Below are 143,336 nucleotides of genomic sequence, written 5' to 3'. Positions count from 1 at the left end.
AAAATTAACTGAGTACACCCTACTACCAAACTATTTCTTGAATTACTAATTTACTCTTATATAAAATGACCAAAAAAGATATATTGAATTGTGAAACAAATGTAATTTTAATAAATACACCCTACTCTAAAAAAATAAAAAAAATACACCATACTCACCATATTCATCCAAATTGGACTTTTTTTTGGGGGTTTGTTTGTAACCTCAATAATAATAATAAATGAATGATTAGGAATGGATCTTGTACTATGAGACAAGCATCACAATGTCTGTCTGATTCATATAGAATTGCAGAATTAATGACAATGATGATTTTTCTTCTGAAAAGTTTTCAAAACAGAAGAAAAAATATGAGTCTTGGGCTTGTGACTCCGCATACAAAAAAAGGTTCCAGCCAACCATCTGCATTTGATTCTGAATTTGAATGAGGTTCCAGCCAACCAAGGCCAACAAGGCTGCAAATTTAAAGGCGACACTACGGTGTGATTCCCAATTACTCCCCTTCACACTGTATTTCAATCCTTGGCCACCAAATGAACATGCTCATGCTTGTTCTCAACTTTAAATCTGGAGCTTGAATTGATCTGGCACCAAACAAGTAATATGATTAAAAATAATAATGTAAAGGTGAAGCCAAGATCAATAGATACCATTTAATTGAAGATTTGAGTATATATATATATATATATATATATATATATATATATACTAAATAAACATTGGATAGGCAAACCTTGTGATCAAGCAGATCACTGTATCACTGAGTTTGGCTTCATCATCTGTTATGCCCGATTCTTCAATAGCCTTCAGAACAAGTTTTTTTTCCAGTTTCCTCATATTCAGGACTACACCATTCTGCACCAATGCATACAAAAAGAAGATTTGAGTATATATATATATATATATATATATATATATATACAAACAAAGCTGTTTTAAGTTTTTATAATGGTGTATTAGGATGTAATGGGGGTATTTTTGGTAGTTAAATAGGGTAAACTTAGTTAATTTTACATTTTAATTTAAATATTATGGTATACTTAGATCATAGGGTGTACTCAGTTAATTTTAGGATTCGTTTAGCAGCACTCTTTGGGATATAGCCCATGGCTGGAGATGGCCTTACATATAATATAAGGGCTTTACTATATAAGGACAATATGAGGTTATCAAGACAAAATTGTCCAGTCCCTCAAACATTGGACAAACCAGTCTAGTATAGTGACATGAAATAAACTCTTAAGTTACTCACTAAAAGTGACATTGAACAACTCTCGGGTCACTGTCCAACAGTGACATCACTGTACTGAATGGGTATGTCCAATTTTGAAGGAGTTGGACTATTTTAACATTTTTTCTTGTGTGAATGATTTTTTTATCATGCACGCGTCCAAGGAACCCTCTCGAACAAGGACCACAATTACCCTCTATGGCTCAGCACCAAAACAACAAACCCCTTCGTCCGCATATATTTACAGACCCACCTCCACATTTTACACTGTTTGAGGCTTTTCCCATTCCCCCTTTCCCCCATCGATTCACAAACACAACAGAAGCGAAGTCTGTTCTGTTCAGAGAGAAGGAGAGCAATGGCAGAGCATTTGGCTTCCATATTTGGGACAGAGAAGGACAGGGTGAATTGCCCTTTCTACTTTAAGATAGGGGCGTGCAGGCATGGAGATCGCTGCTCCAGACTCCACACCAAGCCCAGCGTCAGCCCAACCCTCTTGCTCTCCAACATGTACCAGAGGCCCGATATGATCACTCCCGGCGTCGACGCTCAGGGCCAGCCCATCGACCCCCGCCAGATCCAAAGACACTTTGAGGTCTGCTCGCCCTTCTTCATATTCAAAATTGAAAACCCATTTGCCATTTTTGTTTTTATTTGATGTTTGTTTTTTGTTATAGAGGAAAGCAACCCATGATTTAACAAAAACCCATTTGCATTTTGCGCTGTTTTTGTTCGGAATGTTGTGTTTTGGATTTGTTGTGTGCTATTTCTATGAATTAGAGGATTTTATTATGTGTATTGGACTCTTTCCGACTTTCCCTGTGTGAAATTCAGAATTAATGTGTTTAAAAAGTACATCTTTCAAATATTGATGCATGAAATGTTTTTATTTTTTAATTTAAAGAAGAAGATTTGATCTTTTGCTAGTGGTTGTAATGGGGAATAGAGAAGAATAAAAGGAAGATTAAAGGAAGATGTAAGTAAACTCAATCTCGAGTATAGGGTCTTCAAATATAAATACAGAGCAGTGGGATGCAAAATAAACTTTTGTTTATTTATTATATGATCTTTTTTCCATCTTGAAACCTAAATGCTTTATATTACATCTGTGAAATAGTTGAAAACCTTAGTGTCTGTGCAATCCTTTTCTGTTCTGTATATGTGTATAAATGTAAGTACATACGCTTGCATATTTCCTACAATTACATTGTTTACTTTTTGGAAATTGCAGGAATTTTATGAGGATCTGTTTCAAGAGCTGAGTAAGTACGGTGATATTGAAAGTCTGAATGTCTGTGACAACCTAGCCGACCACATGGTATGTTTTATTCGACAGAAAGATAAGCTCTTTCTCTGCTTTCCAATTTTCTCATCATAAAAATTATTGATACTACTGCAAAACTTATCCATTTGGGCAGGTGGGCAATGTGTACGTTCAGTTTAGGGAGGAGGAACATGCTTCAAATGCACTTCGGAACCTAAGTGGAAGATTTTATGCTGGTTAGTTTCTACACCGTATCTTTGAACTTCAGAATTTGATGCCTAAGTGTCTGCTAGTTATGGTTTATATTGCTTTTAAGGCCTACAATATGTAATATTTGGAACTTATATCTCTTGGTAAATAACTTGCAGGTCGTCCTATCATTGTTGACTTTTCACCAGTGACAGACTTCCGTGAAGCCACCTGCAGGCAGTATGAGGAGAATACATGCAACCGTGGTGGATACTGCAATTTTATGCACTTGAAAAGGATCAGCAGGTATGCTTTGCTTGAAAAAAATTTCTTATTGCAGAACGCACTGATGCATTAATTTAACTCACTCTTTGTTACAATGTCAGGGAATTGAGGCGTGAGTTATTTGGGAGCTATCGGAGAAGGCATAGCCACAGTCGAAGCAGGAGTCGAAGCCCTTACAGGCATCGTAGCTATGAAGAGCGCTCTCATGGGAGCCGTGGTCATAGCAGAAGGTATGATGATGAGGATCGCTATCCTGAAAGCTGGAGCCGAAGGAACAAGACCGTTAGCCCTGGTGGAAGGAGAGGACACAGTAGAAGCAGAAGCCCTGATGGAAGGAGAGGGCGCAGTAGAAGCAGAAGCCCTGGAAGGAGAAGAAACCGTAGTCCAGTTAGAGAAGGCAGTGAGGAGAGACGGGCCAAGATTGAGCAGTGGAACAGGGAAAGAGAACAAAATGAAAATTCTAGCAATTATGAGCATGCACAAATGGAAAATCAGTACAAATGGTGAGGAGCAATAGCAACCTGCAGAGAAAGGAGGGTATGAATACTGATATTTAAAAGCATTTATGTGGTTTCCTTCCCCCCCACCGCCTCTCTGTCTCTCTCTGTATCTGTCTCTGTTTATACACACACAAACGCTTCCATACGCTTTCATACCTCACACACGCATATCAATATAGTATACGTGCTCAATCACGAAAGAAATTTATATTTCAACAAAAACCATTTTTTCAATAAATATAGCTTACAGCACATTTTCCACTGTGCAGGTGGTGTGCAGGTTCACACTTCTGTGATATGCAATTGAAATGCCTTTACAATTTTTAATCTCATACATATTGTGTGACTGTGTGCTTTCTGTATGATATGTCTCTGTAAACCCTTCCCCTGCTGCCCTAGTTCTGTACTCTTCGCTTCAACCAGTCTCTTCAAACAACTCCCTTCATCATTTTGGACTTCGTCCTTTGTACAAAGCTATTGATTATTCAACTTAGATAAGCAATGACAAAGTGAGGCAAAGGAAAGAAATATTGAGGATAGGGAGAAAATCTAGAGTTAGGAGAACAATTAAAGTCTAGTTAATATTCTCAATTACAACACCAATCTTCCCCTAGGCAATAAAATGTGTAAATACCATAGTGTAGTAGGAGGCTTGAATAATTAGACCCCAAATTGTTAAAACTTAATTTGATTAAGTACTTAGCTTCCAAAAATTCCGGAACTAAATAAAATAACTTCTCGTTAATTACTTATCTTGTGCTTGTGTCTAAAATAAGCACAAATGTTCTCACATCTAACTGTCATCACAAAGCCAGCTCCTCAATAAGAATTTTTGGCTGGGGCCGTAGGGGATGATTTCAGCTGACTATAACATCTCTCTTTCTATCTTTCTTGTTCAATCAAGACGACAATGGTTTTTATTTTTTGTTCTTATTTAGTTTCATGGAAGCCAATCCCCAGTTGATACTTTGCATCTGTGTGAAATTTGTTTGCTTGTTTTGCATGCATTCATGATTTACAGTCAGAAGTTCTGTGACCACCACGAATCAAGAGTAGTGAACGATCGAATATCATGGTTCTGTCTTGGGTTTTGTTTTCTTCTCCCCTTTTAGCATTATTTTTTTGTTTCAATTAGTAAAAGTCACGATCTTACATTCTTTACAAGTTTTGCAGGTTCAGGTATCCCTGCTTCTAAGGTCCGATCCTATTTATTTTCATTGCAGCTTACAATGGAATTTGTGTACAGGTTGCTGGTGCAGTGTATCAGGATTCAGGAGAATGGGGTTATACGATATTTCAGGTTTCAATTCAGAAGTGTGAAAGTATATTCCTATTCCATCACTCAAACGACTGATGTAGGTTATTACTGTTGGTAGGTCATTGCTGTTGGTCGATTGTAGTAGGCTAATCATAATGCAGGTTTAGTGTGGCATCCAAAATCTTTTGTTGTTGGACCAGTTGTATTGTCATATTTGGAATTGTACAAGCATTAAAATCTTGACTGGATATGATGTTATTCCTTCTGTTTAAGTTATTGACAATTCTTAAAATCATCTGTGAACTTAATGTCGAGCCATTTGTTACTGCTGGTTTATCAATCCTGGGCATGAAAGAGGAATGTGTTAAATGTTATGCCTAAATGTTATATCAGGGTGGGTTGTTTCTAAGAACTTTATAAATGGTATAGGTGAACTTCTTACATTTGGATTATCGGGTTTTGCCACTGTCATGGAAATATCTGATGCATAAATCTTGAAACTTTAATTTCTATGCAGCGATGGGTTTCTTGTTTGGAGGGACAGCATAGACCTTTAGGACTCCGACTTTATTTTCCTTTTCTTCACAAGTCAACATGGAATCTATCCCAAGTTTTGCAATTTAATCTTATGGCTATTGTTGTGTATGGATTTTGGGTGCAGCAGGTTTTGGTAAATTTATAGTTCCAAATTCCAGATTTTAATGATTCTGTTTGTAAATTTAAAGCTACTTTTACACCCACAAAACCAACGATCCACCCGAAAAAAAGATTTCACAAACACCCACCACACACGGAGGAATCGAGGCTCAAAGCGTGGGTATGAAACTGGAAATGAACGACCCAGAAATTTCCAAATTTTCTAGCCTACTTTGGACCTGGTTTTGAGCCATTAAATCTCAAAGAAAATCTTCAGAATCATACTCGTTTTGAAACAAGAGACTTATAAACATTAAAAAAAAATTATTTGAAATTTCAATTTTGGTTTGCAAGGAAATGAGGTAGAAGTAAGGCCTATACTTGTTTCTGAGTATGCACCACTTGCTTCTTATTACACCAGGCCCATAACCCGCGACTGAGGTTCGTTTCTTTTTTTAAAATACAAGCCATATTGGAAGGAGGGGAATTAAATATAAAAAATGCTCTTAACCACTTGAGTTACAAAACCCTTCCGACATCATATTTTTTGAACTTATTGTTTCCGAAGCATTTCAAAAAGCAATGAATATGATACTTGAATTTCTTATTCAGTTATTTTTTTTGACGAGAAGAGATTGGAGGAGACCGAAACTTGTGCCTCTGTTATAGCTCTCAAACTATTCAGAGAATAGTGTGCACATTGAACCTGGGCTGCAAGTTGGATGTGAAGCAAATTGCTTTACAAGCTCCAAATGCACAATACGATCACAAAATTCGAAATCAACGGCTCTGAGCTTTACATCTGGCAAGATGCAACATCTGAAGTCCTAACTGAATTTGCAGCTAGGAAATTCGGACGACTCATCCAGCGGAATCTAAGGTTTAAAGATGTCAAGTTCAGGGTTTCCCATCAGCCTTGAAACTCGTCTCCTCCCCAGCAATCCATGGAAAACTCTTCTAAATATGAGACCCAGATTTTTCCAGGGATCGGATCAAGAGGTGGCAACCCAGACTTTCGTTAAAAATTCACGTGCTTTTTAGCAGTAATTCAAGCACCCAGCGTAAACGCCTTCACATTTTTCTACCAAAAGTTCTATTAGCAGTCCTTTTAACCCTCAGTCTCCATTAACACTGAAAAATCAATAGCTATTCCAATAGGACATAAACACAGTTTTATAAACCCTGGAAAATCGATCCAATTTCTATATAGGACAATTGAAAGGTCAAAGAGCATTCTCTCATTTTGTAAGAAGGGCTAAAAGTAGAGCACTTCAACTTAAAAAAGACTATGAGATTTAAACATATCGCACCTAATTAAGTTTAATAAGCAATATCCAAATAGAAAAGTAAAATATAGGTTCAGTTAACTGTGAAATAACAACTCTAAAAGACAAGCCGATAACTCAAAACCAGAGGACAACCGTTGCTACCACCATAACCTTAACATATCACCCTCTGTACTCTCAATGACCAAAAATAACTACAATATATCATAAGCATGCCACGATCCTGCACGTCCTTCTACTTGGCACTGTGCTTGGCCTTGTTGTGTGACTGAAGCGCACCATCAGAATTAAACGACCTGCAAACAGCAAGATGACAAGCATAAAAACCAGCTACAGAACACAAATACTACACGCAGAAAACAACAAAATGGTATGCTTAACATACTTGCTGCAAGGTTTGCATGAGTGCTCGCCACCAGACTTTGGTGTTTGTGGCTTGGGCTTGTCACCTGTAGCAGGAGTCTTTCCACCCTTCTTTGCAGGGTGTGGGGTGGCAGTGTGCGCAGCCTTCTTTCCATCTGTAAAAATTCGTAAAAAAGTTAGCCATTACAGGTAACACCGAAATACACTATGACTATTTGGGTATTATTGAGAGAGTGAGAGAGAGTGAGAGAGAGAGTACCAGTCTTCTGAGGAGTTACTTGCTTGGCTTTTTTAGCAGGGACTGGAGTTTTAGAAGCAGATTCATTGGGTCTTTTCTTGGAAGCCTTCAAAATAAACAATCAACAAACATGAACAACCGAACTCGCAAAAATAATCAAGGTCGATAATTTCAAAAGAAGATCAGGCAAACTGTGAGAACCACAAAACCATTTCATTACCTTCTTAGGAGTAGGTGTCTCCTCATCATCCTCATCAGTAGCATCATCATCCTCATCACTATCATCATCCTACAATCAGAAATACAAATTACCAAAGTGATTAAGCAGTTGCATACTACTACTATAGAGGGCATTACAAGCTAAGCCAATCAAGAATATATTTTGACCAATAAGCTCAGACAACAAACAACTTCAAATCAACACATGAAAACGTATCTTCATAGTTGGGTAAAACAAAAGCACTTTAGTGACACAACAAGCCTTTATTCAAGGCCAAGCACTGTATGCAATCGGTGCAAAATCTGTATATGAATGAATCATGGATGCAAAATCTGTATATGAATCTGTGACCATACCTCATCTGATGAATCTTCAAAACCACCCAAACCATCCTCAGAACTTGAATCATCAGAACCATCATCATCATCATTACTTGGCTCATCAATCTTAACTTTTTGCTTTTCAGAAGCTTCAGGTTTCACAGTGTTAGTCTTGGAAGGAGCTGGTATTCCTGTGCACAGTTTATGAACAAGTGATAAGAATAAATAAGATCGACAGAAACCACATGACAAATTGGAAGATCCATGTCAAACATTTACCATTCGGTGTGATTTCCATCGGGACATCCTCATCTGAGGAATCAAATTCTACATAAGCAGAAAATGGTAACCGATTAGCTAAGGACATATAATAAATTTATAATCATGTCAACACAAAAAAAGAAAATGGCATTGCATTTACCTGAATCACCCTCCTCGTCCGTGGCAGCAAAGAACACATCAAGTAGTCAAGGAAGCAATGAATAAATACAAAATATCACAATTCATCAATGCTAAAACATCAAATCATCAACATTCAATATTTTAATTTCAATACAAAATCAAGCCCTGTATACAAAAATTTCATTTTAAAATATAATTATTATGGACGAATTATTTTCCAAAAATAATCAATACTTCTGCTCAAACACCATAAACTGCTCGAAGTTACTGATTAACATTTTTTTAAGAAATGATACAAGAAAACAGAAAAATAACTTTCCCTGCAGACTCCAGGGCAAATATACAAAGTAGCTCGTTCATAAAGAAAAACATAAAATGTCATGCTCAAACAATCAATTCAACATACAACACAATTATCAAAAGGATATTCTCCAATCAAGGTCTGATAACCACAAAAGTGGACACTTCCATTTTTCAAGTTGTGCGAGAGCTCAAACTCTTTCTCAAAAACCAAGTCAAGGAACAAATGAGGGAATTTATCAGATGAAAGAGTTCCCAAAACAAACTTCTTGTCATCGATCTTCACAGAGATGACACCCTGATCAACTCCCTTCTTTGTCTCGCCCAAACAAGCCTAGAGAAAAAGAAACGTTAAAACATCTTAAAACAAGGCACTGACACGCACAGTGATATCAAAGAAATATTTGTAGACGAATCCAACAAAGAGAACTAGTTTAGAAAAGAAACACTACCTGTGACAGGTGCACAACTTTGCCATCAACAGGCACATATTTTACTGGCTCTCCAGCCTTCACTTCAACACCTAAAATAAACAAACGTAATTATTATAAAGAGTACAGAAACATCAAGAACAAAACAGGAAGGATGATTGCATATAAAGACTAAACCAGCTGCATGCAAAAATATCCATCCACATCACATAACACGACTACGACTTGGCGAGAAGAAGACTAATAACAAAAATCGTCAAAGGGTTCTAATAAAATAGAAGAAAAGAAAAGTGGGGTTCAGATCATCAAGCGTATGGTTTTTGGGGAACTGGCACCTGTAAGGCACATGTTACAGAGAAATTGTTTGCAAATTCAACACGATTAAAGCCTAGAATTCATGTACAAAATGAGACTGGCTCAGAAACAATAATTTTTCATCAGCAAAACCATAAAACCAAAACTATAAGAAGTCACTGATTGAAAATCATCAAGTCCAAAACTTATGATTTAACCAGTTTATACACAGAAACCACACAAACAATTTCAGACCCATCCGAGACAAGCTTACTCACAACCATAACCTCTAGCGTACAGAAGCACGTTGAAGAAATTATCAGAAATAAAATGCAAAACATGAAAACACAACAGTAAAACAATTATCACAAGACATTGCACCAAGTTAAGCCTTAAACACAGAATATCAAAAACGAACAAAAGCACTGTTTTCAGCTAAACACTGAGAACGTAAACAGTGAGTAAAGGACAAACACTGAGAAACGCTAAACAGTGAGAAAAGGAATAAAAGAAGAATAGGAGTAGATAAGGGCAGAGACGCTTACCCCAAAATTCCATTGAAGCAGAGCGATTGAGCGAGCAAGAAACAGGGAGAAAGAGAGAGAGAGAGAGCAGGGGCTAGGGTTTTTGGGCTAGGGTTTTGATTTGAGAGAGCGCGATGTAAAGAGGCGATGGTCAGAGGGTTTAGGGGGCTTTTTATAAGCGAATTGCCGCCAGGTTTTCTGCTAGGGTTTTTCAGACTTGTTCGCATTTCATTCTTTAGTTGGGCCTGGGCTTTGGATTCAAAAGTCGAAATGTGGGAGCATGGGCTTCTTAAATGCAGTAAATTTTTATGAAAGCTATTTGCATTTAACAATTTGATCATCACACCCAGCATTCAAGTAAAATGTAATCTTTTATTGCATCTGACTGGCTGAAAAAATAACTTAAAGCGTCTCCAATCGATATGTCAAATTGCCATATGGACATAAAATGTTAAAAATTGAAGGTTAAAGTTGCTCCAATTGAGTAGTCAAATCCTATGTGGATTTTTTTTTTTTTTTTGTCTAAACCACGAGGTGGTCCTGAATGGGCTCCAACTATGGGTGGCACCTTTAAGCCTTAACCACAACCCAGACTAATCCCCACTCACACTGGGTCGGCCCGTAAGGGGTAAAGTGTTGGCCAAAGTGGTGACTCCATACGAGAGCAGGGATCGAACCCCTGACCTCTCTTAAGGAATGAGAGTGCCGAACCACTCACACCAACCACCTTGGTTAAATCCTATGTGGATTTGAATGTTGAAAGAGATGTGTCAAAAATAACATATCAGAAAGCTTGATGTCAAATATTTTTTTAGTCATGGACCCCACTATCATTTACTTTTTTTTAATTTTTAGGTCATAAACTATCATTTACTCTCGAAATGCCAAAGGTTATACTATTTTATTATATTTTCAAAAGCAAAGGAGGCCCATATGATGCATAAAGTTTTTAAAAAGAGTTTTTAAAAAAAAAAAAAACTATCATTTACCGTTTTTTAAAACTTTATGCATCATATGAGCCTCATTTGCTTTTGAAAATATAATAAAATAATATGACCTTTGACATTTCGAGTGGAGTTAATATTTTTCCAAATGATCAAATTGCCATATAAGTCATCAAATTTAAATTTAACATTTTGCATTTAACATCTCCTTGGAGATGCTGCTAGCCAACTGACTGAAAAATAAAACATCAAGAAACCGAAGAGGAAGAAAAGGTAAATTTGGCATGGAGATACATCATCGTAATATGTGCACTGAAGGAGCCAAAGCCAAGTCTGAAGTGGTCCTGCTTTCCTTTCCAAAAATCCCTTACAACTCCTACAACACTTGGAAAAAAATATATATGATTTTACAAACAAACAAAAATTCACAATTTAGTGAGTGATGGCCCTCTCATATAAGATGATAAAGTGATTTACAATTAAGTTTTAGGGTAAATTACTCAAATGGTCCTCAAACTTGTACTCGATTTACATTTTGGTCCCTCAATTAAACTATTCGTTCAAATAGTTCATCAACACTATATTTATTCACTCCATTGATCCCATTGTCTAATTTTCTGTTAGATTTAACCAAATTTTAGGGTAAATATGACTTTTCATAATTAACAAATAAAAATAGGGTTAAAATAAATACAAAATTAGAAAAAATTGAAGAAAAGGAGATAAAAAATATATATATAATCCTAAGAACATAACCAAAACTCACCCCCCCTCCCCCTCTCGCCCCCTCCTTCTGCGGTTTTCTCCTCCCATTCCCCCATGACCACCCTCCACTCCCATACAAATCCCCCAACCCACCTCCTCTCTTTTCTTTTTTACCCCTGAACCTACCCCTGGGGGGTTTTCTTCTCCTGCCATTCCCCCATGACCACCACCTTTCTCTTCCAGTTGTAAAACAATCCACAATCATAAGCTAAATTGTTCAAATATGTTAGTAATTTGATCATTTATGGGACAATTTTAGCAAATACAAATTGCCCAACTCATAGAAGCAATAGCAACCATTGGCTAAGAGGATATGTGCCCCAACCATCTTGGTGGAGGTGGGGTTGATGCCCCATGCTACCCAGCCGTCAGATTGGGAGGGCGTAGAGACAAAGGCGATGGATGGAGAGGAGTTGGAGGTATTGTAGGGCCAGTGGAGGTAGGAGCTGAGGATGGGGAGATCGGGTGAGAGTAGCAGAGCCAGGAAGGAAGAAAGGAAGAAAGGAAGAAGAAGAAGAAGACGACGACAATGAAGAAGGAGAGAGAGAGAGAGAGAGAGAGAGAGAGAGAGAGAGAGAGAGAGTTGATGGACAAAATGACCAATTTGCCCTCATATTTAATGGAAATATTGACAGAATGTAACGATAGGACCAATGGAGCGAATAATATATAGTTGATGGACTGTTTGAACGAATAATTTAATTGAGGGACCAAATGTAAATCGGGTATAAGTTTGAGGACCATTTGAGTAATTTACCCTAAGTTTTAAATTTGGTCCCTTGATATAAGGGTGTACGTCGGTTCAAAATTAATATAATTTCATCAATTCGCATAGATCCAATATAGATTGGATTATGATTTTTTCAATCCAATTCGATCACATTAAAGGTTTAAATTCAATCTGATCCGATTCAATTAATATTGGATTGGATTGGATTGGATGATCGGTTTTCATATTGGAAAAAATAATCATGAAATATGAAACATACATCGTCAAGTTTAATATAATCAAACATTTTAGTAGATGTAAATGTAAAATATAAATGAAATGTTAAAGAAAGTATTTTTGATTTTATAATATATTAAACATAACTCCATCAAATTGCTTAAAATGCTTACAACTTTCTTAATGACAATTACCTAATGAGCAAAATAAGCATGAACCTAACTAGATTGGATTGGATCCCCACAATCAAATCCGTCATCCGATCCAATAATGTCGGTTTTGGAAATTAGGAATCCAATCCAATCCGCCAAATTATCGAAACTGATTAAAATTGGATTAGATTGGATTGGTCGATTTGAACACATTGAATTGGATCATGCACATCCCTGATCTAAAAATTCTAGCTCTATCACTACATGCAATCATAAGAATTTAAAAGCATATTGGTTTGTGGACATCTAAAGGCTAACGTTATTGAAATGACAATTGATCACCATTATGACGTATTTCCCTTTGAGAGCGATCAACCAATAGAAATTCAAAGCATACTTTATCAAAAACAAAAAATTAAGAAAGAAATTTAGAACATACCTTACCCTTTTTTTTGCCACTTCAAAACCCTGCCATTAAAGGAAGGCTTGAAACGAAATGTGTTGTAAGCATCATCAGCGCAAGCACATGTGTCTCCATGGTCTCCTATATTTCAATAAGAATTGGGCATTTTCAACGGTCAAATTGGATTGAACTGGTTAAATTCGCCAATTAAACTGAACCGAATCGGTCTTTTTTTTTTCTTTTCAAAGTAACCTTTTTTGTGTGGCTTTATCCTATTGGTTGCCTTAAAAGAGAGCCCATATTCCCCACACTGAATTCGCCCATCACATGTCTAAACAAACCCTAGCATTTTCCCTATCTTCTTGTCGCTTCACCATTTTCTTCCTCTCTCTCTCTCTCTCTCTCTCTCTCTCTCTCTCTCTCTCTGTGTCTCTCTCTCTCTCTCTCCTCCTGCATCATCGCCCCTTCATGACTAGATTTGCTCGTTTCCATTGCCATAATCACATAGGTTCTCATTGAAACCGAATCGACCTGTCAATTGTAGTCAGTTGATGGCATCACTACCTTGGTGGCGATCTACAAAAAAGGCACACCGACAAGGTAAATTCGGTGGATGTGTCACCTTATCAGTCGAGCTTGGTTTTGTTGCATAGCCCTAATTTTAATAAATGAAATTTGAATACTCTTCGTAATGACAAAGATTTCTCGTTCGCACACTTGCAGTTTCCTAATAATGACAACGATGTTTAATAAAATAAAAGTACCCTAAAAAAATTATAAAAGATAGCAAGAAAATCATCCGAAATCTGAATGTGAGAGGCAGAAACAATAACATAAAGGGTTTTGTTTCCTACTTCGAGTTGTATTGTAACCCAAGCCCTATAAGGTATAAAGAGGAACTTGAGAGTTATGTTAAATAATATAGAATACAATGGGCCATTAAATTGGGTTTGAGCAAGAGTGTGAGTGATAAAGAGCTAGGATTTTGCATAGGGTATAGGGGTTTGATTGTAAGGGCCAGTTTGGCATTGCTGTGCTGTGAAAATAATCGCTTTCAAATTTGCTGTGAGAGAAATTAGCTGTGAGAGAAAGCAGTTTGGCATTTGGTAAACTTTTTTTTATAATTGCTGTTTGTCCAATAATCAGTTTCTCAGTGTTTGGTAAATTTTTTTGTGAAAGTGCTGTGAGCTGTGTATAATGACGAAAAAGGACATTATGTTAAATTGGCTTTTTTGTTCAAGTGTTTGGTAAAAGGAAAATCACTTTCACTTTATTTATTATTTTTTTTGTATTAAATATGTTTCCATCACACCCTAAATTTTATTTTAATTATAAAATAAATAAATATTCCATTAAAAATAAATATATTGTAAAAAAACATGGTCATAACAAAAATTAAGGTAGTCATAAACAAGAAATCATATACATTTCTAAGTAGCGGAACTCATTAAACTTGCGGCTATATGATTTCTCAAAGCCTCCATTTCTTGTGTTGCAGGACCATCTTCTTGTTGTGCATCACCCTCTATCTCAATCTCTTCACCTTGAATACCATTTAGGTCATCTTCACTTTCATCAAAATGACAATCACGTTTGGCATGTCTTCTTATATAGTTATGAAGTGCCATGGTTGCAATAACGATTTTTACTTGTTTTGCAAAAGGATAACTAGGCATGTCTCGTAAAATACTCCATCTCTTTTTCCATACTCCAAAAGTGCGTTCAATAACACTTCTAAGGGAAGAGTGTGCATGATTGAATACCTCTTTATGACCCATCGGTTGAACACCCCTACGAAAATCAGGAAGATGATATCTTTCACCTTTATATGGTCCTAAGTAGCCTCTCATTTGTGGGTATCCCGCATCTACTAGATAATATTTTCCTGAAAAATAAATTTAATTGATTATTCACAATGTAAAATGCTTAAATATAAATTATATGAACTTTTTTTAAAGATAGAAATAGTACCATTTGGAGGTTTGGGAAAATTCAAACTTTGATCACGTAAAGCCGATAGAAATATCCTTGTGTCATGGGCCGTGCCTTCCCATCCGGCACATGCGAATATAAATTGCATGTCAAAATTGCATGCAGCCATCACATTTTGGGTAGGTATCCCTTTTCTACCAATAAATGGTATTTGATTAGAAGGAGATACTATGGCTTGCACATGAACACCATCTATAGCACAAATACAATCCTACAAGTGATAAAAAGATAAACATAATATTAATTATAACATAATAAAACATAAACAAATATATAAGAGTAGTAAATGCAATAGTTACCTTGAAATGAGGCATATATCTAGAATCTTGTAGGATTTCCTTTGGAGTGTTGTTAAACGCATTTTCCAATGGTTTAATTACGTCCACAGCCAAACGACATACAACATCAAGTAAGATACTAAAATATCTGCTCACAGTCTCACCAGAATGTGGAAAGCGATCCTGTGCCTGCCTATTTCCATAACCATGTCCTAAGATGTTCAAGAACATCCCTAACATCTCAGCAGCACTCATTCTTCTTGAACCCTTTAATCCATAATTTTTTTGCAATTCATCACACAATCTTATAAATACATCTTTGTCCATCCTAAACATATTAAAGGAGTTATCCACAAGGAACTCTATAGTTAAGCTTCCACACAGTGCTGGGAAAGGTGGAAAACAAAAAACTAAAGGAGTTATCCTACTCTAATGCAAATACATAATTGAAGCGATTTTCATATAGGATCAATTTCCTTAGCCATCCTGTTAAACCTAAAAGTGTTTAAATATGACCGATTTGTTCTAGTAGATTGTTTTCTGTGAAACAAAATTCACAAAATGAAAATAATACACTTCACCAATGAAGGACACCTTAAACGTACTTTCAATGAATGATATGTGCAAATAATTGTATATGAATTTACGGATCATATGAAATAAAACAATGACTCAAATTCAATTAAAAACAAATATGTTTTTGATCTAGTTCACTGTGATCTCAAGACAACAGGCAAAAGGAGAGGGGTTATATGACCTGACTTTACACTATCAAGCCCAGAGCAATAATATCAGATACACACACACACAAACAGGTTATAGCATTGCCGTTGAGGACATCCGTCTTTGGGTTGTTTAAGATATGTGTTTCCTTCATGGTGCTACGCCAAACTTCTATTGTGAGACTTGTGTACTAGCTATTCGTTCAATTTGAGTAATCATAAAAGTTGGCTTGCTTTTGATCTAGTTCACTGTGATCTTCGGGAACAAGGAATAATGCTTTGGAGGTTGACCCTATTTGCCTCGAAATCTATTTTGCCTGTTTCCAAGTAGAAAATTCCAAGAAGTTAATTATGACCTCCTCGAAGTCTATTTGACTATTTCCCTTTTCTATACCAATTCAACCAGTTTATAGGAACTTGCCCTAAAACCCAAATAGAAAAATGCCATTCTCATGCCAATACGTAATATAGAAAACCAACAACAGCTACAATTGAAAGTTAAAACCCTAGAAATCAAATAGAAAGAGGGAACAAGGAAATTGAAAAGAAATATACCTGAGTCTTGTAGCTTAACAGTGCGATTCAATTGATCCAACCAGAAAAAATCGTAGGTAGTATGGAAGAGAAGGAGATGAGTGATCTCTGTGAAGAGATGGCGTGAAGAAGAACCAAGATAGTTTAAACCCTAAAAATTAAAGAAAAAGAGGGAAGAATGAAATTGAGAAGAAATAAACACAATATGCCCCTTACTTGAGTCTTGTGGCTTCTTAGGAATGCGCTTCAATTGATCCAACAAGAAAAAAAATGGAAGAAGAATGCAAGAGAAGGAGAACGTGCTCTGTGGCTTGGGATAGAGAAGACGCACGAAGAAAAAGAATGCGTGAAATCATATTGGGGTATTTTTGGAATGTTATAATTTTCATTAAACCCAGCGCTTCCTCAAATCTGATTATCGTATAATCAGAAATTAAAAGCAGCTCATTAGCTGCTTTCCTTTATTGCTTTCTCCCACAGCAATTTTTAATAATAAGTGATTTTATTATAGGTTACCAAACGGGCTGGGGTTCTCAAATTTTTTTTAAAATCACTTATCACTCCAAATAAGCAATGCCAAACGGGTACTAAGCCAAAGTAGACAAGTGATTATAAGCTAAAAGTAAAATAATAAACCAAGAGAGGAAACCTTTGCAATAGGGCCCACCCATATGGAAAGCAGACTTTGTTACCATTTTAATTATACACGTTTGGTATATCTTACGTGGCATTTGGTTTGCCATAAAAGGAACTTGGATGAAAAATCATTTTCTTTTTCATATTTAGTAAGTCCTCGCTCGGGAGAAGGTTTCATGCATTCTGAAAAAATAGGGGAAATGTTCCATCCAGCCTGGGTTTCATTTTTCTTTCCCAAAATCAAAGGTAAGAATTAATTACATCTTCTTTAAATTACCAATTAAGGTAAGCAACAGTAATTATATATATATATTTTTTTCATATTTCTAATGTGGGGTTATAAATGAAAAACAAAACAAATTTTGTTTCTAATTCATGCACAAACTGAATATGAAAAAAGAAATAATATTTTCTAACTACCATTCTAGTAGTACCAAACATGGAAAGAAAAAAAAAATTACCCTTCAGATTCTGTAAGAAAAAACACGATAACTTTCTAGTAAGTCAACCCCATCCTGGTATAATTTACAAGTCATGCATACATGTTATTGCATATCAGCCAAAAAGGGCAACTGTAGAAACACTAGAATTCTACAAAATTTATACAAATAAAGAATCGTAGTAGACAAACTGGAGTGGTCCTAGTGTTTCTAATAGGCTTATTTATTGTAGTGTTTTCTGAAATTGTGGTCAAATTCTACGTTGCCTTTGGAAGTCAAAGTGACCCACTTAGTAATATGCTCTTAATCTTTTAAAATAATTGGAAATGCCAATCATTCAAGGGACACACATATTTAAAAAGAACACTTTTCAAAATTTTAACCTGCCCTTGTGGTTAAGTGCGCTTGCACTAACTCCTAGTGGTCTTGGGTTCGAAGGTTGGTAACACATTCTCAACAAAATTTTAAGCTTATTTCACCTTTTTGATGTGCTGATAATAAAAAAGAATTGATTTTCTTACTCCTCTTTTGTCCACTTACACTCCCTTGTATGTTATAGTAAAAAGTATTTAAAAACAAAAGGAAGTGTAAGTGAACAAAATAGGAGTGGGAAAATTAGCACCCTAATACAAACCTAAAATAAAATATTCTTTTATTACACTACAAACCTATATTATGTACAAAGCCAAAGTCATTTGAGGACAAAAATAATATTTTAATTTATTTAGCAACTAATTAAGCCAATTACAACAAGAAATCCATGAACTTGATCCACGAAAACCATGTTCTTGAAACTTTCTCAGCTTGTTTGGAACATGAAACTGACAACATCATCACACCGCCGCCACCGTCCACTGCGTTTGTGCTTGGGCACATAAAAAAGTTCCTCGATCCTAATGACATCAACTTCTCCTCCCTATGCAAACCTAGCCCCAAATAAAAGAACACAACAATCAATCACCACCGAGCACACATGTTAAGGCCTATTTGAAAGTGATTGTGTGAGACACGTGCTTCTCCAAATAATCACTTAAGCGATTTTGAGCGATTTTGGAGAGAAGCACACGGCGATGCTTCTCCATAAAATCACTGAAAACTACTTACGGTGATTCTATAGAGAAGTTATTATTGACCTATCAAGCATCACTACCAAATGAGTCCTTAATCAAACATATCCAAAGTAAAATTACATTGGTCATTTTCATAAGCCCAAATAACAAATCAAACGCTTACTTTCTAAGCTGAACTGTGAGTAATGGAGGTTGAACAACGAGGGATCGACAAAGGGCAAGATCGGATGGCGACCTTCCTTTCTGTACTGTTGTAAGGCAGCGGCCACAAGATCTTTCACTGTCAAGTCCAACGGCATCAAGACTTGTACAGCGCCGATGCTCCCCTGGATCGTCACATTGAGGAGGATCTTCGTCAATTTCAGCTTTAACTCCATAGATGTCGTCGTTCCGACCTTGTTCCTGAACGACCCCATGTATGGCACCGTTTTTGGTCTCCGAAGTTGCGGCGTCTCCATTCTAGAAATTGGCCATGAAACGATGATGATTTCTTGTGGAGCGATCTACCCCTGCGGTTCTTCTCCTCGTGGACCCTTCGGTGAGTATTTTTTGGACTAGACATTGTTGGTAAATACAATAATGATTCGTGGACAAAAATGGAAATAACAACTTTTTTGATTTATTGTTTGAGCATTGTGAGCAGTTGTTACCAATTTACCTCAAGCGTTGGTATCAAAAGAACTTGAGGCAAGGGAAGCCGAGAGTTAGGTAAGAGCTTCGGGTCTCAGGATGTTGGTAACCGACAACTATCATAACCATACTGGTATAATCGTAATGACCAGAAAACCAACAAGAGAAAAAGAGAGATTATCATGGAATATGGGTCGAGAGCTCAAGTCTTACTACCGAGAAACCAAAGCTAGCCCGCTTATTGATTTTATACCCATAAAGAGATAAGAGTAGCCTCATAAATTACCATGACTTTTCTTAGAGAGGTGACCGTCTATTGGCTATTGTCGGTTAGAGAGAGAGAGAGAGAGAGAGAGAGAGAGAGAGAGAGAGTTGGGTTATCGGTTTTGACGGTCTCGTGGTAACCTTGGTGGTTGGAATGGGACACGTAGATAGGTGATTATGGTGCGGTGGCTCACTGGCTTTTTGTGGAGTATTGTCTAACGGTGAGACGTCAATTTAGATAATCATTGTTCACTTGAGGAAGGCGGCTATAGTATTGAGTGATACTAGGTAGCGGTGGTCACTTGGATTTTGAGCACGTGTTGGAATAAGTGACTTCACGGAGATGGGCTAAAGGCCAATGGTTCGTGGAAGTTTTACGAGAAGCGGTAATAGAGGATAAGAACTCGAAAAGGCTTAGTGATTGAGTCTGAAATCTCTAGCTTCTATGGAATTGAAGTGTGTGTCTATCCACGTGTTAAGAACTAAGAAAACTATTGGTTGTTTGCAAATGGCGCGTGACACATGCACCAATCAGGTTTGAAGGCATTGTCCTTTATACGAAGCCATTTTGACGTCATCGTGCAATTAAGTTTTTTGTCACATATGTTAAAATTCCATGATGAAATGTTTTTTTTTCTTCTTTTTAGAACAAAGGAAATTACAAAGAAATTCCTCTTTGGATATAATGGCAAAAATAAATTCAAATTTTAACCGATAAACAACCGGATAAGGAAATTTGTTAAACCATATAATCGATATTGGCTAATCGAGTAGTTTTTTTTTTTTGGCAAGTGCTAATCAGTTAATTTCTTGTTTTACTTGTTTCAAAACTACTATTAATCATATAATCATCTCTCTCGACAATTTTTCTTGGGAACAAATTTGTAAACCCAAAATTTATAAAATCGCATTTGTGATATTATTCATTCTTGCACAACAAAAAGTACTTTTCTAGGGTTTTTTGTTTAGCTCTCTCTAAACCCTAGCCGCCCTTTTCTCTCTCAAACCTCTTTTGTTGTGTTTCGGAGAGGGGGAGGAGGCCTGTCTCCCTCACTCTCTTTTCCTTACCCCCCACTTATTTTCTCATTCCCCATCTATTGGATTTGGGGTTTTAATTGTAGGGAGGTTACTTGTGTCTAGATCTGCTTGGATTTGTGGTGTTGTTGGTTGGTGTTTTAGTTGTAAGGTGGCTAGCTGCAATCTCGGTGGTGTTCTCTGTCTCCAAGGCGGCGACGGCATTTGTGGTGGTGGTGGCAACAACAGCGGTATTGGCTCTGTTGGTTTTTGGTTGTTTGTTTGCAGTTTTCTTATTTTGTAATAATTGCATCAACTCCTTGTGAGTTTGGTGTTGGATTTTTTTCTAGTCTCTACTTGTATTTTGTACTTGTGAGTTGAAGTTGTAGTTGTATTGGTAGATTTGGACGATGTGATTCATGTTTGGTGAGCATGCGGTTTTTATGCCGAAATTTCTCTGGCCTTTTGTGGCCTATATCTGGATTAACCCTATGTGGTTACTATGCTTCCATATTTGTATTACCCCTTTGTGGGCATTTGTGTTTACCTTTGTGCCTAATTTATGAACACAATTATCGTTTTTCTTTGATTTTTTTTTTAATAAAGGATTTGGCTTAAGAAATTCATAATATAATAATGTTGCTCTTGCAAAATTGGGATGGAAAATTATTACACAACCTAATAATTGGTGGGTACAAATAATGAGTAGAAAATATTTAAAATATCATTTTTTTTTTTTTTTAATGTTCAAAGTAAATTACAAGATTCTATTTTTGGCCTTAAAAATCGTCCTATACTATTAAAAGGGATGAGATGGATTATTGGTAACGGTCAAATTATTATTATTTTTCTGCCAGAACGGTCAAATTATTAAGTTCAAGCTTTTTAATTGGATTTTTCCTTTTCCTCTAAAAATAATTATTTCTTATAATCTAATACCCAATATTGATGAAACTGTGGTACATCATATATATATATATATATATAGTAAAAGAAAGAGAATGGTGAGACATTCAAAATACCAAAAAAAGCCTTTGGTTAATGCAAACATTAAGAATTTAAATTATTAATTAAATGAGGATAATATAGTAAATTCACACCTTTTCATTTTTAAAAACAATTAAAATTAAAAACAAAATCAGATAATGGGTCCAATTTTTATAAAACACAACTACTCAATATCTTTTTATATTCCAAAATAAAATAAAATAAAATATAAAAACCAATTGGCACACACCCACGCATGTGCCAAGGGGCTAGTATTAATAATGCAAATTGGAATAAAGATATATTAGCTCAAATTCTACCCACTGATATATATATATATATACACACACACACAGAGCTTCAATTGAGGGATCCCTTAAATATGCTTATTTGAGGGACACCCTTGTAGGGCTCACTCCGTATTGTATTTCACTAATCATAACCGTCTATGATCGTTGAAAAAAAAATTCATAGGAGACCCTAAAGGGTGTCTCTCAAATAAAATTATTTGTGGGATCCCTGAATAGAAGAGGACTATATATATATTAATGCAAGTCATATTGGGGAATGGAACCTAGGACCTTTGGTGCAGAGGTAAATGTTCTTAACCATTTGAGCTATAACCCCCTTGCAATTGCAATACCCACCAATATTCTTAATTCTATTTGTACAATTAATATTCCTCTGACACTCTTGATCAGTTTATTTGGGGACCTTCCTCCACTAAATAAAATAAAAATAAAAAAAATAAAAAATAAAAGTGGCAACAGTTACCATTATTTGGCGACATTTGTTGGGTTGACTAAAGGCTATAGTCACCAAAAAGGCCTTTTGTGGTGACTAAAGCCTTTAGTCACCCCAGCAAATGTCACCAAATAATGGTGACTATTGCCACTTTTTTTTGTAGTGCTCGTCTTATATTTTTCCCTTAAGTCAGCTACCTATCTTCAAACTCCACAATCTACAAGACCAATTAATAATTAATTCGCTCGGAAGTTCAAATAGTTATTTATACTAACACCCCCTGAGGTTTCTTGTGTTTTCACAAAACCTCTTCAAGTCTCAAAAATTACACGAACACCCCCTGAGATTTCAGTTTGTTTTCACAAAACCCCTTTTCGTTGATTATTCGTCCAAAAATTGATGATTTCATTGGAAAAAAACTTATGCAAATGACAAAATTAACCTCAATGAAGTATATGCAATCTAATCCCAAATGCCAACTTTGTCATTTGGAGAATTATTTTGTATAAAATCATCAATCTTTGAACGAAAAATCAATGAAAATGGGTTTTGTGAAAACAATTTAAAACCTCAAGGGATGTTTGTGTGATTTCTAAAATCTTAGGAGGTTTTATGAAAAAGCCAAAAACCTTAGAGGGTGTTGGTGTAAATAACTCGAAGTTCAAACTTCGTCCTAATTTTGCCAAATTCATAATGAAACTATTAATCATATTTTTGGGAAATGTCGTTACACTTTACAAATTTGGCAATTACTTGATTAGTTTGGTATTAAACCTCCTCCACTTAATAATGATATTGATAATTGGATTTGTTCAATTTTGAATAATTTGTCTCCTTTTTATTTTTTATGAAATAATGGGGAAGAACCCCAAACACAGAAACTACATAGTAGAACTACAAATCAACCTGGTACAAGAGACCCTAACCAATCATCAACTAGTAAGGAGACTATCCAATCCGGAGCTGAATCAAAAAAGCAAACTCCCATCCCCAGATTGTAACGGTTGGAAAGACAACAATCAGTGACTTAATTAAGTAATATATTTATATATCAACAATATATACTCTAACGAAATTTAATTTATAATCAATTGTAAATTGAATTACAGTAAACAATAAATAAATGAAATTTACTTGAATTTGAGATAGAAGCTTATAGATTTGATGAAATGTCCTAAAGACAGTAATTTTACCCATTCTCGGTGTTTGAAGTTTTACAAATGAATGCCTCCCATGATTCAACTATTTATATTCTAAGCCCTAGCACTAGGACTTAGAATGTGGCAAACTTTTTTTTGTTTTCCTCTCAAACAATATGAATGAATGTGGTGTGATACTTTTTGTGTGTTTTTTGAATGAGGGCTCTTCTTATTTAAATAAACTTCTAAAACCCTTTCAGAAGAGTACAACTGTTAAAAAATAATTATTTAAACTCATCCAGATTAATTAAAAATTAATAATTTGAAACTAAAAAATTAATTTAAATCTGAAGTGCCCAAATCGAACTTGTAGCCCAATTGGCTTCTACTTTACCCAACTTCCATTTACTAAGCATGGGACTTCCACAATTATAAAAACTCCACATTTTCTTCTTTCTACCAATGTGGGACAAATATACTTAAATTTCATTCAAACTTCCAACAATACCCAAAATTTGCAAGTCCATCAACCACACAGTTTTTCTCTCTATAAACATGCTGCACCACACAATCCTCAATCTGATTCGTAAGTTCCCCACACCTAGCAAGTAGGCCAGCAACAGGGTGGAAATCAAACAAAAAAAAGGTGGGACAGCTACAGCCGAATCCAAGAAACCATTTCACAATCATAAAAACCATTTCACAATCATAAATGCATAAAATCCAAATCTTTTCTTCCAGTATGAGTTTTCCATGTTCAATTTGGATATAGTTACTTATTTTCCACACCCAAAAATAAAAAAAAGGTCAAAGTAATTCCAAAACGCAGCTATTTTCTCTTCATTTAAATTCCTTTTTTTTTTCAAAACAAAAAATAATATTCTCTTGCAACCCCACATAAAAATGATAGAGGGCCTGATACCATGCCTGTAATTATTGGGGTAGGCATCATGCATTATTGTCAGTGGCACCACACAATAATACAAGGTTGTTGTAGTGTTAGGCAAATAAAATAGTTAAAATAATCATGATATTTTTGGCACTTCCACTTAAAAGAAACTTGGCTTGATATGTATACTTTAACTTATGGGAGCTACTATTATTATTATACCCCAAAAAAAAAAATTATGTACTCTTTTTTTATTAAAATAATATGAGTGGGTGCTCCATTTTCCTTCTTTTTTTTTTTTTTTTTTCTTTTGTGTTTTATTTTATTGCTTAATTTTGCATTAATGCCCTTAAGCAGTGCGGTTTCTATTTTACATTAATGCCATTAATGCCCTTAATACAATTGTGGGTTAGTAACTTTTTTATTTATTCAAGCGATATTGAAGGAGGGGGAATTGAACATAGAACATTAAGTTCAAGCTGCACTTGAGCTACAAACTCTTTGTATTTAGAAATTACCTCTAAGCAAAGTCATCGGTAAATATATGCTTCAAATTTTATTTTTCAAAAAGAAAAAAAAAAGTCTCGAATGATTGTAACACAACTACATATCCTCATTTCCCAACCTATGTACATTCTTCTCTCAAATAATTTGATGAGACAATGTAAAGAGGATAAAGATAAAGATGTCATGACTGTGGGACCCATTTACATTGTTCATAAAGAAACTCAACTATTTTATTTGTGAAAATTTCAAAATACATATACTTCAAATTATTTGGGTTTTCTCTCTACAGGAAAAAAAAATTTGGGTTTAGAAATTTTTTAAATTTTTTTTTCTGATAGATGCAGTCTCTCTTTCCTCGATATTATTCATTTTCTAATTTGGATGTTTGTAGTTGTGTCCATTATGGTCTTACAATCAAATGGGGACAAAACCAAATAATAGGCTTTTATTTTTTAGGTCAAGAACAAATAATTAATAGTATATATGGATGAGAATTGGACATGCGTGCTTGAAATATATTCAACATTTATTTTAATTATTTTTAAAATTTTAACTCAATTAGTTGTTGTGAAATAGCTCAACTAACTAAGTTATACCCCACTGACACAAGGAGAGCTTGATGCTCTTTTAGAGCTCATTGTATATTATATAGTTTAATGATATAAACCGTCAATTTAAAGTCTTCCGTCAATTCAAGAACAACTACTCAATTAGATGCAACTTCGTACTTAATTACCGTGAGATTAGTTTAATCCAACAGTGAAAGTGAATCAAATTAGTCCTTGCTTCGTGGCTGTTATTGAGCTTATTATTAAACAAATATATCCTCTCTTTTTTTCTTATCGAAATATATCCAAATGTATCCAAGTTGAGTTTGAGTTTTGCAAGTCTCTATCTTTTCGACCATTTGTGGTTTTTTTAACCGACTTTGGGCGCCGCCATCTTAGAACGCCACCTTTTCTAATGGTCGAGGAGGACAAGAACAACTAATTACAGCTTGTGACAATATCTTGTGGCATTCATCAAAATTCTAAGCTTACAATACGGACCTACATTATGTACAAAGCCCTGAAATAATATATAAAAAAACCCTGAAATAAAATCTTCTTCTATTACAATACGGACCTATATATTATGTACAAACCCAAAGGCATTTGAGGAGAACAATAATATTTTAATTAATGTGGCAACTAATTAAGCCAATTACAACAAGAAATCCATAAACTTGAGCCATGAAAATCCAGTCCTTGAAACTTTCTCTGCTTGTTTTGAACATGAAGCAGACGACGTCGTTTCGCTACCGCCAGCATCCACTGCATTTGCGCTTTGGCACAGAAAAAAGTTCCTCGATCCTAACGCCATCAGCTTCTCCTCCCTATCCAAACCTGGCCCCGCACAAAAGAGAAAACAATCAATCACCACTAAAAACGTATTCAAAATATAATCACAACCGTTAATTTCACGAGCCCCAAAAGCACAGTAAACACTTACTTTCTAAGCTGAACTGAGAGTAATGGAGGTCAAACAACGAGGGCTCGACAGAGGGCAAGATCGGACGGCGACCTTCCTTTCCGTATTGTCGTATGGCAGCCGCCACCAGATCTTTTACCGCAGATTCCGGCGGCATTATGACATGTATGGCGCCAACGCTCCCCTGAATCGTCACATTGAGGAGCAGCTTCGTCAATTTCGGCTGTAACTCCGTGGCCGGTGTCATTCCGATCGTGTTCCTGAACGACGCCATGTCTGGCACCGTTTTTGGTCTCCGAAGCTGCGGCGTCGCCATATCCGAAAACTGGCCGTGAAACGATGACGATTTCTCGTTGAGTGATCTCCCCCTGCGATTCTTCTCCTCCTGGACGACCCTCCGATGAGTACTCTTCGGACTCGGCATTTTCCGTAAATACAATATCGATTCGGGAACAGAAGCAAAAATAAGAACTTCTGCAACTATTGGTTGAGTCTGGTGAGTAGCTATTACCAGTTTACCTCAAGCGCCGGTATCGGAAGAACCTGAGGCGAGGAAAGCCGAGAGCTGGGGAAGAGCTTTGGCTCTTAAGTTGGCGGTAATTGACAACTATCATAACCGTAATAACCAGAAAACCGCTGAGGGCAAAAGCGAGATTAGCATGGAGTATCTGTGGCGCGAGCTGAGAAAATAAATGTCCCTGTTTTAAAATAAATAAGCATCTTAGTGATTTTGCATAAGCTTTATATTGATAGAGAGATAATTAAAAACGATTGAGAAATGGGCGAGATATGAAATATTTCAATCTATGGACTTTCTTTGAGTTTTCCGGAGAGATTCGCCGGAAAAGTTTTGAGCAATATGATATTATAAATCACTTTGATGCTTTAGATATTTACTACAGAATCATGTTAGACATAATTAGAAGCATTCAAATGGATTAAACAAAGAAAAACAACAAAATCACAATTTTCCGGTATCGGAAAACTCATAGAACCGCCGGAATCTGAAAATTGTCATCGGATTTCGGAAAACTCGTTTTAGCTATAACTTTCTCGTTTCTTAAACTGTTTTAGTGATTCAAAAGCAAAAATCGAGGGGTTTTTCATGTAGATTATGATGGTATAACTATTGCAATCTAAAACATATAATATAAACACGAATTTGAGCAAAAAAATATGATGGTGTTAGTTCTTCCATGTTTAATCGATTCTTTAAGGCAAAAAAATATAGGTAGGTGTTCATATACTTACAGTAGATGTTTCTGAAGCGATGATGATGAGGTTGGAAACTCAGATTTGAATTTGAGCTTCACCGATGCAAGCAAAAATGGAAACCAACTTTAGCTAAACATCTCTCTTAATTCCAAATTGTTTCTCTGTGAGTTCTTTCAGTGAATTGTAATCTGCAATGAGCTGAACATGAGCTTCTGTTTTATAGGCTAAAAAGTACTTGGTGAAAACAATTTTGGTCATGATTTCAACCTTAATTAATTACCACCACGTATGTAGTTCTGTCTATATCACCGACTTTTTTTTATTTTTTTGAGGTATTGTTTGGCGTCTATGGTAGGGCATGAGGGAAGATTCACTATTGCCCAAATTATTTAAAAAAAAAACCATATATGAAATGGACTTTAGAAACACATTAAAAATTCATTTACAATATAACAAATAGGCTTTCAACTTCTTATAAATTATAAAACTGCCATCAACTTCTTAAAACAAGCCCAATCCCAAAACCTCATAAAAATATCCAAAACACTCAATAGGGCATCAAAGTAATTAAATAATCAAAATTCAATTCAATAAAGCCAGCAGTCATTTTTTGGGTTTTTTTTAATATATATTTGTTTATAGAAATTAAATGATGTATGGTTTATCTATATTATTAGTATTAAGAATGGGTATATAACTAAATATCTCTGAGCATGAGTTTAATGGACTTTTACAGTTTTACAATTTACCAAAAGTAATATAGTAAAAAAGAAGAAGAAGGAAAATGCATGATTTCTTATCCCTTCCAACAATAGATCCAAAGAACTTATGAATTTCCTAATAGTAGCATTCATGATTTCGTATTATAGTGCACGTTAACATCATGTGTAATTGTCTATATGTGCCACGGTGCCTATATATATGAACAATGCAACTTATTATTAGGGTTTGAGGTGATGCTAACGGTGAATTTATAAAACATCTGGTATACATATATGTATTACCATCATAGATTTCATATCAATCTTCTTAACATCAGTCATCTTTATCTAATCATGTTCTGTTTAAGTCAATTATGGACTTCCGATAGGTAAAACAACAAATCAAACATATCCGTTTTCTTTATTTAATAATGACATTTTTACGTATTTGAAATGGAAAAAACTATCAATCGGGAAAATGAACTATTTCCTCTAATCAGCTTAATTCAATTTGAATTATGCATTTTAACGTGGAATTCACATACATGTACATAAAGTCGGCCATAGCCTTGGAAGGATGTGGGATGTTTTCTCTTTTGGCCGGCATTTCTTTGTTAGGAGGGAGGAGTGCTATTTTTGTTTCCATCCTCATATCTACTCTTCTGCAAAATTCCATTGTTCTATAAGAATGTGACACGCGTACATATGATTGTTCTTTCTTTTCTTCTTCTTTTTGGTTTGGCAAATACGTAACATCTTCACGCGTGCATATGATCCTTTCTTTTAATGAACTTTTCTAATGATAAGATCATGTCATCGTATTTTTCTCCCAAAAGATCATGTCATCATATCAATCCATGTAAAACTCACCAAAATACACTATTTTCCTTTATTATTATTATTTTTTTGTGGAGCATTTTTCTCATCATTTTAATTTTTAACCCAAAGTGTGTTTTTAATATCATTCTCAATACTTGACACGTGTCCGTATGTATAACCATGATTCCATAAAGAGTTTTTCTATTTAAACCCCACAATTTTCTTTGTTCATTCTAATACTTAAATTATTAAGCTCTTAAGTTTTATTATTATGTAAAAAGACAAAAAAGTCCTCCAATTTAATACTTAACCCTAGTACATCTATGCTCATGTTCAGAAGCTTTGATCTCCCTTTTCCTCAGGAAGCAATATAAAAGATGGTATTTGAAGTTGCTCTTTTGGTATCCCTTCATGGACTATCTAATAAGCAATGATCTCATCTTTGGAAACTACGTCAGTGCTTTGAGAATCAGCTTTAGACACCGTTTCAAAGGTTTCTTCGATTTCTTCTTCAGTTTCACCAACATTAAACTCTTCTGGAGCAAATTCAGAAATTTTGAGCTCCCTGGGCTCTTCCTTGTGCAAGATTGTCTCTTCTACTGACCTCGCAACAAATAAATCTTCTCCATTTTCATCAGCTGTCGTTTTTATTTTCTTGGCAGCAGTGTTTTTATCTCTTTATTTTTTACTGGATGTGTATTTAAGGGTAGTTTGGGAAGATAGTGGGGTTTTCTTAGAAATTGTGAAAATTTAAATTAGAATATGGGGTGAATAAAGAGAAGTGCGGTGTTCGGTTCATTTTTACACATGATTTTTCATGTTATTCACCCACTATTTTGAGTTAGTTCTTGACATTTTATAGCTTTTTACTTCCTTTTTGTGTTTTCTTAGATTTTACCTTGGTTGGAATGAAAATGAGCTAAAAGTGCATTATTGGTTATAAACTTTGTTTTTGTTCATTTTCGTAGGTCAACTTCTTGGCCTGGGATCAACATGCTCTGGTGCTTGGATGAGGTCATGATCTTCATGAAACTTGTTCCAATGGATGTTAACTACAACATATCCAAATTTGAGCTCCATTGGACAAGTATTGCCTATCCAACCAATCCAGCATGTTACCACAGCTCTGGAAATCCGGAATTGGCCAGCTTTTACCTCCATTGTGTCATCTTGATTATTCTTGTTACCATAACACTTGGTAACAAGAATTTACCTTAGTAGATGAGATATTTTCTGAAGCATTTGGCATCTTTGTGAGGACAAGGCTTCATCATTTGCAAGGGGACAAGAAGACAATGGGTGAAGACTTTGCATTAGAATACTAAAAGTAAAAGCTGGAAAGGAGGAGAGAGGGAAGCAAAAGGAGTGCAATCTGATATTGGAGAGGCTCTTGAACGTGGGAAATGAATTCATTCCATCATTCTACACCAGGAGCAGCTTGGAGAGCTAAAAGCTAAGGAAGGAGAAGGAGGTGCAGCCGCAGGAAGAAGGGGGAAGACTTCCACCATTGAAGACTTCAAGCTTTCATCATTTTCCAAATCTGTAAACTCTTTCTAGTTATATTTCGAATTTGTGTTTGAAATGATTATGAGGAACTCCATAGCTAGGGCTTAGGTTGAAGCCCTAAACATGATTACCTTATTGTTTTGATACTTGAGTGTATGAATTTCTAGATATTGGTGATGAATTCCAATTCACCAAATTAATCTATCCTTGATGTGTGTTTTTCCTTGGTTGGCCATCTTTGAAAGCATGCTTCTTGAGATTGTTGGGATTATGTGTATCTTCATGTTATCCTAAGCAATAAATGGATGAAGTAAGAATCATCCATGTGAATTGGTTTCTTGAATACCTAATATAAACACCATGCTATTAGGATTCTTGTGATGTTCATATTCTCTTTGAACTTAATGGGTTCTCCTTGTAATTGAATCGAAGTACGAACCATACCTAGGTTCGGTTATGGGGAGGGCACAAGTATTGTAGCACGAACCATGCACTTTACGTATATTAGAGAGAATCAATGCGTCTTGAGCCACGACCCATGGTCTTGATTGCGAACATTTTCATCAACACGTTTAGAGTTCATCACTTGAGTATTCATGAACTTAGGTAGAATTGTTTAGGGTGGATTCCGAAACCCTAGTGTTTGTTACATTTTGATTCCACTTTTTGATAATTCATCTCTGCCATTCTCATTTAATTTCAAGGTCCATTTACTTTCATGCAATAGAAATAGGTCGCTTGAACCAAACCAAAACCCCCCCCAATGTGTGTGTGAGTTGTGTGTTTGATACGTTGTGTGTCTTGTTTACTGAATTCTGTTTATTTTCGTAACTGTTTTGGACTTTTGGTCCGCGTTGTGTTCTTCGTTTTTGTGTGCTGAATCCAACCGTATAAAGAACGTGAATTTTGGACAAACGGTTGGAAAGTTATAAGTCAAAAACTGGACAGAGGTCGAAACTGAAAAACAAAGTTTCGACTCTGTACTAAAACGACCGGTCGCCCTGTTCATACGACCGGTCGCCAATCACTGTTCACGACCGGTCGCACTGTTTATTTTCACTGTTCACGGTACTGTTCACAGGTGATAAATAGGTGATAAAAGGGTGATAGAAAGTGCTGTTTCTGTTTTTCTTTGGTTTCTTGTGTTGTTTCATTTCTTTTACATTTCTTTACTCATTTTTAGTTTCCAATTTGCATTTGTGCATTTATGGTGTGTTAAATTAGTATTCTTTACGTACTCAAACTAGAACTTATAGGAAGCCGACAAGTTCTTCGTGGGATCGACCCCGTACTTACATAATCTTTACTTCGATAGATTCGTGCACTTGCGGGTATTTTTAATTGGTTGTTTGCACATTAATTTGTGTCCTTTTAGGAATACAACATGCGGGGTTTAAATAGAAAAACTCTTCCATAAATACAAAGTAAAAAGTTAAAGTGGTGAGCAAAAATATTTCTTTTTTCTTTTTTCTAATACAAATTATTTGGTTAATCTATGGTTTGAAGACTTACATGGTTAAATTGGGAGGGTAAAATTACCCACTTGGCAGTGATAATATCCCATCCATAATTAAATAGTGAACCGGTGCATAGCTAACTCTTCTTGAAATGAACATGTGGCCCAATTGCGAATGAACACCTGTCCAAACAATTAAAAAAAATTTAAAAATCTTGGATTGTGGTCGGGTGGGGCTCTTACCTCTTGGTTTCAATTTTTTTTTTAAAATTATTTTATTTTTAATTATTTGGACATGGGTGACGAACTCCAAATAATTATAGCTTTGATTAAAAATGTGACGAAATCCAAATAATTATAGCTTTGATTAAAAACGTGACGAACTCCAATATCAAAAGTTGTTAGGTTGGTGCTTCATTCCATACACTGTGAGAAAAATGATTTTCTCATTTGATTCATTTTTGATTGGTTAGTTTATGAGAAATTCTAAATTCTAAATTCTAATCATATACTTTTATTTTGGTTATTTTCATAAGCACACATGTTATATCTAGGGTAGGTGACATCCACCGAATTATTGAAGCGAGTGACGGAGCCCAAAAGAAGACAAGAAATTGAAGGGAGGCATCACTAGTGCAGGTAGATCTATACACAGCTAGCCATAATCCAAGCAAGCAAAGCAATCAAAACATGTTATCAAAAGAGCCAAAGGATGCAGAAAAGGAGATCATGCATACTTGGACTCAATATTCAATATTGTTCATTTTTCTAAGTGGATATTTAGGTTTGTAGGTCTTTTTTATGCGGAAAACAAAATTACAAATCAAAATTTCTCGGGCACGCAGACTCAAAGGAGTCAAAAAAGAAAGCATTTGAAGAAGATAAAGGCCGTGAAGTTAGCTTATAGTCTTGCAATTAGGTTTGTAGTTGTGTTCATTATGGTCTTACAATGAAAGGGAACAAAAAAAAAACATTTTGTCTTATATTTTTTGGGTCAAGGACAAATGAGTGTATGGATGAGAATTTGACATGCAGGAATGACCAAAAGACCAAAAGACCAAAAGACCAAAAGACCTCCCTCTCCATTATTGATTTATTTGTTTGTATGGATAGTGACGTAACTCTCTCTATTGGTGTCTACTCTCGTGCATGAATGCTGACCAGTTTTTGTGTCTACCACTTGGATTATTATTCAACATTTATCATTTTATTTTACTTATTTTGAGTGTGGCGATTATGTAGCTTAATTTTCTGTTTTTGGTTATGTGTTTGGATTTGTTTGGTGGGATTGGTATGGATATCTTATGGTGCCGTGCCTAGACAGGCTTGGACCATTAATTAGTGACAAGTTCAAGTTTAAGCATATCGAAATCATGTTAATTAATTATATGCATGAGAGACGTGTATGATTTGGACAATTTTGAATCATTTAGCACATCCTAGTCGGATTCAAGTGCAAGATTCGTCAACTAACCTAATCCACATCTTCAGTTATGGTGAGATTTAACTAGTTTAACCACTGTGCAAGTCTATGCTGAATGCGGCTGAACTTGACTTTGGGAGAAGTCTCTATCTTTTCTTTTGGACCACTTTTTGGTTCTAAAATTGGAGATTGTGATTGGGTTTGAGTTGCAACTTGCAAATTTGCAAAAGCAGCCATCTTGGAAGGCCGCCACCATTTTAAATGGTCAAGACTGAAGACCAACTAATCGCAGGGTTAAATTAGCCTGTGGCAATATTGCGGGATTCACCAAAATTTAGGTGAGCATGAGACTGTTTCTATTAAATATTATCAAATTCAGTATCAATTGAAGGCTCTAAGTACGCATTTGGGTGTTCCAAAAAAGAGAAAAAAAAAGAGAGAGTATGCGTTTGGGTGAAGGATTTATGATCTATTTTGGGCGTGCTTCTTATAAGTGATTTTACTAGAAGCATGTTGAAATTTTTATTAAATATCCAAGCACATCTTGGAAAATCACTTGAAAGTGTTTCGTTCCGCTTCTCACTAAAAAGTGATTTCATATTCCATCAACACTTCTAATTTTTTCGGCCAAACCCTATCGTCAATGTCAAATGCGCTTTCAGTTATATAAAAAGAGTTTTTAACCATTTTAAAATTGTAGTGCCAAATAGTTACCTTAGATTTGACTAATTTATATCATAATTTCCCTTTTACCCTAATCATAATGCTGACTGCTCTTTCCAATTGAGACGGACAAGGCAGAGAACTTATGAACTATCCCAAACCCAACTAATAATAATATGTTATTCTTATTGACAAGTATGCAGTCAGATGTATTCTAAGCCAAACATGGTAATCCGAGCATTCTCTTCTCTGCAATGCACATGAATTCCTAAGCTACCTAACCACAATAACTTCCCAACTAAACTTGCAACTGAGGCAGCATCTCCAACACTACAACATGGAAGGTCTTGTCTGGTTGCAACATTGTTCATGTTGCTTGCATTAGGTTGCTAATACAGATAAATCTTCAACCTAAAAACCTAATAGCCGCCTGCCAGTCATAAGCATGAGAAATATTCAGGTGCTTGTTTGCAGAAAAGCAGCAAATTGTTTGTAACTTGAAATATTTACCGAAACCTTAGTTCAAGCTACAAACAGAACTGCAAGGAAATGCAAAAACTTTTAGAACCCCAGCACAATAGAAATAAGAGTTACATTAACCTTCCTCCAATATCCTTATTCATCCAAATGAGATTCAGATACAACAAAATTAAGAATTACAAAATACAATAACAATGAAAATTTCACTACACACTCTTGCCCTCTTCATGACGCGTACAAGACATTCGAACTCAAAGCATCTTTATCTTCATTTCCCTCTTTTTTCTTTTTATTTTTTTTTGGGGTTTGGAGGGAGAGCCTCGAGTATACTTATAAAATTTAGCTAGAAAAAGAATCTGGTGCTTACAAAATTGACCGTCTTTCAACATCTTAAAGAGTACCAAGAATTATGTTAACAAGGGAGAGAGCGGCTCACCATGTATAGTTTCTTCATGTGGTTCAAAATAATACACTGGGGTGTGGAAAGACAGAATACTGTCTGATTCCCTCTCTGGTGCTGCATGCGGCCACCTATGGTTTCTTGATCTCGGCTCTTTTGGGCTTATTCTGGTATTCATAGAAGCTGAATGAGGTGAGCATATTTGAGATATGGGCCTCAGCTGACATAGCCTCCCATTTGAGGAGGTTTTGGCTTGGAAGTTAAAGTGTCGTTGCCTTGTGGCTTTCAAGTGTACTTTTGGGCCAACCACCGGAGGGAAAATGACTGAATCAACTGCTTTCAAGAGGGAACTAGAGGCTTCACTGCATGAGGAAATAGCTGCCTTTGGCATTGGTCTACTATTTTTCCATGGCAAAAATGATTGCTGTAGCCTGGATGGAACCTGCAAAGCCAAAAAGTAGACTTAAGAACTAGTTCTGAATCGACATGCATCACTCAAAACTATGTTCTCTTACTCTGACTTACCAGCATTTGGATCTATAACAAAATATCGAAAACATACGCTCATACTGAATTAAAATCTTTACAAATTTGAGAGGCATAATGTTTATGTGTCTATCACCAGCATGTGGTTTCAAATACAGATCATCATGAAAAATGCAGTTGATACCAAATAAAGCTATTGCACCACTGGGTGTGCCAGTAACTTTCAACTTATTCAGACAAACAAGAAAGGTATGAAGGAAAAAAAAATGGAAAATGTTGATGATCAAACCCATTAAACTTTTGGTTTAGGTTCTTTCCTTCAGAATCTTAAGAATTGGGAGACTGGAGATTTTAAATTTGAAATACTATAAGAGTGTACCCACTGCACATCATTAGATGGCCGTACCCTTAGCTATGGTAGTCAGATGAATTAAACTTTCTAAACACAAATTTTTTTCAGAGACCAATCAACTCATTGCACAACTTTACATATCCATTGTCTATTCTATATGATTTCTCTTATTATGGTTAGGCGTTGTGATTAATTTCACAGGAGCAGTTTAACACATGGAAGGATGTTAAAGTGAATATTTTCCTACAGACAATCACGTAAGTAATCAAGTTCTACAGCCTTAAATGCAAATATTAACAGTCCTCACCATTAACAAGATACAAAATCAAATAGGGTCTATAATGAAGTGAACTAACCAGTTAAAAAATGAATTGTTATGAATCAATATAATAATAACTCACTCGATCTTTATCATGTAATATATAAATGGGTATATTGTACTGTACAGGTACCTGATCAATTAATATATAAGCTTATGATTTCTACTCTAAAAATTATAAAGCAATTCTCATTTAAGTTGCTTGGTGATGCAGGAAAGGAAAATAGTATGATTTTATTTAAAACTATGACATTATTTGGATATATTTAGTATAAATTTCCCTACTGATGGAGTTAATGACATTGATTGGCTAGGGCTTACATTTTCTGTTAATCCAGGGCATCGGATGCATATATCATAGCATCACAAGCTATTATATTCAATGATGCTGACTTATCACAATGATTTGATGATATAAAAACCCACAAAAAGAAAATTGTTGAAACAAAAAATTCAGAACTCACTCCAGAGACGAAGCTACTTGAAGCAAATGCCAATGAAGATGTAGAAAATGGAGATTTCCCAGGTTTGTTTCCCTTCTGACCATTTTTAGTAGCATCCTGATCTGCCGTTACAGACCCAAAACTTGATGGTGCAACATCATCCTCATCTTCTTCTTCCTCCTCCTCTTCATCCTCTTCAGCCTCTTCAACTAAGGGTTTCTCATCTTGGTTAGCCAATGCAGAAGTATCTTCTTCCTTCTGCAAACCCATTTCCAACTTCTCCTCCTCTTTCTCTCTCCTCTTCAACTCCTCATCCATATCCTCAATGACCTCTTCCAGTCGCAGCTCAGCCTCTATAAGTTCGAGCTCTTTTTCAATCAGCTTCATCTTCATCTCACTAGCTTTCCTCTTCTCTTCAGTCCATTTCTCTACTTTATCCAAAACAGGCTTGCATGCATTTTCCACGCCAGATACAAGACGCATCCAAAAGTTTTGTTTCTTCTCACCAATATTTTTTCCATAGAACTCATCAAAACCAAGTGGTAGGAACTGCGCCTTCTTTGGGTCAACATCTTCCCCTTCTTTCAGAGGCGGCTGCCAAAATAAGCGAATCCCATTCTTTTCATCATAGATATAGTTGATTAACCGTCCAGTTCGTGTGTGTAGGATTAGGGGATCTTCAGTATATACAAGCTTTGATGGGTCTGCAGGATCAGGCTCTGGTTCCTTGTTGACTAGAACAAATTCAGGAGTCTCATCTGATCAAATGTAACATAATTTTAGTATGAGAAGTAACTTTGTCCTTTTTTGTGGAAGAACAAACCATGCATTGATTTGCTGATTATTTGGACAAAAGCATAAGCTAACTTGATCACAAGAGAAGTAGCAGAAAACTAAACTGAATTATGTCAAGAAGCCACCAGCCAATGTGGCCAGGTGATACCTCTCAAACTTTAAAGGGGGAATACAAAGGATTCGTGAAACGGGAGATTTTTGCATGTTGGGGAGAGCTGTGAGCTGTCCCACAACGTGCAGCTCACTTCAGAATTCTTGTTTTGGTAAAACAGGAAGAAAAAAAAAAAAAAAAAAAAAAAAAAGGGAAAAAGAAATTGATGTGTGCTTGGATTTGGATGTGCGGAGCAAATTCTTGAAATGAATGCGAGGAGGATGAGGGGTATGGATGATGGAATTATTACCCTTTGACCACCAGTATTCAAGCTCAGCAGGCATGGGTATCCTCAATGGAGCTTTATAGAAGGAGTTCAACCACATTTCCCTTTCTTCATCGACCTCATGCACATAAGTTTTCCAATAATCAGGGACCTGCCAAAGAAGTATAAGTACTCAATTTCTTAAGTCTGATGTAGAACAATTTCTCCAGTCATAAATAATTGATTATAACTTACTTCGTAAAACTGGTTTATGAAGCCTGGTGCCATCCAAACATCTTCGTCTTCATAGAAATAAGGATGTTGAGGATCACCATATGGGCCCCTCTCTTCCCTGACCACTTTAAAGGACAAAATTCTATTGTCATGAACAAAGGAGAGATCATAGAGCACACAAAAAAGCTGAATGGATCTTATGATAAACCAGATCTGCGTGATGAGAAAATTCATAATAGTAATTCAAAGTTCCTGGGTAAATAAATATCCAAATAAAGTAAATATGCATAGGATGAGAGCCAGATTATCCACAAAAAAGATGGAGTAAGGCCCCAAAGAAGTGCTGTAATCAAACAGAGCAAAACATATGCACACCTATATAGGGATGTTGAGGAGCTACTGGATCTCTTGACTAAAACTAATTTCAAGTACATTCTATTGTGTGCTGAACCTCTATAAGACAATTTGTACATGCACATGATTCCAAGAATACATATCCTAACCAATATGCAGATGACTTTCCTGACCTACTATTGTAAACATTATAGTGCATCATTCTGCTTTAACCCCAGGTTAGGAACTTCCAATTTTTAAAGTTGATTTAAAATTTCAGTGTCTAGAAGATACATTAATTTGCAACCTAAAATCTCCTTAGGAAGGCAGTTATTACTAGCATTAAAGAAACATACTTCCATCAGGCTTGTTCACAAACATCCGAGCCTTAGCAGCAGCCACTTCTGCAATACCAGCATGCAGCTGAAAAGGCAGCAAATGCATTAGATATCTTTGTACAGATGCTATACGTGACCTTTTTATTTTTCATTCAAGCATAATAAATGAAAGAATGAACATATATTGTTACCGCTGAGACATCCTCATCACAACCAGTAGAATCCTCCAATAGCTCCCCAAAATAGAACCTACCCTGCATGCAAAGAGAAGATAAAGTACTTAATAACAATAAAACAGTATCAAGTTAGATGCAAACAAGGGCAGATCTTTCACATGATTTGGTGCCCGATCTTATTGGGATCCCCTAGAGGCTGTTTTAATCACTTTGTAATGTGACGCTACAAATTTAGTTTTAACCCAGCATCACCAAAGGGTATACTGGAAATTCCCAGGTTTGTTGGAAATGGGCTGTTGTTGTAACCCAGGGATCTCAATTTGGGTCAATAGATGTTATTAGGTCCTTATGTAAGTCCTTCAGCAGCTTACAACTGGTCTATTACTTCTTTCTACATTGGGGGAAGGGAGTGATAATATTAACATTAGGAGGAGCAAAAGTTAAGAATGAAAATTCAATGTCAATTAATATCGGTCGTTTGAGTTTACAGGAATATTGATGAGCACATCAATTTTGTAAAAGTAAATGGAAACTACAGATAGTTGTTTAAAAGTAAAAGAAATGAAGATGTAACTTGGAGAAATTTAAACCTAATCAATGATGCATGAATGACAACATACACTAGTAAACTTCATAAAGTAGTGCAAAAAATAGAGTGCAACTGGTGACAACATTGACACCAACTCTATTAACTCTATTAAAATAGTGTTGATGCCACTGTATCCCGTTACTATACATTTACTGTGGACTGCCTACTGTTTTTAACTTTTCAATTTTAAGGAAACCATTCACATCTTGCAAACAATTATTCGCACAGACTTGAATGTCTAGAGAAATTATTTAAAGAGTGATGTAAATATAGTAGAGATCTGTTGTCCCCAAATTTGTATGTCCCTATGTCTCCTAGTTGTTTTGGCCACACATGTCCTTAACAGCTCTCGTATTATTATAATTTATACTGTGTCTTCTACCCATTTTAGAAAATGAAAACCCTTCCTTCTACAATCTCTTACTACCCCATACGATGGTCATCATAGCTACATAGTCATATTTCTCTATTCTTTTGACCTCCTCAATATATCAACATTCACTACCATATGTTCAGTGAATTAATAAAAAGAAATGGCTTATAGCTCAGGGAAATACATAGATGGGGCGCTCGTTGACTTCATATACACCACATCCGTGCATTCTGGCATGCTTCCACTGTCCAGCATAACGATATCGACCTTTCTCCCTGACATAAAAAGACAATCATCAATAAAACCACAAAACCGGTATCAGGAAAAAGAGTACATTTATGACTTGTGGTATAAAAGCTTGCAAAAGGTTTCATTGAATTGTAAACAAAAAGTATGAATTTCACCTTTTCTGCTTAGTAAGCTAAGATGCTAAAAACTTACTACTCTATACTGGCATCTTTAAATTAAATTACAAACCAACAGATGCAGACCCTAATACTAAATAAGACAGATTTTTTTTTAAAAAAGTTTATTCTGAAGTCATGGCAATCACCCTATCCACACTTCCCAACTAAAGGGTGTCAGGGACTATTTCAGCATCCACCTAGTTGCTCGCATGTGCAACCACCTTGTTCTGGCATTCTTGGTATTATCAGAATAAGATCCTAGGGGGGCTCATAAGGAGTGGGAGTGACATCCTAACTCGGGAAGGAACTACTTAAGGAGCATGAGCCCATTGACCAACTACCTCACTTGATTTTACTTGATAATGCATACAAATATCAAGATAACATATTAAAATACTAACCAACCTTCCAATCTTAGGCATTTTAATTAAAATCAATCTGATTATAAACAACAGAAGCTAAAAAAAAAAGTTTAGACATACGGTTTCCTCCCAAATTGTGTGATCCAGTCATCTCTTTCATAAAAGGGTACTTCATATTGCCCCCCTGCTTGAAGAATGCTGTCTTCGATATCCATCTCCAGCCATTCCTTGTCTTCTGGGGTCATATAATCTCTCGATATTATGTGCCCTTCAGCACGCATTTCTGCTTCAAGCCTTGAAAGAGGGTAACAAGTAACTCAATTAATTTACATTACATGGAAGGAAAAATCTTGAGGCACTGCTACGGTATGGCATCGTAGATAGGTAGGACAAACTTACTTGGAACCTGGAATAGGCTCTATATCAGGTATATCGACTTCAACAACCCCATGACCCTCCATGTTATTTTGAAGCCATTCACCTTCATACCTATGAAAATAAAATAAAATTTCTTTTCACATAAACCAGAGTGACAGTTGCAAGCTAACCAAACTACTAAGTTTAGAGTTTACACAAAGGAAACAACCCTCCACACTTTTAGCGGGAGGGAAGTTATATATAGAACCATGCTTAAGGAATCACACAACACCCAAGCTCTAACAGTATACCAGTCATATCTGGATATTCCATACAGTTAAAACAGACTACATGACAATTATTGACTCTTTTTTTTTAAGTCATAATTTTTGGCAAAAATCACATTCCCAGTTTCTTTCCTCAAAATGAAATACTTTCTTTGTAAGATATTGAACTGAAAATTACTCCAACCCCACATAAAGGCACCAAGGACAGAGTTGATGAAGTCTTTGAAACAAGCTTTCTATGAGTTCTTGAAATTTAGGATACTTCTGCTGGGTTGGTTAAATTTGAACCTAGGAGCAACCCCCCAAGTCACCCACCACACCCTTGACCACCAATGCCAATAAGGCCAGGATTATTAGGCTACTAATTACTAAATTCATAAAATTGGGTTGTTTTCTGATTTGCATAATTCTTTTCTGACCATTATAAGAAAACGGTGACATCTACATTTCATTAAAAATAGACAAACCTGACCAGTCCCTGTTCAGCAACATAAACTCCTTTTCCATGAGCCAAGTCATCCCACACCGTGCCCTCATACCTTAAACAAAGACAATAATAAGTTAAGGTGATAAGAAATATGATACGTTAAAGAAAAGCAACAACTTTTAACATTAAAAAGAGTAGACATTTGTAGAAATTCAGAGAATGAGCATTGACCATTTCTCTCATGTATGAACTAGGTCACAAAAACAATGGAAACAAATGCCAAACACAAACTCTGACATAAATTCTATAGCCCCTTTGTAGCCAGCTTAAATGATACTTATCATAACATAAATAAATTCCAATGTAGTAAAGAAAGAAACAAAGACATACGAGCTTCCATCAGGGAAAACATAGCTAACCCATTTGAGAAACTCCTCAATCCTATCCAACTCTTCAATCACAGCTTTGGGATTGGAAATGTCATGATGGTCATCCGGTATAGCTGGGTAAGGCCTCCGGTAGGGGACGTAAAACGGAGCAATGGGCGGCTCTTTGCCGGCCTTAATCTCCTCCCTGACAATGTCCCACTCCTCCTCATCAGCCCAAACCGGGTCCCAGCCGGGTTTGGTCATCTCCAATGGAGCATCACCCCATAGCTCCTTCAAGTCCTCCTCTCTCCAATCCTCCGGGTCCTCCGGAAAATCAAAGAGGTCCTCGTAAAAAACGTAGCTTCTGTCCTCCTCATCTTGCCTTCGCCTCACCCTCTTGCTCTGGAGGACCTGTGCGAAAAGCTTCACGTTCACGTCGGGTGTGTTATCGGACTCGGGTATGTCTTCGCCGGGTCGGATATAGTTGAGTGTGTCGTCCGCTTCACCACCACCGCCACCTCCTTCTCCTTCGTACTCGGATGACTCGTCCGAGCCGTACTCGGACTCTGAGTCTGAGGAGAGATTTGCTTTTTCCTCATCTGGGTCGGGGTTTGGGTCGCTTTCTTGGTCTTTGAGTGGAGACTCGGTGGGTTTTGGTGAGTCTTGGTTTGGCATTGTTCTGGGTTTTAGAGGAAGACGAAGAGGAAAAAGTAGATAAGGTAGCTAAGCAAAATGGTAGAGAATAAGTAGAGCAGGCCAAGCAGCAGCAGAGAGGGACAAAGGGTTTTTGGTGTTCTTTACAATAATTCAAAAAACGAAAAAGGAAAAGAGCGAAAAAAAAAACCAAATGATTTTAAGTGGCCCAGTTTCTTACAGGCTTTAAATCTTAGCCCATATATCTAAAACTTGTCTTTGGGTTAGGACATGGTTTTCTCATGCCCATTGGATATAGCCTAAAGGCTCAAAAATTGCCTTCTTTCCTTCTTTTTCCATGACTTACGTATTTATTTATGTTTTCTCTGCTGATGTTTTGTTTATAAAAGTAAAAGATATATTTCGAAATAAAAATTAGTGTTTTTGATACAAATGATATTTTATTTTAATCTAATCTAAACTATGGAGAGGGGGATTCGAACTCGGATGCAGAGTGGGGAACACATCCGCTCTAACTGACTTGATTACTTCTAGGGATGGCAATGTGTCGAATCGAGGGTGGGTATGTCATTCTCATCCTCATCCCCATTAAGCATTCTTCCCCCATCCCCATCTTCATACCCGCAATATTCAATTTTGTTCTTCGTACCCTCAATATTTAATTTGGGGATTTCCTTCCCCATACCCGCTACAAATAAAGAACTACTTTGTTAAATGAGAAAAAAGCACTATATATGAGCACAACATATGTATCAATTCAATTTTATTAACTAAAAATCTAGACTATTAAAAAAAAATGTCAAAACAACATGTCCAAGACATGATCATCATTATATAGGTAGCAAGCACCATCATCACACATTTTAATAATATATTTAGGTGAAAAATAAATTTTATATATATATTGTAAACGGGGAGGGTTCGGGTCGAAGATTAGAATATCATCCTCGTCCCTCCTCGAACTCCATACCTGAAAAATTCCCCAAACCCATTCCTTCATACCTGACCCATTAAGGTCGAAACCCCGCAAAGACCCTTACCTGTGAGGAAAATTGTCATCCCTAATTACACCCATGTCACTAGAAGAAAAAAAAAAGGGGGGGAGGGGAGGAGTAGTCACCTATTCAAAGTAACTAATTTAGCCAACAAAACAGAAAAAGAACTGCAAAATCAGAATCAATGAGGTGATGGAGGAACTTGGTCTTCTGCAAATTTTGAAGTGGAATAAGGTGCATTTCCCGAACTGCAAAATCAGAATCAATGAGGTGATGGAGGAACTTGGTCTTCTGCAAAATGCTAACTCGTCTGATGTTTCCATACCCAAGCAAAGATTTCTCAAAGCTGAATTGGATAAACTGTGGCGGTGGGAGGAGCAATTTTGGAGGCAAAGGTCAAGAATTAATTGGTTGCAGTCTGGGGATTCAAATACAAAGTTCTTCCATCTAACCACCATTCAGAGGAGACAACGAAATCGTGTTCTCAAAATTCGAAATAATTCTGGAGATTGGTTGATCGGTGAGCATGCAATTAGAAACGAATTCTTCGATTTCTTTAGCAACCTGTTCAAAACTGCTGGCCCTCGTGATTGGTCAAGCACTTTAAACAATGTGGATAGGATTGTTACCCCCGAAATGAACTCTCTCCTGCTTGCGCCCTTCAAAGAGGATGAAATTAAAACTGCTGCCCAACAACTTGGAGCTGACAAAGCCCCAGGCCCAGACGGTTTCCCTGGGATGTTTTACAACCAGTTTTGGGATATCGTGAAACCATCAATTGTTGGAGCCACACGTGATTTTCAGAGGGGTTGGTGCCAATTAGAGGAGCTAAACAAGACTTTCATTGCTCTCATCCCAAAAATTCCTGATCCTGAGAACATGTTCACACCACTTTGCAAAACCCAAGGGAGGTGTCGTATAGCAGTGTAGCTCGGAAGTCCGAGTGTCGTATCCACAGAGAGCAGTGTAAAGAAAATAACAGAGATGAAAAAGAACAAGTGTGATTGAGAGGTTGATTTATGCAAGATTTGATTTAGAGAAAATTTAATTGATTAAAACACTAAGGCATTGGGTTTCCACTTTTAACATAAGCATGCAACTCTTAATAATTTGATCCACAAAATATTTTCCTTTGTAGTTGTTCAAAATAATTAAAGCCCTTTTTAATTTCCTTTAGAAGTATTCTAAGCATAACTTGTACCATTGGCAACAAACTATCAAAAAATAATCTTCATCAAAATTCTATTAATCTTTGGTAATTCTCTTCTCTTTTAAAAGCATGAAAGTTTTTACTACACAATGGGAAAAACATGATTGAACCCATGAAATAGATTATCAAACATTCATCAATTAATTAAAAAGAAAACTACAAATTCCATTTGAACAAAAACTACAAATTCACATTAAAGCTTAAGTTTGGATCAAACTAATAAAAATTACACACTTATATTAAAAGCTTTCTCCCTAGCCTTAGCTAGGGAGTTAGTTCCCCATAATAAAATTAAACTAAAAACAGAAATTAAAACTTAGAAAGATGGAGGGAAGAGAGAAAGCTCAAGAGTTGTGGAGCTTGGTGTATTTGAATACTGCGGAGGACTTCTATATTTATAGGAAAATGAGAGCAGCACCTCCTGGACAATTCCAACTTCATAATTCCTCCACCTTGCCACAAAGCCAATCAAATATTTCTTCATTTATTTTGTTCATCCACCTTGCCGCCAAGCCCATCCAATTTCTTTTGTTTATTTCACTCTAGTGCTGGCAGCACCCTCCAAATCTTCATCCTTATTAGTTTGGCTGCCACACTTCAACGAGCATGTGCTTGTAATTGCTTGCTAGTGGCTGGCCATACTTCATGTTTTTGTTTTATTTGTATCAATGCCATCACCACTTCTTCATTCATTTATTTGTTTAATCCCAACTTCCATATGTTCAACGGCATCTAGTCTCCACCATTCTTCTTTCCTTGTTCTTGCTTGTTGCCAATCTGACCAAGAACCTACTAAGAGAAAGTAGTTATTTAATTTCCAATATTTTTATTAGCATAATGTCTAAACTTATAAAAATCAAACTTTAGCCTAAAAGCTCAAAATAACATAAATTAATGCACTAACAAATATATAATTAGGGGTAATAAACATGATAATTTATGTGCTCATCAAATACCCCCAAACCTATAATTTGCTAGTCCTCGAGCAAACTAAAATGAAAAACTAAGCATAAATGAAAACTAACTAAGCCACTTTCGTAGGGATCTCGATTGCATTTAGCGTATGCAATAAGCCTTTAAACCCCTAGGTTGTCCTAGTGGACGAGTTATAGTCTCGTGAGGGTTTTCAGGGATGATATATACCCACAAACATCTGAAATTTTAAGCAACTCTCCTGCCAAATCATCATCAAGAATGTTAAAGCTCAAAAACCAAAATTCTCAATTCATGAACAAATTTAAAAGAGCGAACACAAATCCAAAACTTTAAGTTCTCCCAGTCTAAAGTCAAAGTCATTTATCACCATTAATAAACTTTTCATTTGCTTTCTTTGGTGTAAAGTGAACTAACACAGTTGAGAAGACAAAAATTCAATCTTAATCACACCATCCTTGTTATCTTAGATAAATATATACATGTTATTTTTATTATGTGGACTGTGCAATGTTTAGCTCTCTTAAGCTTTCTAATTAACTCATGTAGCAAGTGTTAGGCCAATGACTCTCAAACACAAAGGCTTTAAGGCATTAGGTGTTGAAACACCCCGATGAGCTTAATAACTCGAGTTAAAAAGGCTACAAAGCTAAACAAGTCACAAATGCATTTTTTTTTTATTTTTTATTAAAGAACTTCACGGTTTGACGCGAACACTCACTACTGATTAGGCAAGAGGCCCGGTTACTAAGTGAAAGTTCTCTTTTTATTTTTATTTTATCTTTTTCAAGATAATAAAGATAAATACAATCAATCTCAAACTCTATCTTCTCAAGCGCATTAGTGTGAGTGTGAATTTTTCAAAGCCTAGCTCATAAATAATTCATTAAGTAGAAATAAATGAAAAAGACTAAAGACTGGATTAGTTATCGTATCGCTCAAGTGTTCTCAATTTTAAATTCATGCATGAATATCAAATCTCAATTTAATGCAAGTCTGTTTTGATGACAACAAGCGTGGAGGTTTTTTTTTTTTTTTTTTTTTTTTTAGTGAAATAAAATTTACAGACTAACAAATTGCCAAAAATAATTCCACTTCCCCCCAGCTTGAATGAAACATTGTCCTCAATGTTAAAGAATTTAGGCATCAACAATGTTATAAGAAATAAGAGGGTTTAAAGCAATTAAATAAAGAACAAACAAGAATTTAAAATTACAACACAGTTGTAAAAACATAACAAAACCAAACAAAACAATAAACCCTAACAAACATTTCTACGCACACAGAAATTCAGCCCATGAGAACGTCCAAATCAATTGAAAGCCCAAATGTTTATTATTGTTTTTATTATTATTTTATTTATTATTTTAACTGAACGTGATCAGAAACGCAAAGAGTGAGATTTCTGAAGAGGAAGAGTGTGGTCCATGATGCCTCGGTTCCTGGGAAGTCATGGGCAAAAGAGGTGCGAGACGTGTCGGCGTGCAAAGGCCGCTTTCACATCCCCAAAGCTAGAATTATTGGCCTCTTGGGTGAAGCGGAACGACTTTTTCACTTTGAAGGTGGTGAAAGGTGAAAATGCAATTAAGGGGGGGTTGGATAACAGGTGAGGCAGATGGAGATAAGCCGTTACGGCGCGCGAAACTCAGAAGCGCAGCGGCTAGGGTTTAGAAGAAAATTAAGTCTATATAAGGCAGAGAAAAAAAAATGAAAAACACAAACTTAAAAACACACAAAAGAGAAAAGAAAGAAGAAAAGAAAGTGAGAAATCAAATGGCCTCTTCCTACCCATTTTCGTTGGATCTCAACCTAGCTCCACCGACTCAGACTTTGGGCCAAGCAGCAGCACCAGTATGGATGCCCTACTTTGGCTCCTCCCGGGGGCCTGTGTCTGTCAATGACTCAATACTCCTAGACAACGATGTTGCTATTGGAGTTGGCAGAAATTTAGTGACTCCCAAAGATATACGTGTGTTTGGGACAAGGGATGACAACCGGGTCACGAGTGATGCCCTGGCACTGAGCGTGCAGAGTACAGCATGTGTCGCAAGTTTGGGTCATCGCCTACTTGCGAAGTCTCATGAGGTAGAGGTGCTGAAAGCTCAGTTAGCGGCGGAGCGAAGTATGGTTGAAGAGTGTCAGAGTGCTATAAAAAGCTTGAAAAGGGAAAGGTCAAGGATGGTGGAGGTGAATCGACACCAGCTAGAAGTATTGCGGGACGAGAATAAAAACCTATCAAAGATGGTAGAGTTGTACTCTCGCGATATGCGGAAGCAGCTGGCGGACCTAGACCGACCGGGTAACCGCAAGCAAGCCGATCGCGAAAGTAGTTACGCTCAAGCTAAGATTGCGATCTTTGGGAGCTCAAGTGATGAGCCCCAAGAGGCTGTGCGTGAAAACCCAGAAGAGGACAGCCATAGGGCCAAACTCAAAGCTCCAATGGTCGAGACACCAAACACTGTGAAGAAATGATTTCTACTGCAATATTATTGTTTTTATTTTTGGGTGTTTTTGTTGTTTTTTGTTGTTTTTTTTTTGTTTTTTGTTTTTTGTTTTTTTGTTTTTTTTTTTTTGGTTTTTGTTTTTTCAGAAATAGAAGAGTAAGGTTGCAGAAAGAATTTCGAAAAAGAAAAAGAAAACACACTTCCCAACTAAAATAAAACAAGGACGACAAACGGAAAAGAAAACACATTTCCCTAACTAAAATAAGACAAAGATGATAGCCGAAAGGGAAATGCAAAAATACAAAGCACTAGAAAATGAAAGTAACGGGCAAAAACATAAAACACCAGAAAACACGGAAAAAAAAAGAAAAGAAAAGTAAAGTGAAAGTAAAGGTGCTCCCCTCTAAATGCATGCGACCGCAAATTGCTCGTGAAGCGAAGGGATCGAGAGAAAATGGCAAACAGCTGGACCGCGAATCCCTCATCAGCAGATGTCTATTTAAACCACACATTGGTAAGATGATGATACCCTACACTTCATCCTGCAAACTCAAGGAAAACCATCAAAAATATCCAGAAACAAAACAATGGCATCCTCATGCACTCACCTTGATGATCTCAACCTTGAATTGTCCCTTGCACCTCCGAATGCCCAGATAAGGGCTCCTCCAAACCCTGTCTTCCCAAACTCCACATATCATCACGGCACGGCCTCAAACTTTGCTGAGGTAATACCGAACTTTGCTGAGGCAATGCCGAACAGAGTATTGCTGCTGGGAGGCATGACTGCCAGCAGGCTCACTGCGACAGATCATCTGCATGTGGCGCAGAGGTCTGACAAAGCTGCAGTGGAGGAGTCCCACAATTTGACTGTGCTCCACGCGGTCTCGGCTACCAATTTGGGCATGCGTTTACTGGCGAGGACGCGGGAGTGTGCAGCCCTGAGTGAGGAAGTAGCTTCCTTGAAGGCTATGGTGGCGGACTTGCAGAAGCGGCTCTACTGTGCCAATCAGCATGTGGAAACACTGCAGAGGAAAAATGAGGAGCATGTAGAGCTGCTGCAGATTCTACAAGTGCGAGCAAATAGAGACAATTAGCAGGATGCCTCAAGTGGCTCAGAATGCAAACGGAATCATGTGATTCAGAATTCTACGTACGCATGTTCAAAATTGTGTTTGTAATCACATGGCATGGAATAAAATAAGCATTTGAGCCAAAATTTCTAATTGAGCAATCATGAATCAAATTTCTTATATGAAACACTGTTTATGAATAATGGAGATTTAAGATCAAACAATGTCATAAAGAAAAGTTGAAAGGGAAATAAAATAAAATAAATAAATAAATAAATAAATAAATAAAATTCCACTAACAATAAAAGTTATACTAGCAATAGAAGTTGAAATAAACAAACCAAACAATCTTTTAATTAAAACCTCCAAAAATAAATAAATAAAATTTTGTGCAGGAAATTTAAAAGAACATTTGGAATTTTTGCACCAGGTGTTCCAGACGCATCTTTAAGTTCTTATCCACCTTCAAATTTTGGTATCCACCCGTTTTCTTCTTGTACCTGTGCAGAATCCAACAAAGAAAAATTATAATTTACTTCAGAGTTTTGTGCAAAATCATAATCTTCATTGACCAAACAAGTTTGCAAAGAATCAGAAAAACAAGAAGAATCAAAACAATCTTGAACAATTGTATCAATCATGTCAACTTCTTCGTAATTTTCTTCGCTTTCAGGCTGTTTGCGTATGTTGAATATGTTGAGCTCCAATGTCATGTTCCCAAATGATAGTTGCATAAGTCCATTCCTGCAGTTAATATGAGCATTAGCTGTAGCAAGGAAAGGTCTTCCAAGAATAATAGGAATTTGAGAACTAGAATACGCAACTGGTTGAGTATCCAAAACTATAAAATCAACAGGAAAATAGAATTTGTCTACCTGAACCAGCACATCTTCCACCATACCTCTTGGAATTTTTACTGAACGATCAGCCAATTGCAATTTTACATAGGTGGGTTTTAATTCACCAAGACCCAATTGCTTATAAACCGAGTAAGGCATCAAATTTACACTAGCACCCAAATCTAATAAAGCATGCTCAACATAAAAATTCCCAATAACACATGAAATTGTGGGACAACTTGGATCTTTATACTTGGGTGGAGTATTAGTTTGAATAATTGCACTTACATTTTCAGTTAAAAATGCGGTCTTTTGAACATTGTGCTTTCTTTTTACAGTGCATAAATCCTTTAAAAATTTTGCATATGAAGGAATTTGTTTGATAGTATCCAAAAGAGGGATATTGATTTTCACTTGTTTAAAAACCTCCAAAATTTCAGGATTTAAGTCTTTCTTAACTGCCTTAAGTGCTTGTGGAAATGGGACAGAAGAATGATATTTCAAAATTCCAGAATTATTCTCATTTTCTTTAATATTATCTTCACTACTCTTTGGTATTTCAAAATTCTTTTCTTTTTCAACATTTGTTGAATTTTCTAACCCAATTATTCTTCTACTTTGGGGAGTTGTGACAACTTTAACTTGATCATGCTTATTATCATGCAAAGAGAATGAAGTCGAAGGAATGTTTACCTCAAATTGTCCAACAAGATTAGGTTGAGTTTGAGCAGGAAACTTGCCTTCCTCATCAATTGATAACGCAGAAGTTAGTTTCGAAAGAATATTCTTAATCTCACCAATTTCTTGTGCAGTTCTTTTGTTAGTAGCATTATGCCTCTGCATGAATTGCTTCAACACACCTTCCAAACTTTGTAATTGTGAAGATTGTCCTTGCATCTGTGGAGAATAAGAAGAAAAATTAAGCTCCTTTTTTGGGACATTATCATTAAAATTATTTTTCCAACTAAAATTTGGATGATTTTTGCATTGTGGGTTATAAGTTTCAGAAAAAGGTGACAATGAAGATTTTTTGAATTGATTTATGTAGTTTGCGTGATCATGCAACATGTTTCTGAAAACTGGGAGTGTTGGACACTCTTTTGTTGCATGTCCTATGACCTCGCAAACTTCACAAATATTAAAATTTTCTCCGCTTGAAACTGAATTAATTCCATGTAGCAGTTTAGAGTTCAAAGTTTCAACTTCCCTAGCTATTTTTGCTATTCGAGCTTTAAGACCATCTTCCTCTTTAAGCCAATCAATACCATTACTAGAAGCGTTGGCAGAAACTTTGGTTTTTTTGGGCAATGATGTGAGAACTTTCGGAAGCTGCCCAAATTTGAGCTTTTTCTGTAATTTCATCAAGGAAATCATATGCATCATCAGGATCTTTATTCATGAAATTTCCATTACACATTATCTCAATAAATTGTCTATCTTTAGGCAATAATCCATCATAGAAATGACCAACAATTCTCCATATTTCAAGACCATGATGTGGGCATGACATTAATAAATCTTTATACCTTTCCCAAGCTTGAGGTAAAGACTCGATTTCATTTTGCGCAAATGTGGTCATTTGTCTTTTCAAAGAATTTGTCTTTTGATTTGAAAAAAACTTTTTGAAAAACTTAGTTTGCATTTCAAGCCATGTTCCAATTGTTCTTGGCCTTAATGAGTAAAACCAAATTTTAGCTTTATCTTTTAGTGAGAAAGGAAAAAGTTTAAGTAAAATTGTATCTAGCCTACATCCTTCAGTTGAAAAAGTACCACAAATTTCTTCAAATTCTCTAACATGTGAATATGGATTTTCAGACTCCATTCCATGAAAACTTGGTAACAATTGAATCATACCCGGTTTAAAATTAAAATTATTATCATTCGTAGGAAAGATAATGCACGATGGCACACTTCTTCGGGTAGGATGCAAATAATCATGCAATGTTTTAACAGGTGGATTATTATAGTGTATATCCCTAGCTTCATCATTTTTATTATGGACACTATGATTATCTTCAATATGATGAAAAGTTTCATTGTTTTCATTAGTTTCAGCCATTTCTGATGATCCTAAGTCAAAAAGAAAATTTTCAAAAACAAAAACAACTTCATGTTCTAATTGAGGTGTTTCTATAAATCTACCAATTTTATCACGAGTTCCCATGAATAAAAAAAACAAATAAAATAAAAATAAAATAAAAATAAAAATTTACATAAAGTAAATAAATAAAGAAACAATAAAAAAAATTAATATTAACAATGATATGAATTTGGAAAGAGTGTACCAGATGTGAAGAATTTCACATAACCAGCAAACCTTTGACCAAAAGGGATCTCTGTATTCTTTGACAAGCCGCTCCCCGGCAACGGCGCCAATTTGTTCACACCACTTTGCAAAACCCAAGGGAGGTGTCGTATAGCAGTGTAGCTCGGAAGTCCGAGTGTCGTATCCACAGAGAGCAGTGTAAAGAAAATAACAGAGATGAAAAAGAACAAGTGTGATTGAGAGGTTGATTTATGCAAGATTTGATTTAGAGAAAATTTAATTGATTAAAACACTAAGGCATTGGGTTTCCACTTTTAACATAAGCATGCAACTCTTAATAATTTGATCCACAAAATATTTTCCTTTGTAGTTGTTCAAAATAATTAAAGCCCTTTTTAATTTCCTTTAGAAGTATTCTAAGCATAACTTGTACCATTGGCAACAAACTATCAAAAAATAATCTTCATCAAAATTCTATTAATCTTTGGTAATTCTCTTCTCTTTTAAAAGCATGAAAGTTTTTACTACACAATGGGAAAAACATGATTGAACCCATGAAATAGATTATCAAACATTCATCAATTAATTAAAAAGAAAACTACAAATTCCATTTGAACAAAAACTACAAATTCACATTAAAGCTTAAGTTTGGATCAAACTAATAAAAATTACACACTTATATTAAAAGCTTTCTCCCTAGCCTTAGCTAGGGAGTTAGTTCCCCATAATAAAATTAAACTAAAAACAGAAATTAAAACTTAGAAAGATGGAGGGAAGAGAGAAAGCTCAAGAGTTGTGGAGCTTGGTGTATTTGAATACTGCGGAGGACTTCTATATTTATAGGAAAATGAGAGCAGCACCTCCTGGACAATTCCAACTTCATAATTCCTCCACCTTGCCACAAAGCCAATCAAATATTTCTTCATTTATTTTGTTCATCCACCTTGCCGCCAAGCCCATCCAATTTCTTTTGTTTATTTCACTCTAGTGCTGGCAGCACCCTCCAAATCTTCATCCTTATTAGTTTGGCTGCCACACTTCAACGAGCATGTGCTTGTAATTGCTTGCTAGTGGCTGGCCATACTTCATGTTTTTGTTTTATTTGTATCAATGCCATCACCACTTCTTCATTCATTTATTTGTTTAATCCCAACTTCCATATGTTCAACGGCATCTAGTCTCCACCATTCTTCTTTCCTTGTTCTTGCTTGTTGCCAATCTGACCAAGAACCTACTAAGAGAAAGTAGTTATTTAATTTCCAATATTTTTATTAGCATAATGTCTAAACTTATAAAAATCAAACTTTAGCCTAAAAGCTCAAAATAACATAAATTAATGCACTAACAAATATATAATTAGGGGTAATAAACATGATAATTTATGTGCTCATCAGAACACAAACCAATTCAGGCCTATTGGACTTTGCAATAGCTCTTAGGGGCCGTTTGGTTCATGGGAAAGGAGGCATGGGAATGGGAATTCAATTGCTTTCCCATGTTTGGTAAGTCCGGGAATGGGAAATGGATTCCTGGCACATGGGAAAGTAGGGGGGAAAGTGATGCCCCCCTCTTAACTTGGGTTTTGTTTTCCCTCCTCATGGGAAAGTTTGGGAAAATAAGCCAACATTCAATGCACAATTTTCATGACTATTTTGTCCCTATGAACAATTTATAATTACAACGTATCATTAAATGCATTCTTTTTTTATTTGATTTAATATGGATATAATTGGAAAATTATACAAACTTTGTTTTCCATTCCTACTCAAAACAAACATGGGAAAGGAAACAAAGTGAAATCTCCCGATTACTTTCCCAACATTACCAAACGTGGGAAAGGAATCTTTCATTCCCATTCCTTGGGAAATGATATGGGAATTGATTTCCCCTCAAATCCATTCTGTGAACCAAACGGAGCCTTACAAGATTTTAGCAAAGGTGATGGCAAACAGGTTGAAGATGATTCCTCCAGATATTATCTCAGATAATCAAAATACCTTTGTACCGGGAAGGCAAATCCAAGATAATATCCTCGTAGCTCACGAGGCCTTTCATTATTTAAAGAAGAAAAAAACTGGTGGTGTTTTTGAAGCGGGCATAAAAGTTGACATGGACAAGGCTTATGATCGTATTGAGTGGGACTTCTTGTTTGTTCTTATGGAAAAAATGGGCTTTGCTAGTAACTGGATTCGCCTCGTTAAAGCATGTCTTACTACGGTGTCTTTTGCTGTCATTGTTAATGGCAGACCCGGCCGTTCTTTTAAGCCTTCCCGTGGTTTGAGACAAGGGGACCCACTCTCACCTTACCTCTTCTTACTGGTCAGTGAAGCCCTCTCTATGAACCTCACGAAGGCCGTCAGCAATGGCGAGATTTTTGGAATCAGAATTGCCCGGCGAAGCCCCATTCTCTCACATTTGTTCTTTGCTGATAACTCCCTCTTCTTTGTGAAGGCTGATGTGCTTAATTGCAGGAACCTAAAAGGAGTTCTGGATAGCTATTGTTTGGCGTCTGGACAATGCATAAATTATCAGAAATCCTGTTTCTATTTCTCTTTGAACACTCCTGAGGAAACTAGAAGAAGCTTATGCTCCTTACTGAGTATTGATGGTGTGGACAACCCAGGGATTTATCTGGGGCTGCCAACTATTTGGGGAAGATCCAAAATGGCTTCCCTGAATTATATTGTTGAGAGAATTCGTAGGAAAATTGAGGGATGGAAGCAAAACTCTTTATCACTAGTGGGTAAGGAAGTATTAATAAAATCTGTTGCTACAGCGGTCCCTGCCTACCCGATGACTTGCTTTCGCTTTCCAGAAGGAACTTGCAAGAAAATAACTAGTGAACTAGCGAATTTCTGGTGGGGAAATTCTGAAGAGGGATCTGGCCTCCATTGGAAGTCCTGGTCGAGGCTTGGATTAGCAAAAGGTGAAGGTGGGATGGGGTTTCGTCACCTCTCCAACTTCAATCTTGCCTTGTTAGCTAAACAATGCTGGAGAATACTTCAAAACCCGAATGCTACGTGGGTTAAGATCTTAAAAGCTCGCTACTTTCCCAACTGTGATTTCGTAAAGGCTAGAAAAGGATCTCGTTCCTCTTGGGCTTGGGTAAGTCTGTTGGATGGGAGAGAAGCATTACTCAAGGATGCTAGGTATCAAGTGTTCAGCGGTGCCACTACAAGTATTTGGACTGACAGTTGGGTCTCATCTACGCATTCTGGTGTCATTCAACCTATCAGACATGTTCCCCCATTTGCCCCTCAACTTGTTCAAGATATAATGGACAAGCATAATCATACTTGGATTCTTGATGGCATCTCCACCCTGTTAAGCAAGGAAACTTTGGATCGTATTAGATGCACTCCGATTGGCCTTACAAATCGAGCAGATAAACTTGTATGGCCTTGGAATGCTGTGGGCACATATACTGTGAAATCGGGTTATCACCACTTTCATGCAAGGCTCCACACAATCATACCAACCCACAACTTTTCCTCCCACTCTATTCCAGAAACTGTCTGGAAGTCAGTTTGGAAAATCAAAACACTCCCCAAAATCAAACACTTTCTCTGGAGAGCTCTTTCTTGTTCCCTCTCCACAAGACTGGCCTTGTTCAGAAGGAAAATTGTTAGCAACCCTCTTTGCCCAATTTGCGAGTGTTATGAGGAATCCATTGAGCACATCCTTTTTCTCTACCCTTGGACCCAACTGGTATGGTTTGGCTCTGGCTATCTTACAGGATTGACCATCAGGGAATCACGTCCTTTGACAGGTGGCTTGAAGGAATTCTTTTGATTCCAGGCATTACCAAGGCGGACCATAATCACTGTTTGTCTCTTATTAGCTTCATTTGTTGGGAAATCTGGAAATCCAGGTGTCGCTTTGTCTTTGAAGGTACCACCCCGGACCCGCGCCGGGTTATTGCGAGTGCTAGGGAGGCTTGCATCGAATTTGTAGGTGCCACTGCTGTTGATAGGGAGTTGATGGCTACACAAGCTTCACCTTCCAACTCTATCTCTCGAGGAATTCGGTGGTCCCCCCCGACTAGCAATATATTGAAAGTTAATTTTGACGGTGCCTGGAGTCCTGGTTCCTGTGCTGGTGGTATTGGAGTGGTTATCCGTGATTTAAATGGAGTTTGGTGTGGGGGCCTCTCCTCCCCTGTCATCTGCGATTCAGCCCTTGTTGCGGAAGCTGCTGCTGGCCTTTGTGCAATTACCTTTGCAAAAGAAAGGGGAATGGGGAAGATTATTTTAGAATCTGATTGCAAGGTGGTAATTGATGCTTTGCGTGGAAGGATTGGCAACAACTCTTGGGTCATCACGCCAATTATTGATGAAATTCATAATCTGACTTTGTGTTTGGATGATGTGGCCTGGAATTGGGTGCCTAGATGTGCAAATCGAGCAGCTCATGCAGCAGCTTCGATTGGTTTGAGAGCTATGGAACTGAAAAGTTGGGTCACCAGACCACCATTATCTCTTGTTGGAGTTTTAAAATCTGATGGTCTGCCATGCCCACCACAGGATGGCAATACTAGTAGTTAATTTCAGTTTTTTATTTGGTGGGGGTTAAGACTATAATACTAGGCTCAGATGGAGCTTTAGACTTGTCTGACTTCTCTGTTGTTGGTTTCCTTTTCCTCTCTGGCTTTTGCCTTCTTTTGTATCTTTATACCTTTTTGGGTTTTGAATACAACAAGCATTATGACCAAAAAAAAAAAAAAAAAAAGAACAAGAAAAAGTAACTAGAAAGGCCAAAAGATTTGACAATGTTCTTTCGACACCACATATTGAAATTTTGGCTGCAATAGAAGGAGTGGCGTTTGCGACAGAAAGGGGTTTTACACAAATGTCTTTTGAGAATGATTCCCTCCAAATTGTTTTGTCTCTCTTTTCTCCATTACGGGATCAATCTACTATTGGTTAACTTGTGGAAGATACAAAGTTTATGCTGTCCTCAATCACTGGAGATGGTTTTGCCCATACTCCCCATAATGGCAACTCAATTGCTGACCGCATCACTCGCTTTGCTTTTCATATTGGGACCTCGCTTACTTGGTTTTTCTTGCTTCCGTTTTGTGGTTGAGCAAGTATAGCTACTCAGGTAGCTCGACGTCCGAGCCTATTGGTGTAGAGACACTCGCCTAATTCCTGACAACATAGCTTGGTTCTTGTACTTGTTACCCCTCCTTATCAAATAAAATACTATCGCTATTCTCTCCACAAAAAAAAAAAACAAGAATCTGGTTTTAGATTAGGTATAGTTACCTTGTAATTTCAATGCATTTGAGTTTCAAGATTGGACCTGATCTTGATTATCGGGGTTTAAATGGCAATGATGGATTTTGATCCCATGAGTTTTTATGACCCCAAAAAAAAAAAAAAAATTGTGGGCACCAACTTGTTTACCAACACATGTGGCACATGATATGGCAACCCATGTCATTTGTTAATTACATATTTTGTTCCAAAAAAGAATTTCATCCAGAACAAATAAAAACAAAAATTAAAAAGAAAAAAAAAAGTGCTACTAAACAAACCTTAAAATTAACTGAGTACACCATACTAGTAAACTATTTATTGAATTACTAATTTACCCCCAAAAAAGAGTGAAACAAATGAAATTTTAATAAGAAAAGGCCACGAAATGACAAAGCCATGAGGGAAACAGGCAGACAAACACTTATCAACCTCCATTGCTTCTCAACCCTCCTCTTCCCTTCAATAATACCAAACCCACTTCAAAAACCACCACCATCATCAACCACCCAGGCTCTTCTTGGGTTTAGGGCCCTTTCTTCTTCCTCTTCCTTCACCACTACCACCATTTTTTAGAAACCAAAAGCATCAAATATCCCAATAAAGACTCAAAAGATTCTTGAGCAGTTTAGACTCAAAAAACTCAAACTTTTGCAAACTTTTGCAATTTTATTAGGTTCAAAGTTACAAAAAGCATACTTCTTATATGTTATTTGTGCTGTAGCTGCTAAGACAGGAAGAGAAGGTTCAAAGACCAAGTATCGACGATCTTCTATGTACCAATACATGATACAACGATAGTGGAGCCTAATAGGAAACAGATTTTATCCGTTGCCAACGCAAAATTTTAGCATAATGAACTCTCACAATCGGGTGGAAGCACACAAACATTTGACTTGGCATAGCAAATGGATTTGACTTTGCAATTCCACACCGCCACGACAACTTGAGCAATTTTTTATCACTTGATTTTTAGTGCTCTAACTCAGATTTTATGATAAATAAATAAAAACCAAGTTCTGCAGAATTGACTCCAACAATCGCGACACAAGACTTGCAATCATCACAGAAACAAAAAAATCCCTTTAAAAACGGAAAAATAGTAATTCGCAAATACTCCCACAATAGCCATAAGCTTAATTGGCAGCAAATGATTTTTTTTTTCTTGTTGGACCAGCAATCACATGCGTTGATACATAATTGGACGCTCTGTTCAATTTCTAGGGTTTTTCAGAGGGGAAAGAGGAAGGATGAAGGAGATGAGTTTAATGCTAAATCTAAAATCGTTTTTTTATATATTTTTTATTTTTATTAAGTGCTGCAAAACGAACCCTAAAATTAACTAAGTGCCCTACTACCAAATTATTTATTGAATTACTAATTTACCCTAATATAAAATGACAAAAAATGATATATTGAATTGTGAAACAAATATAATTTTAATAAATACGCCATACTCACCATATTCACCCCTAATCAAACATAGAAAAGTTTCCATATTGCTTGGTACCCACTTCAACATTCACTCACTGACAGGACCCGCCCCAAAATTTCTCGAAACCCGAGACGAATCCTGTGGAATTGCCGACATCAAACCGATGTCGGCCTCACTCACTAAAAATTTAGCCTCTTTTCCCAATTAAGGGAAAATAGCACGAGACTTTCTATCGAAATTTCGACAGAGTCTTCCCTATAAATTAAACATTCCCCAAAAATTCCAACCTGCATAAAACACATTTAATAATACCAACTGGCAGCATGCACAATATAATCTCATGCAAATCACATAATAGGCCTCCGGCCTTCAGATAGTTCGAAACAGAACCAACAATGTTCTCAAGTTAAATAATACATAAACCATGTAATTAATGACCTCAAACATTTTACCAATACCGCAGAAATCGTTCAACCGGATTCAACTCCAGCAATTACCTCATAATCCAATCACATACACAGAATCGATCAAATCTTTTAAACACAATAATATTTCGCGGCTGCACCTGATGAGACCCCAGGCTGCCTACGTACCCTTGGACAAGGGATCAAGCCACACGTAGTTCTCATATCAACGGTCACAACTCCGATAAAAGATAATTATTTACAACCGAACCACTATACATTTTAGATCTATCACAATTCTAAATCCGATAAAAACACATTGAAACATTATCACTTCCTTCCCAAGGCATCGCATTAAGAAGACATCCGAAGGGCCTGGACAAACTCCGACGGGCCTGGGCAAAACAAATCTCCGAAGGGCCTGGGCAAACTCCGACGGGCCTGGGCAAAATAAATCAATCTCCGAAGGGCCTGGATAAACTCCGACGGGCCTGGGCAAAATAAACCAATCTCCGAAGGGCTTGGACAAACTCCGACGGGCCTGGGCAAAATAAACCAATCTCCGAAGGGCCTGGGCAAACTCCGACGGGCCTGGGCAAAATAATCAATCTCAAACATAAAACCCACAACCGGGGAGATACCTAAGGTAGTGCTAATAATACTCAAATTAACATTCTAAGTACCCCATACAAAATCAACAAAGATAGCACTTTCTCAATTATTGTAAATCTACACTCAAGATATTCAAATGTATCCAACCCAAATATACAACACAAATACTTCATAATATATCGAATCCATTAATCAAGTATATAATATAATTCAAATGAATCATTAAAACAATATACACAAACTTTCCACACTTGGTCAACTGGGCCCACAGGGCCCACGACATCCATTTTACGATCCGAACATTCCTATGGGTTCCACAAGGTCTAAGATACACGTCCTGCAAGTTTGGTCCAGATCGGACGGCCGGATCGCTCACGATCGCACGATCGGACAGTTACTGAAATCCTAGCCCTAGGGTTGGCATTTCCGGAGTATCCGGGAATCCGTTTCACGATCCGTTGAATCCTACACGATCCTAAGGATGCCCAGGTTAACATAAAACAAATTCAAGACCATCCAACGGTCCAAACCTATCGAATCCGGATAACGTGTAATAGGCGATATCCGTTCGAGACTCATACGGTATCCAAATTGAGATCCGTAAAATCCTACGCGCTCGTGAGGACCAGGGGATCGCATTGGGACTTAATACCCCTCTGCTACAGTGCCCACGCGCAGCCACACGCGCCGGCAGCGCGTGGGTGTCCAAAGCGATAACCGCTCGCCAGAAAAACTTAACATCTTGACTCCAAACTACTACCCTAGGTAATATACCTAATTTGGAGTCACTTTTGTTCTTGGGCATACCCCAAAAACCAACCGGAAGTGGCTGAAAACGGAGGTCGAAACCGGCAGATTTTTCAATTCGAAAATCGACTTGCCTACGCTAGAAATTAAAGTAATCCTACCCAACCATCAGCTAGAGCTCAAGGAATAGATGAATTTCCATACCTGAATCGCCAGATTTGGTTGCCGGAATCACCCGAACGAGCTCCGTGAAGTTTTGGGTAAAACCGGCGACATTTCTCGATATTCCGGCGAAATCACAGCGGTTAGCGGTGGGGCCTGGCTGGGGTTGGAAGAGGACGGCGGCCCGGTCATTTTGGTACCGGCCCCGTCAACTTTGGTGGCCGGATGTGGTGGTGGCGGCCCAAAATCCGCTCGGATGAACAGTGCCAGGGGGGGTCGCGCAGAGGGAGAAGGGAGGAAGAAGAAGAAGTAAAAAAGAAAATTAATAAAACTCTCCGGTTACTGTAGCGGTACTGTTGCTACAGTAACAATTTTGTTAATAAAATTCCATATACGTCCATTTCGTTTTCAGACTTTTCCTCCTTCGTTACAACTCGGAATTGGGCATGCCGCATGTCTACGAACTCATATCGACGAGCTCTACGCAACGTTACCACTCATTTTCTCAAAATCCTTCCGGATTAAAAAGTGATCAAAATACCCCTACTCCGATGGCCAAAATTGAAAATTCATAATTCTTGAAATTAATTAATTCACTATTCCTTTTATTTTTTTGGATCGGGATGTTACACTCACTAGGTGAAGCAAAGCAAAACTTAATGGAGGAGAGGATCAATATGTCTGGATCAACGCCAGTGAGGTGACCAGTAGTTTATTTATGCATCATTCTGTCTTCAATAACAATTCCATGCAAGGAGTTTTAAGAGTGGAAATTCATGTCCCATGGATAGTGGAGCTCGAAGGGTTCATCCCACAATGGAAACAACAATTCCACAAGGACTATCCAAACATCACTGGTGTTGAATTGGATTATTTTGGATTGTGGGCTTATGATGTTGTTTTACCTTAGCCGTGGCAATTGAAAAAATTAGGTACACAAGCTCTAAACTACAAAGAGGAATGCTACTTGTTCCTTCGACTTGACAGATCTTCATACCTTCATGGTTTCTCAACATGGTCCAGAACTTTCCTATGCCTTATCTCTCACCAGATTCGAACGGATTGCTGGAGATTTCAGCCTTATTGGATAGTTAATATAAACGGTGGAGAAGCAAGAACAATTGGAATGGGTTTGGTGTTGTGTGATGGAGTGTATTAAGGTGTACTAGGGGTATTTTGGTAGTTAAATAGGGTGTACCGAGTTAATTTTACATTTTGATTAAAATATTAGGGTGAACTTAGATCATATGGTGTACTTAGTTAATTTTAGGGTTCGTTTAGCAGCACGCTTTTTATTTTGCTGGGTGAAATTCTTTTTTTGGGACAAAATATGTAAGTAAAATAAATGAGATGGTAGATGACATGGGTTGCCATGTCATGTGCCACATATTTAGGTATTAAAAAGTTGATAAATAAGTTGGTGCCCGTAGCGTTATTGTTTATCAATATATATAAACCAAAAGGTAGAGAATGGTGAAACATTCAAAATACCAGAAAATGCCCTTGGTTAATTCAAACATTAAGAATTGAAATTATTAATTAAATGAGGATAATATGGTAAATTCACATTTTTTTTCATATTAACAAATTAAAAATAAAAACAAAATCAGATAATAAGTCCTACTTTTATGGAACACTAGCCTCTCCGCACGCGCGCTTCCGCGCTTGCGAGAGGCTTTTTTTTTAAAAAATTTAAATTTATTTTAGAATTAAAAAAGATAATGGGTAGTTGTGTTCCATAAAAATAGAATCCATTATCTGATTTTTCTTTTAATTTTTCTTTTTTTTTAAATACGAAAAAGTGTGAATTTACCATATTATCCTCATTTAATTAATAATTTTAATTCTTAATGTTTGCATTAACCAAGGGTATTTTTTGGTATTTTAAATGTTGCACCATTCTCTGCCTTTTGCTATATATATAGATAACTACGCATGTTATCTTTTCTTAATTTTAAAAATTAAAAATAAAATAATAAAAAAAAACCAATTGGCGCCAAGGGGCTAGTTTAATATTAACCACCAACAAACTAAATAAATTTGTAATTTGATTTTACCATAAAAATAAAAAGCACAACCATGAGCCTCTCCTCCTCTGCATCATCGCCTTCTCTTTAGGCGATGGTGGATAAGAAGACATGGGATCCCGCGAGCTCTCCCCATGTCTTCATCAAGTCTTCGTCTTGCATCATGTATATATATATATATTTATTTATTTATTTTTCTTCATCTTCCAAAATAGATTTGGTTTTTTTTTTAAGCGTGCTTTACTTAATGTGGTTACTGTTGTCTTCCTCTTTTTCATTTGATTTTTTCTCTTCACTTGACAGAAGCCATAAATATTTACTTTCTGGATTATTCTTGTGTTTTACTTGGATTATACTTTTGTTTTACTTTGATTTTTTCACATGTCTCAGAATGATGAAGATATATGAGGGAGTCACCAAGAACGACTCAAGAATACAAAATAGAATTTGTAATTAATCAATTATTGAATTGTAAAGAAATTGCAATCGAAAATTTTATCTTTATTGAATTGTTTACTCTAAGCCATTGAAATAAAAACAATATACTTTTCTTTTGTATTGAATGGCAGTGATGTTGTAGCAATGGGTGGATTTATAGGTATATTTACTAATTAATTATTGGAAAATTAATAGAAAAGAAAGAAATATACCAAATAAAAATTTGGTAATTTTATTTTTAAAAATGTAATAATTTCAAATCGAAAATCTATTAAAAATTTGTTGGATATTGTGACCCTAGTAAAAAATAATAAAATATTCCAACAGAAAAAGAAAAGTAACAAAATATATAAGTATATGACTAAGGTTGATTGGATATGCTATGGGCCCCACTGTACTTTTGAAGCAATTGTAGTCAACCAAAATTCGTAACAAAAGCTCCAACTCAGATAATGCTCCAATCTGGGTTAGCTCTTTTTTTTTGGATGATTTATTATGCATTTTTAAGTTTCGCTTGATTTGTATTAGTTAGTTGTCGTTTCTCCTTAGGGTTTTGTCCCCCCTATTTCATCCCAAAAAAAAAAAATCGTAACTAAATTAGTGTTTGTTTGATAGGAATCAGGATGGTTTGTAAAAACAAATATCTGGAAACTACTCAACAACAACTTCCGAAGTGCTAAAGTTGCTTTGATGGTAGTTCAAACTGGAGAGGATTTATTCAATATAATGAGTTCGCTATAAAATAAAATAAAAACAGATGATATCGTTCTATTAGTAAGAAAGATAGTATTTAAAATTTGAACTCAAGTTTTGGATTTAATATCAAACAAACTTATAGATAGGAAGGACTTTGTATCTCAAATAGTTAAAGGAGTTACAAAGTTAAACATGGCACATCCATTGTTTTAGGGGCACGAATTATAAGAGAGCTTTTTCGTTTTACAGCATTACCATTCCTCTGAAAATTAAACTCGTCTATATCCATTATTCTCTAAATTTTTTTTTCTTTTTTGATTGATATTAATAATCACACATATCTTTTAAATAAAAAATGAAATAAAATCCATCGGAATCCAGTTCTAAGTGTGATGCAGGACATCAGGTACCGTACTGGGATAAATGTAACACCATGCACATTTGACAGTCTATTGTTATATGTTTACTTAAATTATTGTATGGATGTGAGACTGAAGTTGTATGATAAGTTTGCAAAAATTATTACAGGTGTATTAATATTAGGTCTTCGGACAAACATGGGCTTAGTCAAATTAGCTAGATTAATTTAGAATCTCTCTCCCCATAGTTTAGATTAATTTAGAATAGAGTATCGCTTCTATAAAAATAAAAAAAATAAATATAAATAAAAGGTATTGAGTTAACAATTTAGGGATAAAAGTGTTTTTTTTTAAAATACAAGCGATATGCAGAGGGAGAATTTGAACACAGGACCTCAGGCATAGGGGTAATTGTTTACCCAAAATAAATAAATAAATGCTCCTAATGGCTCGAGTCTCCTTATTTTAGGGATTAGAGTTTGGATGCTTACCATAATATATGTCCGATGTTAATTTAATTAACAAATTACCCGTTTGCCTGTGTCTCAAGGTTTCATCAAATTCCTTCGTTACTTCTTTTGCCAACCAAATACGCTAATAACAAGAGTTTCATTCCCGAATGAACTCTACTTTACTGTTATTTTTATTCATTATTATTCAAACAAAACCCATACACTCAAAGATTACAGCAGATTTTTCAGGGCGTTCCTCTAAACTGAACGGAACCTTGCTATCAGGTAAACTCTTCAAAACTCTCCTTCCTTCAGATTTCAGAGTCCATAGTAAATAGTCCATGCATGGCTGAAGCAATTGACAATTTTTGTGCTTGATTTTGTGGTGTTAATTTATAAAGGAATTTGTTTGTTGATTTCTCTTCTACTTGTTTGATTGATTTCTCAGTTGTTTTGGCAACTTTGGTGGGTTTGTTATGGCCGAACTAAAAGTGTACCAAAGGAGGGAGGAGCATGCTTCCAGAGGCAATGCCATGGAAGAAAAACAAGTACAGAAACATAATTTTTTGTTCCCACCCACGCCTGTAAAGCCCATTACACGAAGGTCACAAAAAACCTATGGTAGAAGAGGGTTGAAGAAAAATTTGAGCCGCAATAGTTTACTGATCACTGATTCCCAGTTGGACCTGGAGGATTCTAATGAGGTTTCTTTGTTTTCTTCTGCTCCAAGTTTTTCAGAGGAAAACAAGGGATTGAGTAACCCAATTGCAGCTTTGCCCACAAAGGAAAAGGTACATAATTGCAGTGGAATTACAGACACAAATTTGGGTTTTGTTGACTTGTTTGATTTGAATAAGATTGTGTTGGAGTCTGATGACACAAATTATGCTTATATGGACTCTGAGAAAACAAGCAAAGGTTTTCTGGAAGCAGAATTGGCAGTAGAACACGTTGCAAATAATGATAATGAAGTTTTGACAATGTGTGAGGAACAGCTCTTGCAAGGGAGCAGTGTAACTTCTCCAACTCCTCAGTCATCTCCCAGTGCAACAGAAAGGAGCTCCTTTGACATGATGAGCACTTGTTTCTCTCAAGTTGTGCAATCTCATATTGATGCAGAAAAGCCAAAGGAGCCAATTGGAAATATGTTGCCTAGTGTAGAGCTGTGGCTTGGTCCTGCCATCCCAGATTCCATGTCACAATGCAAGTCCGGTAAGGATTCTCTTGAAGCGGATTTATTTTATTTTATTTTATTTCATTTAAGCAGATTTTAATGGTTGATTTTTCTTGATTGTTCTCCACTGTGTGGTGGATCTCTTGAATTGGATTTATTTGTTTTCAAAATCTAGAGATTTTCTTGGAAGAGTGGGTCTTCTCCCTTTAAGAATACTTAATAAATAATGAACAATTGGCTTGTGTTTATTAAGCTCTTAAGATTTCAATTTTGAGGAAGGATGGAAAAAGAGGAGAAAAACAAAGGAGAGGATCCTCTTCGTTCATCTAATACTGCTTATGGATTGAAAATTTGTCTATTCAGCCAAAAAGTAAATCAGTTGAGGAATAGAATTTTATAATGTTAACATGAATTTTACAAGCCCGTTTGTGGGTATTGGAATGCATTCATTTAACCTGTATCGGAGTAATATCTATTACAGTTTCAGACACATTCTCATATACTTTCAGTTCTTACTGATAGTATTGGTAGCTTTCATATTCTGAGATAGGTTATTTGACTGCAGATGATCAACAAAATCAGAAAAAGCAAGAGAATCATACAAAGAATGACGATTGCAAGTTCAATGCTGCAAACTGTATTGGTGGCTCAGCATTGCCTAGCACTTCAAGCCTATCAGGGAAAAAGAATAACTTGAAAAGAAGACCAGAGGGTGGAAAAGATTTGAACGGAAGGCCACAGAAGAGACGAAAGAAGAGAGGATATAGGCCGAGAGTGGTTGGTGTAGGAAAGCCTAGAAGGACTCTGGAGCCTAAGACACCACAGAAAGCAACACCAAAACCAAAGACACCAAAGCCTACAACTCGAATGCCTGCTTCTTCCAAGACAAATATGTCAGTAAAGAAGTCTTCAAGCAACCTCAAAAACTTGGTACCCAAAGAAGTCTCTGTGGATAAAGTTGACCTTTCTGTATCAGACAGACCTACTCTAAACATCGACCTTCAAAATCAATCAAATGATGAATTAGCCACCCCTCCGCGAAAAGCTAGAATTGGTCGCCAAAAAGCTAAGGATAGCTCCCTTGATTCAGAAGGCAGCAGCTATTTTGCAGCAGTTGATGCTGAAGCAGGGAAGTTGGTGGGAAACTGCATCAACCAGAACGATTGGCAGTACAATGCATTTCAAGTTGACCAAAAAACTTTCCTAGTAAATCAATGCCTCAACTCTAGCAGAAACCTTGGTCTGAATTTTCCTAAGATATGCAGGAAACAAAGGATGAGGAGGAGGAGATGGAACGTAGACAGGTGGTCAGTATTAGCAAGTAAGTTTCATGAGAATGCAAGCCATGTTACACTGAGAGGTACTAACAAGAAATCAGTCCCGAAAAAGAGTCAAAAAGAAATGTTCAATATGGTTGGCTACAAAAACCATGGAAGGCTGCGATACCAAACAACAGAAATCATAGATTTAACTGATGGACTGCAGTCACTAATTAAGACAAAGAACAAGAGATCAAAGGGGCGTACTGTGGTGAACTTTGCTGGTCTAACTGCAACTCCAATTTGCAACCAGTTGCCCAGAGCCCTTCTCAGAGAAAGAGTTAGTGAAAGGCAAGAAACTGAGACTTTTCAGAGGCTGGATGCTAATAAAGCCGTGTTATTTGCAAATGAAAATGGAGGGGCGGTGACAGATAAATGGACTGATATGGGACATTCCCTTGTCAATTTAGAGCTTCATGAGGGTCCTTGCTTCACCAACTTAAGACGTAATTATGTTTGGCATAGAGCTCTTTCTTTTTCCTTTTTCTTTTCTCTGCTTTTTTTTCCTTTTTTATTTTAATTTTTAAAGCAGAAGATCTCACTTCAAATTCAGGTATTATTTACTTCAGGAAGCTTACAACTTTCACTTATTTGCAGAACATGAATGCGAAGAAGGGGCAGCAGAAGAGAGGTTGACTAAGATGGTACCCTCCCTTCTTAATTTAGAGTTTCGTAATGATAAAACTGACAGAAGCCTACTGCAAAATGAGACAATGCAGCTGACTGAAAAATCAATAGGTACTTGGTAGAGATTATTTTTCTTTTCTAGAAGCATATGCTACAGAAGCAAATTCAAGAAGCACACTGCACTTTAATCCATTTTTTAAGCTTCTATTTTGCATTCCATGCAGATTCACCGGAAGACAATATCAGTCCACTTGTACAGAAATGTCCATATGTGAGCCATGGAGGTAACCATGACCAAGATGCACATGTTGCAAGGAACGACCAGGGAATACTAGTTCCTTATCAAGGACAACGAGATCAGGGTACAAATAGTCCTCATGGTCAGCTTGGGATGTTAGCTGACAAGGGAAAGAACAACAAAAGGCTTGCAGAGCTTTCTGACGCAGAATATGAACTAGCTTTGACATGGAAGGTTCAAATGGAAGACAAGGTTAATGAGGATCAAAGGAAAGAAGGTGATGAGGATTGGTGGAGGAATGAAAGAGAAGTCTTTCATGGACGGATTAATCTACTTATATCTCGGATGCACATAATCCAGGGTACAAGCCCAGCTAATACTTGTTGAAAATGTTACAGAGAATTATATGCAAATTTCCTAACAGTAAAATTATTTTCTGAGCAGGAGATAGGAAATTTTCACCTTGGAAAGGTTCTGTGGTGGACTCAGTTGTTGGGGTTTTCCTAACTCAGAATGTGTCAGATCATCTTTCAAGGTAACTTCACATTTGATAAACTAAATATTTTTCTGTTGGAGGTTCATAATGAGACTTTTAACTTCATATTCTCTTCTACAGCTCTGCCTTCTTGTCACTTGCCGCCAGATTCCCCTGTCAGTCTACTTCCAACAAAACAGATTGTAAAGACATCAACATGGTAGGCAACCAAGAATCGATTGGGAGTAGCATCGTTTCTATCATTCCAGTATCTGATGAGGAGTTGCTCACATGTGAAGCTGCAGAGTGTGGAAATAAGGAGTCAAGCTCTGACGAATCAAATGACTTTGAAGGGGCGTCAAGGTCTCGGTGCGGTTCCTACAAGCCTCCAGAGGTTTCCCAAATCCATTTCAATGAAAAGGTAGATCATGTGGAAATCTTGGAAGACAGTTTAGTGTCCTATAATCCCCAAGTTCAGCAGAACCTTTCAACAGAAGTTGGTTTTCATGCATCAGAAGGGATGTCTAGTCTGCCACCAGAGTGTAGCTCACCAACGAAGGATGAGGGGGCTGCACTCTATTATGTAAATATGCCACTTGATAAGCCTGAGAGCACAACTGATACTACTATGATCCAAAATCCGAAACTTTGCTCGCAGCCACCTAATGATGCCAACAGCTTCAACCAGAAAGAACAGAAGGGAAACAAACTGAATTTAAAACAGCGACAGTCAGACATGAAATCTGGCGAGACAAAGAAAGCTACTCGAAGAGGAAAAAAAGAGAAGGCTATAGTGCAGGCCAAAACTGATTGGGAGTTTTGCAGAAAGATCTATGGTACCAGTGGAGAAAGAAATACAAATCACATAGACTCAGTAGACTGGGAGGCAGTTAGACACGCAGAAGTTGGTGAGATTGCTCACGCTATCCGAGTGCGTGGCCAACAAAATTTGATTGCTGAACGAGTCAAGGTAAATCAAATTATTCCTCTTCCAAAATAGGATTGCATAGTTTATTTTATTTTTGAACAACTATGGAAGTTACCTATTTTACTCACTGTTGCAGAAGTTCCTTAACCAAGTATATCAAGACCATAAACAAATAGACCTCGAGTGGTTGAGAAATGCACCACCTGCGCTAGTGAAGTAAGCATACATTAACAACACAAACATGCTAAAATGTTTCTGTTAGTTCATTCTAGTTATATGTATTTGTCAAAGTTTGATCATTCAACCATCTGTAATTGTAGGAAATACTTGAGAGACATTAAGGGTATTGGCTTGAAAAGTGTGGAGTGCGTGCGGCTTTTGACACTCCAGCATGTAGCTTTCCCGGTATGATTTTAATGGGCATATTGTTTAGGTGGATGTAATTTGTAAATGTTTTATTAAAAAATGTATTCTTTTCTTCTAATAGGTGGACGTAAACGTTGGCCGGATAGCGATTCGTCTAGGATGGGTTCCTCTTCAACCATTACCTGAATCGCTTCAGATACATCTATTAAAAGAGTAAGTACAAAATATACTAACAAGACAAATCACTTGTATTTCCAATGACATTATAAATTTTCTATGTGCAGGATGCCTGTGTTTGATTCAGTTCAGCAGTATCTTTGGCCTCGACTGGAGACCTTGGATCCGTTAACTTTGTAATCCCAAAATTTTACCTTTAAGATTATTTTTATCTTGTGAAATCACCTTTAATAAATTAAGAATTGTACTCATTTTAGTATATTATTTTCAACAGGTATGAACTGCATTATCAGATGATAACCTTTGGAAAGGTATATCTCTTCAGAGCATATATTTGCAAAAATGTGACCTCAAAATTGGTTAGACGAAAATTCTAAATTTGTATTTTAATATTTATGCAGGTTTATTGCACAAAGAAAAATCCAAATTGCAATTCTTGTCCGATGAGGGGAGAGTGCAGACACTATGCTAGTGCATTTGCCAGGTTTTCCTCAAATTTGAAAATGAGATCACAACACATGATGAGATTCAGGATATCACTTCACTAAGCATTCGAAAATGGAAATTTGGATGTTGCATCACAAACTATGGAAACTAAGAAACATAATGAGACACTAGTTGTAAGTTGTAACTCTTAATCTCACTAGGTATGATATGTATCTAATGTACATGTTTGATGCAGTGCAAGGCTTGCCTTACCAGGGACGGGAAAGAAGGCGAGGCAAACTAAGAAAGATAGTTCTACTGCTCCTCCGATTGTGGGTCTTGAGGCACTCAATTCAATAGCACTATCCTTTCTTGAGGCCAACCGTGAATCAGAATACCAAACCAAAAGTTGTGAACCTATCATTGAGGAACCATCATCACCACAACCTGAACCTACAGAACTACCAGACATTGAAGATCTTTGTCGCAGTGACCCTAATTACATTCCAACAATTAAAATGAGAGATGGAATTTTCTCAGGAAATTTAAAGCCATTCATGGGTGTGTTTCGAGAAAATCATATGCCAACAGAATTAGTTGCTTCACAAACTGCTCACATCCCAGCTCCCAAGCTGAAGCTTGTTGACCGTTTAAGGACAAAACACCTAGTGTAAGTTGGGTTTGACCTTTTTTATTTTTATTTTTATTTTTATTTTGTCTGAAAGACCTTTTTTATTTTCTGTAGAAAGTTTTCAAATTCATGTGAACAATAAAAGGTAGTAACTTAACAAAGTGATTGGATAAATTGACTAGTCCGATCTCTTTGGTATTACAATGCAATAGACATACCATAGGTGGTTTGGTTATCCAATAAACCTTGATCTGTTTTATAATTTTACTTTTGGATAATTATTTGATGGCCCCTTCATTACATTGTAACTAATTTTAATTATCATGCAGCTATGTAGTTCCAGACCATCATCCTCTATTGGCAGGGGTAAGTCAGCTACTCTTTTCCTGTTCAATGAACTTTCATCTGCATAGTTGTTTATTAACTTCTGAAAGTATGAACGTCGCAGTTTGAGACAAGAGAGGACAATGATCCAAGCCCATACCTTCTTGCTATATGGACATCAGGTACAACCTTACTTCCAGAAAACATATTCTACAATTGTTAAGTGTTCAGAAAGATTCATGTTTTCGACAGTAAAAGGACTATGATGTCTAAGATGAGAGTTTCCCAACTTGAAAATATGGTACAATCTTTGAATATGTGCTAATCAATTATTTGTGGAAATGTCAACGTCAGATCAAACTTCAAATTCATCTCAATCACCTCAGAAAAGATGCAATTCCCAGGAGTCTGGAGAACTGTGTATTCGTGAGAAGACATGCTTTTCACACAGCAGTCTTCCAGAACAAGCTTCTGATACAATTCATGGCACAATTTTGGTGAGTAACAGTCGGGATCTACGAGCACTTGTGCACACTATTACAGTTTCAACTTGCAGTAAGTACTTTAGACAATTATGTAAAAGGACTAACACATGAAACAGATACCATGTCGAACAGCAACCAGGGGGAGCTTTCCACTCAATGGGACATACTTTCAAGTTAATGAGGTGAGCTTGCTCAAAATTTCTCCAATGATTCATATTCTGTCTGTCAGCATATAAAATTATCAATAGTGTTTTAGATCAAGCTACTGTGCTAAAGCACATATACTATATAACATCCTTTTGCAGGTATTTGCTGACCATGAATCCAGTGTACGCCCGATTAACGTTCCTAGATCATGGATATGGAGACTAGATAGGCGAATTGCATACTTTGGAACCTCAACAAGTACAATCCTCAAAGGTGAATAATCCATACACTAGATGAGTTGTATGTATTATATGTAGAGTGATTCTCTCATGCAAGACAGTTTGGCATGCTATTTTGCTAGATTGTGATAGGACCTTTGATATGGTGAATCATGTCTGAGCGTGCAATGCAATCTCTGCATTGTCCACAATTGAGATTGACAAAAGCCAAACTCTCTGAAAAGAGAGTATCACTCACACTATAAAGAGTCAAACAAATGTCTCAAATATTTCTTCTTATTGCAGGCATAAAAACAGCGGAAGTTGGGGAATGCTTTTGGGCAGGTTTTATGGGCGTGAGAGCATTTGACCGCAAAACACGCACCCCTGAAAACCTCTCAGAAAAGTTCCACATTTCAACAGCCAAGGCTGGAGGAAAGAAAAACAAAAAAGAGGACTAGTAATGAGTAGGAGGAGATGATGCTGCAGACACAAGCTGAAATAGCGTGCTTAAAAATGTTGCAGTTCTGTAAATAGGTACACCTTATAATTCTCTAGCATAACATGGGAGTCAACCCTGGATGCTAAGGTGTGACTCCAGTACAGTGGAATCTAATTTTTCTTACTTAAATCCTATCAACAGTTCTATTTGAAGCCTCCAATAAGAAAGAAAGAGAGGTAATATTTATAGATTTCACATTCAGAAGAAACCCTTTTGTTTATAGATTTCAGCATAACTTCTTTTGGTCTATTTGAGCTTGTAAATTTGTAAGCTTCAAAGGAAATCAACCAGGACGAACCTGTGGTTGGTTCTAAAATAAGGAAAGTTTTCAGCTGGTTTCAAGTATTGATAGAAGATATCATATATTAATAGAGTAGAGGGAGGGCAAGACATCAAACAAAATTAAGATTTGAAGCTTAGATGCATATTATCTGATGAAAACTGTCTTCTTTTTTTTCCCTCTAATGAAGCATTTTTGTCCCAATCAATTTGGACGCTCTTGTTAACTTGGCAATTGTTAGTCGTCTTGTTTAGGTAATACTTAAATTTTAGTTGATGGAACTCAAAATCACCTTATAACCCTTGACTTTTACTGGACGATTTTGTTTAGAGGAAGAAAGGATATGATTCCTTTGGTGCCTCTTGATTGGTTCTGTTAAGTTGATGAAGCTATAAAGATGTGGTCAATGTAGAAAGAGCATCCAAATGACTCAATTTGAGTGGCATAGTTTTTTTTTTTTATAGAGAACCTCGACGGTACGAGGGAAACTTTATTAATCATCAAAATGAAAATGGGGGAACTTAAAGCCTTACCCCAATTTGAGTGGCATAGTTAAAAGCTAAAGTTTGAGGGAAAAAAATTAAAAATCTTCCTGTCATCATGTTTCAATGATGGAATAAAAGTTTGTAATTTTTATGGCTGTTGGAGCATGTAGAGGGTATGTGATGCTGAGTAATTATAACCTAATAAATATGGTAAACTTTCTCTCAGTTCAATGAAAAGTATGATAAATATAAGTTTAGAGATGCTTTCTAAAAGCTTCTACGGTATAGAGAAATATCATAGCTTTTTAGTTAGAAAAATATGTTTCTCAATTTGAAGAATTTTGAAAGCACCATGTCTGCTGGACAACCAGGAAGTCACTACCCCTCCTCTGATAAAGGCAGATTATATGGCTCTTCTGTAATTATAAATTAGATAAAGCAAAGGGGAAAGGCACTGAAGAAGATGACCAATTTAGCAACAGTGCTAAAACATGCATTAAGATTCAGTTTGATGGCTTTGAAGCTTGCATGCACTATCCTTGTAAAAAGTTTAGTGTATGAATGTAAAGTAAGGAAACAAAAGCAAACCAACCAGTCATACTCCAATGAATTAAAGTGGTTTTGAGTTCCCATACACAAGATAAATTATCAAAGCTTAAGAGGTCTAATTAGAGTTCGTAATCATTTCCAATCCTTTATTTGGTAGAACTATAGTAAGGAGTTTGTAACTCAAGTGGTTAAGAGCATTTACTCCTCTATCCGAGGTCCTAAGTTCGATTCCTCCCTCCCCGAATTTCGCTTGTATCAAAAAATAAAAGAATAAATTGGCACACCTGTGAGAATACACCAAAATAAATTAGTGCAGAAGAGAAAAACAGAGAAGGTGGCTGACCAAAGAGTGGAGCCTTCATTGCTGATTTGGTATATGCATAGTAATTAAGGTATATTCTGTGTTTTTGTGGAACCTTTCTACCCAAAAATATAGTAAATATGGAGAAAAGCAATACATTGAAAATTTTAAATAAAAGAATGGCGGTGGTGGTGATTTCATTGGCTTCATCACAAATATATAAATAATCCATCCCAAAACCACATGGCTCGTAAAGAGCACATGTGCTTATTATATTGTTATTTTGAAATTATTATAGTGCATTATAATACATACATTATGCTTTCTTTTATTATTATAATAGAAATGTTCCGTTGAAATTTTCAATTGGTGGATATGCCTTGAAGGATTAATTCAACTTTCAGGAGATTCCTTCTTTGTAGTAGCTGTATCCATGAATGTGTCCCCTATTGAGTATTGATGTAAGTGTCGTATGACTACAATGTTGATATTGGAGGCTGTGAGAATGTGAAGGTAAAAAGTTTCATATTGGAAAGTTAGAAAACCTTGCAAGGGCTTATAAGGAGTTGTGTTACTCTCCTTATTGCCAATTGGTTTTGGGGTGGAACCTCAACTTCCTTCATGGTATCAGAGCAGGTTAGCCCATGTGTAAAAGCCCAACGGCCACACATGCTCCATATCACCCAATATGTGTTGTCCACTTGCTAAGCTTGAAAATTTGCCACACGTGCGGGGTCGTGTGAGAATGTGAAGGTAAAAAGTCCCACATTGGAAAGTTAGAAAACCTTGCATGGGCTTATATGGCTACATTGCTAATCTTGATTTGTGATTGTTAGGATGCAATCTATTTAGCTCGATATACATTGTTGATTTATTTTTTAATAGCTTAAGATTTTAGAGTCTACTAATTGTCTAACATAACCCGAGCTTTCGATGTAGGAAGGGCACCTAGGTTCAAAACCCTCAAATCTCCATTCCTCTCTTTTTTCTTTTTCTTTTTTGTCGTTTGAATTCGATAAAATAAGAATTCACGCGAGAAAGAGTGTTAGCTTGAAACTTGATATAGATTGTTGGCTTCTGTGACCACTTAAGAATTTAGAGTCCAATAATTTCTCTGAGTCCAACAATTCAGGCTGTGAGGAGAGCTATCTTAAGTTACCTAATCACTTCCCATTTCTCTTCAAGAAGAAGAACAAAGACATATATCAGTACTGGATTCCAAACAACTTATAATATTATTGTTGAAGTAAAAGAATTGGGAAGATGTGCTCTTTCCTTAAGTTATAATATTCTGTAGTTTCTCATTAGTGGAAAATTTTACAAGCAGATATATTAAAATGAGCAGTTTCCTTCTGTAAGCATACTTTAAGAAAGTATGCATTAAGTGCCACCAAAGTAGCTACTAGGAAAGAGAGAGTTCAGAATTAAAAGCTTTGTCTTCATGGTGCCTGCCTGCACGTGAGCTTTTGGACTACAAGTCAAAATTTGGTTGACTTCCCAACTGTTTTGAAAGATCCATGCTGCTGGAAACCAGTAAATGGATATCTGTTATGTTATCTGTGTATAAATTTAATCAGTCCAACTTCCTACCTGGTTTTAATTAATTGGAAAGCTTTAATCAATGCCCTACCCCAAAATCACCTACCCTAGATTGTTTTTCATGGCTTTTAATTTTTCCACATATATAATTTTAGAAGTTGGCTAGCGTTGATGTGCTTCCCACCCTGCACTCGAGTTCGAATCTTCTTTCCGTAGTATAGATTAGATTAAAGTATAATATTATTCATATAAATAAAATAAAAAAGTTTTACAAGTTGTAGCTGCTTCTAGTAGTAATGTTCTTAGTGGAAGAGATAAACTTCACCTTAATTTTATTAAGAACATCAAATGATGACAAACTTAAACTAATAATTTAGGTTGAACTTGTAAACAAAGTCATTATATGATTAAGAGAACATACATATATAAACATTCATATTATCTACTAATTAGATGTAACAGTTACATTATGAAGAGTATCAAGGCTTATGGTGCTGGGTGTAGATGTAGTCCAAGTGAGCTTCAGCCATTATCCTTCTGTTTAAACAGTCCTCATCTCCATCAGTGCAATCTTCCACCCCAATTAACTGCTATAATATCCCAAAAGCAACAAAAAAACAAAGAGTATTAAGATATATAACTTGATGACTAGTTGGGGTTAATTTATAAAAAAAGAAAAGAAAAGAAATTTAAAATATACATTCATTAGTTCACTGCCTTTCAACTCTACAAGTGAACCCCCATCAGTGATTGCATTGAGCTCTACCTGATCCTCTTGTCCTGCAAAGACAACAAGGTTTTAGTTCATAATTATAGCTAAGAGAAAGAAGAAGCTAAGGCTAATTTGTTTTTCTTTTAATTTCTGGTTTGCGGAGGGAAAATTTTAACTCATGAGAGACCTCATCTACATCAAACAAAGCGACAGCTAGTTGATTGTCAACGCACAATCGTTTAGGATTTACCTTCTTTGTTGCCTAGGAGACGAGCTGATATTATTGTTGACGAAGAAATTATGAAGAAAATGCATAGGACAATAGCTCCTGAGCTAAAGCTTTGCTTCATGGTTTCAGCTTCAAAATGAGAGAGAGAGAGAGAGAGAGAGAGAGAGAGAGAGAGGAGCTTAAAGAGTTGGAACTTGAGATGCGAGAAGGAAGCAGAGGAGGGACATAAATACATGCAAAAAGCCACTGATCAGCCCCGGTAAGTCACATGAATGAGAAACCCTTGGGTGGAACAAGATAACATTGTTTTGTTATCCTCGGCCAATCAAAGTATGTCACGTATAATAATTTTTTCATTTCATATGCCATAATTGATCGAGAATAGCAAAATAATGTTATACACATTTCACACCAGTTTTTCTGCACACTGAAGGTCTCTCTAAGTGAGGCAGTCTCGATACCTCATATCATAGGGTAGGGCCAATCACCACCATCCTCTTATTATATACTATACACTCCATGCCTGTTGTGACAACACCACTACTTGATATGAGAGAGACACAGAGAGAGAGAGAGCTTTGGTCATTGTCTACCATAGTGGTCCAAAAGAGTCCAAATGTTATATGGTGGTTGACAGTGTCAACAAGTCAACCTTTCGGACAGGTTGACAGCTGCTGCCCATCATTTTCTCTGCTATATAATGCTGATACGTGGCATCAATCTTGTGTTGTTTTCTGCTTATCTATGAAATGACATAATTCTTCAAAGACCATGCTTCAAATTGCTCCACATCAGTGGCCTCATCACTCAGACCATATTCCTATCTACTTAGTTTTTGTGCTGTTTAATCCAAGCCCTCTACATATATTTTGAAATGTGTACCAGCGCACCATTCTATGTCACACAGACAGAGCATATATTTTGAAATGTTTTTAAGGTATATGGTAAGACTAATAGTTATCAATTCGTTTCACCGATGAGGATCTACGTCATTAATAAGATTGATTCTTACTTGAACATATGGGTTAAATTCACAGTCAAACATTATAATGTGTATGATGAGGAAACATTACTCTATTAAACAAATCTGGCTAAGATAGATGCATGTGGATATTTTTAAGCATTTGGTCAATACAGGGGTAATGTCTTTTGGCAATAGTGGAGGGCACACCATGTTTAGGGTTTGCAGATGTGTCTGTCTCTTCTTAAAAAAGAATGGTTATTATAAATTGAAGAGGAGATTATGCTTCTCTCTTTTTGGAAGATTTGAATCTATCATTTCTTGCTGAAGCATTAAAGAATTAGCCTAGGGAAGGCCACTATTGGGTTTGGATTCTGTGAAGACATATTTATCATACTAACTAATTCTCTAGGATATTGAGATGGAGTTTTGAAAGATTATGTCCGCTAGTCCCAGACAAGTGTGATTGGAAAACATTATCATGATCTAACTCATGAACTGATGGAAATGCTTTTGACCATGTTTATGTGACAATGGCATTGGAAACGGATCATTCTGTTCTTCATGATATCATACAACTCACATCTATAAATAAAAAATAAAAAAAACCATTTCTGAAAGTAAAACGCAGTCGGAAAAGCCATTTTATCGTCGAAAAAGCGGTTTTCCCGAAGACAATAGACCGTGGAACTCCATTGTAAGCACTTTCATTCTAAAGAACAGAATTTTGTTGTCGGAAATAGTGTTCTTGTGAGAGCATTTGGGGTCCTAAAAAAAAGTTTGTCGCAAATAACTATTTTGTTGAAGTACTATCAACGGGTTGTGTGCCGTAGTATCTTGCTTATATGTATTAGCAATGTGTTCCTATAAGCAAGATACTATGGGTTGTTAGTTGAGTTGGTTAGAGAAGAAATAGAAAGTTATTTGCTTGAACTTTTCTGCAAGATAGGATCAGCTTGCTATACAAGCATTCAACCTAAAAAGCATCTAGTTGTTAGAAAATTGACCAAACAATATACATAAAGTTGATATCTCCCTCTTAGTAGCCTCTCAATCTGCAAATTAAGTGATAAACATAAAGTAACAAATAATTAAGGAATATTCGATACTAGAGCTCTGATATCATGTTAGAAAATCATAAAGAACAATCTAAAGATGTATGTCGACATAACGTAACATTATGTGCTCAAAATTCATCATTCAGTACTCATCCCACTTAAATTTAACTTCCTTTTCAATTTTTTTGGCCTTGAAGATAATTGAACCGAAGGTATATAAAAGCTTACATATGCTCAATTATATATATGAATCATTGCTTCATCGTTTTCCCAAGAACTTTTTCGAGGCCAGCAGCTTTCACTTTCTTATAAGTTAGACATCTTCAGTAAGATTCTATTGCTGTACCATGTTTCTTTGTTAAGGAGAGTCATGTTTTGTCAATTACGAGTGCTTTTCAACTTTCAAAAATTTCAATTTTCAAGTCAGAAAAAAGAAAACTTTTCTCCTGTGAGAGGTATCTATAATAAAAGGTATAAGTAGTGGAAAGTACGTGTGGAAATAGCCACCAGGCCACCAGCATAAGTTGGTCTTTGTTGTTCTGCTTTCTGCTGTTGACATTGACTAGCACGAGCATAAGGGATATGCACTGAGTAGAGTTGTCTAGTTCATCAAAGTCAGGAACTCCAATGTCTGATATCTGTTTCTTCATTATTTTTTTTTTTTTTTTAATTCTCTTTAAAAACATGGAGGAAATGCATGGAATTGTGAAATCAAATGCATTCTTGGAGAGCTTTGGCAGGGCAAACTGTAAACTATGACTCTGCTTTGATTTATTTAACATTTATCTTGCAAGACAGAATAACATGGCATGCAATGGCTTATCTTCAAGTTTCTCTCCTTGGGGAATTTTATTTTATTTTTCCTTGGCCTATTCCAACATATTTGCAGTTGGTGCAGTAGGGTTTTGGATGTCAAACTCCGCTGACTAATCTTTCTAAGATTAACTAATAAGTCGAGGGATTATGTAAGGGGTTTGTAGCTCAGGTGGTTAAGAGTAATTACTCTTGCACTTGAGGTTAAGAGTAATTAATTTATAACTTTATAGCTTAGTAATTAATCTCAAGGTAGGTGAATGTGAAGGAAAAAAAAAAACATTAGGGCCGGTTTTTATGTTGGCAAGCCTTATTTTTGGTTTTCCTCTTATGTTGCTAAGGTAATTTGTTTGGCTCTTGTCAAACAAGTGAGGTCTAGTCTAGTGGAAAGTGTCACTGATTTGCAAATTAGTAGTCTCAGACTCTCAAGTTCGAACCTCCATGACATCTTAATTGTGTGTGTGAGAAAACCCATCTCCCCTTCAAATGGCTAAAAAAAACCTATTATTTTAGGCTTTTACGGATCTTAGCCCAATTCGAATGCTGGGCTGTTGGAAACAGAAAAGGACTTATACTTCATTTCTATATCATCTAATTTGGGCTGGGCTGAGCCCAAGACAGGCTATCGGCAGTGCGAATTGGGCTTTCAAGTTACAACCCATTGCCATGGTAGCCTAAACCTTTTCTTTTTCTTTCTCTTTTTTAGTAGCAACATATTTTATATTTTTCGCTGGAAATTTTTTTCTTGTTGAACTTTTTAGTAATACTAATTAGCTTTTTTTTCTTTCTTTTGGGTCAAAATTAGGAATGGAAGGGGGGTTTTCTCATCACACAAATACAATCAGAGCGTCATGGGGTTTGAACCTAAGACCACTGATCTATAAGTCGAAGCCATTTTTCATTGGACTAAATCCCGTTGACATGCTAATTCGCTATTGATATAATGATATTTCTCTTTACAGTGTTAAAAGAGGTTTCAAGGCCGATTCCCCTTTCCTTACTGATAATGTTCTATATATAGAAGCAAGTAGCATATAAAAATAAGATTCTTTGCCTTTTTTAGACAAAAATGTCTTTTAGCAAATATTTTTTGAGACCTACATGAATTGAGTAGCTGTAATGATGGATAGTCAATTTGGAATATCCTTCCAGGCATGTCTCTCTCATATTATTGATACAATATACTGTTTACAAATGACACCTCCATTTACAATTTACTTAAGCACATGTATACACACATAATAACTAATCTAAAAAAAAAATTACAACTAATTAGATTTCCCTTAATTTTAAAAAATTCGTATGATTTTAAAAGATTCTTATAATAACCAAATCCATCATGGTTATGTTAGCGATCATGATTTATTTTCTATGTTATTTAGGATTAACACATCTTTGTACTTTTTTATAAATACCTCTATATTTGAGAAGAATAAAAAAAATGAGCATATATGATAAAAATTAATAAATAATTTTTTTTAAATAAATAAAACATTTCCTAATCAATAAATAATAGCATAGGTTTAAAATATTTTTTACTTTTATATTTAAAAAATGTTTAGTACACATTTTGAATTTTCTGAGTTACACGTGTTAGTATACTACTAGAAAACAATGATTTCTTGGTTAATTATTTGTGCAATAAACCCAAATCAGGACTCAATCTAGCTCTTAGGTTGGTGGCGAATGTGAATAGTGTCCATATGTGCAGCCACCACCATCACCATGTGTGATGCTTCTACACCAACTCAATTTTTACACCTACCGAAAATGCATGACTTGGCATAAAATGCATAAGTGCAATGTGCTTGTGGTTGGTAAAGGGCACAAAATTTTAAATTTAGACCAAGCATTACCAATCAACTAAGAAAAATAACTCAAATTTGGACTTTTAAACACATTTAGGTTTAGCATTCTCTTAGTCTTAAGAATATAGCATTGCATTGTGTTCGAACCCTCCTCGAGCAGTACTCAAACTCCTCTAATAGTGTTCTACTTAATGATTTTTAGTTGATCGAAAAAATTGTAAGACGAGAACTGTGTAGATCATGTACAATTATTTCGATATTGATTATCATACCAATAATCTGTTGTGGGAAAAGTTACATATGCATACTATTTCGATATTGATTAATTTGTCTCATAAATTTTTAATTAATTTATAACTTTATAGGTTAGTAATTAATCTCAAGGTAGGTGAATGTGAAAAACAAACCAAAAAACCATTATGGCCGGTTTTTATGTTGGCAAGCCTTGTTTTTTTTCTTTGTTCTCCCCTTATGTTGATAAGGTAATTTGTTTGGCTCTTATAAAACAAGCGAGGTCTAGTCTAGTGGAAAATGTTATTGATTTGCAAATGAATGGTCTCAGGTTCAAACCCCTTAACATCTTAGCAATGTGTATGAGAAAACTCACCTCCCCTTCGTAACTTTAGCCCCAAAAAAAAAAAATCCGTTGTTTTAGGCTTTTATGGGTTTTAGCCCAATTCGAGTGCTGGGCAGTTGGAAACAGAAAGAGGCTTATGCTTCGTTTCTATGTCATCTAATTTGGGCTGGGCTGAGCATAAGGCAGCCTATTGGCAGTGCCAATTGGGCTTACAAGTTACAACCCATTGCCAAGGTAGCCTAAACCTTTTCTTTTTCTTTTTCTTTTTTAGTAGCAACATATTTTATATTTTTCACCGGACTTTTTTTTTCCAAATTTTTAGTAATATTAATTAGCTTTTTGTTTGTTTGTTTTTTATTTTTTGGTGCTAAAGTTAGGAAGGGAATGAGAGGTTTTTTGACACAAACACAACCAATGTGCCATGAGGGTTTGAATCTAAGATCACTGGTCTACAAATCGAAGCCACTTTCCATTGAACTAGATCTTGTTGGTATACTAATTTGCTATTGATATAATGATATTTCTCTTTGCAGTGTTAAAAGAGATTTCAAGGTCGATTCCCCTTTCCTTACTGATAATATTCTATATATAGAAGCAACTAGCATATAAAAATAAGATTCTTTGATTTTTTTTGGACAAAATTGTCTTTTAGCAAATATTTTTTGAGGCCTACATGAATTGAGTAGCTGTAATGATGGACAGTCAATTTGGAATATCCTTCCAACATAGCAGGCATGTCCCCGGATTGGTACAGTCTCTCTCATGTTGTTGATACAATACATTGTTTACAAATGACACCTCCATTTACAATTTACTTAAGCACATGTATACACACTGTCATAATGACTAATCTAAAAAAAAATTACAACTAATTAGGTTTCCCTTAATTTTAAAAAATTCGTATGATTTTAAAAGATTTATATAATAAACAAATCCATCATGATTACGTTGACGATCATGATTTATTTCATATGTTATCTAGGGTTAACACATTTTTATACTTCTTTATAAATACTTTTATATTGGCAAAGAATAAAAATATGAGTATATCTAACAAAAATAAATTTTAAAAAAATATAAATAAATAAAAACATTTCCTAATTAATAAATAATAGCATAGATTTAAAATATTTTTATATTTTTATATTTCAAAAATGTTTAATAATCATACACATTTTGAATTTTCTGAGTTACACTTGTTAGTATACTGCTAGAAAACAATGCAAACACCAAAGAAGAGAACAAGGCTTTCTTGGTTTATTATTTGTGCAATAAACCCAATCACGACTCAATCTAGCTTTTAGGTTGGTGGCGTATGTGAATACCGTCCATATGTGCAGCCACCACCATCACCATGTGTGATGCTTCCACACCAACTCAATTTTTAGACCTACCAAAAATGCATGACTTGAATGCCATAAGTGCAATGTGCTTGTGGTTGGTAAAGGGCACAAAATTTTAAATTTAGACCAAGCATTACCAATCAACTAAGAAAAATAACTCAAATTTGGACTTTTAAACACATTTAGGTTTAGCATTCTCTTAGTCTTAAGAATACAGCATTGCGTAGTGTTCGAACTCTCCTTGAGCAGTACTCGAACTCCTCTAATCGTGTTCTACTTAATGATTTTTAGTTGATCGAAAAAATTGTAAGACGAGAATTGTATAGATCATATACAATTACTTGATATTAGTGAGACATTTCACTAAGTGATACCTTAACATGCCAATTCGGAACATATAACTCTGCATACAACCGGTTGTAGGGAATATTTTTTTTTTTTGAAACATGGAATTTAAGTTTGAAAACAATTGTTGATGCTAATATGGCCCCAACAACAACATGACACTAATGAAGGAAGGCGATGCCGACGAACGTCAGGGAGAGGTGGGGAGGGCGTCATAGTGAAGTGAAGTTGCTATCAACCACTTGTTGGCAAGCAAAGGCTGCCAAAGCAGAAATTGCACAATGCTCCACCTACCACCACACACCCCCATCATGCCCCTCCTTTCCCCACCAAACCCTCTTTTTCAACCCCTCTTATATTATTTTTTCTAAACGCTCGCTCATTATGTTATCCTAATTATCATCCCCACGTCATCTAATTTTATTCCAAATCACCTTTTTTTAACATTATTTGATTATTGTTCTATTTACTTAGACGAATAACAATGACACTCGTAAAGTTTTGGTCATAAATGGATCATTTAGGGTCTACGAAGCTTTCTTTTCAAGTTTTTAAGATACAACCTTAATATCTAAGTAGTCATTCGAGCATGAACTTGCACGAATGATTGAAAGGTATTGATTGAAATAAATCGTACCATGAGAGATATGCATATCGACCAATAACTATTAATTTACCACGTGCGCGTGAGAGAGACTGCATACATCATCGTTCTTTAAAATAAAAGAAGTTGCTTCAAGTAAAGTAACTTTGTATTTGAAAGAGTAATGAAACCTTAGATTGATGGTGTTCAAACTCATTTGGTTGGTGGGTGTAGAAGCGAGAAGAAAGATAAGTGCAAGAATGCCAAGTTTATTGTATATGTGTGTGGTTTGGACTTGACTTATTCTCAATAGCTTGAAATCAAAACTTAGACTTACGTACCTCACTCGGTTTTGGTTGGTGAAAACAAAGCTTTTGAACAACCCAAGCACGAGCTTCTCCAAACATTCTCATCCATTCGCAAACTACCTCCTTGCTTCAATCTATGTTCACCTAGCCACTAAGGGAGAACCATGATTAGATTATAAAAATATTGGGAAAAACCAAAAGCTATATATAAAATAAAAAAATAAAAATAATAGTGTAAATTATTGTATGTTCTTGTTGCAATAAGAAAAAATATCTCCCACTTAGTATTTAGATTACGGTATAAAATTTAAAGTTGAATGAGTATAAAAAACTTCATTCGTAGCGTCGAGAGTTTCTTTTGAAACAATAAAAAAAACGTAAATACGTAAATGCAGATATTTGGTATGGGAAGATTTTGAAATTTAGCATATGTCATCCAAGTCAGTTCACTTTTTATCTAGATTGCACAAGCATGAGACAATAATTGCTTATTTTTGTTCCCGACTTTGAAGAAAATAAGATAGGGAATCTTTCAAGCCCTAGCAAATGGTTTGTCCTATTAAACCGCGAAAAATAAAAGAGAAATATTTGATGAACAATTTTGCCCCATGGGGCAAGAAAATGTCTTCCCCACCAAAAATTTCCTAGCAAGAGTTGTTCCTGTCAAGCGTCAACGCCAATACTTTGTCTATACAAATGTGATATGACGAGCAAACTACCTAATGATTTGAAGCGGACGTAAAAAACAAAAAACATTTTAGAAGAAGAAAAATGGGTGTTTTTGTGCCAACTTGGACAATGACATATTTCAACCAGGTTAAACCTAGAAATCAAGGAACTTTTGATTCCATTAGTGACTAATAAAGCACAACACTTTAGTCACTTCATAGTTCATAGTTCATAGTTCATAGGCATTAGCCACTAAAATATTCCATTAGTAACTAAGAAACCCATTATTACAAAAATAAAATAAAATAGTTCCTAGATGGGTTTCTTTAGAATTATCTAAAATATCATATATGAATACACAAAGCATTGAGTCTTTGAATGACAGATGGAGATTTTACAATCTTACACGTAACACCCACAAATTTTTTAAACATATTTACGCAACAGCATATTCCAAATTCTTTTTACTTGTTTGGGATGGATGGAATGGACTAAACCATGGGCATGGATGTAGATTTAGATCCACCAAAATTAAAAATTAAAAATTAAAAAAAAGAAAGAAAAGAAAAGGTAACAAAGTGAATGAGAGAGAAAACTTGAAATTATTCAAATTTTCTCCCGGGTCCTTGTTTTTTGCGGTAATAATTTACTATCAAGGGGCCTAATGAATCAAGTAATTCCACTAATCGCCCCTGGAAGGAGACCAAGGAGTCATATCCATGGGGTAGCTTCCCAGGACTCTCAAGAAAGACGTGAACTCCTGAACCTCTGCCAACGCGTTCTGTGCCCTAACCTCCGCCATGGACGCTTCGAAGTCCACATAGAACAGGTACTCGAAATGCTTCGCCGTCCCTTCGTTCGAATCGCTCACCAGCCTGATCGGACGGTTCCGGTGCGGCCTCGACTCGATCTTCGTCAAGCTGATGTTCCTGAAGGCGAAGGCCGATAGGACCTTGAACAGCACGGAGGTCCCTTTGTCGTGAGCGAAGACGATGCTCGTCTTGAACGGCCGATCCGTGCGGGGAATGATCGGCTCCCGAGCCAGCATCACGAACCGAGTCACGTTGCTCGAGTCGTCCTGGATCCCAGTCTCCAGGATCTCCAGGCCGTACAAATCGGCTGCGCGAGCCGAGGCAATCGCTCCGGTGTCGCGGAGGTTGTTGGCGGCGACGAACTCGGCGGCGCCGGCGGTGTCGTCGACGGCCTCGCGCGCGACGTTGAGGCCGAGTTTGGTCAGAGTCAACTCACACTGAGCCAGAGCTTGAGGATGCGAGATGACTCGGTTCAAGTACTCTTTTCTGACCCCTGGGAGGGCCAGAAGGCAGTGGTGGACTGGTAGCTGGACCTCGCCGACGATGTGGAGACGGTGGCGGAGGAGAAGATCGTAATTTCGGTGAATTGAGCCGCCGAGGGAGTTCTCGACCGGCAAGACGGCTCGATCGGCGATCCAGAGTTCGACGGCTTGGAAGGCGACTTCGAACTGGTCGCAGGGGATGGCCTCGCATTTCGGGTAGGCTTTGCCGGCGGCGGCTTCGGAGTACGCGCCAGGGACGCCCTGGTAGGCCACGCGCAGCTGCGAGCCGTGCATCGGAGCTGGGGAGAGGTCGGTGATGGTGAGGGCCCGGGGAGGCGGAAGGGGAGAAGAGGACTTGTCATCCGCGGAGGAGGAGGAGGAGAGCTTCTCGATGGGGACGAGGTCGAGGTCAACGTTGGTCTTGTGGCCGTTGACCGACGCAACGTGGTCAGCAGTTCCGGATTTGTCGGAAGGCGGCTGGGGCTGCTGGGAGACGACGTTGCTGGCGAGAATGGCGCAGGAGCTCTGCCAGTCAGCGCGGCTGGTGCCGATGCCGTTGTGAAAGTGGACGGCGTCGGAACGGTAGGCGCATTTGACCACGGCGAAACGGGTCGGGGCCACCCGGGTGAGGCGGGTGGGGACGTGGCTAATTTTGAGATTATTAGAGGAGGGGGGAAGAAGAGCCTGCATTGTGTTTGTGTTGTGTCGTGTCGTGCGGGAGTGTTGGGGAGTTAGATGGAATTAAGAGAAAAAGAATGAGAAGTTGGAAAAAGTTTTGGGAGGTGGAAGAAAGCTTGGTGTTCTCTCTGGAAAAGGGAACCTCAAGCTGAGAAGAAAGGGAGGCTGGAGATGGGTTTTTATATTGAGAGAGAGAGAGAGAGAGAGGGAGGCAAATGGGAATTGGGAAACGATGATGAGGAGAGAGAGAGGGAAGTAGAGTGGAAGAGTCTGTTGTTGTGAAGAGGAGGTGGTTTGGTCAAATCTCACACCTACCCTCGCTCACCTCACCCTCCCCTATTTCTGTGAGTATTTATTATTATTATATATATTTCTTTCGTATGAGAATAAAAAAAGAAAACATCAAAGTTAAATAGGCAAAACAAAAAAAATTATGGGTCCACACCGTTTCCAGGAAAAGCACTATTTCTCAACCCAAAAAAAAAAAATATTTATAAATTTGTTGTTTAAAGGTGCATTTTAAATGTGGGGCGCTCTACTTTTGTAATAAGCAAGCAAGGATTAACGTGAACTTACTGGTTTAATGCCTAGAGTGAGAAGGCAGCTCCAAATTTGAGGAAGGAGATTCGAACTCGGGTATAAGGAGAGCTGAATCAACTAGTCTAATTCATATCTGCGTAGTTTTTATTTTATTTTATTTTTGGGTAAACAGAGATGGTAGAATTTGTGGTGAATGGGGGAAGGGCATATATAATTATGGTAAGAACCAATCTGGGATATAACTGAAAGTGGAAAAGGGCATACCTTAATAGGAGGATAAGTTAAAGGAGAAAAAAAAAGGAAAAGAAAATCCAATTGCAATACTGTAAAAGTCTGTACCTGCCAGGATTACAGTCTGTACCATTATGGAGGAGAAGCAAAAATCAATAATATGTAGGGTATGGTTCCAATTATATTGGAAAAAAAACCAGATTTGAAATTAACTAGCTAAAGTAACTTTTTATTTATTTATTTTATCATTGCTGAATAAAGGAAAACTGCCAATAGTACCAAACAACTCTTAAGACAATTTATTTTATAACGTAGATCAAGTTGTCGGGGAATGAAGACAGCCAAACTGTTGTACTCTTAATATCGTGCCCCCAATTTGTTAGCAAGTTCTCACAACTGCCACAGAAAAATTAATGGATGGCCACCAATCCAAAAATATTAGGACTCAAATCTCCATAGTTGGCTGAAGTTTACATCAAATCTGTGTGAACCTAAATACTCGGGATTTTTTCTGTGTAGGACGTTCCTGTTTTGTTAAAGGATGAGTTTTGTTGATATTGTCAACAATCGGTAACATGTTGGTACGTTTTGTTACATGAATAATGATAGCAATAGCTTATTAATACCCTATTCCGAGCAATACAACACACTTAGACCAATTGCTTCTCAACATTTGTTGGAGGATGACAGCGATAACACATCAAAACCCTATTCCGATCAATACAACACACTCGACACACGTCGTATCTAAACATTTCCTAACATTTACAAGTAAAAATGAGTGTGTTCATAAAAAAAGACAGTAGAGATTAATCATAGCTAGCAACTTAAACATGTGAAACATTAGTCATCCATCAATCATTTTCTTTCCATTTTTTCCTTCAATATATTTTGTCCCAACCGAGCACATGAGAAGGATTGCTAATGTTGGAAGCTAGAGTGCCCAAAGACAAAGAGGGCTGTTTTCAGTTTTGTTGAGAACCACAATTTTAAAGGGCACATAGTGAAGTAGGTCCCCCAAGAAGTTTTGTCTAAACCCCAAGGCCCAAGAGGACGTTATGTACTGTTGCATCTGGTTAGTCTTGTCATTTCATCGTTCTTTGTTCCACACCACGATTTTCACGTGACTGGAATTCATGTGCTCTTACAAATTTCTTCAGAGCACATGCTGTTACTTCTTAGTTTTATTGATAGTATTCTTTTAATGTTATTAGGGAGATTTGACAACGTGTCATATTTTTTTGTGTTTTTGAATCAAATTTTTTTAAAACTCGAACTCGATACGATCATTTGACATGCTAATTTCGCGTATTGTATCATGTTTCAGCCATTAATCCATTAAACATTTTAAGAGCGCAAATAATGCTATTTTATTTGTCAATTTTTGAATTATACCAAATTCATCATAATTATTTAGAAAAATGATTGCACGAAGCCACATTAATGATGATAACAATGGATAAAAATTTATTGAGACGAGAAACATTACACATTGGCTATACTCATTACTTTGCTTTGATTAATGGGGGAATGAGGAATTTGAATGTAAAATCTCTTTCGATGTTGTGGACAAAAGGACTACCATTAGATCGAGAGCTATAACTAGCTATACCCATTAATTACGAAGACTTCAAGCACCACCAACAATAATTCAACAATGGATACAGAAACTAGGAAGGCCACCGTTAATCATGTATGGGAAGTACTGGGTAAAATGGCGACATTTTTCTGATTGGTGTCATTGGCTATTGAGCCACCAGTAGGGACCTACTTCAAGCAGTCATGTCTAATGGGGCATGAGTTTTAGGGTCCTACTTCAAGCAATCACTAGCTCCAGTCCTTGCACTTTACCATTCCCAATATATATGTATGGATTAACATCAGTTTACCCCCTCGAGATTTAGGGTGATTTTCAATATGGACCACAAGGTTTCAATTTCATCAATTTACATCCAAATGTTATTAAAAGTGACCAATTTACACTCTCTGTTAAATTGACTGTCTGGTCAAACGTTAATCGATGACGTGAATATTGTGAGATCCACATCTTGAATTGGCTAACCAATCCCTTTAAAAAAAACTTAAAATCAATTATATTAAACAATCCCGATCTCTTGGACCACAGGTTTTTTAAAAGGAGTGCAAGAGTGAGTAAACCCTTGAATTTACATCCAATGGTGAGTGACCACAAATCTCTTAGACCCCTGTAGTCCAAGAGATCGGGATTGTTATATCAAAATAATAAAATTCTTTTAAAACAAAAACCTACCGAGCGACGCAACCTTATTCCCCAGGCACCCCCCCTCTCTCTCTCTAATTTTTTGTTCTACCAAACAACATAAATCTTTGATATAAAGAAAGGCAAGATGAAATAATAAGATCGAGAAGCCCCCAGCTTGCCATTAGGGTTTAGGGTTGCTTTATTATTTCAGCTTGCCTTTCTTTATATCAAAGATTTATGTTGTTTGGTAGAACAAAAAATGAGAGAGAGAGAGAGAGAGAGAGAGAGAGAGAGAGGGGGTTGGGAGGCTAAGGGTGATGTGGCTTGATAGGTTTTTGTTTTAATTTTATTTTATTAGTTTATGTAATTGATTTTCAGTTTTTTTTAAAGGCGACTGGTCAACCAATTCATGATTTACAGTATCCATGTCATCAATTAACGTTTAACCAGACGGTCAACTTAATGGAGGGTGTAAATTGATCAATTTTAATAACGTTGAGGTGTAAATTGATGAAACTGAAACCCCGTGGCCCATATTGAAAATCATCCCAAACCTTGAGGGGGTAAACTGATGTTAATCTCATATGTATCTATGTATGATAAAATATTTTTTTTTAAAGAGATTCACTATTATATTCAATATAGGAGCCAAATTTTTTTTTTTTTTGAAATTACCCATCACCCCTTTTAGGCGTTCTCAGAAAAATTCTTCTCCCAAAATTCGCTCTCTAACATTGCTTATGTTCTCTAAATTTGGGTTTACATCGTCTTCGATGGAGGTTGCTACAAATCACCTAATTGTTCTTTGTTAAGGTAGTTGTTTTTGTTTATTTGTTCACTCTTATCCGCAGGTAGATCGTTAGAAACCATGTTTTCCCCAGATCTGTTATGGATGCGATGGTGGGTATGGCAGTGATGACGCTTCTTTAGGTGGTGGTGGTAGGGTTCGTTTAGGCTCATGGGTTGCTTTATGGTGTCAATTATGTTGGGCATGTGGGCTTTGCTTGGGCTTATGATTAATTGTGGTGATGTGGACTACTAGTTTTAGTACTACTTTTGTCCGCTTTAGTTTTGTTTTTATCATGTTAGTTTGTTGCCCTCTTGGGATTGTTACTTTAGATGTCATGTTGATGTCTTTGATTATACAGTTGAAGTTTATATTTGTTTTTTTTTTTTAAAACTATGGCTCTTCCCACCATCACTATGTACCCAACCCCATCATTCCGACCACCACCATCAAAGGACAACAAAGAAAGAACCCATACACTAGTGAAGGTCTAATCCCCAATGCCCTAACCACTTCCCCCTTTCTCCCCCATCCTCAAACTTCACCCATTAATCCCTTTTTTCTTATGAAAAATCTACTTCGTAGACAATAAGGAGGGGACTGTGGCTTGCCGTTGTGTTGGGTGGAAGGAGTGGTCCACTGGTTGTTGTTTATTATCAGAATCACAATTCGACTTGGGAAGAGGAGTTAGGGTTCAATTCGACAAGGAACAATGATTTTGGAACGGATGCTAGTAGGAAGTAAAAACTACCTAAAATAACTATTTTACCTCTAAATTTGACGGAAAATGTAACAACTTATGACGGAAGAACCAACGGTACAAGTGGAAGTTGAGTTGAGAGACTAACGAAACCAATAATTGAGTTGGAGGACCAAAATATAGGTTGTGATTAAGTTCAAGGACCATTAGTCTTAAAAAGCCTAAATGTTTTTTTTTTTTGTTGTTGTCAAAGATAGGGAAATTTTATTAAAAGCGAATAGAACAGTTAACATCCTTGGCTAGGCAATTAAACAGCCAATCAGGACAAACAATATCCCAGCTGTGCCTGCCACCAAAACGAAAAACATGAGCTGCCACCAAATGTGCAGCTTGATTACAAGTTCGCGGAGTATGCAAAAACTCCACCTTATGAAGCTGTTGAGTCATACAAATAATGTCAAAAATAATCCCTTCAATCTCCACGTCCTGGCTAGTTTCCTGATTTAACATATTAATCAAGCCTAAACGTTTTTTTTTCACAAGTGATTGAATCACTGAAAGAACTTAGTTAAATATACATGCTTATGTAATTTGCTCGATTGAGCAACTTTGTATATGACAAACAACTGTTTTTTTGCAACAAACAAAAACCTACTGTTATATGAAGTTAAAATACACGGTAACAATGTTTTATTGATAATGATCAAATCGTAATAGAAAACCTACTTTGTTAGGTCTGAACATGTGTTGATCCTGTATATGAATAATGATAATTTGAATTGGCATTTCAACATGTAAACCGATCAAACCAGCCCAATTGGTCTGGTTTTATATATTATATATTTAATTTTGATGTTGATTTGGACCAAATTGGTCGACCCAATCCGGCTCAAAATTTGACTTCTTCCAAACCACCAGTTTACCTGAATCGAACCCGCCACCTAAAATTGTCAGTAACTTATGTCCTTGTGTAATAAATGTAAAATGAGAATATTTATGGGGTAGTGCTAAGCTTTATTTTTTTAAATTTTTTAAATTTTTTTATACAATCATTATTGGGGGAGGGGTGAATCGAACCTAGGATCTCGAGTGCAGTAGTAAATGTTGTTAACCACTTGAGCTACAAGCCCCTTATAGGGATAAGTTTTCTATTAGCATGAATATATATATATATATTTATTTTAAATTAATTGTGATGCTATTTTCTCACACCCTAACTTAAAGAAAGTATCACTTCTCAAATTAAAATCGTTAATTAATACTGAAATTCAATATTCTAGAACAAGTAGCAAACTTTTTTTTTTTGGGTGAAAACCAAGGTATCCCCCGCGCGATTGCGGGACTAACCCTCGAGGTACTGTCGGGCGCAAAGCGGGGACCTCTTCCAACAAAGTCTGCTCTATTCGCAAGCGCCTGAAATCGAACCCATGACCTCTTGTTTAAAGGATTCAAATCCCTTCCACTTGGACCAACTCCTGTTGGTAACAAGTAGCAAACTTCATTATCATTATTATTACTATTAAAATTCAATCTTTAAAGCAAACGACTCACTAGTGTACTTAATTATTTTGAGAGCAAAGCATCCTTGTTATTTTGGTCAAACCCAAAAAATCAAGCTACTTAATTAACTTACAATTTTCTAATTGTGTGTATAATATGTGTGCATTATTCAACTTTTATGCATAGATTTTCTTACCATGATAAAACCACACGGCAACAATTGAAGTAGGTGAGAAAAATAATAATAAAATAATTCTTCATATATATATATATATATATATATATATATATACGATCAACAACTCAACCCCGCACACGTCACTTCCTCGGTACATGACATAATAACTTTGCCTGCTTTGGCAACTTCGAGCTGCCACATTACAAAGACAACTTTTTTTCCTATTTTTGGTGCCGAAAACATCACAAAGACAGCCTAGGCAGGTGTTCCAATATGAAATGCTACGTATCATGTTCTTATTGCATTTCTCAAAACGTGCGGCAGCAATATACTCATGCAGGCACACGTTTCACAGTATTATTATTTTGTTGCCCTTCTTTTTTATTCGTATAAGATTTATATTAAATGAAAACGTGACATATATGTTTGCATGTTGTCCAGAAGATCTCGAGGCTTGCACTCTTCTTTACGCTCTTGTTCATGCCTTTCATATTTGAGTTTTCGATTGTTTAATTATTTTTTGTACTCTCTTAGGGTACTTCTATTTTATCGAAGCATCTAGTCCAACTAAGTGCTTTAATAAGTAGATAGGCTTCACCTTAGCTCTTGATTAGCGTATTCGTACTGGTATTTTTTTTGGGGTTTGAACTTTTAAGAACGATATTCTATTTTAATTTCATTTGAAGTATGGGGAGAGAGATTCGAACTCGAATGCAGAGTGAGGAGCATATCCGTTTTAGCCAATTTGGGAATTCGAACTAATTTTAGAATATGGAAAGAGAGGCACACCTATGTTTATAGACTAAAATTTTATTTGTCTTTAACCTCTTGAATCTTTATTTTGGACAACTAACAAATCAAAATCGCAAGCTCCCAAGAATTCTATTTGTTTTTATTTCTGTTTCACGTGGCATGGGATGCTTTAAAGTAGTGGGAGATCAAACGAATCTTCCACTCTCTCCAATTTCTTATGCAATATGATTTTGCAAGTACGTATATTGCCAGAGTAAGAAACCTCTTGTTTTTATACTACACTGGTGTTAGTCTTATAGAGTTCTTCCCATCAGAACTCATAAATGACTTTGGTATTGTATTTATATTGGTATTGTATTTGGTATGGTTTTTATACTGGCGAAAATGAATCGATAACACGCCGATATATTTTATTTGCGACAATATTATGGACACATTTTCAATCACATATGGACAACCAAACACGTACAATACCTAACCTTGGTTGCTTGGCACCTTAGTAGCCACATTTACAAGACGTGTTCTGACTAGTTCTGGAAAAACTATGTACTACATTTATGTTGCATTTTCGAAACGTGCTGTAACAATATACATATGATACGCAGATCACAATTGACAGTCTTCTTGGCTGCTGTTTTCTTTTATTGTCCTCAATCACTAAAAGGATAGTGATGAATATTCTTTTCTACGTCGTGGCGGTCGCTATTGGAATATAAATAAAACTAAAACGTGCTATATATGTTTAACATGTTTGAAGCCTGCCTTCCCATGTTTCAGATCATATGAAACTTGCCAAAACGCTCAAGGCTTGTTCTTGTTTCTTAAATTTAGCACCAAATCTATCTAGGCAAAAGCCCATATGCATGCATAATTTATACAAAAATATCAAAATAGTTAATAATTCTTTCAACCTGTACAGAAGTTGCAAAAGGGACAATCCCAATTGGTTATTTTAATAGTAATAACATGCATAATCTCAATTGCACGTGTTTAATGTTTCTGGTTAGTTGACCGCCTAATTATTTAGAAAACCGCCAATAAAGTCTAGTCTAGCTCAGCCCAGTAAAAAAGAATCTTGACTTGCATACTGTAGTTTAAACTATCGCTTGTATTAAAAAAAAAAATTATGAAAATTAAAATTGAAAACAACATAAAAGATATTTTAAGAAAACATACATTACCGGAACCATTTTTCTAATAGAAGAAATAAGCAATAAACTCGATCGTTCATGGAATTTTCCTCCTTATAGGTACCAGAAAATGTAAACTTGAACAAATATAGTTAGCTGACGAGAAGGATTCATAAGGAGGATCAAGTCATCATGTCAAATTTTCCTTCTAGGTAACATCCCCCTTTTGGCACATCCCACAATTTGGACTGTGAGATATTGAATTTGGCAACATATCCTGCAATTTTCCTTGCAGAGAAAAAAGTAGAATAGAAAAAGAAAAGTCAATCGTTTGTGTGTAAATTTTAGGTAAAGAAACATTGTTAAAGGTTAGCTCTAACTCTAAGTCGATCACCTTACCTAACAGCTAATGCTAGTAGTTATGTGTAGTGACACAGAGGAACAAACCTAAATAAGGAGAAATAAATAAAAAGTAGTTAGCAAATGATATATTGGAGGATTTAAATCCGAGAGGCAGGATACTGTTCTAGTTGACTGACCTAACCTATATGCATTTAATTTTCTTAATTTTAGTATTTATTTTCATTGCTAGGAGAGAACATTATTTCATTTTTTATAATGTTCTGGAAATTAAGGTGTGGTCCGTGGTCCTTAGAAGAGTCTATAGGGACATGATGTTTCACCATATTGATGTTTTATGTATATATGTGTCTCTGCTTTTTTTTAATTTCCAAATAAAACACCAATATGATGAAACAAAACATTGATGTTTGCAAGTTGCAGAGAAAGTAGTGGAGGATGACACTGAAAATGACTTTTAATAAAAGCGATCCAATTTATGCACTATAACATTAACACTTTGAGATACAAGTGTGAACTAGTTGGTCCCACATAAGAAACGATATTTAAGTGCACATTTAACATGTTGTTTTTATCGGATATTTATCGTGCATATGTCATATTCGAAGTCGTTCATTTTCTAAATTATCACTTAAATATTATCTCTGATTTAAAATAATAAAAAAAGATTCATCGTGATGTTCTTCTTGTAGACCTGTTCTTGTACCATATCCACAATGGTGGCTTTTTCACCTTTGGCATGAACCCTAGAGGAAGTTTCATTTCTCAAATTACAGTGATTAAGAGAGAAACTGAATATTCTAGATTAATGGTCAGTGACACACATTGTTGTCTTGATTATTATTAGCCATATCAAGTGTGTGCTGGTTGATAAGGATCCACTCGTTGTTGTGAAGGAGAAATTTGGAGAACTTATGCAAGAAGGGCTTCATGAATATATCCGCATGATCCATGTATGTATCATATATATAGGGAGGCCACTTGCCATAATTTCTAGGGCCAACAACATACTCTTCTAAGGACCACGGACCACGAACCACACCTTAATTTCCAGAACATTACAAATAAGTTTATATTTGAGAGACACTCTTGTAGGGCCCATGCCGCATTGTATTTTACTAATTCAAATCGTCTATTTTGTAAATATTCATTCAAAGATCATTTCTACAAAAAATCACTTGAATATGATATCATTTGACCACTCAATTAAATTATTAAAATTCAAGTACTTTCTTAAAGCACCGTGTTCATTGATTTTGTTGGTCTCAATTAGATGCCTTAATGATTTTCAATTTGCAATTTTTTTTTGCAAGGATGATCTTTGAATGAATATGTGAAAAATAGATGGTTTGGATAGTTGAATTTTTTTTTGTAGGGGATCCTAAATGGTGTCCCTCAAATAAAATTATTTCAGGGATATATATATACAATGAGCTTCTATTGAGGGATCTCTCAAATAAGCTTATTTGAGGGACTCTTATAGGGCCCATTTCGCATTGTATTTCACTAATCCAAACAGTCTATTTTTTAGATAATTATTCAAAGATCATCTCTACCAAAAAATCACTTGAATCCGATCTCATTGACCACACAATTAAATTATTGAAATTTCAGTACTTTCTTGAAGCATCATGTTCATTGATCTTGTAGGACCCAATTGGATATCGAAACAGTTTCCAATTTGTCTAATTTTTTTTTTTGTAAGAATAATATATAAATATAGAATTAAAAAAATTAGATGGTTTCAATAGTTGAAAAAATATTTATAGGGGACCTAAAAGGGTGTCCCTCAATAGAAAGGCAATATATATATCAATTCCTGCATAATGGTTGGCACCTTAATTGCCGGTTGCTAGATGCCACAGCAAGAAGACAGGTCTTATAACTACAAAAGCTACATCTACCAGATTCATATATATATATATATATAATATGTGGTGGCACTTTTTCCACAGTTCTCTTGGTTGTTTTAATTTTGTTGTGTCCTCAATTATTAGAGGACAGTATTTTGTACGTTGTGGTGGGCTATTTGATATTATAAATGAAATGAAAACGTGCTATATATGTTTACATGTTTGAAGCCTGCCTAGATCACATGCAACTTCCCCAAACACTCAATGCATAAGTAATTTGCTTATGTTATGACAAAAAAAGTTAAAACAATTTAAAACAGAGACGTCAACTTAAAAAGTAAGAACATTATACTTTGAAGTCTCAATTTAACCCTAAATTAATCTAAAGTCTTTGGTAACGCGTCAAGAAATATTCACCAAAGCAGCCAAAGCAAAGTCTCGTTTCAATATAATTGATTTCAAGCGACAGTTTAAATTATAAGGAGAAAAGGAACTTTCACACACACACACATTATAGTGGTTCGAACCCGAAATCATTGATATGCAAATTAATACTCTTTTTCCTTGGAACTCATATTCATTTTAAAATAACATTAGATAATATATCTACTGCAAAGAGGCACATGTCTATGGACTAAACTTTAATACATATTAACTTTTTGTTGGTCATGGAATCATTGACTTCAAAAATCTTCAACCTGTTTTATTTAGCCATTTGGCCAACTAAGAATTAATATTGCAAGCTGTACAAAATTTAGAGAGATATGATTTGTTTTTCTTTCGGTTTCAAGTGGGGCATGGGATGCTTTAAGTTAGTGGGAGCTCACATGTCCATCCAATATACAATATGAAAAAAACATTGTTGAGCATGTGTTGCAGGTGACTCACGTATTATATAATTGTAGCAAGATCTGAAGCAAAATGAAAGAAATCCATGGCATACTGCCACTAGTGCTGCATATATATTAGCTAGATCTGAAGCTTGAAATTAACTATATCACAACAAATAGAGAGAGAACAGAATTTAATGTCCTTCACTTGAAATAAGACGACGCTCATAATTACTCTATAAATTGTGTCTCTAAACATATTATTCATCTCTTGTCCTTTTAACTTGTTGGCTCTGTGATACAACTAAAAGTTAGCAGGTACTAAATTTGATGACTAACATCCGTTGGATTAGCTAGCGTATCATTAGGAGTAGACCTGAGGGTGTGCAAGTGGTGCCACCACACAGGACCCCCAAGTTTTGAGGGCCCCGAATTTTTTTACGTGTATATTATGTATATTAATATTATAGGTATTATATATATACTTGAGCGTGCAGGAAAGTAACATAAGTATGTATTTGGTTGAGTTGGAATTCATCCCTTTGAATTTAGTAGACAAGTTGGATTCGAGTCCATATTGTGTCATTCAGTAGTTGTATTTTTGCATTTCTATTTTTTTTTATTGTTAACAATAGAAAAATAAAATAAAAAAAAGGAAACACATCAAAGAAAAGGAAAGCAATATATACAAGTTTCTCTAATCAAACAAAAAAATTTGGAATGTATGTTGACAATAAGTTGACTTTGTTTTTTTTTTTTTTTTGCCAAGAGTATATGCATAATCTCAACAATTTCACACGTTATTTTGGTTTGTGGGGTTGAAAACCACACATCATGAAACCAAAAAATAAAAAGGTTTACGTTGTGTTGCATGTTTCTGGTTAGTTGACCACCTAATTATTATTTTAAGAAAATTTGTTCATCAAAATCATAAATTTAATTTCTAGAAAAATGTCACTGAGATTAGTTTAGTTAGCTGAGAAAGATTGCTAAATAGGACAAAGTCATGTAATTTGCCTTCTAGTCGGGAGTGAGTGAAAGATCCAATGTGTATGGCGGTTGTCCAATGGAATCCTAAACCCTTTTAATCCCCAAAAGAGAGTGAGGCTCCCCTTTACAGGAGCCAAATGGTTGAAAGAAGTAGTATTCAGGTTAGCCAGACTCATTCATTCTTTAACTCCACTGAAAGAGAGTGAGACTCCCCTACAGGAGTCGAACGGGAGAAAGAGATTTCCTTATCTTTAACCATCTAAATACTAACTCTTTGAATAAACAATAAGAGAGTGAGACTCTCCTACAGGAGTTGAGCGGCATAAAGTAGTGGTATTTCTGTTTCCTTATCTTGAATGCAATGTATGAAAAACTCCTTGATTGTACGAGATTCCAACTGCAAGGGAGAGAGTGAACCCCTGTGTAGTAGCATCCTACAATTTTTCCTTGCAGAGAAAAAAATTGCAAACAAAAAAGAAAGTTAGTCGATCATTTGTACATGTATAAATTTAATTATTTATCTAAGGAAGAAATCTAAAGGTTATCTCTGAGAAGACCACCTCACCTAACAGCTAAAATTTCAAGTAAGTAAACATGTCATTAGTGTTAACCCTCCGAATCTTTTCGAACACATGTCAATTATTTCATGATAAAATAATAAGCTAGGGCAAGTGGACTTGGGTAACAAAGACATCCTGCTTTGGTGTAGTGTGGTACGACGGCGTGCCATCACGAATGGCAATGCGAATGATTTGTGGATGAATGGATGGATGAGTAGGTGTGTTGTGTGATCTGACTTTTTTGCAAATGATTGTGGCCGAGTGAGGAACAAGTCTCGGCCGTCAAGTTCACGAGTCACGACCTAAACTACAAGGCCGTTGGAGTGTTGAAGACTATTGGTATGGCGAATGGGTCGCCGAACTTGGTAGCTTGGAAACTCGGTGGGTTCAGACTACTCAAGAAATTTGGGTATATAGAGGAATTTAGATGGAAAGGGTGGTGCTCAAGAAAATGCTTAAGAAATGTGAGTATCAAAAGAACTTTCTTGTTGATACATTGATGGCTTGTTGATATATTGATGGATAAAATGAAGTGGAGACTGCCCACGAATCCTAGAAACCGTTCTGGGATTCTTTGCAATAATTATTGATAGTTACTACTACTCTCAAAAAAGTATTATAAAGATGCATGATAAAAGATAAAGGGTTTTTGCTCGATGAGGCTTTTTGATTTGGTGCTAGACCCTTTGAATGTTGTTGGAGGTCCTCTATTAATAGGCTTGGCAACCTCTCGGGCCGAACTACCGTGACTCTGACAGATATCCAATCACCTTCAAATTTTCCTTTATATGTTATTGCTCGTGATTCGTTGATATGGGTGGTGACAAAGATATCCTTCGTTCAAGTTGTGACAGTTTGGGGTGGAAAAGGTAACCTTCGGTTGTGAATGGTCGATAACTCTTTACTCATTCGGCCAGTCAATATACCTCCGGCTTTGAGTACCTTTTTAGTCACTGGCCCTCAGCTTTAAACCTCGGATACTTCTTACTCGGTTGTTCATGTGGACTCTTGGGCCTCATTTCCCAGTATTTCCTTTTTGAAAGCTCATCAAGTCTAAGCTCAAGAATGTGAAAAATTGGGTCTGAACAATTAGTACCCACTCATCTATCGGTGCAGCTCTAAAGTACATGGATGTTCTTTGAAGTCATTTTCGTCAATCAAAGTTCCTCTTAAAAAAGAAAATGGAAAAAGAATTGAGTTCTCATAATGTAGGATCCGAAGGGGTCGCCTTTAGTGTCCTTGATCAGGCTGATCTGAGTCAAATACTTCACATATGCACCCGATCATCAAGTGATTACATGTGCCCTTCCTAAGCTTCTGGAATAACTAAAACCCTTGAAGAAGAAGAGAATGTGAATGTGTGCTGGTTTCGAAGGAAGAGAATCAGACAAGATATACTTTAGAGATTTAGGAAAGTTTTGTTTTCGCAAGAAGACATGTGTAAAAAGTTTAATTGGATCATATCAAAGAATAAGAACTCCACATGGTGGGAATCTGAGTAGAGATAATATTGTATAACATGCATGCTTGTTGAGAAATATCCTTTCCTTCAAAGTTTGATTGTTAAGTACAGCCTGCAGGAGCACCATGTGTAGCATGTTGCAGGTTAATTCTGTTGGCGAGATATATCCTATTCTATTAGGGTTTTATTTATTTTTTTTCTTTTATATAGATATTATGTAATTAGGATTCAACTTATTTCTTAATTCAACTCTACTAGGGTTTGTAACCTTGTATTATAAATACCTCATTTCGGAGAATGAAATAAGATTTGAAAATATTCTACCATATTGTTTGACTTGGTATCAGAGCTGACTTTCTGGTGACCTATGTGTGTTGTGCCCACCCGTGTTCTACTGTGTGCCCTAATTTCTTTTAGGGTTCTTGTGCCTGTGCCTGTGCTGTATTTGTGCTTCGTGTTGTGTTTGTTTCCGCTGCTATCATGGGTGATGATTCCAAGGTTGTGGTTGGTACTAATGTGTCTACACAGAAGGAGGCACGTCCATCGCGTGATTACTCTACCCCGATTACTTATAACAAATTGGATGGCTCCAATTATGCCTCTTGGTCTCGTGGTGCGAGTATTACGATTACTAGTCGTCGTATGACAAGCTGGATCAATGGGAAGAAGCCTGCTCCGTCTCTAGATTCCGATGCATATGCCGAATGGGAAGAAGATAATTGTCTGGTGCAGTCATGGCTTCTCAATTCCATGACTAAACCAGTTCGTGCCTTGTTTGAATATGGTGATACTGCTTTTGATATATGGGAGGCTGCTCGGAAGACCTATACTGTGACTCAGAATAGTTCTCGTTTGTTTCAACTCCGACGGCAGTCCATATTTACAGGTCAGAATGGTGAATCTGTAAAATTTTTCTATGAACAACTCCATGCTATTTGGCAAGAGATTGATTGTCTGCGTCCGCATGAGTTTAGCTGTTCTACTGATGGGGCTCATCGTCTGAAAGAGATTGAAGCCGATCGAGTTTATGATTTTCTTGGCGGACTTGATCCACCGTATGATGGTGTCCGTAGCCGTATTCTTGCTCTTAGTCCTGTCCTGCCTCCTCTCGAAGCCAATGCTATGGTTATGGAGGAAGACACCCGTCAGTTCGCTATGCTTGGAGGAGGATCGCTGGCTCTCAAGGTTGACCCAGCTCGTCAACGACCGGTCGCTCTCCGTCTAGAAAATTTGGTTCTTCTACTGGGTCTCGTCCTTCTAGCTCTACTCCTAGCCCTCTTGAAGGTCCGCCTAAATGTCGCCATTGTAATGGGAATCATTACTCTGAGAAGTGTTTTAAGGAGCATGGTTACCCTGATTGGTTTGCTGACTACAAAGCTCGTATGTATGGCCCCAAGGTCACTTACACTGTGACTCTTGATGAGGCCCGTCCTCCGGCTTTATCTGCAAATTTGTGTGCTTCCGATACTATACCAGGTATGGGTTCTACTACTTGGATAATTGACACTGGTGCTTCTGATCATATGACTTATAATGATAATATGTTTGATGAGTTGTTGCATAACCCTCGTGACCCCTATATTACTAGTGCTAATGGTTTACCTTCCCCAGTTACCGGTGAAGGTACCATCCATCTCACTCCTTCTTTACCTCTGTCTCATGCACTCTTGGTCCCCAATATTCATTGCAATTTGTTATCTGTTCGGCGTTTACTTGATACACTTAACGCGTCTGCTACCTTATATTCTACTAATTATTTTTTCCAGGATCTCAGGACTCACGAGAAGATTGGGCATGGTAAACGAATAGGGGGGTTGTATTACTTATAGTTGCCGACTGCAGCAGTTTGTGGTTGTGTCGCTAATAAAGCTCCAAGTGGCAGTGTCAAAGACAAGCAACAACTTTGGTTATGGCATCGTCGCTTAGTACATCCGTCGTTTGGTTATCTTAGACATTTGTTTCCTTCGTTATTTAGTTCGTGTGATGAGTCTAGTTTCAAATGTGAGACTTGTGTAATGGCTAAGAGCCACCGCACTGTTTTTCCCTTAAGTAATAATAAAGCTGCTTTGCCTTTTGAGTTAGTACATTCTAATGTCTGGGGTCCTGCTCGTGTGACTTCTCATGATTTTCGTTGGTTTGTTACGTTTATTGATGACTGCATTCGCTTAACATGGGTGTATTTGATGAAGAATAAACATGATGTTGCCTCTATTCTTCCTGACTTTTGTGTCATGGTGTCTACTTAGTTTCATGCTCGTGTTAAAGTATTTCGGACTGATAATGGCAGTGAATATGTGAATCATACCTTGACCCAGTTCTTTCGTGATCAAGGTATCATTCACCAAACTACCACTCAATTCACACTTCAACAGAATGGTGCGTCTGAAATGAAGAATCGTCAGTTACTTGAAGTTGCTCGCTCTCTGATGTTGGATATGTATGTTCCTCATCATCTTTGGGGACATGGTGTCTTGGCCGCCGCCTACTTGATTAACCGTACTCCTAGTCGGGTTCTTGATTTCAAGACCCCCACTTGATGTATTGTGTGCTCATACTCCTTCGGTTTCGGTCTCAAAGTTACATCCGAAGGTGTTTGGGTGTGTTGTGTATGTTCATGTCTACTCCCATCAACGGAGTACACTTGATCCTTGTGCTCTTCGTTGCGTCTTCATTGGTTATTCTACTACTCAGAGGGTACATGTCACTTTTCATGAAGAAGTATCCTATTATGTTTCTCCCTCTTCTTCAATTCAGGGGGAGATGGGGAGAGAATTAAAGAGTTTCAGAGTGGAAAATATGGAAGATCTTGGACCTGAAGAAGGAATTTCTGGCGCACAGGAAGCGACCGGTTGTGAGGATGAAAAGACCGGTCGCGAATGAATCTGTCTGGATACGACCGGTCGTGAATGAATCTGTCTGGATACGACCGGTCGCGTAGAAGTGGGCAACCGGTCGTGAATGGATTTGCTTGGAAACGACTGGTCGCACATAGAAAGCGACCATTGCTTGCCTTGACGAGCGACAACAGTACCGATACGAGTGACGCGACCGGTCGCCAGGAATGTCACGACCGGTAACCAGATGATATTCTTGGATTTTTTGAGCCTCTCTCAGAAGGATATAACAATGATACTAGCGACTCTCGTACAAATGAAATGAATACAAGACCCCCCTCTGCCCTGCCATTGCCTCAATCAAGTCATGATAATGAGGTAGTTTCTAGTGATGTGCCTACCTATTCTTTGCCCCCACGTACTACCCGTGGGAAATCTAAAGTGCAATATTCTCCTGATATACATGCCAAGTCTAAATATCCCATTAACCATTATACGTCAACTCATCGTTTATCTAAGTTATATGCATCATATTTGTGTCAATTATCTAGTGTATGTGTGCCAACTAAGTTGCAGGATGCTCTATCTGATCAAAACTGGGTAGATGCAATGCATTTTGAGATGGAAGCCTTGAACAAGAATGCTACTTGGGAGTTAGTTCCTTTACCAAAAGGAAAAAGGGCAGTTGGGTGCAGATGAGTGTTTACTTTGAAGCATAAGTCTGATGGTTCCATTGACCGTTACAAGGCAAGATTGGTAGCAAAATGGTATACTTAGACATATGGAGTGGATTACACGGAAACTTTTGCTCCAGTAGCTAAGCTCAATACTGTACGCGTACTCTTATCCTTAGTTACTAATCATGACTGGTCGCTGTTACAATTTGATGTCAAGAATGCGTTCCTCCCTGGTGACCTCAAAGAAGAAATATACATGGATCCTCCACCGGGTATCCTTGTGACCGCTAAAGAGGGTATGGTGTGCAAGCAACTGAAATCATTGTATGGATTAAAGCAGTCTCCAAGAGCTTGGTTCGGGAGGTTTGCTGCATCTATGAGGAAGTCTGGGTATGTACAAAGTAATGCGGATCATTGTTGTGTGGATTACAACTGCACCAAAATGGATTCAGTTGCATCCTCAACTTGTGATACTCGCAAGTGCACGAGCCGTTCGGTAGTATAGCGTATGTAAGTGCGAGGTCGATCCCACGAGGATTGGTGATTGAATGATCCAATTTAGTTTCCCTATACAAAATAGAAACAAAAACAAAGAACATAAAACAAGGAAGAAAGAAATAAGTAACTCAAGCAAATAAGTTCCCAAGTTCAATTTAGATTAATGGATTGATTCTAGCTAAAGTATGATTAAGCCATGGTGTGTGGTCATAACCTTGTGTTCCTAATTCCCTAATTTGATCATTTGTTGTCTAACCTAAAATTAAGCATTAGGAACCCATTAAGCATAGAAGAACAATTTAAACAACCAAGCATGTATCTAATCCCTGTTGTCGAATGTCCATACATACTCTTCCTATTCATAGTTCAATTCGAATTAAAGCATGGTGTATACTCTTAATTCAAACCAAGATAGCTAACATGCAAGCCTAAATGGTGATCAATCATTCAAACTAGCATATTAACTTATAAGCATAATGAATAAGAACAAAAACCATAATTGAAACTTGGAAACTAATTAAACTTGAATACTTAAGAAAGAATGTACATTACAAGAAAAATAAATTACAACTAAGAAAACAAAAGGAAAGCTAGAATTGAGAACTAGAAAGCAAAATTAAGAGAATTTGAGGGAGAGAAGGGAGGGGAGCTCTAGAGAAGTGTTTGAGAGCTCCCCCCCTTGGGGTGTGTTTACAAGCTTAGAGAACCTCCCTATTTATAGGCCTAGGGGAAGTGAAAATCTGAATTCAATATGGCTAATGCATACAACACTTGTTTTATAAAATCTGAAATGGTTGATGCATTTGTATTAGAAAATCTAAATTGGGTGATGCACTTGTATTAGAAAATCTTGAATTGGTTGATGCACTTCACCAATAGATCCCACCAGCAGCCCTAGCTCATCTTCATGTCACCATGACCAAGCTTCCAACCAGAAATGATAGCTCATACCTAGCTCACCATGACCAAGCATCCAACCAGCACATGCTGAGGTCAGCATGACCAGCAACTTCAAGGGCTTACAACTTGGGCTTCTCTTAATCAAATTAGGACTTTAAGCACTCGAAATTGAAGTTAAGAATGTCTTCTTTCCAGCCATATGTTATTTGGGCCAATCCAAGGTCGGAGGAAGAAGTTAAGGCCGAAACAAATTGCTAACTCATTTTCCGCGCTGATAAGATCCATCCTGAGCATGGTTCTGTGTTTGCTAGGTAAAGGACTCCAGATTTATCCAATGGGGCTGAATTTTGGATATGTTATATTACACACCAATTGGAACAATTTTCATGAAGAATGTGGCCTCATTCGAGCTATGTAGGTTGTTGAAACAAAGCTTGCAATATGACCTACGGAACTGGACTGGCAGGGGGCTGTAGCCAAAATGAGTTTGTCTTTAAGCTCTTCATCCATTCATCCAAATTAGGCCTGAACATGCTTGAATTTCATGAATTATGCTCTCTAAAGCCATCATTATTACCTAAAGCTCAATGAACTGAAAGATAAACACAAAAAGGATTAAAAGCACAAGTTTAACTCAAAAACATAACCAAATCATAAGCTAGAAGGGTACAAAATGATATACAATTATGAACCGATCAATCATACTTTGTTTCTAAAACGTCGCAGAGGTAAATTGACAGCTTTAATAATTTATGTTGATGATATGATTGTAACTGGAGATGATCATGTAGAAATACAGAATCTTCAGAAATATCTTGCGTCTGAATTTGAGATGAAATCATTAGGTAACTTGAAATACTTTCTTGGGATTGAAGTTGCCAGATCTAAGCATGGTATTTTTCTGTCCCAAAGAAAATATGTTTTGGACTTGCTTGCAAAAACTGGAATGTTGGCTTGTAAACCCATTGATACTCCTAGTGAACAGAATCACAAGTTGAGGTTGTATCCTGATCAAGCTCCTATTGATAAGGAGCGCTATCAACGGCTTGTGGGAAAATTAATTTATTTGGCTCATAAACGTCCAGATATTGCATATGCAGTGAGTGTAGTGAGTCAGTTTATGCACTCACCTAGTGAAGATCATATGGGTGCCGTGACACGTATTTTGAGATACCTCAAAGGGGCTCATGGCAAGGGGTTAATGTTTTTCAAGTACGGTCATACAGACGTGGAAGGGTACACAGATGCTGATTGGGTAGGTTCAGCTACAGATAGGCGCTCAACATTTGGGTATTTTATGTTTGTTGGTGGCAATCTTGTTACGTGGAGGAGCAAAAAATAAAAGGTGGTGTCTCGATCTAGGGTTTAGGCCGAGTATCGGGGAATGACTCATGGTGTATGATATGATTGTAACTGGAGATGATCATGTAGAAATACAGAATCTTCAGAAATATCTTGCGTCTGAATTTGAGATGAAATCATTAGGTAACTTGAAATACTTTCTTGGGATTGAAGTTGCCAGATCTAAGCATGGTATTTTTCTGTCCCAAAGAAAATATGTTTTGGACTTGCTTGCAAAAACTGGAATGTTGGCTTGTAAACCCATTGATACTCCTAGTGAACAGAATCACAAGTTGAGGTTGTATCCTGATCAAGCTCCTATTGATAAGGAGCGCTATCAACGGCTTGTGGGAAAATTAATTTATTTGGCTCATAAACGTCCAGATATTGCATATGCAGTGAGTGTAGTGAGTCAGTTTATGCACTCACCTAGTGAAGATCATATGGGTGCCGTGACACGTATTTTGAGATACCTCAAAGGGGCTCATGGCAAGGGGTTAATGTTTTTCAAGTACGGTCATACAGACGTGGAAGGGTACACAGATGCTGATTGGGTAGGTTTAGCTACAGATAGGCGCTCAACATTTGGGTATTTTATGTTTGTTGGTGGCAATCTTGTTACGTGGAGGAGCAAAAAATAAAAGGTGGTGTCTCGATCTAGGGTTTAGGCCGAGTATCGGGGAATGACTCATGGTGTATCTGAGTTACTATGGTTGAGGAGATTATTGAGAGACCTTGGTTTTGGGCCTAAGAAACCCATGGATTTATATTGTGACAATACAGCTGCGATTGCAATTGCTCATAACCCGGTTCAAGATGATCGTACAAAGCATGTGGAGGTTGATCGAAATTTCATTAAAGAAAAGTTGGATGCGGAGATTGTTTCCTTTCCGTTCATCCGCTCAGAGTATCAGTTAGCCGATGTTCTTACGAAAACTGTTTCTACAAGTATTTTTCGCAACTCGCTTGTGAAGTTGGACCTGCGTGACGTCTTTGCTCCAACTTGAGGGGGAGTGTTGGCGAGATATATCCTATTCTATTAAGGTTTTATTTATTTTTTTTCCTTTTGTATAGATATTATGTAATTAGGATTCCACTTATTTCTTAATTCAACCATACTAGGGTGTAACCTTGTATTATAAATACCTCCTTTCGAAGAATGAAATAAGATCTGAAAATATCCTACCATATTGTTGTTAATATTATGTTAACTCGCAATTGTACGGGGCAATTAGTAGTATAGCAAGACAAGTACGAGGTCGTACCCACGAAGACTGAGAAGTTAAAACTAGTTATGTACTTAGATTACCAAATTCAAGAAAGTAGGAGGTTATGTCTAAAACAGAATTTAAAACAAGAGTGGTTGTGATTGTTGAACAAAAGAAGCAAAATGAAATTGCAAACAAAAAAAAGTAAACAAATGTAACAAAGAGTGGTTTTAAGAGTTGGAAAACAGATTTTGAGACTAGGGCATTCGAATCACCATAACAATTCAATTCTGGGTTATAAAGATTCAAGTAACAAGTCTAATTCAGATTCAAAGATTGATTCTAGCTAAAGTATGATTAGGCCATGGTGTTTGGTCCTAACCTTGTGTTCCTAATTCCCTAATTTGATCATTTGTTGTCTAACCTAAAATTAAGCATTAGGAACCCATTAAGCATAGAAGAACATTTTAAACAACCAAGTATGTATCTAATCCCTGTTGTCGAATGTCCATACATACTCTTCCTATTCATAGTTCAATTCGAATTAAAGCATGGTGTATACTCTTAATTCAAACCAAGATAGTTAACAAACAAGTTCTAATGGTGATCAATCATTCAAACAAGCATGTTAACTTATAAGCATAATGAATAAGAACATGAATCATGAATCAAACTTGAAACTCCAAACTTATAAACCCAGAATATTCATGTTAGGTTACATCGAAGCCCTAGTTATGGATTTAGCTACTCATAATGGAAAAGAGACTTGAACAGAAATGAGAAAACATAATGAATACAATAAGAGTAGAAAAACCCTTTTTCTGAAGTTCTTGTGGTGTCCAAGGCTTCTCCAAGTGCTTCTCCACTTCTAATGCTTCTCCAAGAGCTTCCCCACTTCTAGAAAGATGTATGAAGGATATGGAGGTGATTTGGGATGAGTTTGAGTGAGTGGTGATGGCTAAGGAAGATGAAATTCGTAGGGAAATGGAAGAGAGGTTTGCTGGAGTTGTTTTGGTGATTGTTGGAGTGTTTGGGATTTTGAGAGTGTTTGAGGATGGTTGGAGTGAATTGTGGGGGTTGTGAATCTCAGGATTTGTTGTGTCTTGAATGTGGAATGGATGTGGTATTTATAGGGAGAGGGGAGTGACAAATCTGAATTCAATATGGCTAATGCATACAACACTTGCATTATAAAAGATGAATTGGTTGATGCACTTCACTAATGCATACAACACTTGCATTATAAAATCTGAATTGGTTGATGCACTTCACCAATAGATCCCACCAGCAGCCCTAGCTCATCTTCATGTCACCATGACCAAGCTTCCAACCAGAAATGATAGCTCATACCTAGCTCACCATGACCAAGCATCCAACCAGCACATGCTGAGGTCAGCATAACCAGCAACTTCAAGGGCTTACAACTTGGGCTTCTCTTAATCAAATTAGGACTTTAAGCACTCGAAATTGAAGTTCAGAATGTCTTCTTTCCAGCCATATGTCATTTGGGCCAATCCAAGGTCGGAGGAGGAAGTTAAGGCCAAAACAAATTGCTAACTCATTTTGCGCGCTGATAAAATCCATCCTGAGCATGGCTCTGTGTTTGCTAGGTAACAGACTCCATATTTATCCAATGGGGCTGAATTTTGGATATGTTATAGTACACACCCATTGGAACAACTGTCATGAAGAATGCTGCCTCATCCGAGCTGTGTAGGTTGCTGAAACAAAGCTTGCAATATGACCTACGGAACTGGACTGGCAGGGGGCTGTAGCCAAAATGAGTTTGTCTTTTAAGCTCTTCTTCCATTCATCCAAATTAGGCCTTAACATGCTTGAATTGCATGAATTATGCTCTCTTGCTCTATTGGCCTACAAAACACACAAAGGGAGGGAAATAACTTAGAATTATAGGAACTAAGCAAAAGAAGTAAGTAAATTGGGCATGTATATGTATGAAATTATGAGCTTAACAATTGTTTGACTAATTCATATCGAATTAATTTCTTATTGTTTTTATAATATATAAAAATTGATGAAAGTTTTAAAATAAAGAGTGCAGATTGTGATGCACATATGACAAGTTAATTATACACAGTAACCGACAAAATAAACAAATATACAATACACAGTATTTAATTACTGAAAAAAATTAATTTCTTAATCGTTGAAATATATATAGTATGTAACCAAGGTGGTTGGTGTGAGTGGTTCGGCACTCTCATTCCTTAAGAGAGGTCAGAGGTTCGATCCTTGCTCTCGTACGGAGTCACCACTTTGGCCAACACTTTACCCCTTACGGGCCGACCCGATGTGAGTGGGGATTAGTCTGGGTTGTGGTTAAGGCTTAAAAGTGCCACCCATAGTTGGGGCCCATTCAGGACCACCTCATGGTTCAAACCAAAAAATATATATATAGTATGTCTGGACGTTATTATCGTACAGATGTCATTGTAAACAGACATAAAAGCATAGAAGGAGTAGTATAAAATACATGATGTCCACGTAGTTTGAAAATAAAACACTGGAAATAAATAAAAATTCATTGATAACAGATTAATTGGGATCATGATCCAAGTAGGCCCATAAGCATTTGGCCCTATAACAAGTCAATTCTAAATCATGATGCCCAAAATGAAATCAGTAAAAGGCAAGAGACAGAGGCAGAAGAGGAGCCAGAGCTGAAGAGGTCTGGAGAGGAAACAAAGTGAGACGCAAGCCATAATGCTTAAACAGTGTCAGTGGATCAGAATATAATAATATCTACAGTTGATTCATGACAACATTTATGCATTTTCAATAGTGAGACGCAATGAGCGTTATGGATTAAATTTAGCCAACTTGATCTTTTTAACGTTATAGATGAAAGTTTAGTCAACTTGATCAACGGTGTTAGCAAATGTAACGCAGTCTCATATGTAAGAGAAACAAACCCCATAACTGTAACATCATCAACTAGCTACCAAATTTATGTAATTATAATACATTCATGTCAACTCCAGAGAGTGAGAGTGAGAGAGAGAGAGAGAGAGAGAGAGAGAGAGAGAGAGTCCACTTTCAAACTAGCCTACTGAAGCTAGCTCTACAATAATCACTAAAAGGATCGTTTACATGTCCTATGGTTTAGGATTTAATGGTCAACGACAAAATTAAGCTGCATACATTAACTTGTTAGTTCATAAGTTGACCGTTTATTGTTGAGTTTGTGTGGCTCAATACAAGGCATGAACATAATAATTTGCCCGTGGAATGGCACCACAGCTACAAAATGGGCCAAATTCTCCCCCTCCTTTCAAGTGCACCCGGATTCGATTCATGTATGAGACAATTTTGAGACAACCAATATAAATACTTCCCTTCCCACTACCTAGATAATGATTAAAAAATACACACAATAATTTAAAACTTAAAACAGTGAATGATAGTACCTAGACAAAAGAAACAAGTTGTTTAACATTTGTGTTAGTGTAAAAGGGTAATGAAATAATTAGAACAAAAAAGAAACAAAGGACCTAGAGCATATTTTTCCAAATAAAAAGTAAAAAGAGTTTGGGCATAGTAACAAAGCCCACTATATTTATTTGGCTTATATTTCTTGAGTCATTTTATAATGAGGGCCAGGCCCTTAGATGAGGTCCTATATCTTTTTGGATGAAATAAGGGGGTCAAAAACCCCAAAAAGTTAAAAAAACACAAAGGCTATATTATATTTATCAAGCGGGCTGTAGTAGCCCCCGACGAGTCATCAAGCAACAGAGGTCCCAGCCATTTAGGACTATCATCAAAAAACCAGTAACTCAGGTCCATATTGTGACTCCAATCAGCCAAACGATCGGCGACATAGTTCCTCTCCCTATAAATATGATTAAGCCTAATCCTTCCAATTTGATTCATTAGCTCCTTGCAGTTGGTAACCAAACCACCAGTATGATGACAACTGTCCATCTCAGTATTATGCATAAGCAAGCATCACAGCAGTAGTTGAGTCCATCTCAACAACAACATCATTTAAATGTTTTTCGACAGCTAATTTCAAGCCAAAGAATGAGCCCCATAACTCAGCTTCAAGAATTTGCCCCTGCCCCAAGTTGGCAGAATAGCCAGCAATCCAATGACCCGCATGATCTCTGATAACCCCTCCAGCACCAATGCTTCCAGTGCTGCCTTTACGTGACCCATCCACGTTTAGCTTGAGAACCCCAATATCTGGAGGAGTCCAAGCTAACATAATCTGAATTTTACCAACTCCAGGATGAATATTAGTAGTAGCCTTAACCCAATCTCTAGCCGCATTAATGATCAATTCATGGGAATTAAAAGGTAAGTCTGCTGCATTATTAAAGATAAAATCATTCCTCCACTTCCAATACCAGATGAAAATCTCTTAATTATTAGATCAAAGGTTAAGAGATAGGGCATCATCTAAAGACCTTAGATAAGGCCCTCACTATAGAATTCTTGTATATTTCATTTGACTTGTTCAAGGCCTTCTTTGGGTATGTAGTTAGTGAGTGGCCTGCAATGCCCAAAGGCCTACTTAGCTCTTTTGGTACTTCATACCCCTTTCAAGAAGGGCAGTTCAGTGAGAACCTCAATTTGTGAACCTTATATGAGGACACTGTTGAATTTAATATAAGGGCTTATCATTAGTAGATCTATTTTAGCATGACATATTATACAATTACCTATATAGAGCCTATTTGGAGTGAAGACTCCAAAACTAGCCACTTGTCATTTTCTAATTGGTTCATAGTGTGTTAAAAAACTTCTAAAATTAATTAGAAAATGACAAGTGGCTAGTTTTGGGTTTTTTTCCCTCTAAATAGACTCTATATGGGTAATTGTCTAATATATCATCCTAAAATGAACTTATTGCTAAGAACTAATTGCTCAAAGATAAGCAGTTTTAAGTCAAACAGTTGTACTAAAATCAGTCCCCCAACTTATTCTCTCTCCTCCATCCTCAACATATGTTATCTTTTATAAAGAACACATTTCTTTTTTGGTTTAGTGGGTCGGGCCTAGACGGGATGGGCCAACTTTATTGTTGTACTTTTTTTAATTAAAATTATTAATTATATTTATGGTCGTTATCTCAACTTGTTATCTCTCCTCCATCCAAAATGTCATGTGTTGATGCCTAAATTTGGTTAAACAATAAGATTACCGCTTCGAAATCAATGTTGACATTCATTCCAAACCAACTTGGCATGACCAAGCAGGTCGTCCCTTAGAAGGAGTTCCAGTGCTTAGGGATTGCAACTTTTAAATAATGATTTAGCAAAAACATGCAATCAAACGACACTTGAGATTTACGTGTTTCACCCACAATTGGGTTAAGTCCACGGAGTGTTTGGTATGTTCAAAATTCTAACAACTTAAATGAGAGAAAGTCTTCTAATTTGATTATGAAAGAAAAAATATTATTGGCTGAAAGGCGAAAGTGAAACCTATGGCTTCAAGAAGAAGCCAGAAAAAGTATGGCATAGATCTTCTTCGCAAGTAGTAGAACCAATCTATGAATTACAAAACATACTCAAAAAATCCTTGGTGGAAAATTCTCTCCAATTCATATCATCTAACTTACTAGCCACATTCTCTTTCAAAGCTTCTAGCAAACCCTTATATTTTTGAAGTTCATATATACCCAATTCATCATCAATAGGCTCATCCCACCAAAAATTGACTCTGTCCTCATACATAACATCCTCAATTTCACCACTCTCTTCGTGCGATGCTTCTAAATCTTCATGATCACTGTCTTCAGGAGTGGATCCAAGGCCCTCCTCCTCATCATCATCAGATGTACATGAAGCTTGTTCACCAAGAAATCGATCTAGGACAGCTTCGGCAGAGGGGTTTCCAAAGAGGAAGGGCTTGTTACCAGGTGAAAAGGTGATAATCGCAATCTGCGCACCCGACAAGCAGCACAGATCAGTGGCTTTGCGGAAGAGACCCTTGCGCCGCTTTGAGAAGGTGGCCTTGAGGTAGTTCTTGTTGTTTATTTTCCTGATGTCGATCTTATGTCTTCCCATGATTTTTTTTTTGGATATATATGTACGGGTGTGGATTTCTTGTTCTTGATCCGTAGTAAATAGTACCTTGTTTATTTACAGGATTGATGAGTAGAAAGTTTGTGAGTGCACCAAAGAAAAAACTGCATGCTATATATATGTAAAGATGACTAGGCTTCCTAACAATGCTGGGTTCCCTTTTCCTATCAATGCTGGGTTCCCTTTGTGCGATAATTGGAAACACTTTATTTTTGAAATTTTTTTTCCTTTTATTATGAAAGAAGGTCTTGTTACATTACGGAAATAGATTCAACGCTATAGTTAATCCTTGACTTTTTTTTTGTTTACAGCCCAATACTGCGGTAGTGATACGCTGGAAACCTCCCTAGTTTGGGCCCATAATAATTTTGACTCCAAACTCTAATAAAAGAATTCTACTCCTACAAGGACTAGGTATCTCCTAATTATATAAACTCCAACCCTAGGTTATCAATGTCACTTTTCTTCAGACGTCTCAAAAAATTATTCTTGAGACTTCTCAAACACCATGTGTTCCTGGGTTAGGGTCTAGGCTTGATATTTGAACGAATTGGATCTGAATAAGGGGTTTCCAATTCCAATTCAAATCTTCCAATTCTGTTCCAAAAAATTTCGGAATTTCAAACATTCAACTTGGAATTTTCGGAAAATTTCGGAACTTACTTGAGGCCAATATTTTCAGAATTTCTTTGAAAAATTTCGGAAAGTAGTTCAAAATTTTGAAAGGTTAAAATTGGCTCAACAGTTTGAAACTTTTCGAAATCAGAATTTCCATAACCTAAAAAGTCTAACTTATTATCCGTTATGAGCGATTCAGATCTTGTGGAAAGATGGAAGTATGACCTACAACTGCAAACCAACAAAGTGTCTGTCGCCGCATGCCTACATTCAGAGAGTTTCTTTAACTTTTGCCTTACAAAATTTTCTCCTTTCTTAACCAAATCAAGCATGTAATATCCCGATCGATATCGATTCCACAGTACTTAGAGAGATCTACAACTTCATTAATTTGTTTCGGAATTGGTTACTTGTAATTTCTTCAACAACAAAAGGACTAGGACTATCAGAATCCTAACAATTTAATGAAATCAAAGGCTTCAATTCAAGAGTAATAACACAAAATTCTCTGTTCAACAACAAAGGGTTGATGAATTAGAGTTTTCTAACAAAAACAAAAACCAACAAAACTAATCGCATAGATCTCTTTATTGGCAAGTAGTAGAAGTAGAACCGATCTCTGAATTAAGCATAGCCAAATAATCCTTGGTGTAAAATTCTCTTTTATTCATCTCATCTAATTTACTAGCCACATTCTCTTTCAAACATTCTAGCAAACCCTTGTACTTCTTAAGTTCATGTAGTCCTAAATTTTCATCAATAGGCTCATCCCACCATGCACTGACCTTTTCTCCATCACCACCAGCCTCATCTTCTTTCTCTTCTTCTTGATGGGCTTCTGAATCTTCATGGCTATCCTCAGCATCAACGGATCCAATATCCTCTTCATCATGACTGGCTTCCAAATCTTCATGACCATCCTCACCATCAACGGGTCCAATGCCCTCATCATCATCATCATCCGCTGTACATGAAGCTTGTTCGCCAAGAAATCGATCGATGACTGTTTCCGCGGAGGGGTGTCCAAAGATGAAGGGCTTGTTACCGGGTGAAAAGGTGATAATCGCAATCTGGGCACCAGACAAGCAGCAAAGGTCAGTGGCTTTGCGAAAGAGTCCCTTACGCCGCTTTGAGAAAGTGGCCTTTAGGTAGTTCTTGTTGTTTATTTTCTTGATGTCTATCTTCCTTTTCCCCATTATAAATTGGGGAAATAAGATAGAGAGGTTGTGAACACACAAAAAAAAGAGCGTGTGATTGCTTATATACGCATACAAGTTCTTAAGTGCCCTGTCAATGCTGGTTTCCTTTTCTTTGGATTGTCTCCCAAGTCAACACGCCTTCCTACATTAATATTCAATTGGAAACAATTATCTATATAATATTATATTAATTCATAATTGGAAACAATTTTATGAGAATGGATTTATAAGTAAGGTAACTAAAATAGGTAATTAATTATTCGAGTTTGGTTTCCTAAAAAACTTCTGATATTTTTGTGTTTTTCTCAAATTCAAAATCTTTATGTAACGTTGGGAATTGGTTTCGTGTTCCTTCGTATGAAAATACTGAGAAGTTGTCGCAATTAAGTTTCTTTGAAAAAAATAATAATAATAAAGAGGGGATAATTAAATTAATTTAGGAGTTGATTTTTAGTTTTTTTTTTCCAACTCAAAATTTGAATTTGAGTTAGAGTTTCAAATTGGACTTGAAGGCTCTTCGTTTAATTCCTGTCAATTATCTAAGTCACCACTCATCGAGTCTTTATTATTTATTTGACTTCTATTTCTTTATTTGGTTAATTGTTTTATTTTCTGGCTCGATTGTATCCTTCAAATAACTCCTTTATTCAAAAACCATCTAAGGAATCACAGTTGTATTCCTATTTTTCAACTTATTTCCAGGTTTATAAGAACCCATTCTTCATAGTCCTCTACATTAAAATATTATTCTGCTAAGGGTTTTCAAAGTCAATTGACCTTTCTGGGCTCTGAGACACTTTAGCCGATCTATGCTACATAAGAACTTCCAAGCTTTCAACCAAAAGCTAGATAATACAATGCCAATGGGATCTAGCTTAGTGAAAAAAGACTTCGAATTGTAGATAAGTGATTTCTAGTTTGAACTCCTATGACATCTTAGTAGTGTCTATGCAAGAGAAACACCCCTACCCCTTGTAGTTTATACTATTGCTTGTATTCAAGAAAGCTAGATATACAACTCATCTCATCCAGATTTCATCATTGAAAGGCATGCATGCATACAAAATTCAAACGTTGCATATAAATTCAAGACAAATAGATCCGAATATGCACAAATAGTTCACTACTAAAAAGAAAGGATAAAATAAATCTCACAATCATGATATTTAGGGATTATCTAAATACTAAATAAAAGAAAATACAACATTCCACATTGCAGATCTCACTCACTCGGTGTGAATACCTTTCTTTTTCTTTTTCCATTGAGAATCCAACATTCGTGAAAGTTGAGGTCTAAGCTGATCATGGAAAGAAAACAAAAGAAAAAAGCATATACATGAAGATCACTTGACCGCATGAAAAAGGTCCCAATGACTCAACACTAGATACATTAATCTAAGATTACAACACAACCAGATCTTCTGGTTCCTCAAATGTACACAAAATATCTCTATAAGACCTATAAACCTAAGAAGTCGCAAGTCCCTTCGTGTAGGAAAAAACAGTTTCCAGACCAATAATTAAGAATATATGCCCCGAACTTACCTTTAGAATCACGGTAACACTACAATAATCCCCCTGAAAATGGTTTCTGAAAAGCTTGAATATCTGATTAACACTCACACCAACCAAAAATTCTATCAAAGTCCAACCCATTTCACCCATCTGAAAACCCGGCTAATTCTGAAGGGCAGCCCATAATCCTTGGCTACAGCGGGCTCCCTCTTTGCAACCTCAGGTTCAGACCACACATACACTCCACGTTCTTGACGACTGCCAGGTACGGTGTTGTCCAGGATGACAGCCACAAGGAATGCAACCACCATGTGTAACGATAGCAATGTGTTCAGCACATAGTTCACCTACAAAGAGAATCTTAATTACAGTTTATTGGTTTGCAAAATCAATTACGCATAAAGGTCCAGCATGTGAAATGGTACGTGACACTGATATGTAAGCATGCCTTCAAATTGTTTTGGGATATTAGTGGCTTAAATTGTTTGATTTTTCCTATTTTTGTAGGGTCTTCCCTTAGTACGAACACAATTTGAACAGTAGAACAAATATCAGACCAAAAAAACAGTAGAACAAATAAAGAAAGGCAGCTGATTTCTATACTATTGTTCGCAATCTCTTAAACTATGCCAGTTATTTTATCTAGTTTTCCTTTGTTTCCTCTAGTATTCAAAAATCGTAAAATAAAGAGTGGGTCAGTTGACCAATATTGTTCGTTTCTACCATTCAACAGGGAAAAGCAAATACATGCAGAACAAATGTTTCTTATCGCAGAAGGTCAAGTGGAAGCATACCCCTCCATATTTGCTGCGGAACGGCCCATGAGAAGCTACAATGTATGGTTGAAAATAACTTGGAACAGATAAGTTGGAGTTTGGGGAGATGCCATATTGCTGAAAGTAGGCCGGTATTGAAAGCGAGAAAAACAAAGATAAGCCAACTATGATAATATTCCGAGAGCTTCCAGCTTCACTATAACGTAGATTGGACAAGCCCAATGCAGCAAGCATCGCCCACATAAAGCACAGCAGTGCGGCAACCATGACTTGGGGAATGGATGCTAGAAAGCCTCCAACTTTACCTGCAAGTATAACATAACAGTAATTAGTTTCAGTGAGAAGCATGCCCTTGATTCTACATTCAACTTTGTCTTTTAAGTTGTTCAAGTGGTAATGGATACCAAATCACCTTGATGTGGTGATATCATATAAAGAGAGAGGAAACATTGAAAACAAATGTTGATTCTAAGTTGCTAATAAAGATAAAGATGGTCAGGATCTAATAGCCAATTTCAACAGCTGAAAGGTTGGTTGGGTCCAAGATCATACAATACACAGATATTCTACTGTCATCTTGACAAAGTGAATAATGTAATGTGTACAGCATACGATCAAGTTATTTTGAGACCAACCTCAAACCCTTGGATAGATCAATCAGCCCAGAAACCAAAACGATCAGAATCACAAAATTTTACTTGCATATTATAAATCGAGTATGAAGAGGACTTAAAAAGTTTACTTGCATGTTCATCAAGTTTCATTAACTTAATTTGATGTACTATGACCCAAAAAAATCAAACTGATATTTGTGTTACTTGCATATTCTAAATCGAGTTGGAAGAGGACTTAAAAAGTTTACTTGCATGTTCTGTAAGTTTCATTAACTTAATTTGATGTACTATGACCCAAAAAAATCAAACTGATATTTGTGTTCGGCAGACAATAGTAATAAGGATGAAGATCTTGTCAAATCATTTCATGCTGAATCAACCTCATCTAAAGAAATGCAACTAGAAACTGAAAAGTGACCACAATTTTGAACACCCTCTTTCACCTATAAAACATTTTAGAGAAGAATTAGGCTAAGGCAAAGACAAAGCCTACATTCTTGAAGAAGCTTTTTGGTTGACAACAGTCAAAGAATAACTTCTGGTTCCCAAAGATTGTGTACTTCCTCGAAAATTCATGCCGTTTTAGCAGGGTTGTAACTCTCTCTGGGTCTTTTGTGTTTGTTCAATAGCGACGAATTTGTGTCAAAGACTTCAGGTCTGCATTTTAATATATTCCAGGTCTTTTGCCTTTCGTAATCTCCTACCCTTTCTCTTTGTACCTTAACTGATTTCTTATAAAAACTATATCTGAAGATTAATATTTAGCATATTCAAATGTTTGAAAGTAAACCACAAGATTGGCTTCAACTAACCACTGAGGATCCTCATTCTTTTCCCACCCCATGTGCATTATTGTATACTTCAGGAAGAAAAATAAAACAAACAACAAGAGAAAGAGTTCATCAAAAAATGCTCAGAGAGTAGTATTTCATGGAAATCACAATCCCCAACCATCATATGCCTCCAACTCTTCTTAAAATGAGCAGGCAAACCTTATGCATATTTTTCAGCAGTAGAGAAACAACAATGTCAACAATTAAATTTCACAACAACCAGTGAAGCCCAAATAACTGCAGAATAAGCAAACCAGTGAAGGCCAAATAACTGTAGAATAAGCCAACGGTAATCCCAAAAATTGAATAAAGAAGATTGTGGAGGATATATTACCCAAGCCACAAAGAAATAATCTAAGCAATTGCAATCTTCAAATAACCAGAACCAAATGGATAAACTTGCCATTTTAGATATTCAAACTATGCACTTGATATTGAAATGCTAGTACACCCAACCAGAAAAGAAACCAATGTTGAAGTAGTAATCGTACAGATACTTGTATAGTAGTAGCATGCTATAACAAAATGATCCAAGCATGCACTAAAAATGACAGAAGATTCCATATTTATGTTGTTACAGGCTCATTGTTGCAATTGAAAACAGAAGTTTAACAAACACTTACCGACAAGGGATAAGACAATCAAAACGCATGCGCCCAATTCAACAGCTCTACGGCTTCCCATCTTAGTGACAGCTAGTGTGTGCACATTTTCAGTTAAACTTGTGGAGCCTGTTCCAGTACCCCATAGACCAGCCAAGACACTAGAAAGACCTTCCAGACCAATCCCTCGACTAAGAACACCAGGGGTTGGAGGTCTGGAAGCCACCAATAACGAAGATGCATGATAGGAGCCAACCTGACATGTTTATACACAAAGCAAATTCAGCAACCAAAGGAATCAAACAGCATTGCATGACAAATCAAATAAGCAGCTTGATGGAACAAAGAATAATGCCTAATGTTGTAACTAATAATTTAGGATTAGTTCAATATTTCCGCTACACAAGTGTAGAGGGCACTGTCAAAGAGGAATTTTCATACGGTGATGTAATTGGGATCTTTAAAGAGTAATATACGTAATCAGATTGATGCTTTTCTAAGAGGAAAATTCAGAACATGGAACAATAGTTTTTCACCTAAAAAAAACGACTAGTACAGAGTCGCTGTTTGCTTACATTCCTACCAACTAAATTGTTACAATTTGCAATCTCTTCAATCTCAAAAGTTCTATGGGACCAATGTTATCAAGAATTAGTCTAGAACTAGGATGTACGTCCAAACCTTCCATTCAGGCAATCAAGCTGAGTTCAAAACTTATTTATAAATGTGAATTAAAGCCAAATCATTCATCTCATACCAAACATAAAATTTTTAGGACCTCACATATAAATATTATTGCCACGTTCATTAAACTTACGAGTCCAACATGTGCTTCACATTGGGCTAGAAAAGAAAAGAGAATATAAAGTTCAAGCTTTAAGAAAAGTATGAACTCCAAGAAAAGTTTATATCCAAAAAAAAAAGGATAATGCATAACAAATGACAGAAAACTAACCGAATCCACTGATGAGATAATGGAAACCACACACATGATAAAGGCCATTTTCCAGTGGAATACAGGAGTACCCCATTGTAGCGGATAGGGAAACCTAAACCACGGGGAAGATCTTAGAGCATGAGAGGTATCAACTCGACAGTGCTTCATCCTCGAAACATGCTTTCTGCAATGTTCAGATATTATGTTTGATGCAGGTACATTTATATCACAACCTTTGTAGCTATATGCTCCAGCTTCAGTTAGTAGGAAAGCAGCCGACCATGTGATTGCCAGACCCAAAGGAACCTGATAATTATAGATTCTACCACATTAGTTTACAGAAGGCATGCATACAATTATAAAAGAGTATTGAATTTCACAATCCCATTTTCCCCTTCTGTACTCCTCCTCTTGTTTTTGTCCCATGATTCTCCTTTGGTTTATTCAATCCTAAGGCTACAAAGGAAAAGGGAGGAGTACACAGGGAGAAAAGGGAAGAGTGAAAACCACTGCCCTTATAAAATATATGCTGAGATCAATAGTGGTAAAAAGTATTAATACAATATAAATCTGAATCTTTCTAACTCACCGCATATATTAGAAATACACGATGACCAAAAATAGATACCTTCCGTAGGTACTGCAGAAAGTACAACAATAATGAATTAAGTGTTTTGACACAACAGAGAAAAAAAACTGTTCACTTGTTCAGCAGCAATAAAATCATATTGAACCTATATGACCAAATCCAAATAAAAGGTAGCTTCACTAAACTTACAAGAGAAAAGATAACGACCAACAACATCTGCACCGCACCAATCTCAAGACAAGTACCAACTAACGGGAAACCATAACTGTAGAAAGAAAGTCCAACAGCAGCAATTGTGGGTGACACAACCACTGGATTGATCAACCTGAAAAGTAAAAGGCAAATGAACTGAGGTTGAGTTAATGATTTTGCCATACAAGACCCAATTATTGTGAGTGTTGCACAAAAATCTAAAAAACCAATATGCGAAGGCCCTATGAATTGTGTGGTAAAGCATGCATAATAATGAACTCAAACATGTTCTACTGAGATTTCTTTCTTCAATGGCCATATATCATTAAAGTAAAAAAAAAAACCCTCAAACACACAAGAACGAAAACTGACTCTTCGAGACTGCCCAGAAAATGAAAGGAAACTGACTCATCTACCAACTAAGCCACGTCAAATGGGTCAAATCCCAAATGCCCATAGTCTGCAAAAAACTTGAGACTTATAAATCTAACCGGTGGTTTCAAGGAAGCATCATATGCAGATTTTTTTCTTCAAACTTCAAAAATGTCTATTTCAACAATTTTTTCAAACTCATGGAGGAATCCATACCTATCGGCCCAGAATCGAGAGGTAGCTATTACAAGCCTCAGACATCACTTAAATAGGAGCAGCTCCTATCTACTGAAGATCGCTACATGAGTGATATATAATTTTTTTGTTAAGACATGGTAAGGATGCCAACTATCAGCATAAACACCAACAAACAACTGAAACCATTAATCAATTCCCTCTATAACAAATGAAGAAACTTAAACATACTTATCCACTCAAGCTCCGATTAGGCAACCCCAGTACATGGAAAGTATTTCAAAGTAAACTATTAAATATTACGCATTTTGATTGTTTCCAAGTAGCAAAAAACTTAAACTATTATATTTATAAATATATATACACAGATATGGGTGATTGGGGCTTAAAGATGCTGGAATCATACCTCAAAAATATTGACATTAGTCCACTATATCCAAGTATTGCTTGAAAAGCTGAACCTATTATTATAGCCCCTTGTAGCTCCTTCATGATATGCTTAAAATTCTGCCATGATAAAGGATTACCAGCAGATATTACTAAGAATTCAACAGTAGTGAAATGGCAATTCTATTTCAAACAACATGTAAAAGATGAATGAAACTAGTAAAACAAATACATGAAAAAAATAAATAAGAGCAGGGATTAAACATCACGAGAAACAAAATATATACATTGGAAGCATGACTCACTTCCAAACATTACTTTGTAATGTTGTTATTTCATTAATAATCAGAACCTCCAATTTGGTAAAGAGATTTATTGAGAGCAAGAATGCATCATGCTTGTATGTCAAAAGAACCTCTAGTTTAGTGCTAAATTGCAGTTTAAGGGCAAGCATTGAATAACATGAAAATTTAAATATATTGATAGGAGGCTTAACTAATTTCCAAACATTTACTGTGTAATGTTGAGATTTCCTTCCAAAATGTAGCAGAACCTTATTTCAGGATTGAGATTATTCAAAGCAATTATGCATCAATGATTTTCTGAGTTGATTCAGTTAAACCCAAAACCTGAAGTGTATCTGAAATGACCTTTCTTTAAGTACATAATTATGGTTAAATGCATAGACTACCCACTCTTTGGCACTGGATAACTAAGAAATCTTAAGAGGTTCTTTTCTTGTTTGTGTGTTTGTTATATATATATATATAGATAGAGAGAGAGAGAGAGACCTAAGTGATAAGGAGGTAGGGGAGTTAACTTTGATACTGTCTTGCCTAGAAATTGTTCTGTTGGTCCCTTGTAGGGGGGGAAAGGAGAATCTTCAGATTGGAGTAGTCAGGTGTAATTCTCCTGCAAACGCGCTAACGGACAACTCTTCTCTTTCTTTGCTTATTCCCTCTCATGTAACTTAGAAGGCTCAAGTACCACCTAAGGTACTGTAGGGTGCTAGCTTGGATAATCGCTCATGGTAGGTTGCATGCTTTTTGACATGGTTCAGAGGAGACGGTTTTTTTTCTTGTCTATCTCCTCATTGGTGTGCTATGTGTGAAACAGATTTTGAAGGCTTGGACCATTTGCTTCTTCACTATCCAATTGCATTTTCTTTGTGGCCGATGTTGTTTAGGGAGGATGGCATAAGTTGGGTGATTCCAGTCTCATGCGCCGCTTTTTACAGGAGAGGATTCTGTTTTTTTGGTGGAAAGAAGGGAATGTACTGGGGAGGTGTGCTGTGATGGCTGGCTTTGGGGTAGTTTGGGTGGAAAAAAATAGAAGGATAGTTGACAAGGGGGCAGGACGTTGATAATTTGTGGAAAAGAGACCGACTTTGGGCATCCTTATGGGCTTTGGTTTCTCCAGAATTCAGGGACTATTTTCTCTGTTTACTATCTGATTGTAGAGTTATAGTGTCTTAGAGTTTTATCACTGTTGTCTGTTATTTTTATGTAATTTTGTTGTGGCTAATTTTATTTCTTAGAGATTGCTAGTCAAGTCTTATAGGCTAAGAGGACACCTTGTAGAGAGAGAAAGAAAGAGAGTAATAACTCATACATGCATACACAAATGTGTGTGCATCTTAATGTACAGTTTATGGGCAATTAAGGAATTTAAAAAGAAATAGAGGAGAAAATTAGGAAGATATAAGTTATAACTGATACGATCCACTGAAAGATAGATTTCTAATCACTGAATGTCTTTCATCTTCGCAAGTAGGATAAAGTAATAGTTCACTGTATATTTGAAATCAAACAACAAAATAAAATGTATCCCTTGCATCATTAAGGTGTACTCTACTGAAAGGATTCTACTAAATTGCATCCATGAAAAGACAACACTATAAATATCCACTTTCTCTTTGACTGAAAGCTTAACTATTAGGGTGATAAATGCAAAAAAGGACAGTAACTAAGCTTTCCATCAAACTAAACAAAATCAGGAACAGAAGCATACATTTCCATTGAGTCCTCGAAATTCTGGGGAGTTGATTATCGCCAAAGCGGGAGCTAGGTAAACAAATGAAGGACCCTGTATCAAAGGCAATCTTGATCCAAATGATGTCTGCAAGAGAGTGGTCACTCCCGAAACAAAAAGCACTGTAGATACAACATTTCCAGTATCCTCCTACATAAACTAAATCCAGTCAAATCAAATGATCCAACATTGTACCATCCAGTAAACAAATGTATAACATTAAGAAAAAGGTATATGTTTATAACTACTCACATAAGTCCCACCCATTGCTGGAACTATGACGAGTGGAATTAGAATTATCGAACCCAACATGGAAAGATAATGCTGGAACCCGTAGAGACCAATGGGAACTGAAACATTGTACCAACAAACACAAACCATATCAATCACGTGAAAAAACATAACTTTAAAAAAAAGCAAAAATTGTTACTTTCACAATACTTCATGACAAATACACAACTAAACCTCCAAACAATCACAAAAAGCATAACCCATTTTGAATTATCCATAAAACCAATCGAATTCTACAACCTACAAGAGTACAAACACCCCCAGCTTAAAAATTATCAATTGAGTTCAATAAAAAACACAACACACATTTGTATTATACCACATGTAAAAACTGGCAATAAACAATCGGGAGAAAAGACACTCACCAAGACCAGGTGTATCTCTGAGCTCATACTTCATATGCGAGTGCCTAGCCACATTCCCATCATCATCATCACCGTGTGGCAAAACATCAACCACTTCTTCATTCCTTGCCGGCCTCCGCGGCTGCGAATTGGGCTCCGTGGGCCCAGCAGCCGCCTGCCCATTGGGCCCACTGGGCCCATTGGCCGCAACCTTCGACCCTCCATTAGAGTCCTTCCTCCTCTTCACCGTCTGGTCCTTATCCGAAGGTGCCGCTGGAGCCGGTGCAGCCACCTCGCGCTCGGGCACGCCATTCGGAGGAGGTTGAGGCCGGGCCCGTCCAGCTTCGAGATCAGGCTGGGCTTCAGGCTCTCGGGGCCGGGGGGCCGGCAGCGATATCTGACCGGAATCACTGGCATTGGTCTCGCCAGAGAACTTGGGGCGGAAGCCGGTTTTCTTAGCCCAAGAAGAAGGGGGCATTGAGGAGGAGTCCGGAGCGGGAGGCCATGGACCCGGACGAGGTCGGGTTTTCGGGTCGGAGTTTGACATTTTAGGGAAATGGGTTTGTTCAGTCAAGGGAAGTAAAACTAGTGGCGCATAGCTTGAATCGAATGAAATGTCAGCGCAGATCTGAAAATGTACTCCAAGTTTAGGGCTTTTGGAGCAAAGCACAAAGTGCAACGCCAATAAAACCCAGAGAGAGAAAGAGAGAGAGTTGGAGGGTTTGACGCTTAGAAGTGTGAGAGTGTGTGCAGAGGGGCGAAGGGGCAAAGAGAGTGAAGAGAGAGAGGGGAAGAGAGTGAAGAGAGAGACGCCAAAAGAGAGACGACTAAGATAGTGGTGGAGAAGCTAAAACCGCGTTTTTATTATTTCTTTTCTGTCTTTAATAATTTTGTTCCTGAATTTGAAGGATGTGATTTGACAAATATTTTGGATTTTCTTTTGTCTTTTTTAAGAACAACATTCTTCTAATTAAATTATGGTTGCCCAAAAAACCGTTCAATACTTCAAACGGGCCAAATTGAACCATTTTCAAGCAGTTTTGTTCAGTTTTAATATTGTGTAATTTTTCAACAAATAATAATAATAATATTGTGTAATTTTGGACCGAGTCAAATCAAAATAACTATAGTTTGATTTTAGATGTAAACTGCTTAAATTGTTACTTGCTATCATCATTTACTATTATATTAGCTTTTTCGTACCCACTTCCGCGCTTGCGAGAAGTTTTTTTTTTTAAAATTTAAATTTATCTTAGAATTAAAAAAAAAAATGGGTAGTTGCGTTCCATAGAAATAGGATCTATTATCTTTTTTTTTAATTTTTAATTTTTAATTTTTTAAAATATAAAAAGTGTTAATTTACCATATTATCCTCGTTTAATTAATGATTTCAATTCTTAATGTTTGTATGAACCAATGACATTTTTTGGTATTTTGAATGTTTTACCATTCTCTACCTTTTGCTTTATATATAGATTCCACCTCACATATTGATATCAACCTTTAGGTATGTTTAATAACCATTTAATTTTTACTTTTCATTTTTTTTGAAAACTAAGTACTAAAGTTTGTTTTAAATTAAAAAAAAAAGAGTTAATACACGTACTCTTAAATTGTTAGTTTTTTTTTTTGGTACAATTAAATTATTAGTTTGTTACTTTCATGAAATGTTGAATGTTAGAGATTTAAAAGTGAGCGTGGTGGTTACAATGTTGGCTTTATAAGTATTTGAAACTTTTAAGATGGTAAAGTTGATAATTTTGGCTATAACCAGATTGACTATTTGGTTTGTATATGATTGATGAGATCAGCTTCCAGAAAATCCCTTTCGGCACACACATCTAGATAAAAGCATAAGGGCCCATTTGGAATTTGTATTTTTTTTTTTAAATTAACAAAAATTGGCTTCACTTTAAAATAAAGCATTTTAGGATGTTTGATAAAAATAAAATATGCTGATTATTTTAAAAACAATGATATGTTATGTTTTCCTATTAAGATCGATGCACTAGATACTAAGTTATATAAGGTTTTGATAAGAGTTTAAATTAAGTTGTACCTTGAGGCCCAAAACCTTGGGAAATAAGAAAGGGTTTTTTGAGGCCTATTAAGGGGTCCTATTTATTTCCTTTTTTTTGTGCGTGAACCGATTTGGTGGGCTTTGGAAGATAAGTCAAGTCGGCCCTCGGTGATGAGTAGAGACGACTTGACCTAGTCTATATAAACTTAAGGCCCTGCTTTCATTAGACACATTCTTTTAACATATTCTCATCATAAAGAGAGAGCTGAAACAGATTCTGAGAGAGAGCAGAAGTCTTAAGCCGTTCCTGTTCTTGCTAGGATTGCTGCTGCTACGGATTGGATGAGTTCAGAGGCTGTGTACTCAAGGAAGATGGCTCCAGGTATGTCTTCACGTCTTTATACGTATTATATATTTGTGTGAAAGATCTAGATTGTATATTAAATAAATCTAACATGATCTTCCCACAACAACTTTTATAAGCTTTTGAAAGCTGCTTCACAAGAAATATAGAATAATCTTTAATGAAAATTTTTAAATCCCATAATACCATTATTAATTTTTAAAAATGTCATTGTCTACCAACACCACCGTCACCTCCAACTCCGTCACCACCACCACTAGCACCTTACCTCCACCTCCATCACTAACATCACCTTCACCTCTACCTCCATCACCAACAACACCTTCGCCTCCACCTTTACCACTACCACAACCACCACCACTACCACCACATGCTTAGCACGTAACACTTTCAACATCATTTATGTTTTAGTCATTACTAACAATTACAATAGTTTTATATTAAAATTTACCAACAACATCATTCCATTTTAGTCATTACTCACAATTACAACAGTTTTATATTAAAATTTACCAAACGGTTTTGACACTACATTTTATACTAACATCACTTTAAAAAGATTGTTTACCAAACTTGGAACAACTTTAACATTACATCTTATTATTTTCCAAGCACAGTAGAATAAGTTTTTTAAAAAAAGTGACAGCAATTCCAAATTGGCCATAAACCCTCGTCCTCTACCATTGAAAAACAATCCCACAACAATTTCTCAGAACTCATCCATGATACTCTCTCATCATCATTCATCACTAAACAAGACCAATTCATGTTTTCATCCCAGTTGATGCAATCTATCACTAGAGTTTATTTATTTATTATATATAGAAATTTTGGGATTGCATTCCTAATTCAACCAAAAAAGCCACTTATAAAGGTTCATTACAATAACGGAGAAATCTAACATCAAAATTAAGACAATCTGGTGTGCCTCTACTAACGATCTTGAGGGACCGAAGAAACTCTGGCATAGACATGTCAACTAAGATTGCAAAGTCAGAAGAATAAAAAAGAGACAAAGCTTGGAAAAACCAAATCAGAATAATACAAATAAAAGTCTCACAAAAGAGAGGTGGAAAACTCTCACAAAGAAGAGGTGAAAACTATATAGCAACCCGAAAAATAGTTATTGCAACTTATTCCAAAAAAAAGAAACTAAATGATGCCGAATTGTAACCTCGTTGTCACAAAGCTAATAAAGATGGTACACAAGCACCAAAGATAACGAATCCGCACCAATCGACTTTCCTCTTCTGCAAATAGAGCAGATACACTGAAAAATAATAGATTCCATGAGATATGATGTAGAATTATGCCATAAATGAGCCAACGAAATAGAGACGAAGACAATGCGAGAAGGGAAATAAAAAGGATAGGAACAGAGGAGGTGGAGAGGAAAGGAAAAAGAGGGGAAGAGAGGACAAAAAGTATGTTACACCCCATAACACCTTTTTGAAAATACAATAAGTTGAAAATACAACTCCATAAGGTTATTAAATAGCAAACCTAAAGTCTTATTAAATGTAGGAAATTCTAATATTCATAAATCTTAACTAATAACAAAATATTGAAACTCTAAATTTCTTATGGAAGGCATAAATCTTACTAGGAAAATAATATCTTAAAAGATTATTAATTCAAAAATGAAAAACATACATCGATTATTTGCAATCATTTTGCTCCTTAGCCTCGTGTTGATTGCCATCGTCCTTTTTTCTCTCTCTCCAAATCAAAATAAGGAATATTGGTTGCGATATTTTTCCTTGGCGGAACTAGTTTTTATTTTTCTTTGAAAGGTACTTCATTAAGGGGAAAAGGCCCAAGCAAAGACAAAAAACATGAGAAAAAACTTGAAAACATAAGCAAGCTTCACATGGTGGCCATAAACACCACCTAGGAGAAAGAAAAGAGAAAGCAATGGACTAGCACCAACACCACATCATGAAATAAAATATCTACACTATTGGATTCTATGACCGGAGTTCGGGGGGCATGGAAGGCCGTCACATGCCAGAATCCGCACCAAAGAGGGAGGAGGCTAGTTTGGCTATCGATAAGATCGCACCCTTAAGTTGGCAAAGGTTGCAAAAGCATGAGCAACTTGATTTTGGAGACAAGAAACCCACTCTCATCTAAACAAGAGAAAGGACATAGCAAGCTTCCTAATCTCCAGGATAATAGGAAAATTCTCCAATCCGCATAACAGTCACATTGCTTAATCTAGTTGATAACCCCTTAAGAATCACTTTCAACTATCACATTCCTATGGCCACCCTCATAGGCAAGAAGCAAGCCCTTCAGGATAGCTTCGGCTTCAAATTCAGTGGATGAAGACCATGAAATGAACGTGCTAGAGCCACAAACAAATATATTTTTAGAATTACAGATGATACATCCCACATCTCCTTCCAAGGAAGACTGATGCCAAGCACCATCCGCATTAACTTTGATCCATAATGGGGGATGGGCATGCCAAGTGTGCGACAACATAGTAGTATCTAAGGGGCAAGAAGGTCCAACGGACCCATGCAAAAGCTCATAACGGAGAGAGGCGGATCGCCTGAGCACATCAACAGGGCAAGAAATTCTTCCAAAAAAAATGGCAGAACACCTTTCTTTCCAAATCTCCCAACAAATGAACCCAATGTGCTTCAAAATCCCCATACGCCTAGTTTGCCCTAGATGCGGACATGTGAGCCAACCAAGAAACCAGGTGTCAAAGAAGGATATATGGTTCACATCGATCATGTAATTGAGAGGGGATCCAAACCAAACATAATGAACACATGGACAAATGAGGATGGCATGTTCAATAGTTTCCTCCAAATTAGAGCAGAACACAAACAGAGACAAAGGAGGAAGACACCAAAGGAAAATATTAATTTTGGGCACCACTTTTAAATTCCATATAGCTTTCCAAACAGACTTGTCAATCTGGTGGGACGAGTGGAGGGGAATAAGCATAACCCTATGATTATTTCTAATGGTATCCATTGCACATAGAAAAAGATCCATCCTTGGTCCAAGGCTAGATAAGACGGTCTCCCAGACTTGGATTCTTCAGAGGGATGAAATGAATGAGGATGGCAACATGAGGATCAATAAATCTAGATATCCTATGCAAATACCAGCTTCTGGTATCCAGGTTGATAATTTCATGGACCATTGTGGAGATAGGACCGACCACATGAGACAATGGGATGGCATGCAAATTATTTTCAGGAGGGAGCCAATTGTCGCCCAAAATTCTGACCTTCGAACCCAACATATCATATGTTGGGGATTGAAGAAGTAGGATCCTATAATGTTCTCCAAGTAGTAACTGACAATGCAAGGAATTGTGTCGCATCTGGAAGAGCGATTGGAAAAGTAAACGAGCATATTTTTGTTGGCGAGTCCTTATTTAGTTAGTATTTTAGTTTCTTACTATGTTAGGATTTTGGTTACTTACCTATTTGTCTAGTCGTATTATAATTGAGATTTATTTTCTATTCTAATTTATATTTATTTCCTATTATATTTAGGGTTAATACATTTTTGTACTTCGTTATAAATACCTCAATATTGGAGAAGAATACATATATGAGATTTATGAAATAACTGAAAATTTGCCCTACTTTGTTTGACTTGGTATCAGAGCCTTGTTCTCTTGTGACATGTGCTTGCGTTCTCCTTACAATTTAAGTGCTCTCCTACCCTCCTCTGGGAGGGGAGGGGAGTGAAAATGATATGTTTATTGATGTATCCACATTACCTTGATGTATTCCCATGAAGATATAACCTATTTCTTGACTCCGACGACCCCTTCTTTTCAAAAGAGGGGAATGAAGAAAAGTTTTCGCTGAATTAGGAGGAATTCTCCTTTGTCATTGCCGATGATGTTGATGTGTTTTGATCAGTCTCTACAACATAAAAAACCCTAACCCTAAACACTACCTATTTCCAATGCACTATACACCTAGCCTATAATCCTAGCCCACCGTCGTCATCTACCTTGCCATCGTCGCCACCGCCTACCTTGCTATTGTCGCCACTGCCACCACCCCGCCATCCATCACCATGTCGAATGTTGTGTAAGACTTTGAAATGGTGTGAAAAGCTTGCATTGCCAATATGGCTGCAGCTGTATATTTATAATGAACGTATTGATAAGTACAAGTTTGAAAAACAGAGAGCTGTTCCTACAAACCAGGATATTAGCTATGGAGTGATAGAGTTCTATACAACACAAATCTCCTCATTCAACAGAACCTGAGGATAGAGAACTAACATTCAAATTCAAAAGCTCAGTAGACTTATCCACGTCAGACCTTGGTCTAACAGCCCCTCTCAAGCTGAGTGGTCCTTGGAGAACAGGAAGCTTGAAAACAAGTGTTTTGAAGCGTGAAGAACTGAGACCTTTCGTGAACAAATCAGCGACCTGATCTTGAGAGCAAATATAATTAACATGCAATTCACCACGAACCACTTTCTCTCGAACATAGTGGTAGTCGACTTCTAAATGCTTAGTCCGAGAATGAAAAACTGGATTGGAAGCAAGCGCAATAGAAGAAACATTATCACACCATAGAGTAGGTGTTGGTAAGAAAATACACAAATCTCGGAATAAAGAGCGTAACCAAGATAACTCAGCAGCAGTATAAGCTAATTGCCTATACTCTGCCTCTGTACTAGAACGTGAAACGGTCTTCTGCTTCTTTGAGCTCTAGGAAATTAAGTTAGAACCAAAGTAGACACAAAAACCACCAGTAGAATGTCTTGTATCAGGATCCCCTGCATAGTCAGCATCGGAATAAGCAGTTCAATTCAAGTTTGCCAGGTTGATACCGAAGCCCATGATCATATGTGGCCTTCAAATATCGCAGAATGCGTTTCACGGCCTGCCAGTGCACTGTTGTAGGTGAGTGCATAAACTGGCACACTTGGTTCACAGCATAGGACAAGTCTGGCCGAGTAAGAGTGAGGTATTGTAAGGCACCCACAACCTGGCGATATTCAGAAGGATCCACAAGAGGCTCACCACTATGAAGACTCAGTTTCTGACCAGAACTACATGGTGTAGATATAGGCTTGCAATCTGCAAAACTAGTGCGAGTAAGCAGATCAGAAGCATATTTCTTTTGCGTCAAATGCCCAAAAAATAATTTAGACGGCCCAAATCCTTCATAGAAAATAATTTTCCCAATCGTTGAATAAGCCCCATAACCTGAGAAGAATTATTTCCAGTCACCAAAATATCATCTACATAGATAAGTAGAATAAGAAAGACACCATTGTGTTTATACACAAATAAGCTATAGTCACACTTGGATTCCTGAAACCCAAGTTGCAGTAGAAAATCACTGAACCGTTTAAACCATGCTCGAGGTGCCTGTTTTAAACCATAAAGTGACCTCTGCAGCTTGCAAACATGATTGGGATACTGCGAATCAACAAAACCAGCCGGTTGCCTCATGTATACATCTTCAGTCAAAAAGCCATGAAGAAATGCGTTCTGAACGTCCAATTGACGAACAAGCCATTGATTAGACACAGCAAGCCCAAGAACCATACGAATTGTGGTGTGTTTAACCACAGGACTGAACGTCTCTGAATAATCAAGCCCTTCCTGTTGATGAAAACCATTGGCCACCAAACGCGCTTTATAACGCTCAATAGATCCATCAGAGTGCCTTTTAATCTTAAACACTGTCACGCCCCGGACCCGGGGGTAGGCGGAAACCCCGCGCCCGGTGCGTGAGTAAAATAAAAATAAAAAGAAATACAAAGAAGGGTTTAAAATAAACTTCTGTTATAAAAATAGTTTCAAAAATCTTACAACTTTACAAATAATAAATAAAGCTCTATCACTCTCATCTAATTCATCCTCAACTGGTTTAGTCCTTGTCTTGCTCACTAATTCATCTGAAAAATTAAACAGAGTGAGGGATGAGCAACCACCGCTCAGTAGGGACATGAGACCTTACCACAGTAGATTAATATAACTAAATTAAGTGACATGCAATCACACAGCCAAATATCATATAATTAAGAATAATGCATGAATGAATGCTCTTCATCTAATCCCGTTAATTCATATAACTGGACAAGCAGACCTGCACGTCCCATACCATGCTTATACCACTTGGTCCCGAATGCCCATTTATATGAACTAACACCCATTTCAATCATCCCATAATTCCCCTTTTATTAGTCATCTTGTCTAACTCCCTTTCGCCAGTCCCGAATCACCCAATAAAATCATGTGCACTGTGGGATCCCTGAGACCTGGTACCTGCCAAGAGTTAGACTCAACTACACAAAAGACTATTTCCATTACCCTATTTTCCATCAACCCAAGAATTCCAGCCATCACCGATAATATATGATCATGTCAATATTAATAAAATAATATAGATAATTAACAACACTTCAACATCCAATATCAATAATAATAATATCATGCATAATATTGTGTTCACGAAATTTAATTAAATCAATCCCCGTAAAGGCCTCCCAAGAAATCCCTACCTCGTTTTCAAAGCTAATTCCAAGTTAAGAAAACACACAAGTTAGGACCTCTAACTCCTCCAGAAATTCTATCCCTACTAGCCTTCTTTCTTCCTTTACCTTCTTCCTCTCTTTCTCCGTCCCTCTCAAGAACTATTACTTTGCATGCGTTGTGTGCAACCTCAAATACCAAGTGTTTGTGTTTTCAAATAAGAAGCAACGGAATGACCTATTTATACTAGAAGAGAACATGCATACTTATTCTCCAAGAATAGAATCTACTTATCCTCCAAGTATCATAAATATCTACTATATTTAATAATTAAGTGCTTGTATGTGTGCATGTGTCAAAAGAATCAATATAAACAAGCCACCTCAAGTTAAGATGAATTCCTACGTGTTGCTTCACCAAAATTCTATTGCTAAGAATGCATGTGAAAGCTCCACATGCTAATTCCAAGTCATGGTTTGTTGACAAGGAAAAAGTAACTTAATAAAGCGAAACAACACATCCACTTAAGAGCTAGTTAATTATATATAAAGATTTAATGGAATAACATACATGTAAATATTGAAATGGTATTATAAAACGTAAAACAACTATACATATATAATTCTATCTTATCAAGATAACTACATTTATAATAGAATTTATTTATTTATTTTTATAATCAATAATGAAGAAAACAGACTCTCACAAACACCCATTTGTTGGGAAGAACATTCATGTGATGTTGAAAAGGAACCAAAGTCCACATCCCACACCTCTGCAAAGCACTGAACTCTGTGGCCATAGCAGTCCTCCATTTTGCGTGTTTGATAGCTTTGCTGAAACATGAAGGCTCAACATTTGTAGAATCAACTTGAAGATGTAACGCATACCTCGAAGAGGATTTTAAACTCCCTGTTTGAGAGCGAGTCACCATCGGATGCCGAACAGGTTGCGTAGACAAAGCAGTTTCAGTCGAAGTGGTGGTAGTATCAGCATGTATGGTGGTGATGAGCGGCGGAATGGAAGAAGTGGCAGCTTCCAACGGTACAGGAGATGCAGAAGATTCACGTAGCACAACTAACTCTTGGACTGGAGCAGAAGATGTTGAAGTGTCACGACATCTGTCTTGGCTTAAAGGAGATGAAGATGGCGGCTGTGATGGTATAGGATGTGGTATTTGTGGACTTGGGCTGGGAACAAGATCATTAGGTGCTGCAATGGGCTCAGGATAAACAAGATCAGGTTTAGAAATGGGAAAATTAAAGGAAAGACTAGAATCTGTACCTGAGTCAGAGAGGACGCCTTGCCTGAGAGATGTGAGTTCAAAATTTGCAAATGGAAAAGTACCTTCATCAAACAGCACATGGCGTGACAAAAACACCTTACCTGTTGTTAAGTCCAGACAATGATAACCAAGATGATTAAGAGAATAACCCATGAATACACATGAACGAGACCGTGGTTGAAGTTTGTTTTGGGTATACGGACGAAGAAGAGGAAAGCAAGTGCACCCAAAGACCCGAAGAAATTCATAACTTGGATTGCGATTGAACAAAATTTGATATGGACTCTTTTGTTGAAGAACTCTAGTAGGTAACCTATTTATCAGATACACAGCAGTTTGAAAAGCTTCTTCCCAATATTTCTGTGGCATGTAAGACTGAGTCATAAGAGCTAAACCTGTTTCAACTATGTGACGGTGTTTCCTTTCGGCCAAGCCATTTTGTTCTGGATGTTTTGGACAAGAGAACCTTTGATGGATACCTTGAGATGACAAATATTGAGAAAAGGTCTTTTTGGTGTATTCTCCACCTTCATCACACTGCAATATTTTTATTTTATGGGATAGAAGATTTTCAACATGAGTTTTAAAGCGAATGAAAATTTGATGGACATCGGATTTATATTTCATAGGAAAGATCCAAGAATAACGTGAGAAATCATCAACGAACAACAAATAATACTTAAAACCTTTAATTGAATTAACTGGAGAACACCATACATCAGAGTGTACAAGTTGTAAAGGAAACTGTGACTCAGATGATGAAACACTAAAGGGTAATTTAGAACTCTTAGCTAATGGACAAGAATGACAAAAGGAAAATTTAGAAGAACCACAAACGGGTACAATTTTATTCGAAATTAAATATTTTATTGTGGCAGACGCAGGATGTCCTAAGCGAGAGTGCCAAGTTTGTGCAGAAACTCTAGAACCTATGGAAGCCGCCAATGCCTGGATTGATGGAGGGGGTCGAAACTGCAATGGATATAAGCCATTCTCACATCTCCCTTGGAAAAGCGTCCTCTGGGTTTTGAGGTCCTTGATGAGAAAAAAAGTAGGATAAATTAGAAAATAGCAATGGTTGTCAACAGTGAAACGGTGAACAGATAACAAATTGGATGAAGCATTAGGACATCGCAAGACATTTTTAAGAGAAAAATTTGTTGATGTCGTGACAATATTAGCATTTCCAGTATGAGTTATTCGTAAATCAGAATCAGTACCTATACCGCCAACATGTTCGTTACCAACATATTCCTGAGCATGATTGAGATTGCCAATTTCTGGTGTGATATGAGCATTGGCACCTGTGTCAACGAGCCAAGCATTTGAGGGAGGTCGATTTGCAGTGTGAGACTGGGTGGCCATTGCAGAGAGACGACTTGCTGGAATTCGGCCTTCATATGCAGTATTCATTCTGTTAAAGCAATCCAAAGCTTGATGGCCAGGCTTGTTGCAAATCTGGCAAATAGAGCGAACAGGGACTGAAGAAGAAGACTCCCCTGGAGAATTAAAAACTCGTTGATTAGGAAAATTGGACCTGAATTGTCCCCCTCCAGGAGTAGCAACAGAATTTCTGTTGGATGAAAAACCACGACCAGGAGAACGCCCACGATTGCCACGGCCACGTGAAGCAGCAAAGGCAGTAACTCCTGTGTTCAGATTAGGAACAGGCTGTGACTGCTCCCCCATACGGCGTTCAGCGCTTAGTAGAAGAGCCTCCAAGGCTTCATACGTGATTGGAGTATCACGGGCTTGTGCGGCACTGACTGTGACTTCAAATGCAGCTCCGACATTATTCATAATAATGGAAACTAGATCATCATCTGTGAGAGGACTTCCTGCAAGAGCCAAATTATCAGAAATCGAATTCATTTTGTCCAAAAAGTCAGAAATGGACATATCTCCCTTAGTAGTGCGTAGCAACTCATTGCGCAAGTGTAAAATGCGATTCTGTGATGTGGACGCATAACGGCGCTCCAACGATTGCCAAGTTTGGCGAGAAGTGGGGGAAAGAGCCACAGTGGCCAATACGGCAGGACTCAATGAGTTGTTGATCCAACTGAGAATGGTCTGATCTTGTTGCACCCAATTAAGATAAGCAGGATTCAGGAGAGAGGTATTTGTGGCTGGGAGATTCTTGGGTGGACATGGCACCGAGCCATCAACATAGCCAAAAAGGTCACGGCTACGAAGAATGGGAGATATTTGAGCCAACCAAAGTGGATAGTTGGTTCTGTCGAGCTTAATGGTAACAATAGTAGAAACTGAGGGTGGAGCAGCATGGGTGGTTATGGTAGAATTGTTGGGTGGAGGTGGTGGTGGTGGATTTGCATCATTGGTATTGGTAGGAGCAGCACCTGAGTTGTTGGTAGCCATGAGAAAAAAAATAATATAATAATGTGTCGTTAGACTAGAGGCTCTAATACCATGTAAGACTTTGAAATGGTGTGACAAGCTTGCATTGCCAATATGGCTGCAGCTGTATATTTATAATGAACGTATTGATAAGTACAAGTTTGAAAAACAGAGAGCTGTTCCTACAAACCAGGATATTAGCTATGGAGTGATAGAGTTCTATACAACACAAATCTCCTCATTCAACAGAACCTGAGGATAGAGAACTAACATTCAAATTCAAAAGCTCAGTAGACTTATCCACGTCAGACCTTGGTCTAACATGTTGATGCCTTTATTTCTTCACCTGCTTCTAGTTATACTTCACCCACTGCTTCTCATACCCCTATTGTGATGATTCATACTGAATAGTCCATCGACCTATTCTTGGGATTCAAATTTAATGGACCCTTCTGCCGTGCTCACAGGGTTTATGTGTTTTACCTTAGCTACTGTCCTACTCATAGGGTTTCTGTGTTCTGCCTTACCTATTGTTGTGCTTACAGGGTTTTTGTGTTCTACTTTTATGTGTTCTGCTATGTGCCATATTTGTTAAGGTTTGCTCTTGTGTTTTTGTTGCGAACTTTGATTTGGTTTTTCAGTTGTTTCACTCATGGTTTACAAACAAGACTTTCTCTACAATTGTGACATTCTCTACAGTTGTTCAATTTGGTTAATGTCGAGTATGGTATTCTATGACTCGCTTGTCAATTTGGGCATGAGTAACATCTTTGCACCAACTTGAGGGGGAGTGTTGGCGAGTCCTTACTTAGTTAGGATTTTGGTTCCTTACTATGTTAAGATTTTGGTTACTTACCCATTTGTCTAGTCATATTATAATTGAGATTTATTTTCTATTCTAGTTTATATTTATTTCCTATTGTATTTAGGGTTAATACATCTTTGTACTTCCTTATAAATACCTCCATATTGGAGAAGAATACATATCCGAGCATATTTGAAAATTTGCCCTACTTTGTTTGACTATTTTTTGGTCTCCATGTGTTGTTCATACCTTAAATCTAATTTTTAAAATCTTGCACAAAAACTTGAGTGGCTTACAAATATTTATAAATCTGGAAAGTCAATTGTCAATTTTTTTGTAAACTACACACATGCTTTGACAATTTTTAAAAGTGTCACATTTGGAGTTACTGAAATTAGCTATAACAATATTTGCATCACATTATATCTTGTTAAAGAAGCTAGTTGATTTTAGAGAAGCACTACAAACTATTGTTATTCAAAGAGCATGGAAAGATTTGTTGAAAAATTTAGATGAAGGCGAAATGAATTTAGCTACTCTGGTTCAAAATACCATGTAAGATGATAATTTTTGGGAACATGTTGAGGTAATATTAGATTTCACAAAGCCAATTTATCTGGTGGTAAAATTTGACGATGGTGATGTCCAAAAGATGGGTGAAATTTATGAAAGGATGTATAATATGCTTGGCGAAATAAAAGATATTATGGCAAGTGGAATATATGCCGAATATTTTCCTGAGGTTGAAGAAATTGTGCTTCGTAGGTAGGAAAAGATGAATATTCCCATGCATTGTCTTGCATTTGCCTTAACACCGAGGTTTTATGATAGACTTTATTTAAGTCAAATAGCAACATGAGGTGTGGCTAGAAAAAAGCCCTAATGGAGACATAGAAGTGATGAAAAATGTTGTGAAAGCCTTTGATAGGATATCAGAAACTAAAGCGGAGGCACATTTGCTACGAGGACAATTCGCTCGCTTCCATCAATGAAAAGGTTTTTATGGTTCACTAGAGGCTCAAACAGATGTAGTGGTAATCAATCTCATTGATTGGTGGTCAACATATAATGTAGAAACATCAGAATTAGCAAAGGTCGCTAAAAAGGTATAAATTTAATTTTAATATTTTTAATTATGAATTTTTGTCTTAAATAAATTATATATATTACAAATGATAAAAGTGTTGGCTTAACCGATATCAAGTTCATCAGTGGAAAGAATTTGGAACACATATTCTTACATCCATAATGTTAATAGAAATTAGCTGAATTTTGCAATAGCTGATCAATTCGTTTATATCCATTCCAATATCCGTCTTCGATCATGTTTCAACGAGAGCTACAAAGATAGGCCTTTCAAGAAATGAGATATTAATTCATAATCCTTTTTTTTAGATGACTCTGCTAAGAAATTAGAGTAAATGAGATGAAAAGGGGTGGAGGGCAATTATGCAGGTGTTCATAGCCAAGCATCATCCTCACCGTCCTCTATGCCCAGTCACTTTTCTCTTGGAGAGATCTCAACCACAAGGACTAGTGCAAAAGCGAAGGTGAAAAAACCAGTTGGCTAAAGTTGCTATTTTTTTTTTAAATATTTTCAATTTCCGTTTTGTTTAATTTGAAGTTTCAACAATAATTTATGTTTCAGCATGCAAATTTTAATTATGAATTTATTTATTTTATGAATAAGTGGTTTTTTATTTATTCAATAAGTTATGTATTTTTTTTTTTGAGAGAATAAGTTATGTATTTTATTGTTAAATGTATTGAAAGAACAATGACTTTCATTATTCCTTAGCAATTATTGAATAGTCATGTCTCTTGGACCCTAGGGTCTGAGGAAGTTTTGGTCACTCACTCTTGGATCTAACTAAGTTAAGAAAAAACTGATTTAAATATCAATATGTCATTATTTTATTATTTTTACTGTACAAAATATTAATTTAACCTAAACAAAAACAAAAATTTTAAAAAAGAAAAAAATCACTCCAACCAAAACATGCTCTCTCTCAGAAAACCAAGAACATGTTCTTCCTCCATTGTCGTTTACAACTACCTTCAACTCTGGTGTTACAGAAAGAACCAAATTCCGAGCCATCAAGCCATCCCTTCACACTTTAACGTGATTGAATTTCAAGGACCCACAACCAAGTCACTTTCATTCTGTTCTCTGCCTTTGTGACCAAATTTCTGTTTATAAATGTTAGATTTGAATGATTCATGAAACCAGTTTGGAAAAACTTCAATTTTTTACAAATAAATTTTGGGTTTTGTTTTTCCAGTTCATGAACCCAGACTTGGGTTTATGCAACTATATTGAATTTTCATAAAAGGTTCATGTTTTCTTATTCACTAGGCATGAATGAGAAAGATGACTAGCGTTATGAGTTTTTTATTCATGTTTTTCATCTATGATATTAAACTCTTCTTTTTTTGTTTTAATTTATTTAAAAAAAAATAGTTTTAATAACCAAAATAGTATTTTACTGCAGTAAAAAAAAATAAAAATAAAAGATGACATATTGATATTTAAACCAGTTTTTTTCTCAACCCTTAGATTAGATCCAAGTGTTGGTGACCACAACTTCCTTGAACCATAGAGTCCATGAGAACGAGACTGGATTCTTGAAACTAGAAGTAGTACTTTTATTATATTGACACACTGACCCACCCACCCAACCTCTAGTACGTTCCCGCACTTCCATCCATTTGTCATGGCAAAGGGTAAGGGCAAGTAAGACCGGTTTTCGTTCACTTGAATAGTATATACCCTATAAATTATTTTTGTGTTTTTTGCCATGGCAATCCAAGGACAATTACTATTCACATGGAATTAATTATATATATATGAGATTAATAAATAAAAAATTTCTAGGTATGTATAGAAAAAATTTGAATTTTTAAATAATTTTTCAGAATTTTTTTCGATTTTTTAATAAAAAATTTCTTCATTTACATCAGCGCTCTTGGCCAGCAACTTGGGCTATCTTGCCTTGGGCCTTGACCGGGCTGGACGTCACCGCTGGAGCTGATTTTGGGAGACAAAAAATCAAACATCTTCCTTCCCCTTAGGGTTTAGTAATGACCAAGAATCAAACGGGGGCTCATCAGCTATTGCACTCTCCCTCGAGTGCCCTCGATTGCTCGTCTGCTGTCGGCGGTCAGGTACTGTTCTTTAGCAGCGACGTCGTCTATCAGGTACTGTTCTCTCCTCTGGAACTGAGTCGTTAAATTTTTCGTTCCAGATCGATACCGTACCGCGATTGGGTACGCTCGATCCAGATCGAAATTCGTAGGGTTTAGTAATGAATTTCATTCCTCTGCTAATTTTTAATGGTAGTGTACTTATTTCTTTTTCCTCTCTCAGAAATAGTTATATATAGTCAAGGGACACAATGAGGTTGGAAAAATGCTGGTTTTGCT

The 143,336-nt window shown here is 36.7% G+C and overlaps 12 protein-coding genes, 1 long non-coding RNA gene and 2 pseudogenes across 15 annotated transcripts in view; 3 read left to right on the top strand and 12 right to left on the bottom strand.

Moving 5' to 3' along the window:
• Positions 1 to 1,460: 1,460 nt before the first annotated feature.
• Positions 1,461 to 5,035, top strand: LOC110755271 (splicing factor U2af small subunit B-like). 2 transcript variants are annotated; one of them, XM_021956451.2, is made up of 6 exons: positions 1,461 to 1,826; positions 2,463 to 2,549; positions 2,650 to 2,731; positions 2,864 to 2,990; positions 3,071 to 3,506; positions 3,739 to 5,035. In XM_021956451.2, the coding sequence occupies exons 1-5, from the start codon at positions 1,590 to 1,592 to the stop codon at positions 3,474 to 3,476; spliced, it is 939 nt and encodes a 312-aa protein (XP_021812143.2). In that variant the 5' UTR covers positions 1,461 to 1,589; the 3' UTR covers positions 3,477 to 3,506; positions 3,739 to 5,035. The 2 variants fall into 2 exon arrangements, with proteins under 2 accessions (XP_021812143.2, XP_021812142.2); XM_021956450.2 differs by having other exon boundaries at positions 1,462 to 1,826; positions 4,716 to 5,035.
• Positions 5,036 to 6,677: 1,642 nt separating this feature from the next.
• Positions 6,678 to 9,921, bottom strand: LOC110755273 (histone deacetylase HDT1). The gene is made up of 10 exons (XM_021956452.2): positions 9,763 to 9,921; positions 8,945 to 9,015; positions 8,621 to 8,826; positions 8,212 to 8,231; positions 8,070 to 8,117; positions 7,827 to 7,981; positions 7,471 to 7,539; positions 7,272 to 7,356; positions 7,035 to 7,167; positions 6,678 to 6,945 (listed from the first exon to the last, which is right to left on the bottom strand). The coding sequence occupies exons 1-10, from the start codon at positions 9,773 to 9,775 to the stop codon at positions 6,885 to 6,887; spliced, it is 861 nt and encodes a 286-aa protein (XP_021812144.1). The 5' UTR covers positions 9,776 to 9,921; the 3' UTR covers positions 6,678 to 6,884.
• A 4,460-nt stretch (positions 9,922 to 14,381) lies between these two features.
• LOC148294010 (uncharacterized) lies at positions 14,382 to 15,557 on the bottom strand. Its single transcript, XM_088254688.1, has 3 exons — positions 15,243 to 15,557; positions 14,923 to 15,154; positions 14,382 to 14,818 (listed from the first exon to the last, which is right to left on the bottom strand). Exons 1-3 carry the CDS (start codon positions 15,555 to 15,557, stop codon positions 14,382 to 14,384), a joined length of 984 nt encoding a protein of 327 aa, XP_088110814.1.
• Positions 15,558 to 18,297: 2,740 nt separating this feature from the next.
• On the bottom strand, positions 18,298 to 19,217 carry LOC110755279 (uncharacterized; annotated as a pseudogene).
• Positions 19,218 to 25,794: 6,577 nt separating this feature from the next.
• Positions 25,795 to 27,680, bottom strand: LOC110755295 (uncharacterized). Its single transcript, XM_021956476.2, has 3 exons — positions 27,519 to 27,680; positions 26,289 to 26,965; positions 25,795 to 26,182 (listed from the first exon to the last, which is right to left on the bottom strand). Exons 2-3 carry the CDS (start codon positions 26,689 to 26,691, stop codon positions 26,001 to 26,003), a joined length of 585 nt encoding a protein of 194 aa, XP_021812168.1. The 5' UTR covers positions 26,692 to 26,965; positions 27,519 to 27,680; the 3' UTR covers positions 25,795 to 26,000.
• A 6,948-nt stretch (positions 27,681 to 34,628) lies between these two features.
• EMB1211 (MORN (Membrane Occupation and Recognition Nexus) repeat-containing protein) lies at positions 34,629 to 42,702 on the bottom strand. The gene is made up of 11 exons (XM_021956479.2): positions 41,955 to 42,702; positions 41,605 to 41,676; positions 40,893 to 40,982; positions 40,614 to 40,787; positions 39,909 to 39,999; positions 38,778 to 38,840; positions 38,605 to 38,671; positions 37,937 to 38,040; positions 37,727 to 37,853; positions 36,552 to 37,288; positions 34,629 to 35,372 (listed from the first exon to the last, which is right to left on the bottom strand). Exons 1-11 carry the CDS (start codon positions 42,605 to 42,607, stop codon positions 34,938 to 34,940), a joined length of 2,613 nt encoding a protein of 870 aa, XP_021812171.1. The 5' UTR covers positions 42,608 to 42,702; the 3' UTR covers positions 34,629 to 34,937.
• Positions 42,703 to 49,696: 6,994 nt separating this feature from the next.
• LOC148294009 (uncharacterized) lies at positions 49,697 to 50,977 on the bottom strand. Its single transcript, XM_088254687.1, has one exon. The coding sequence runs from the start codon at positions 50,975 to 50,977 to the stop codon at positions 49,697 to 49,699; it is 1,281 nt and encodes a 426-aa protein (XP_088110813.1).
• An 8,386-nt stretch (positions 50,978 to 59,363) lies between these two features.
• On the bottom strand, positions 59,364 to 61,290 carry LOC148294008 (uncharacterized). The gene is made up of 2 exons (XR_015836443.1): positions 61,007 to 61,290; positions 59,364 to 60,034 (listed from the first exon to the last, which is right to left on the bottom strand). It is a non-coding gene; the product is annotated as an uncharacterized LOC148294008 (long non-coding RNA).
• A 3,661-nt stretch (positions 61,291 to 64,951) lies between these two features.
• LOC110765554 (DNA glycosylase/AP lyase ROS1-like) lies at positions 64,952 to 73,222 on the top strand. Its single transcript, XM_021968691.2, has 20 exons — positions 64,952 to 65,221; positions 65,385 to 66,148; positions 66,676 to 67,875; positions 68,027 to 68,167; positions 68,281 to 68,655; positions 68,739 to 68,829; positions 68,911 to 69,739; positions 69,834 to 69,913; positions 70,018 to 70,102; positions 70,185 to 70,276; positions 70,348 to 70,416; positions 70,515 to 70,551; positions 70,642 to 70,724; positions 70,923 to 71,336; positions 71,627 to 71,663; positions 71,746 to 71,803; positions 71,976 to 72,118; positions 72,223 to 72,288; positions 72,412 to 72,526; positions 72,778 to 73,222. The coding sequence occupies exons 2-20, from the start codon at positions 65,413 to 65,415 to the stop codon at positions 72,930 to 72,932; spliced, it is 4,806 nt and encodes a 1,601-aa protein (XP_021824383.1). The 5' UTR covers positions 64,952 to 65,221; positions 65,385 to 65,412; the 3' UTR covers positions 72,933 to 73,222.
• Positions 73,223 to 76,409: 3,187 nt separating this feature from the next.
• PSK3 (PHYTOSULFOKINE 3 PRECURSOR) lies at positions 76,410 to 77,494 on the bottom strand. 2 transcript variants are annotated; one of them, XM_088255604.1, is made up of 3 exons: positions 77,090 to 77,494; positions 76,828 to 76,907; positions 76,410 to 76,714 (listed from the first exon to the last, which is right to left on the bottom strand). In XM_088255604.1, exons 1-3 carry the CDS (start codon positions 77,301 to 77,303, stop codon positions 76,607 to 76,609), a joined length of 402 nt encoding a protein of 133 aa, XP_088111730.1. In that variant the 5' UTR covers positions 77,304 to 77,494; the 3' UTR covers positions 76,410 to 76,606. The 2 variants fall into 2 exon arrangements, with proteins under 2 accessions (XP_088111730.1, XP_021824390.1); XM_021968698.2 differs by having other exon boundaries at positions 76,411 to 76,717; positions 77,090 to 77,478.
• Positions 77,495 to 85,884: 8,390 nt separating this feature from the next.
• Positions 85,885 to 87,854, bottom strand: LOC110765556 (arogenate dehydratase 3). The gene has a single exon (XM_021968693.2). The coding sequence runs from the start codon at positions 87,515 to 87,517 to the stop codon at positions 86,216 to 86,218; it is 1,302 nt and encodes a 433-aa protein (XP_021824385.1). The 5' UTR covers positions 87,518 to 87,854; the 3' UTR covers positions 85,885 to 86,215.
• Positions 87,855 to 114,574: 26,720 nt separating this feature from the next.
• LOC110765557 (agamous-like MADS-box protein AGL61) lies at positions 114,575 to 115,093 on the bottom strand. The gene has a single exon (XM_021968694.2). The coding sequence runs from the start codon at positions 115,091 to 115,093 to the stop codon at positions 114,575 to 114,577; it is 519 nt and encodes a 172-aa protein (XP_021824386.2).
• Positions 115,094 to 116,131: 1,038 nt separating this feature from the next.
• On the bottom strand, positions 116,132 to 116,941 carry LOC110765562 (agamous-like MADS-box protein AGL62; annotated as a pseudogene).
• A 1,217-nt stretch (positions 116,942 to 118,158) lies between these two features.
• On the bottom strand, positions 118,159 to 127,458 carry NAT12 (nucleobase-ascorbate transporter 12). The gene is made up of 10 exons (XM_021968697.2): positions 126,628 to 127,458; positions 126,224 to 126,321; positions 125,951 to 126,121; positions 123,960 to 124,060; positions 122,984 to 123,119; positions 122,795 to 122,845; positions 122,224 to 122,511; positions 121,290 to 121,524; positions 119,238 to 119,524; positions 118,159 to 118,790 (listed from the first exon to the last, which is right to left on the bottom strand). The coding sequence occupies exons 1-10, from the start codon at positions 127,151 to 127,153 to the stop codon at positions 118,569 to 118,571; spliced, it is 2,115 nt and encodes a 704-aa protein (XP_021824389.2). The 5' UTR covers positions 127,154 to 127,458; the 3' UTR covers positions 118,159 to 118,568.
• A 15,494-nt stretch (positions 127,459 to 142,952) lies between these two features.
• Positions 142,953 to 143,336, top strand: part of LOC110765563 (putative ribosome biogenesis protein RLP24) — a 2,183-nt gene continuing 1,799 nt past the window's right edge. The window contains exons 1-2 of the mRNA XM_021968700.2: positions 142,953 to 143,111; positions 143,281 to 143,336. The exon at positions 143,281 to 143,336 is cut by the window's right edge and continues 53 nt beyond it. Of these exons, the coding sequence (XP_021824392.1) occupies positions 143,309 to 143,336 (28 nt within the window). The 5' untranslated portion in view covers positions 142,953 to 143,111; positions 143,281 to 143,308. The remainder of the gene's footprint in view (positions 143,112 to 143,280) is intronic.

Source organism: Prunus avium, chromosome 6 (genome assembly GCF_965620075.1).
Source record: "Prunus avium chromosome 6, drPruAviu1.hap1.1, whole genome shotgun sequence".
Lineage (NCBI taxonomy): Eukaryota > Viridiplantae > Streptophyta > Magnoliopsida > Rosales > Rosaceae > Prunus > Prunus avium.
The sequence above is the reverse complement of the archived record's forward strand: the minus strand, read 5'-3'. Positions and strand labels throughout refer to the sequence as shown.

Excerpts from the sequence above, each read along its gene's own strand:
- LOC110765556 (XM_021968693.2), bottom strand. The coding sequence starts at position 87,517 with ATGCAGGCTCTTCTTCCCCCCTCCTCTAATAATCTCAAAATTAGCCAC.
- LOC110765554 (XM_021968691.2), top strand. The coding sequence starts at position 65,413 with ATGGCCGAACTAAAAGTGTACCAAAGGAGGGAGGAGCATGCTTCCAGA. Across the intron at positions 70,417-70,514 it reads ACCTTGGATCCGTTAACTTT|GTATGAACTGCATTATCAGA; the intron begins GTAATCCCAAAA and ends TATTTTCAACAG. Across the intron at positions 72,289-72,411 it reads CATACTTTCAAGTTAATGAG|GTATTTGCTGACCATGAATC; the intron begins GTGAGCTTGCTC and ends ATCCTTTTGCAG.
- LOC148294010 (XM_088254688.1), bottom strand. The coding sequence starts at position 15,557 with ATGTTTAGGATGGACAAAGATGTATTTATAAGATTGTGTGATGAATTG. Across the intron at positions 15,155-15,242 it reads GATATATGCCTCATTTCAAG|GATTGTATTTGTGCTATAGA; the intron begins GTAACTATTGCA and ends TATCACTTGTAG. Across the intron at positions 14,819-14,922 it reads TTTTCCCAAACCTCCAAATG|ATGCGGGATACCCACAAATG; the intron begins GTACTATTTCTA and ends ATTATCTAGTAG.
- LOC110755295 (XM_021956476.2), bottom strand. The coding sequence starts at position 26,691 with ATGCCGAGTCCGAAGAGTACTCATCGGAGGGTCGTCCAGGAGGAGAAG. Across the intron at positions 26,183-26,288 it reads CTCTCAGTTCAGCTTAGAAA|GTTTGGATAGGGAGGAGAAG; the intron begins GTAAGTGTTTAC and ends GTGCGGGGCCAG.
- NAT12 (XM_021968697.2), bottom strand. The coding sequence starts at position 127,153 with ATGTCAAACTCCGACCCGAAAACCCGACCTCGTCCGGGTCCATGGCCT. Across the intron at positions 124,061-125,950 it reads TTCGAGGACTCAATGGAAAT|AATTTTAAGCATATCATGAA; the intron begins GTATGCTTCTGT and ends TTATCATGGCAG. Across the intron at positions 122,846-122,983 it reads TGGTCGTTATCTTTTCTCTT|TACCTACGGAAGGTATCTAT; the intron begins GTAAGTTTAGTG and ends TACTTTCTGCAG.
- PSK3 (XM_021968698.2), bottom strand. The coding sequence starts at position 77,303 with ATGTATTTATGTCCCTCCTCTGCTTCCTTCTCGCATCTCAAGTTCCAA. Across the intron at positions 76,908-77,089 it reads TCTCCTAGGCAACAAAGAAG|GACAAGAGGATCAGGTAGAG; the intron begins GTAAATCCTAAA and ends TTGTCTTTGCAG. Across the intron at positions 76,718-76,827 it reads AAGGCAGTGAACTAATGAAT|CAGTTAATTGGGGTGGAAGA; the intron begins GTATATTTTAAA and ends GGGATATTATAG.
- LOC110755273 (XM_021956452.2), bottom strand. Across the intron at positions 7,357-7,470 it reads AGACACCTACTCCTAAGAAG|GCTTCCAAGAAAAGACCCAA; the intron begins GTAATGAAATGG and ends TTTATTTTGAAG. Across the intron at positions 7,168-7,271 it reads AGTAACTCCTCAGAAGACTG|ATGGAAAGAAGGCTGCGCAC; the intron begins GTACTCTCTCTC and ends GAATTTTTACAG.
- LOC148294009 (XM_088254687.1), bottom strand. The coding sequence starts at position 50,977 with ATGCAAGGACAATCTTCACAATTACAAAGTTTGGAAGGTGTGTTGAAG.
- EMB1211 (XM_021956479.2), bottom strand. The coding sequence starts at position 42,607 with ATGCCAAACCAAGACTCACCAAAACCCACCGAGTCTCCACTCAAAGAC. Across the intron at positions 41,677-41,954 it reads GTTTTCCCTGATGGAAGCTC|GTATGAGGGCACGGTGTGGG; the intron begins GTATGTCTTTGT and ends TCTTTGTTTAAG. Across the intron at positions 38,841-39,908 it reads TCAACGAGCGCCCCATCTAT|GGTAGGTTCTATTTTGGGGA; the intron begins GTATTTCCCTGA and ends CTTTGCATGCAG.
- LOC110755271 (XM_021956451.2), top strand. The coding sequence starts at position 1,590 with ATGGCAGAGCATTTGGCTTCCATATTTGGGACAGAGAAGGACAGGGTG. Across the intron at positions 2,732-2,863 it reads AAGTGGAAGATTTTATGCTG|GTCGTCCTATCATTGTTGAC; the intron begins GTTAGTTTCTAC and ends AATAACTTGCAG. Across the intron at positions 2,991-3,070 it reads CACTTGAAAAGGATCAGCAG|GGAATTGAGGCGTGAGTTAT; the intron begins GTATGCTTTGCT and ends TTACAATGTCAG.
- LOC110765557 (XM_021968694.2), bottom strand. The coding sequence starts at position 115,093 with ATGGGAAGACATAAGATCGACATCAGGAAAATAAACAACAAGAACTAC.